Source organism: Lipophrys pholis, assembly GCF_963383615.2.
Source record: "Lipophrys pholis genome assembly, chromosome: 5".
In the NCBI taxonomy this organism is placed as follows: domain Eukaryota; kingdom Metazoa; phylum Chordata; class Actinopteri; order Blenniiformes; family Blenniidae; genus Lipophrys; species Lipophrys pholis.
Genome location: NC_137628.1, coordinates 26,045,737 through 26,171,662, shown reverse-complemented (window position 1 = coordinate 26,171,662; position 125,926 = coordinate 26,045,737). Strand labels below are relative to the sequence as shown.

Sequence of the window (125,926 nt, the reverse complement as noted above, 5' to 3'; positions counted from 1 at the left end):
TTTACCAAATAAAGCATTAAATAGAATGAGACATGGGATGAAGAGAAAACCTAAAAACATCAGTCCTCCTGCAGTCACCGGCAGAGATGGAACATATTAAAAAGGGACTGTAAGGGCTGCCTGGAGCAGTATCCTCACAAAGAGACTCACCCCCGAACCGCAGAAGCGACCGAGTCGGAGTGAATTGGAGTCGTATCCGTTGTACAGCTCGATGTAGTCGTAACCGCAGTCGGCCTCCTCCTCCACCTCAAAGGTGATGAAGCTGAGTTCGATGCCGTAGCCCTGCTCCGCGGTCAGCAGCCACTCGCAGTCTGTGTGACCTGGGTAGTTGTTGTCTCCAAACTGGGAGTGGGAGAAAAGGTTCTTCTGACGGGCTTCTGCCTTCAGGCGACCTCCACACTCTGGAAGATCCCAAAGGGAAACATTTCAATTTAAACAACAAAAATAGAAAAAAAACTACACTCTGGGTGTCCCTAATGCAAAGTCACCTTTCATGAATGACTTTCATAGTTTATGTCGGGATATTCCACTAGAGGGCGCTATTACTCCTTATAAACTACAGTCAGATGAGCAGGAGTCTAAGAACTCACAATGATAAAAGTTCTTAACCATAAATAAAAATGTACTTCTACACACACCTGTGGAGTGTGAAGCTTGGAAACCCTTCCTTTGCACTGAGGCGTCAGAGATGAAGCGGAGGTACATCTTGTTGCCCGTAGACACCAGCGGCTCCGGGATCTTACTGCCACACAGTCGACTCAGGATGGCCGCGGTGTCACCGTCCCCATCAAAGGCCTCCAGGTGGTCGTACGCACATTCCTGATGCTGCTCGATCTCGAACTCGTTGAATGTCTAAGATGGTGGGAGAAGGAGGAGGGAGACCTGAGTGGCTGGTCAAAACAAACCTCACTGGAAGAACCAGACATAATCACCAGGATCCCACCATCTGAGTCTGGGGTGGTGGAGGTCATGAAAGAGGAGATTTCTTTTTCCCCTTAACAAGCTGCAGAGAGTAACTTTTGGTAAAGTGTGGTGGGGGGGGATCCTCTACACTAAAGAAAGGTACACTGCTGACTGCTTAAGGCTAAATACACTGCATGTTTAGTGCAGTAAAGAAGAATCAAAATCTGTGCAAGAAGTACAAACATGGTCTTCTTCAGGGGGATTATAAACCTTGAACTTATTGCATCTTCACTGAACTCTTTGTCTTCAGAGTGCATCTCAGACTTTAGATTGAGTGACGTTTGGTTGATAGGTTGATATTCCTTTCAGATTATTAATTGATAAGCACAAAGGTTTGTATCTGCAGGCAGATTCACCATTGCTGTATATTAACCGTCATGCCTGCGTTTAGATTTTATTATTTCACCGATGCAGAAAGCACCACCACTTGCCTTACACACAGACACATGTCTGCTCCTATATTTGAACTCTAATTGACATAATTCATCTTCAAAGCTCCTGCCCCACCCACAGCAGCCCTCATCAAATTAAATACAACTTTATTAGTCTGTACTCATTTTTATTGAGGGTGTGCAGACACACGCTCCAAGCGTGCCTGAGATCATGTGGTCCCGCATTCAAAAGAAGAAGAAAAAAAAGGGAGCGCAACACCTGTAATTTTGTTAACATGATGACGTAATGTGGTTTTTGGTTACATAAACTGTGAGAAGAGATTATCAAAAACATAAATGGCGGCTGATGACAGTTTTCATAACGTGCAACAGGCCCAGCATGTGGCTGGAGAGAGGGAGAGAGAGAGCGAGAGAGAGCGGGCGAGAGAGAGCGGGCGAGAGAGAGGGCGAGGGAGAACACGAGTGGACTTTAGGTGTGGATTATGTGTGAATTTGAGCGTGTGCCAGTGGCTGTCACCTCCTGTAACCAACTCAGTACCCACCACAGTGAGCTCTATATTAACAACCAACATATTCCCGAAGCTAAAACAAACAGTTGAATTCTCACTCAGTTGATTTAAAAGAATAAAACAACAACATCACAATCCGGTGATTTTGACATTTATTCGCCTAGCTTGGATCCGACACGTCACCTGATTCTGGATTTAGTCTGCAGAAGCAAGCCTCACTTGCTTTTAAACAAACTATCGTTTAGTTCAATTGGAGTCTGATGGAGGCGAAACACAAAACAAGCAGCTGTAAACAGACCAGCCACAGGACGAGACGGGCTTCCCATATCTCTGCAGCGGATTTTTACTGCAGCTGGTTTGAAGTCTTTTTTACATTTTATGAGCTGTTGCAGAGTTATCATTAGCTGGTAAAAACACCACCGCAAATGTTATGCTGCACACGACAACATACTGTAGTGGAAGCTGTGTTGCAAAATACCAGTCAAAACAGCTGTGAAATATGATTTTTTTGTTTACACTTTTTTTGGACCAATATTAAAATTGCGGCTATGAGTGAACTAGATATATCTTTTTTCTAATTTGGACTCAAGCTGGAAAACTGCCCACATTAGTGGTCTTAGATCACTTAAATATTTCAATTACACTTCCCGGTTCACCAACACACAGCAATAAAGTTGACAGACAAGGCCTTGAGGGGCACGCTCGAGTTTAGCATCTCATCTAAATACACTTCTATGGGTCAAAGCTGAGCTAAAACTGAATCACATTCTCTACCATCATGGCATTGTGAGTTTAACCTCCCTCAGAGTCTTCATCATACATTATTTTTATGACATTGAAAAGACTTCCGACATTTCTGTAGGCTCTGGGTCATTCCTGCCAGTCATTACCTTATTTAACATTGTGTGCTCCATGTCTTATTGGTGTGTTGGTTCACATTAAAGGAGTCATATTATCCAGCTTTTCAAGGCTTTCACATGAGTCTCGTTGGTCCAGAAATGTTGTATTCAAAGTTTATTGCCCCAAATCCCTCTTTTGCCCCATTTTCCTCCATTTGAATATTGGATCATAGGAGCTGCATTCAGAATCTGCTGTGTCTGTGTGAGCTGGACTGGCTCCGCCCACACATGCCCATCTTGGGAAGAGGAGTTAGTACTTCCTCTTGTGGTGCCATGTGCCAGAGCAGAACTGCCTAATTGTGGGAGGAGTCAAAAGGAGGGCCGACTTGATTGGGATTGGCTAAACCCCCGATGACACTATATAGGGTCTGATCTCTGATTGGCCCGTTGGAGCAACACACTTTAAAAACTGAAACAAGCCAGGGAGAGAGAGGACAGACTTTCTTCGCGTCATTCCAGGTACAGGGACGAGTATTACTGTTGGAAAACCACTAGAAAGTGAATTATGCATAAAATGTCACCTTTAAGGGTTATAAAGGTATGGGGGGTTTTTTTTAACAAATTTTTGAGGGCATTCTGATGTGATTGTGTAAATATGATTTAACATCTCATGATTCATACGAACATCTCTCTCCTTCAACAGATAACTAATTTATTTATCCTGCAGAAACACAGCTCATCCCCAAAACGTTGGTAAATCTCAATTCCAACTATCTGAAATGGTTTGAAATGTAAATGTAAATACAGGGATGCTTCAGTGACTTGGGAAAGTGTGTGCGCGTGTGTGCTAACACACAGAAACACATAAGGACACAGATGGCTACTGCCCAAGGCCTCTTGCTTACGCATGAGCAAAAGCTTGCAGTAAGCCCGAATATATAAACGTGCACCGTCTCCCCCATTCACATTTAGGTTTCATAAGTAGAACATGAATAGAGAGAAAAGAACAGCCTGAGGTCATATACAGTACGACCTCACAGGAAGAACAATGCATTCTTATGAGGGAGTGAGGCATCCCAGTCGGGTCCAAGAAAACAGTCCAAATCCATTAATAACGTGACGTTGAACCAGCTCCGGTCGACGCACACTTACGATTTTGACTCTGTGTCCGGGCATGGCCGCAATGTTCCAGGTGCACTCCTTTCTGCTGGGATACTTGTCAGGCCAGTTTGGGCTGTTCAGGGTCCCGCTGGGGCTGAGGATCTTATGTTCACACTCAGCTGGACACACACACACACACACACACACACACACACACACACACACACACACACACACACACACACACACACACACACACACACACACACACACACACAGAGGAAGTTAAAATCATGGCTGCACAGGAAAAGGTCAGGGGAAATGGAAAGGGAACAGGAAGGAGAGAAACAAGAAAGCCGGAGCAGAAAGAAAGGATTTCAAAGAAACACATCCTGGTGACAAGTTCAGTGTGGATTCACATGAGGGCACGCATGCAAGCTTCGCAATAATGCGGCTGCAGAATGAGTATTGCACCAACAGGGAGATTTGGAGAGCAAAAATAGTCAAATTAGTGTTTTGTTGCACTCGCAGGAGCTTACATGAAGATTAGCCTCTTGGTACTGGGATCAGAGTAACTTAATATAAAGGCTCTACAATTAGCTGCAAAATAACAAGGTTTGATGTCCTGTCCTTTCAATTCTTCTCAAAATTACAACACATATAATTATCATCGTTTCATTTTTTTTAAGGAGCATTTTTGAATAATTCTGGATATTTCAATTAATCAAGTAAAGTTTCTGCCAGTCAAAATTGCTTTCCTTCTGGCGGAAGAAATGAAAAGCTCACTGGATCACGCACAACGTTCACGCACAACGTTCACGCTGCGAGTGAGATGGCGAGCGCGGCGTTGCGAAGGCGCTGGGAGGCAGGCACAAGACAAACCACATGCGTTTTGAGACCGACGGCTTTTATTTGGGACCAATGAAAGCCATGCACAAAATGAAACGGATGAAATTACAGGTTTTATACTGTGATTCAAGAAAAGGTAGAGCATTTAGTACAACGTCATGTTACGCTCACACTCCCGATGCAGAAACTATTCGTACCTCTGCTGTGAGGACGAGCTAATGACATGATACACTTTCAGTCTTACTCTCAAACATCAGCCAAGGTCTATTGTCAGGTTATTCTCCAAAACATGCAACATTAACAGGAACAAACATAAACAAAACTTGAACTTTTGGTTTTCTTTTATAAACAAAAAAAATAAGTTTTTATGTCTTTCCCTACACTTCTAGCAGGCTACTACTATTACTACAGTTATAATATCATGTAAACGGCACACGTCGTGACATCCACACATGCCAAAGCCTTCATAGACACATGCTGTAGGGATGCGCTGAAACACAAGCGGTGTGATGGGAATATTTGGTCCCGTGACTCTGCAAGGTTACTGGGTCGGGCCGGTGAAACACACATGCAAAACACACAGAAACGCACAGAAACGCACACCCAGATGTTTGAAACAAGAGACTTTTTATGAGCAGTGAAGGGAGCTTTTAGTGCGAACGACCAAATAATAAATAATATTTTCTGTTGAAGTGGTGCCTTCATCTCCGACAGTGAAAACAGATTTACTGTCGTCCAGCTTTTAAACTCCTCTGGAGCAGGTCAAGGCTCAAGTCATTTCACTCCAGTTCAAGGTGAGTCTGAAGTCTTTCAGCGTCAGACGCTAACGCAGCTACAACGTCTGGTTCGTACAGCCGATCCATGATTTTTAGGACCGTTGAAGTTGTGCTGCGGTTCTCTTGAATGTTGTTTATTTACAAGTGTGCTGAGTGGTTTGAACGAAGTCCAAATCAAGTCTCAAATCCTCGAGCAGGTTGAGTAAGTCAGGTCCTACCGGGCCAAGTCAAGTCAGCACAGCCACGCTGACGAGACACCGGTCACTCAACACATTTACAAATCAAGCCATAAGTCACTTCAGGTCTCCTGGGTTATGTCCAGAAACAAGTCTTAACATCTGAGAGTCGTAACAGGCCGGTCTGGGTCACGTGACACAACAAACAACCTGTGTTGTTTTAAAGAGCCCCTAGTTTTCTTGCATTTAATTCAGTTTTGGTTTTTTTAACAGATTATTTTGTGGCTTTAATTCGAAAAACCAACCAATTTGTCTCTGGTGCAATAAAATTGCTTTAAAAGTAGACTGGGCGTGTTCTAGAATTGATTGACATTTACAGGCATTCATTTTGCGCGTGTGTTGCACATAAGGAAGCTCGTGCTGTTGTTGGTGTGGAGGAAACGCACACAAAGCAGAAAATACATTTCTATTTCTATTTCATTTCTACTGGACGCAGGGTAATAAGAAAACACCCATGAGTGCAGGTTGAGTCGTGAATTTGACAGTGCGTCACAGGAAAGGGAATCTGATGTGAAAATACCAAAATAATGTTTTTCTTCTCAGAAATAAAAATACAACAAATCCAGAAAGAAACGTGCTTGGAATTTCATTCGGCCTCAAAAAAAGCAGCCTGCCTTTTGTCAATAGTAAGCTGAAAATAGAGTTTTAATAAAAAAAAATAAAAAAGCGTGTGGATGACAGATGGATGTTTTGTAACCTTTAAAAAAAAAACATTCTCGAAGAATCTTGGAATTTGGAGTTTACTAAAAAGATTACAATTTCAGTGTTCAAATTATATTTCCATCGATCCATAGATTAGACTCACACTGAAAGAAAAATGTGCAATATAAATTACAAATCTCATGTTTACAGTGAAAAATAAAAGACAATGACAGCAATATGATAATAAACAGTCCAAAGAAATTGTGAAAATAAAACAAGTTTTGTGTTTTTTTTCTTGTTGTTGGAGGATTTTACCAACTTTAAAAAATCAGTTTTCAGAATATTCCGTCCTCACGGGACTACAGCTTTGTTCACAGGCACAAACAGTAACCTATTTTTTCTTCCATTAAAAAAAAAAAATTCCTTTAAATGTAAAGTGAGATTCTGTTGTCGTGTGTCAGTGGGTGGACAGAGTGTGGGCTGTGCGATGAACGGTGGCTGCCTTTATGAATGTGACCGTGCTTGTGCCGGTGCGGGTTGACGTGATGGCCGTGCCCTCCGGTGTTGGTGTGCCAGTGTGCGTGCGGATGTATGTGAAACCCACCTTCCTTACAGTCATGTTTGTTCTCATGCAGTACAAAGCCATGGCGACACTGACAAACGTAAGAGCCCACTGTGTTGATGCACTCGTGCTGGCAGCCGCCGTTGTCCTTGCTGCACTCGTCTTTGTCTGTGAGAAATACACATGCAACACATCACCCATGTGGAAACCCCAGAGACGGGGTGGAGGGGTGGATGGGAGAGGAAGAAGAGAAGGGTGTTAAGAGAGGGAGGGAGGGAGAGGTGGGAAAAGAGGACATGTGAAGGAGGAAAAAAAACAAGATGAACCGAAGAGGTTAGTGACGGGAAAATGTCATAAAAATATCAAGCAGTGCTCGTCTGCAATAAACCGACATGCTGCTCACCCAGAAGAAACTTTTCAGTACGAGGCTGAGAGGTAAAGAGCAACAGGAAAAGATTTGAATCCCGTCTAAAAGAAGCTGTATATTTTCCTGCTGGTCTGCTACCAGATACCCAGCAGTGAAGCACAGCCGCCGCTGGTCTGTTATTACTCTATGCTGGTTCAGCAGGTGAACCACCAGCATAGATCAACAGAGACCCGCAAGGAAATTGTGCTTTCTGCGTAGCGGGGAAGAGGATAATACATGAAAATACTCACAACAGTGTGTATTAATAGAACCCAAAATTTAAGCATCCACTTGAAAAAAACGTCAAGTCTGTAAAGTTTATTAGTCTGAGTCAGTTTGGAGTTTCTGGTCTATAAAACTGTCTTCATGCAGCTGGTTACAGTCAAAGCTGCGATCTGGATCTGAAACCTCAAACAGCTGTTTTCACATGAGTCGTGTTGTTTTGTTTCAGATCAGTTAATCACCAAATATCAGTGTGATGTGCTCGACAATGTACCAAGACAAGCTGATGAAAGCTTCATTTAATAATGTTTCAAGTTGGTTTAAAGGATCCTGAGTTCCTCTAGTTCCTCTAACTTAAGAAATTTTGGGGTTTATGTCAAACACTTCTAGATAGAATTGTTATTGAAAAAGGGGGTTTGTAAAATGATAAGACTGATCACCATCAACACAGCCTGATAAAAAGAAATCCAGCAAATTTGAGGAATAGCTAGATGAGAATTTGTGATTACTATTATTATACCGTGATATAGGAAGAACAAGTATGACTGCATAACATAATGCGATAATGATCCAATCACATGACTCATAAATAACATTTCAGTAAGTTACGCTGACGTCTCCGTGTCTTGGGATTTGTAGTCCCAATTAAAGCTCACTATTCTGGTTAACTTTCAACTTTTAAGTCGGTTTTCCGTTGCTTTGGTGCCACTGACTTCTGGCCAGTTCTGATGGAGGGCTGAAATTATGAAGTGATGCATTGATGTGCAGAGCATGATCACACTTTGCATAGAAACACAATTTATTGCAGTTCAGCAAATCTTTTTGTAATCTGCATAATGCAAATGCTAATACATGGTAAATTTGTGATACGTCGTGCCTCGAAACAATCCTCCTGCATATATTGGAAAAATTGGCAGAGTTGCAGGTTGAGCAACTTAAATGTATTTATAGGCTAAAAAAAGTTTAAAATTAATTTCTTGTTATATATGTATTAACGACCCAAATGGTAACAACAACCTGAATTGTTATAAAACACAAAATGTAAAACTTGGTCAATAATGTAAAAGATATAACAATTAATACGTGTAATGCTGATACAATATTTTGTACTGATGATTGGAGAAATAGATTAGAGATTATAGAGAACAGAAGACAATTAATAACTTGGGCAACAGCAATCATACAGTAATACCATAAACTGTATATAGATATACGTATAAATAAATAGTGCAAACTTTTAGAACTCATTCTTTCAGTGTATAAATCATAAATCATCTCTTTATGATGTAATGAAAATACTCTTGTTGCTGTTTTTTTCTTTCTTTTATTGCTGTTTCTTTAAGTGTTTTATATTGCTGCTTTAGCTTATCTTGTTGTTTTTAGCACTTTGAGATTTAAGGATATAAAGTACAATATAAATAAAATGCATTTATTGTTGTTGTTGTTGTTGTTGTCGCAATATTAGCGGGGGAAATATTTTGTCCGGCCCATAATGTAATATTAAATTTTTTTTTAAGTTTTGGGCTCAGCATCTTGTTACTTTATTGACCAGTTATTACATTTCAGGTTTTAATACATTATATTTTATAACAACTCGGGTCGCTGTTACATTTTGGGCAGTTGTCACGTATCGGGTTCTAACAAGCCTCTTTTGAGATTTGCGTGGGGATGGCTGGCTGATGACAAAGCCCTTTATTGAGGCTGAACGCCAGGCTGACAGAGCGGATCACCAGGGCGGAGGAGTTGGAAGGAGTGAGGAAGACGACCTCTGTGTGGGGCGGCCACGTCGACAACAGTAATGGAGTCAGACAGGGAGGCAGCAGAGGTGGGGATGACCGCACAGGAAGACAGAGGACGAACAAGGAGAATGTGTGTTAGAGCGAGCACAGTGCGGCGCTGTGTTTGTGACTGAGTGAGTAACAGATTCCTGTTGAAGAGATGAGAGATTAGATACAGACGCCGAGTCTCACCTCAACTCAAGAGCTTGTGAATTAAACTAGATCTGCTTTTAATGAAACCACTAAATCCTCCTCCGTCTCTCTTATTCTGTGTGTGTGTGTGTGTGTGTGTGTGTGTGTGTGTGTGTGTGTGTGTGTGTGTGTGTGTGTGTGTGTGTGTGTGTGTGTGTGTGTGTGTGTGTGTGTGTGTGTGTGTGTGTGTGTGTGTGTGTGTGTGTGTGTGTGTCTGATGTGGTATTACAGTGCTATTGTAGGCTCAGTCTCGCCCTATCACAGGCTAAGAAGCTTTACGGTTGATGCTACCCCGTGTTCATTGTAGCCGTCTTCAGGTCAAGCACAAAATGTCCACACACACACGCACACACACACACACTCACAAGTACACACTCACACACAGATTAGTAGTATGTGGAAGGCTGAAGGAACCTCCACAAAGCTGCTGGCGTTTAGCCAACCAAAAGCTATCCCTGGAAGCTCCCGACAATAGTTTGAGCCACACAGGAACTTTAAAAACACATTATCTGTAAATGATTTTGTCCAAGCGGACACCACTGAGCGGTTTAGCCGCATGCTCCAGGTGTGCTGCAGCTCACTCAGTCCTGACAAGCTTATCCAGGTGACAGCTTTACTTCCTCCGAAGAGGAAGCAAGCGGCAGCAATGATAAATTTAGATTCATCCTTCTTTACCCATTGTGATTTTCTCTTTTTACGAACTTAACTCAGAGGAAGACAGAGGAAGATCCAGACGGTCCCCCTCAGGACAATTCTTCCAAATTACACGAGATGTTGACACGAGCAAGCTGGAGGATTTTTCTGTTATGTTTGTAGTGGCAAATCGACGCTTTTGTCCCAGTTTGAGACTAATACACTTTGTTAACGAGGATGGGAAAAGTTTTTAGCTGTTTTTGACGAGTGGTGGAGGCTCCGTATCGGGGTCTAGAGCAGACCTGAGGAACTGTCTGCTGGTGTTTGATCTCAGATACATACATTTAACATTGGTGATGTCAATTATCTATCAATAAATCTATGAGTAAGATTTGACTCGATTATGTTTTGGAGAACTCGCTGGCAGCTGTATGCCTTCACCAAGCAGGGACGTTTCTATTTACTGTTTATACTGACTGACTTCTAGTGAGACAGGTCAGGATGATAAATGGGTTAGTAATTACTGTGGGCTGTTCTAAAATACTAAATCCATTAAAATCAGATAAATACGAAGTCACAGTGACCTTCAATCAGATAAGATGCTTGTTTGAGACTTTGTTGACTCAAAACTACTACTTTGAATAAGCAAGCTTAAATGAAGAGAGAATGATTAAAAAATATATTATTATTAATAATATTTTTTAAATCATTCTCTCTTATTATTATTATTATTATTATTATTATTATTATTATTATTATTATTATTATCATTCATAATCATAATCATAATAATAATAATAATAGAAGCACCGACACATAAAACACGTGTCATATGGGTGTCAGAGTAACAGCTAAAATCCATATAATTATATGCACATTTGCTTTTTGTATGACTACAACTTCTTTTCAGAAATCTTTTTAAAAAAGGGCAGCTGGAGCTTCGACCCTTCCAAAATATCAAAACACATTCGGATTTGGTGTAAATGAAACCCTTTTCACTTATAAAAATAACACCTTTGTTTCCAAGATTTTCCAATGAAAAGAATCATCAATTAATGTAATACAGTAAATTAGTTCTCTAAATAAAGACAGTGAAAATACAACCATAAAATATTTAAGTATTTCAAGGTTTCATCTTTAAAAGTAATCAGTTTGCTACAAGCAGAAAAAAAAGTGTCAAACTAAAAACACTTTTTTTTTTTTAAGATTTCCGATCCCAGTTTTCATGGAATCATTCATTTTATAACATTTTTAGGTTGATAAAATGGCAACGATTTGATTCCACTGAAACATGAATCATCACCAAGCGTCGGGCGATGCTCGGGCAGAATTAGTATTTAGTAAAAAAGGGGGTAACAACACCTCCCCTGTTGAGGAGAATGGATCCCACAATAATTTTATTTAAAAAAAAAAAAGGATCCATCCATTCAAGTCAGTACGGCGAGTTCAGAGCCAATCAGAAACTCTGATCGTGAGGTCATGTTACCTCTGACCTTTGGCGAGGTTGCCAGCCTGTTGTTGGCACGGCCACGAGTCGGAGGGCGGCCGCGCTTTATGTCCTGGCATGACTCAAACACAAACATATGCTGCTGACACAGTGCCAGTCTGTCTGAGGGAGAGAGGGCAAAGTGGACGAGGTGGTGAAAGGCCGCAGGAGGCCAGAACACTGAGGGAGGGAGGGAGGGAGGGAGGGACACAAACATGACAATAACACAGACAGGCATAGACACTGAACCGTGAAAGCGAAAATGATTGGACACACAGTGGCGGTGGAAAGCAGCTTTTGAATTAATGAGTAAACTATAGACGTCCCCTCTTCTGCAGGAATTATTTCTAACCCAACAGGAGAGGTAAAATCTCTCTACCTGTCTTTGCAAGTGAAGTTACTTCAACAGCAGAACGGCCATAAACGTCTTTTCTGATCTAAGGGTAAAGCAGAGCTGCCAAATGTCACACATGTATGGTGAAACTCTCCCGAGTAACTCTAAACTCACAAAATTCAACTGTAGTAATAACGATGATGTTAATAGTAAGGATCCTAATTTATTAATCCCTTGGGGAAATTCCTTTATTCCACATTGACCATACTGATGCTTGGCTCGAGCCGGCCATCTTGCACACTCCCTTACTCAAAGTCGGCTTCTTTAACCACAAGAGCACCACTGTCCAGAGCAGAAGCCCTTCTAAAGGCTTCTACAATCAAAAATGTGATTGGTCTTTATTTATTACTGCAACTGTTGCACCTGTTACACTAACGGTTTTGTTCTAAAATTGAATAAAATAAATACTTGTTATCAAATCCCTTATTGTGTGGCTCAGTTGGCCGATGTTCAACTCGAGCTGCAGTTTTAGTGGATTCAAGACCCACAACCCATTCCTCCGCTATTGAAACCAGAACTATTAAAACCCTCCTCAATGTTCTGCTCAGGTGCGCCTTACCTGAGAAGAAGTGAGCCTTGAAGCCTTTTTTGGAGACGGTGTTGTCGGACTTGAACTCGATCCTCATGTTGTTGTACTGGGACGTGATGACGTCGGGGACTTCGGTGCCGCAGTATTTACCGTGCAGCTTGGAGTCAGAGGAGAGCCCACTTCTCACCTCCACGTAGTCGTACTTACACACCTGAACACACGCGGAGGGTCACTTAAAACACACGCTTCAACAACATGGCTGCTCCGATGATCGGGGACGCGCAAACACGCGCTCACCTCGTTGCCCTCCAGCTCGAAGGACTCAAACTGCATGGAGATGCGGTACTGAGTGGGAGCGACCACCTGCCACACACAGTTCTTGTTGGGGGGGTATTCTTTAGGCCAGCCTGGGGTGCTGATGGTCCCGTTCAACTTGGACAGGAGACCGCCGCACGCCGCTGCAGACACACATCCAAACAGTTTATACACAAATGCACCCTGAGGTTACACAGCTTATGTGATTTGAGTTAGGTTTTTTTTTTTTGCGACAGGTGGGACATTTATTAGTGGATTAAAACCTTCAGAGTGAGTTCTCCTGCGACTTGACAGACTCTTCTGTTATTAATGTGTTAAATTTGAGAAGTGTGAGCAACCGTCTCAGGTTAGTCGTAATGACATGATCATTAAATTCAATATTTGCATTATTATAAGTGATCGGCTCTCAAACAATAAATCTTGTCAACTATCAGCCTTTGGTTGAGTAATAAGCTTCAGTATCCCTTTGCTGATGTAACATCTGTAGCATCACAACCTAATTCACAATAAATTGATATTTCATTTTACAGCATTTTTGTAATTATGCTCTGATGTAAAACACTAACACACATATGTACATAAAAAGACAAAAATAAATAAATGTAAGGAATGTGTTGAGACTTGAGAACAGTCGGTTGCCCAACCAGCAGGAGAGTTAGAAATAAGTTTACCCATTATGTCCCTGTTAACACAATGTTATTTCATTAAAACTGCTTCTAGGCAGCCAGAGGAAAGAGAGAAAAAAAAACACAGCAAAACTGTATATTGTCGTATTTAAAAGGCTAAAAATATTTCAGTATGATGACAAGATCTCATATTAAGACTTTGAGGAGAAAGTCAGGCATGGTCTTGCTTGTAAACTAGATGATTTTTGATCTGAGGCAGTTACCTGGTGGAATAAAAAAATAGAAAAATAGCTTAGTTAACCCATCCAACTATGTGAGCCAAGCTAAAATCTTGCCTTTACACATTATACTCAGTCCTGCACACAGCTGAGACACTTGCACTCAATGCAAATGATCACATTCAGAGGCCAACTGGAAAAAGATCTCACTGAAACACCAGATATAAAAACCAAAAATCAAAATCCCGAAAGGAACTCTCTTCTAAATATTCATTGCAGTGTAATATTTCAAAATGGTCACCTGCCTCACTAAAATTCACAATTGTTCAGGAAAATGTAAACCGAGAGCTGAAAAGAAAAACAAACTGCCATCAAATTCACTGTATAAATAACAATCTGATGGAGGGTCATGAGTTATTTCCATGGAGTAAACTCTTGAAAGACATCATTCCCTGCATAGTGGTCATCCAGAGGTCTGCATTTTTACTGTTCTCAAGGACCTTCAGTTTCCAATAATTGTTTTTGCAGACTAATTGTACAGTGATACTTTCCTCTTGATTTTTCCCACGCATTAAATCTCTAATGATTTCAATGTGAAATAGCAGGAACCCACAATGAAGGTATTTTTGCTGGAGAGCCCGCCCCCCGGCTGCGTAAGAAGTGGTTTGTTCATTTGTTTCAGTATGTGGGTCATTTCGGGTGGTTAATCTATTTTGTGGGATTAAAAGGACCTTCACGGCATGTGTGGCATTGGAACGATGAGGCGTGTGGCTTTGTGTCAGTAAGATGTTTTTTCCTGTTGTTGGAGGCTGTTCGGATGTTGTTTTTCTTGATGAGTTACACTCACATCCTACAGAAACACAATGCTGCAGAGGAATCCAAATGCAACATGAATTTGCGCACACACACATTCTCACTGTTACCTTCACAGCTCTTCTTGTCGGGGGCCAGTTCATAACCCGGGTCACAGGCACACTTGAAGCTGCCGAGTGTGTTTACACACCTCTGTTCACATCCACCATTGTCCGGCTTGGAACACTCATCTTCCTCTGGAAAACACGCATGTCAGTGCATAACAAATGCTTCGCTGCAGGAGTCAAGCACTCGATCCTGTGACAAACACTCAAATACGCACACTCGCACACCTTTGAAAAAGTTCGCGGCGAAGCCGGCTTTGTTCACCGTCCCGTCCGAGACAAACTTCATCCACAACGTGTGCGACGTTGAGCGGACGTCCTCCGGTTTTTCGTGGCCACAGAACCGACCGATGAGGGGGCTTGTTTCCAGCGGTCCATCCCGGACTTCCAGGTAGTCGTATGCGCAGGTGTCATGCCTCTCAATCTAAAACAAAATGAAATACATGCAGTGTGATACATACAGCTGCAATGAATATCACCCACATCACCAACAGAAGGTACAGCAGCTCGCCTTATGTAAGGAGGTACAGTACTTTAAGAGGTATCTCCCAATAAAACAGAGAATTTGACTCCCTAATATTAACCTGATCCTGAAATACAATAGACTGCCGCAAAATAAAACAAACTGAATTAAACCAAGAGTAGCAGAGCTAATGGAAAAAAGAAAAAAAAAACATCACAGGACAAATGTTCTCGTTTTAAAGCCTTATTCTTATTTGTGTGGTTGTGTCGATGATTTCTTTGGCCATCCTGACAATTTAATAGCTGAGAAATTGGACGAATGGAAGTGCTGAGAAGGCAAAGTAGAAATACTGCCAGACACCAACATCGAAAGTCATGGTTGACATTAATGTCCATTCAAACTTCCAATTTATTAGGTGACGACCATGAAGGCATGTAATAATGGTTATATGGTGATAGGTTTGTTGGTCTCCTGGTTTTCAGGTATGATATGCAGTGGAAAACATGTTTTTGAAAAAAGGACAGTACACCAAATACGTCTCATTTTGAATATATTTTTGATAACTTCAACTCAACATCTGTCATTTACTCATTCACAAAATGACCTAATAACATTAGCAATGAAAGTATTGGTTTCATAAAAATTAATTCACTGTCCATTAACTGCTCGTTCTACTTTTCTGACATTTAGCAATGACCCCAGCCAGGAAAGCCATTGTCAAATGGAAAATATAAGAGTAGATGTAAAAATCTTTTACACCTTGAGTTGACCTGCAGCTGCAAAAACATTGTTTGAGATACTATTAGTATTGCGCATGCTTTTGTTAGAAACCTTTATTAAGTGAGATCACGAGAACATGGAGCACAATCTGAACACGGTTAAGCTCAAAGCAGGATTAAAAAAACAGAGCATCCCAGTTTTGACCTTTGGCTTCGACACTGTCTGAGACAAAGCACGAACTGTTGCAAAGCGCCGGATCAAACACATGCATGAATGCCACGCATCATAAAAAAGAACAAAGATTTTCGGAGAAGTTTATCTTCACGCCGCTTAAAGAGCGACCTTTGACCTTTGATGCGTGAAGTCAGCTCTCAAGCCATTCAGCAAAGTGACATTATTACGGCGGCCAAAGGACGAGACTATTCCCAACTGCCTGCTCAGTGTGCATATGTGTGTATGTGTGTGTATACAATCATGCACAACACACACACACACACGGCCTTTATGAACTTCCTCGCTGCCATACAAGCGTGAAATCTGACCCAGACATTCCTGAGAGGCACACGCGCAGGAGGGGGGGGTACACAGAAGGAGTGAGTCACCTCGAAGGCCTGGAAGCTGAGCCCGACATTGTATCCCTCAGACACGGTGATCCTCCACACACACTCTTTAGAGGGTCTGTAGTCATCTGGATAATTTGGAGACTGAATCTGGCCCGAGTCCTTGGTGATTTCTCCTCCACAGATTGCTGCACAGGGATGGTAAAGCAGGATGCATCAGCTGCACTGACCACAGACAGCTGAAGCCCATCAAACGTCCCTGGATCCACCCATATGAATGCCATTACTCCTTGAATAGGTTGATTTTTAGATGGTTTTACCTTCGTAAACGGCAGCGAACCCTTTGCCGACCCAGTTGCTGCTGCTGCGGAACTCAATCCACATTCTGCTGTCCGTTGAAATCAAGACATCCGGAATTTTGTCTCCACAAAACCTGCCTGGAAATGAAACACACAAAACAAAACTTGTCACGGGTATTTGTTTACACTCTTTGCTGTGATTTCACTGAAATCCTCGCGGCTGGCAAGAAATTTGTGATCCCTGTAAAGTTCTGCTGCAAAACAAGGTCATCTGGCAACACTTTGCACAGGCCACTGAGACAAATGAAAGCACCCACTGTAAGTAGAATACCTTATAGAGCAAGATCTAATGCTGCTGCAAGCATCAAGGCAGGAGGAGCACCTTTTACTGCTGCTGCAATAGCAGACAAGAGTTGTAAAATTCAACCTTGAAGGAGTTCAAACAGCTGTGCAGCATCTTGGCAACTCATTAGGCCTTCATCTGCATCTCCTCACTTGGATTTCATCTTATCATTGATTTTTGGGGCATTGCGTATTTTGTGTAGTTTATTCCACCAATTATTAATCCAAAGAAACATAAATAATACTTAAAATCTTAACAGAGCCTTAAAGTCAGTGCACAAAAATCTACTGTTTCTCTTCTGATTTCGGAGGATTTTCCCATTTCTTCAAGTCAAACAAACTTGTGCATCAGTAAAGTAAAGAGTAATCAAAAAGCTGGAACTGAAAACGGGCCCTATTTGGTTAATTTATTGGTTTTAAGTAAAGGCGTTCAGTCCAGCTGCATGAACTTACCAAGCAGTGGAGCTTTCCTCCAGTATCCATCCCGAACCTCAATGTAGTCATACCAACACAAACTGCTTTTATAGAGATCCATAGTGGTGAAGTTAAGAACAATCTGGCGGAGCAAGAAAAGCAGAAGCAAAACATATGCAATGTGCTTCGAAGAGATCTGTGCAATGCAGAGACCCACAGAATCTGGAGGCAAAGCAAAGGAGGAGGGTTTAACTTTTGACTTAATCAATACAAAGCCACTCTGTCAACTGTGTCTTATTTTTATTGGCTGTGCATGCATATTCACTGCACTGCAGGAGCTACTGGAAGCAAGAGTGTGTGTGGCGCACCTTTTCTCCCGGTGTAACAGATATCCTCCAGACGCAGTGTGTGTATGAAGGGTATCCGTTCGGGTAACCAGGAGATGAGAAGTTGCCCATTGACTCTTGGAGCGTCTCTCCGCATGCTGCAGCAACCCGCACGCAAACACACACAGATGGAGTTACATTTCTGTGGTTAGTCCTGCTGTTGTGTCTAATCCTTTCAGCTGTGCACCGATGACTTGTGATTGGTACATGACTGAAGAACACATGGCTCCCATGTCTATTATTACTCTCAATCTGCACTAAATTCACATTCAAACGGCTAATTTACAAATATCACATGATTACATGTCAAAACAACAGCCTCACACACCATTCCTCTGCCAGGGTTTGTCTATATTATCTCCGGTGATCATGTGGAAACATTTAAACATTCACTTCTAATCAAAAACAAAACACAATAAATAAAACAATTTAATGGGCTTCAAATAGAGTTCTCCCAGTGTTGCACATAGATATTTACAAAGCACACATTTGTCTTCTTGTATGGATCTACTGCATATCTACCAACTGCAGTTGTGACGTCGCAACACTATTTACCAAAAATTTGTAATTTACTGTAACTGACCTAAAGAGGCTGCAGTCACAAAGACACTACAGCTCAACGAGAATTCCTGAAAAAAAAAAAAAAAACGTGATACTGCTCTATTTAGCCCTCGTTCTGGGTTTAATGCCACCGCTTCATCTCAAAAGGAGGTTAGCCAAATGTACCCCTCCTATCCCATCAAGCATGCTGTTCCCGCCCCCCTGCAATGCCCGCGAGCTCTGTTCATCTGTCAGTAAATATGGTATCACTCAAATATGACCTTATAACGGTGAAGTTGTGTCCAGCTGGGACGCTAGCACAGTAATTCACTCTCTACGCCATCAAAGACATTCGGGATATAAAAATATAAATGGATATACATAGATTTGAGTCGAGAAGAAAATGTTAATATTTATTCAGAATTTATGAAATAATGTGAGTATAAGGACTCGGAGACTAAAACCTTCCTTTGAGTAAAGAGCAAGCAGGATTTAAATTTTGCAACCCGAAAGCTTTGCAACATCGAGAGCACATCCAGATCGTGTCAGAGCAGAGGAACGTCGGTGCAACGGGATGTGTGTGTGTGTGTGTGTGTGTGTGTGTGTGTGTGTGTGTGTGTGTGTGTGTGTGTGTGTGTGTGTGTGTGTGTGTGTGTGTGTGTGTGTGTGTGTGATAACCGATTGTGTGTGAGGCCCAAAAACAAAGAGAGAAGCATCACATGGAAAAACAAATGACTCAATATCGTCTTGGTTCCTCGGAGAGACCAGGGGATGGACCAAAGATATGAGCAGATAAGCAGATAAACGGTGCGCATCTTTTTTTTCTTTCTTTTTTTCCTGCTAATCTATGATGGCAGCAATCACACATACACAATGTACACAAACACACACGGCAGGCTTATAGTAAATATATCAGTACCTGGACATCTATACAGCTTCCTTGCCTGTGCAATGTCTCCTTTACTGAGCCTGGTTCGCTGGCCGATAGCAGGCCGGACCCCATTTTCATCTCTGGATGGGAGGATAGTGTCGAGGAACATCCCACTTCAGAGAGGAAAGACAGCGATGTAAATATATCCGGAGTCGTACACTGATTCACGTGAAATTCCATTTCTCGTTTAACGAAACAGTGACGTCTTGATCGTCCTACCGAGAAAAACTGTGCAAGTGTGGCACAGATTAGATGCATACCAAAGAGAGGCATGCACTGGATTTCATTGGAAATCTATTGGACTAATCTTTACAGTGACGTTAGTTTCACTTTACAAGAGCAACACTGAACCAAGAGGTTTACCCTGGAAAAGACTAAATAGATTCTACTTGAGTAATTAGGGGATGACTTATACAAACATTCAGCCCAGGGGGAAAAAACAAACAACAACAATAAACCAAGACATAAAAACACTTAAAAAATGCTTAAGAAAATTACAGGGAAAGCTTTAAAGATGGGGGGAAAAAACACATGAGTCTTGGCAAATCACAGTCTAGTAAATTGAAAACATGTCAACAGACAAGATGTCACCACTGGTTACCGTGAGAAGGTGTTTCTGGCGTAGTGCATGATACTATCAAAATCATATGGCTCCCCGAGAGAGTTCACCTCCCCTGGCTCCATCTTGAGGAAGTTATACTCTTGGCCTGAGAACCACACATGCAGATATCAGTGTATTAGAGGATTTAGTTTCATCACACATCATCAGTCAGAGGCTTGACTATTCAGAGTGCTTCCAAGTGGATTCATTGCAAACAGTCGTCAACAGACAAGGAATTTTGAGTTGATATTAAATGCCCTTCATTGTCGTTGCATGTGAAACACACACAAAATGTAAACAAGCAGCACAGCAGACAAACAAACCAATTGGGTGGAACATATTGGGCAGCAAGTGAACATTTACTACTCCAAACTGACATTTTAGAAGCAGAAAAATGTACAATTGTAAGGATTTTGAGAGAGTTTCTGCATAGATGCAAAAAGTGAAAGAAGGTTGCCTGGTGTGATGGATCCTTTACGTTATGGGTGACAGGGTGCATGTGTGTAACACCTATGGAAAGAGGGCAAGCTACTGGAGCAAAGCTTTTGACAGGATGGATAAATGACATTCACATGAAGCGCCTACATAAGCATTACTGCGGAGCATTTCTTCTCTCTTCATAGCAGCAGTTTTCCACGTCGCTGCGATGAAATGCCCTTCTCCACAGCCAAAATTGTCCAGGAACAAGATTTAAACTTTGATTTGTCTTTAAAATTTACTGGATGTCTGCCTAACTCAGCATTTGTGGGATGTGCTGCACAAACAAGCTGGTTCTATGAAGACCACACCTCACAACAAAGGACTTGAAAGATCTTTAGCGAATATGTTGGTGAAAACCTGGAGAAGTCCACTGGAGTCCATGACTTGGCCGTACATTGCTGTTTGACTGTAAAGCAGAACCTATGGGTGGTATTAAAGTTATGGCTGAATAGGGTTTTTATGATATTTATATACTTTATCTATATGTATGAGGAACAAACTCTTCAAAGAAAAAAGAAAAAGAATCAGTGAAACATACATACCACACTCTGGCATTTCACAGATACAGATGTGGACGTGTGCATGCATTGCATTCAGTGCCTGTGAGTGTTATTTATATTTTGCTGGTGGTTGTGAGAAAGGGAGCTGAATTCGGGGGGGGGTTGTGAATTTAGTTTTTTCAAAAGCTGCTGACCAAACAATGTTTTTGAATCTGAAGGTGCAGCATTTTGGGGAATCATAGCGTCTTTCAGAGGACAGCAGTGTAAATAGGTGGTGAAAAAGGCGGCAGCTGTGTAATGAAGCTACAGGCACTGCAGCACTGAGGCATACTGGTATTAATGTTTTTTGTTTTGTTTTATTATTTGGGGGGGGGGGGGCGCTGACCACACACTCCGTCATTGTATAGTTCCACTTACAAAACTGTATTGGAAAGTTAAAGTTAACATTGAGCAGAGTTGTTGAAAGCACTGACGTGTTTCTCAATAAAACCATGTGTCAGGTCTGATGTGCGTCCATGCGATTCGATTTAACACCTGTCAGATTGCATTGTTGTGCGGGGAAGTGTGTTGTAAAAGAAGTGACAGGTGGCTGTGACAGCGGTCCAGGTGACTTCACAGTCATTAAAAGGCTCATTCACACTCAAAGCCAGACGTGACTCTGGAAAGGTGTGCACGCCGTCGGCAAAAGCTGCTGTGGTCTCTGCCTGGAAATAACTTCATTGATCTTACCAGACGCCCAGGTGCCTCCTGGGTAACGAACCTCACCTGGTTGGATGTTATCCCGGATGATCGTCACATGATCGTCACGATCGGGCCGCGTGTGCTCGTGCCAAAAGCCAATGACATGGCCCAGTTCGTGCACCACAATCCCAAACTTGTCACAGTTTTTTCCTATGGAGATGGCCTGCGGCCCGTTGCCACGACGACCCACATAGGAACAGCAGCTAACAGAGACCAGGAGGAATTTGACAGGTAGACAGTCAGACAGGGTGACATTGGGGGGGGGGGGGGGGGGGGGGGGGAAGCATTAGCAGTGTAGTGTTGCATTTACAAGGAACACACTCTCACACATATACACACTCTCTTTTCAGGATTTCCTGCCTCGTACTACATGCACCAGAGGAAAAGCACCAGGATTTATTTACATGCAACACTCCGATAACGCTGCAGTTTCATAACCCAATGTGAATAAGCTGTGAGAACTTACAATTTGCAGAGTACACACACACTCACACTCTCGCTCTCTGGTTAGCAGAGACATCTGTGCCAGGCTAACAAATCTGATTAAAGTTATCCAGCGAGCTGATTGCACGGTAGGGATCAGGAGTCACTGGAGTAGATGGGAGTCTTTTCTTGCAGAATTTGCAGTGCCAGCGTCAGTGGCACCACAAATGCACATGCTCACACTAAGGTGCCACAAGCGTACTGCAGTTTTAAATGTGGATGTGAATCTCGTCTGTCTCCGTCCCATGTCTCGGTTTTTTTTTGGTTTGTTTGTTTACACATACACTCACACAGCACATCCAGGCTGCAGGGTATTTATACATCAGATTAAAGTGTCTAATCTCCCATGCAGTGGGCCAATCGTAGAGCAGGAGACAACAGGCATCATCAGTTAACAAGCGGATCTTTGTGCACACTTAAAACTTAAAAAAAAAGTGGTCGTATTTGCATTTTAATATCAAATACATTTCCGATATTAATATTAATATTTTTAAATGTATGCTAGCCTGTCTTTTTTGAAACATATTTCTGCCTTTTGATTTAAAATTGCTAATTTGTTCAACTGAGTTATGGCCACATAAAAGGCTCAGTGAGCTTGAACTTCAACCATCATCATATTATTAGACCTTCCTTGAATTAGAACAGACATGAGGAGCTTCTCTAATGAATCTCGTGTTTCAGCTCAATAATGCAGATCTTTCCATTCACACACTGTCACTAATCTGTCACTGTCACTGGTTTTAGTTGTGCCCCAACAGCACGTTTCAAAACACCAAAATGTCAGAATTTATTCAAGTCATAAACATTATATGCTATTCTCATTACTGTTTTATTCCTGTTTAAAAGAATTAGGTCTTTACGCAATATGCTGTCCAAGGATCGTGCATACAAACTGAGCTCGAGAATTGTGACCGATTAATCCCACATTTTTTGATGAATAGGCCTGAGTGGTTGTAAATGGTTCTCTTCACTTTTGAGTGACAAAGTGCCAAATTACAGTCCAGCACTACAACGTTATCCCCGAAATTGCCCCTTGGTGCGAGTGTGAGTATGCGATTGTTCATCTCACTGCTTTTCCCCTGTAACGGACTAGCGACCTGTCCAGGGTGCATACTGTCTTCACTCACTGGATCTGGCCCTCCTTAACCATGAGGTAAATAAAGTGGAAGCATCAACAAGCGCAAGTCAAAATCTAACTCAATCTAAATAGTCTGCAAGTTTTAATATTTTTACTTATTTCAGACAATGAAATCCAGACTTTTATGTTAAAATACAACACCTTATCCATGTTATACTTTCTATAACTTTCATACAGATTGTAATATGAAGAGACTAGACTATCTGCAAGTAAAAAATAAAAATTAAACAAGAAGAAACCTATTTCTTCAAAACTGAAACTGTTAATTCAAAGATCGAACCGGGTTTCCTGCTCTTTTAACCGTAGCGCATGCCACTGTCCAAGAGCAACAAACCTCAATGTCTTGAGCCTTGGCCCCTCTAAAATCTTACAACTCACCCCAACCGGTCAGTGGAGTGTCACCACTGTACAAACACACTCTGACCCCACCGCGCTGCCACTCGGCAGAACAATGCACTTCTGCAGAGTATGAACAAAAAAACTGCACGAACATACAAACACTTAAACGGAGCGGCGTGATTGGTGGGTTGGGGAAACAGGAGCAGGACAGGAAGGAAAGTGAAGCCATTGTTGAGTGACCGTATCGTCTCTCGCTGTGACAAGGTCAGGAGTGAACTCTAGGCACAAACATCGTCTCACACGCAGGGGCGCTCACACACATACACATACACACACAGATCATCCGAACTCACCCGCAGGGTCTGTAAGTGAACACTATGTAGCTTTCTTCGTCCGTCTTCTCGATGAAAGTTACACACGTCTGTTTCTCCCAGTGGCGCATGGCCTGCTTGAACATGGCTCTCTGACTGCCTGAATCACACAAGTTTGACATCCTCCTGTTAAACGGCCACACACCAGCGAGCACTTCATGGCTGAGCAGCACAGCACGTTTGCTTACCAGTGAAGTTTCCTCCTATGACGTAGGGGATGACTCCTCCAGGCCATATCCTCTCAGCTCGGGATGTGGCTGCTCGACGACTGCGACTCTTCACAACTTTCCCACTTTTCCCACTTTTCCCAGTGGTGCTCTGGTGATTAGTGGCTACCTGGCTGTCATTCTTGAGGGGCTTATCTAACAGAGTGGTGAGACAAAGACACAATTGAATCTGAAACATAATAAAGGCCTGTTTTTGTAAATATCAGTTCATAAAGGTGCTTCCACAATATTGGATGCAGACACTTGTTATAATGTGGATGGAATATGGAATATAGAGCGCATTCTCAGAGATTAATAACACTCAGATGTAAATAGCCTTGTGTATACAATATATTCTTATACTGTTCAGTTGAATGGAAGCTGTGGGGCCATATTACAAACTTGTAAGAATCATCAACAAACTTGTGTGTAGAAAACAGGTCCATATTGAACCTGGTTAGATTACGTATGCTGGTGTCGTCTTTATCTCTGCTTGTTTGGAGGGGGTCACCACAGCAAGGCATTGTAGCTTGTACCAAATACTCCGGTAGTTTTTACGCCAGATGTGTAACCGGGATTCGAACCCGCCTCCCCCACATTCAAGGTCGACGCTAAATCGATATGCCTCCTGTCTGGCCTCTACATTCTTGCTGTTGCAATTCATAGACGAGGGAGACTACCTGGTGATCCTTGCATCTACTACACCCTTGACATAAATTTGATAAGAGAATTTTTTGTTTTCTCTCACACGCTGGCTGTCTTCAATCAAGACAACACATACAACACCCGAGAACACAATTTACCGATACAAACATTCAGAAATAACTCTCAAGATTTCAGCAGCTTGAATCATTGAAATCGTTCCATCACAAATAAAGAAAATCAAAGGCAGAAACAAACACACCTCACACTAAAAGCAAGACTTTTCAATTGAAATCAATATGCAATCTCTCAGTTCTGCTGTCGATGCAAGGAAAAAAATGTTACGCTTTGATTCAGCATGTGCAAATCTAATTCCGGCAGCCCTTGAGCACACATACTTCTCCCGCCCTATCATCTCTAGTGGCTTCTCAACAGGGCCTGAATCAGTGAGAAGGTCCAGGATATGACGCTGACATGTTTGGGAAAAACAGACTACATTAATAATTAAGTAAACTTAGTTACAGAAAGTCGATTAGATTTGTCATTGCAAGTCACTGTTATGATGTTAAAACTGTTCTTTCCAAGCATGGATTTCTTACCAACAGCAGATCTGTGTATGCTTTCAAGGAGTTGGTATAACGATGCTCTCTTCTTCACAGCTTCATGTTCATCTTGGCCACCTGACACACGAAACAGAGAAAAAAAACATGGCCCATGTGTCTATTTATCTTTTCTTTAATGGCTAAACAATTGATTATAAGCAGAGATGTTGGGGAAAAACTCACCGGACGTGTGCCCTACTCGAGAGTTGGAGAGCATGTGAGGGTGTTGCGTCAAGTCTATCGTCCTGTCGATCTGGAACATGCGCATGTCCTCTATATCTAAAGCAATGTCTCCCCAAAATGCAGCTGAAAGTTGGGGGGAAAAAAAGACATACTTTTGTAACTGAGATCAAACTTTTACTTTCATCAGTGTAACGTGAGATAAACTTTCAGGATTGTCATTGTGTGTGTGTGTGTGTGTGTGTGTGTGTGTGTGTGTGTGTGTGTGTGTGTGTGTGTGTGTGTGTGTGTGTGTGTGTGTGTGTGTATGTGTGTGTTGTTTGGGGTTGTTTTTCAAGATAACCAGCCCACGTGTAACTTCCAAAAACATGTCTGCCAGGTGCTTTCATGTGTTTTATACAAAGAGTATGAAGTAATGAACCATGAAGACTCTCCTGCTAAGAAAAGTATAACATGGTTTAAAAATAACTGGGTTTTTTTGGTTGTCCTCACGTCTACAGCATAGGATGAGTCACAGATTACAGTCAATTATAGACCATTAGAAATCCCCACAGGGGCTTGAAAATTGTTCCATCGTAACTCCTATAATTTAACTTGGAGACAGGGAAAACACTGGAATGTATTAGCAAAAACAAATAGGTCCATTTAATTGCAGTGTGTTTCAGATTCAATTATCAAGTCTTTGGGAGTTATTTGTCCTTAACTTTGTTTTAAATAATTCAAACTTGCTTTGACCTCTTGTGCAAAAGGTAGATAAATTGTGTCTCTTTAACAGCTGGTACAGTACAAGTGTCATATACAAGCCCACAGCTCAGAAACATGTAGTTATAAAGTGTCACGCTAAAATGTAAGCATCCATTTATCAGGTCCCAGTTACAGCAACACTGTCACATGGCAGCAACATGTTGTCAGTTTCACTCCAATCTTGCATCTTAAACTCCGATCCCATACACCGAAATCTGTGTTTCATATCAGTCAGAGCCCAAAACAGCTTTGCGTGATTGTCACTGCTGCTGTCTTACACATTTATCGCACACACACATACACGGCCCTGCAATGGTCCCACAGTGGTCCGATATCAGGTCATGTGTGAACCTTTGTGAGACGTGAAAATCCCACTGCTGCCCTCTTCCCACTTCCTTCCAGTCATGGAAAACTACTCAAGTCGCTTTTGCTTCTACGCTGTGGAACTGGAGGTTTGTGATCAGTGCCTTATACCCCAGTCAAGTCTGCAGCGTATGGATTACCTTGCTGTAATTACCAGAGCAAGCAGGAGGCCCCCGCCTCAGAGTCTGGGTCTGCTGGGGGATATTTCTCTGTTAGAAGAGGAGTTTTTGCTTCTCATTGGCAGGTGGAATTGGTTGGCTTTCACTCTTGTTCTATTTGTCTGTGAAATGGCATTCTGATGGCTACGCTGTGACTGGTACTATATCAATACATTTAAATTTAAATATTCAAAATGGCCATGTCAGTGTAATTGTTACTCCAAATGACACTTAAACTGGGATCCTTTCCTCCAGGATGACCTACCTGAGCTTATATATATATATACATTTATATATTTATTTATTTATTTATTGAGGAAAGGTGCAGTATAAAATGTAAAGAGTACAGAAAATGTTGAGGTAAAGTCCATTTTTTAAGGAGCTGTGGATCTCCTGTCGGGGTGTGTTTGCGTTTCCACAAGGGAACAACTGAAGCAGACTCTCAAGAAAAACATAGTTGTGGCTTCAGGAAATTGCGTGGAAAGTCTGTCCCGCCGCACAACAAAGCATCTCTGGAGAGACCTGAAAATGATCGCGCACAAGCACTCCCCATGCAGCGCAGCTGAGCTGGAACAATTGTACTGAAAAGACCTCCAATGAAAAGCTACGGCAAGCATGTGGGACCATTTCCAGGAAAGCCAGAAGCCGCCGATGTACGTAATTATGCTCAAGGGGTCAAGTAGACAAATGTCTGGATGCGTATGTGAATCAGACATGTTTGTATACTGTATGTGCTCAGCATTTCAAGGTACATACAGAAATGCTTTAATACAATAAGAGAAACATCATGTACTGCTTCGGCATTCTCATTCACACACTCACATACAAAGTGTTTGAAAACCATTGGGTGTGAGTGTGTCTTACCCAAGGACACTTCAACACATGATCAAGTCGAGATGGGAAATAGAACCACTAACCTCTGAATTGGATCTCGTTCCACTCAAGCAACAACACCACAGGTGCCCCTTTGTATATCTGATGTTAGCTGTCTTCCTGATACGTAGTGATGTACTATATCATTATGTATTGTAATCACGCTACTTTTTGGTAAAGTGACAGAGATCACCACTAATATCAGCTATATTCTCTTCATTTCCACCCCAAAAATTACTCTAGTGCCCATTACAACCCATAATCATTTTATGATTCCCACACATCACTGCTTTCTGATGCGTGTGAATTCTATGTGTTATACACTAGCATCAGCAAAGCAAACATCGGATCCTCAGGTGGCTCCGAGTCTCCACATGCACAGCAAAGCATATCTCCAGCATTTAACAATGAACAACCAAAGGACAGATAGCCATCTCTAAATGATTAGCTGAGTGGAGTTATTGCCCTCCGCGGGGTTTCAAGACACTAATACACTAACAATGGCATGGGAGAAGCTTGTCACTTTGCTAATCGGGGTTGCAACTAAAGGAAACGGGGGTCAGGGTGCCATTGTGCTCAACTCTGCAGTATTGTTAAAGAGAGAAGAAACCACAATGACCACAAGTTTACAGATCACATTAGATACAGAGTGGGCGAGTGTGCGGCTCAATGGTGCTTTATGAAATAAGTCTTTAGAGGGGTGTGTGCAAAGCGTCTGGTTTACAGAATGGAAATGGAACTGTAGTTATCAATCACTGTAATGCATTATCGTCTGTGAATGAAGTTATGGCAAAAAAAAAAACCTAATTAGGGGAACAAAATGTTTACCTTTGATTCAAATGTGACATCTTACATATGAAGATTGAATTAAAAAAAGAAAACATGCATACACAACATCCAGCATCTGTGCCTCCACCAGCTGGGATGATTGTAGTCGATGTTAGTAGTCGATGTTAGAAATGTAATAGAAAAAATAAGGAGTGACAATTTCTAATTCACAAAAACTAAAAGCCGAAGGTCTATCCACAAAAATCAGCTGGACTTTGAGTGAGAGTGAACATGTGTGGCTGAATGAATCCTCATCACCAGTAAACTTTATAGCAGCTGGTTGGCAAATTTTATGGCCAGATGTGGCTGCGTGTTCTCACTCAACGTCCCAATTAGACATCAAGTCGAGTTTTGTAGAGGTTTTTACATGTGAATCTCGCTCTGACAGAAGAACAGAAGTGGTGGAGGAAAGAAGGCAAATAAAAGCAGAAGCAGTCGAGTTTACTTATTATAACGGTGAGTCGCTGCCAATATTATCTTGGGCTGTTATTTGACACTTGGCTGTTTTTAGACAAATTAAACTGATCTATAAAAATGTCAGATAGAAATCAGATGCTAAATCTAAATCCAGATAGTGAAGTGATACATCCCAGCATCTTATTATAAGAACATAAAATGTGCAAATGAATCGGTTTCTGTATCCGTCTCAGTTAAATTCTCAGCCAACACCGCTCTACTAGAGACCTGTGTTGTTGAAGTTCATACAAAATCATGATGTTTTGGTGGTTTGATGAAAATGTGTGATATTTGTTAAGATGCAAAGTTCTAACATTCGCTGATGACACCTTGATAAACATCAATCAAGCATGTCAGCAACAGGAAAATTGTAAAAAAATAACTTGAATTGTGGCTCGACAAGGAAACACATTTCACCTATGTTCACTTTATGTGCATATTCAGTGAAGTAGTAGAGCTGAATTTGACATTGAGAACAGCAGATTTTACTTCACTCTGAGGAGGTTAAGCCATAAAAATAAAAGTTACACAAGGACTTATTTCCGACACCAAATTGCACTGTGGGCGATACAGTTTCTACAGACACTCTCCTCTTCTGCGTCCTCTGCCAAAGTGATATCACAGTGAGACACAAGTATAAGCAAAAGCATCCAACTTGCCCTAAAGAAACTGCCGCTTCGCCAGCAAAAGGTCACTGTGAGGATTCTCACGCTGTATCACTTTGCAGCTGCATTAGAAACGATATTCCCTTTGCTTTTGTTTCTATTTTTGGGACAGTGCATTTGTAACAGTGTCTTGAGGTTAAACCTCTAGTAGTGATGGATATTTCAGAACAACAGGGGAAACTACAAGGACTAAAAGTTTTTTCAGGGGAAAGGAGCTGACACAAGCAAGAGCCGCAGAGCGAGAGGAGGAAGGAGTAATAGTAAGTTTGGCCCATTGATTGTAAGGGACTTGTTAATCCATAGTGATACCATAAATAGCCCAAAGTCAAGTCGGTGGGGAGAGGAGGGGAGGGGGGAGAGGACAGCCAGGCTGGGAGATGCAGGAGAAAGGGTATCGATCCAAAAACCTCAGGACATCCCGGGAGACCTGCATCATGCTGACCAGGGCCTTACTGTTCGCCCTTCAGCAGGGGCACTGCAGCAAGCAGGCACACAACAGTACTGCAGCAAACACAAAGAGCGAGGCGGACTGCACCCCCGTGCATCCAGCAGAGCCCACCACGCCGGCGATCAGCACACCGGCTTTGTTATTGATCAGACACAACAAACGGCAGCTTTCTGCAAGCTTACTGCCGGGCGACACATGTTCGCCGGACGCACACGTTCACGTGTGAGGCTGCTGAAACAAAGATTTGCTCCCGGACAATCCAGCGCAGCCGTTTGCAGGTTGAGCCAATAAAGTGAGCATCAGCCTGACCAGACACTTTCCTGAACTTCCAAGAATGAATAATTGAGGAAGACAACAATATTCAGGAGATAATTAAATTGCATTGAGTCAACTGTATAGCACATTTTACAGATTAAAATACAACATTATGTGCTTTACAACAAAATGTTTAAACTGAAATGTGACACTCTTTGGGGGGTTTCATTTAAAAAAAAAAAAATTTCGGGGGGGGGGGGGGGGGGGGTTCCCCACGATTTGTTTTACAAAATTATTATAATTGCCCCCACCAAAAAAAATTCAATATTAATTGCCCATAGTCAGCTGGGATCAGTGGCAGCGCCTCTGAGTTGGATATAACAATACAGAAGATGGATGGGAGTTCATGTCAAACTGAGGCAACCTTCATCATTTCAAGTATCTTTTCTTTGAAAACAATACTTGAATGATAATTCTCATTGTGAACAAATACATCTAATTTTGTGCTTTAATTTCTATTTCTACTGTGAGACATGACTTACTGTTTTCATACTCATTTTAGTAAATTAACCTTCAGAAGTTCCTTTAGGTACTGTAGTATTCAAGGTCCTGACATCAATAGATAACAAGGAAAGTACCTCAAGTGATTACAAACCATAAAGGCTAAGATTGTGTTAAATTGCAGCACATTGAGGGACTTGTTCTTTTTATAATCAGTCATTCAGAATTTGCAGAAGGCGATGCAGTGACAGTTAACCAAAGGATTGTAAAGGGCTGAAGTGCCAATCAATAAACCAATATATTTTTGACTGTCATTATGAAGCGAAACAAAAGATTAATTTAAAATAATTTTATAAAAGTTTCAGTGGAATAGGTTTCTGATTGTAATACAAAAAATAACTGCAATACAATTGTGCAGTTTCATCATATTGGTTCGTTATCAATCTAATTATACTCCTTGTTTGTCTTAAAAACATTCAGAAATCTGGCGCTGTATGTGTCCTTGTACGTATATAATCATTAAATATCTATACTTTTACAAATAGTAAACATCTGACATTCAGTTTTGTGGCATTAACTCTCCTTTTGGCAATCGGTTGAAGAGCACAGGAGGATTATGCACTGCTGAGATATGCACTCATGCTGCACTCTCCAGGGTGTATCCAACACAAATACATACATACACACGCACAAACACACACACACAAACACACCTCACTAAGACCCTCATTAAGCAAATATAAGGTCACACTATAGGTGGGCTAGGATTGTGTGTGTGTGTGTGTGTGTGTGTGTGTGTGTGTGTGTGTGTGTGTGTGTGTGTGTGTGTGTGTGTGTGTGTGTAGGTATGTGAGCCCTGGTCCACGGGTGTGACATTCTCATATCGCCTATAACTGTTCCAGTGAACAGTAATATTAAAAAAGAGATTATCTCGGTCCTGTTTGAGGATTTTCCCCAAAAGTAATCATTGTGCGAGAGGCTTGATCCAGGTTAACCCTTCGCAGGCTACAGCAGGTGCAGCGTTTTGAGCTCATGCCGTATGCTGACACGGTGTTGAAAACCAGCCATGAGGAGAAGAGCTGACAAAATGCAAGCCCTCAAAACTATTCAATACAGCACTCTTTCTAGCTGAGTGTGCCAATAAGTACTCCACCCAAAGTTTTCCATGATGGAAGACTCAACCCAAAAAGATGCAAATGTAAAAAAAAAAAAAAGTGAGAGTAGTTGGTTTTCTGCCTGCATGTTTGAAGGTGTGCTGTGATCAAATTCATAAAACGTGGCTATGTACACAGCCACCGTATGAATCCTGATGCACCACTTTGTCACTACACCACCTTGTATTACCTCCACTTTTACTTTAAAATACACGATTATCGTTGCCCTGGTATAAATGCACATATAGATAACTGTCAACAATAACTTAGTAAGATGGCAACCCAAGATGGCACAACAATGAACACCGTCACAAATATTTACATAACCCGTCTACTGTACTTCTTTGGCAGATGAAATGCACAGTATTCCTTCTGTTTGATTTCTGGGTCAGGATCCAGTGCGACTCTCTTGTGCTGAACACCCGTTTGTGTTGCAGTGCGACTGCTCTCGTCTGTATACACGCAGGCCTGGATTCACTTTCTATCACATTATCTGATTGTGACAGCAGGTTCTTCGAGATACACATGGCAACAACGGTGTGTTTGTGGTTCACTCAATAAGATCACAGTTACGATTGAAAAAATATGTGTTTAAAGCGGGGAGAAAAAACGACACATGGTTATTCTCAATAGATAGCCAAATGACATAATTTCAATTCACTCATATGATAAACAGCCATGCGCCACTTCCAGCCGCCCTGAAGAGTATATTACTCCCTGAACCAAACACTTGGATACCAGATGAGGAGCGCGCGCGCGCACGCACACACACACACACACACACACACACACACACACACACACACACACACACACACACACACACACACACACACACACACACACACACACACACACACACACACACACACACACACAAAACTCTGGATGCTTCATCCAAATTGAGAAATGCTCACATCTCCACCCTCTTGCAAGCATGTTTGAAGGAAAAAGACAGGAGGACATGATCTCAACTTTATGAAGACGATGGAGTTTTCGCAAGCTTACATGTGAGTGAAGAAAACTGAATATGGACACTGGAAATGGACAATGGAGTTATTGAGAAGTCATGGACAAACTAATGGATAGTTTAGTAATATCTCAAGTCAACACAAAACACAACCTGTCTAATCATATGCATTTGTAAAGGTATTAAACACAGTCCCAGACACATGACAAGACCTAGTTACACACTCCCATACCACTGTTTACGTGACATGAATTTTAAACATCTTCTGTCCTTGTATGTGATTTATGACAAATGCTGCATGCACAAAATCGAAAAAACAAACAAACTATATATACAGTATATCTGACATTAACTCTGAGGAATAAAGCGAAACAAATAAAAAAAACTCATGAAGAACACTGAAATTCCCCTAATGTAACAGCAAATAATTATTTTTTAAATGTCGTGAACTATCTTTGTCCATTTCTGGTATCTAAATGGAAATAATAATTATAATAGTTGGAGAAAAATGAAAAGGAACATCTGTCACTTCAAAACAACTGCACACTTTTACAGCACAAAAGAAAGTGTTTGGCGTGAAGCAGAATACGGAGGTGGTGTAACCTCTTCGTCTTTTTATTACGACGCTGAGGATTTCGCTACAGCAGGTCATGCATTTGGCCAGACATTGTGACCAGACATTCTTGTAGTTTGATTTATATTCAGGTCTGCAGACCCACAAGTATCAAATAAGAGTTATATTGTAGAGAAAAGTCCCAAAAAAATTCAAAAAGTTGAAAAAGAAAAGAGTCTGCGTCAACCTTTCAATGTCAAATCAGACCAAACATCCATCCATACCACTCTCCAACACAATAGTGAGGCACTGGAGACAACCCCAGCTGAATATGAACAAAGTTAATAGACTGTAAGCAAAAACCAGCGTACCAGATAAATGCCATGCGCTCTCAGGAAGAACATGCAAGCCTCACATATAAGACCTTGGCTGGTTTTCAGCTGGAATTGTTCTTGTGGTGACACAAGATTGCTAACCACTACACCACAATGCATGGCTTGCCTTAGACAAAATGATTTGCACAAAACTCCTGTTAAAGAGCTATTTTGACGTATGCTGTGCAATGCAAAAACTGATCACTGTGGTCGATTTTTTTTTTACCAAGAGCCTATAAAATGGATTAATGAATAAAAACAGCAGCAGTGTTTTCTCTGTTATATACATCAATCACAATAAACTGCAAGGATACAGCAGCTCTAGTCTGTCACTTCATGTCTTATGGCCACTTACAACCAGAGTCAGTCACTTGTTCATCTATGTGACAAAATGCATTTTTATCTGACATATTCCTACAAAGAGTTCAAGATACATTCAGCTTCTTTGCAGCTTCAAGCTTACCAAACATCTCAAGATGATTAAAATAGACTATATGAGAGCAGATGTCCGTCTCCCGATATCACCGCGGCCACATGTGCATCCTGCAGTGATCAAGTTGGACAATTTCAGCAATTCATCCAGCAACTGGAGAAATCGGTTGAAAGAAAGGTACCAAAGGACTAATTGATGACCAAAGAGTGCTGGCTGCCGTGCAGAATCCTCCACTTTCACCTGACGTCACCCCCTCTGACATCTGTAGGAGTGCTTAAATCCGAAGAAAGCACGTAAAGCTCTTTGGATCGTCACAGTGTTTAACGGGGGTTATCCGGCCATGCAAAGAATCAGAAATCAAATCATTTTGAGTGCATTCTGACATTATAATATTAAGAGGCAAAATACACACTTTAAATATGGATCCCTTCTATACACAGCATGAAGGAAACTTTCCCATGGCCAAAAACTACCAAGCAGTCGATCCAAGGAAACAGTCAAACGGAGCCTTTATCTGGACAGGTGTGATGTGTGTGTAGGTTGTGAACACACTGTGAAACTCAAAACAGGTAAAAACGGCCATAGAGGGAAGGTAGCCTTCCCCTCAGCCATGTGGGCGAACAACTTTGCTGCTATAAATACCATCAGGAAAGGCTAGGTGACATAAAAGCACCCAGACATTTAATAATTGAACAATTCGTGGCAGGTGGGCGGAGTGACGGCGGCGCTGACTCATGGCTTCTGCAGCTCCGGAACAATGATGCTCCAGAACAAACAGTCGGCTCTCAGCACGGCCGCAGAGTTTGTGCTGAGGCGGGAATCCTGAGGAAGACTTCGGAAGCTCAGTGGCAGGAGCACTCTGCTCGGGAAAATCCTGTTTAATATAATATGAGTGAGACCGGTTGCTCCCTCACACACACACACACACACACACACACACACACACACACACACACACACACACACACACACACACACACACACACACACACACACACACACACACGTTGCTCTAGTTTCCTTCCAACTGAAGAATGGGGGAAGGGGGGAACAGTAGCTGCGGCTCACTGTCACGACATGGCGGGATTCACACTCCAGGCACTCGCACATGCAACGTTACTGGCATCGGCATGCACATCCAGCGGTTTATGTTGCTCCCGATGCGCCGACAGAACACCAAAGTGGTTGAAAAACTTTTACAACGCAGGTGTAAGAACATCCAACCGTCAGACACAGAACACAGAGGCAACTGCATTTCACTGCAATTCACAATTATGTTAATTACATATATGTAACTCTGTCTTCTCTGAGGGGAAAATGCAAGAGATGTGCTCAGTAAACACTGGCTGCAAACATCACTGAAGTCCAGATACAAATCAAGAAGAAATCTGTGTTTTGTGTCAAATCAGTATCTTAGTCTTGTTGCACAAAAATCAATAAAAAGCCAAAGTATAACCATCAGACTTCTCCGAATGCAGAGGTGGTCATGACGTTTTGCACCTGAGGGCCAATGGCTGCATCTTGAGTGGAAATAAAATGCCCTTTTTTGACACGTTCATGCAGCAATTCTATACTGTTGTCACAATATAAAGAGCATAACGACGCATATCTCATCCATATGGACCATTCTTACTATGTGGAATGCATGGAGGCTGACCGGGCATACTGTTTTTATTAGATGCATTATAATGAACGGACACCTACAGTGAAAATATGCAGTGGATGGAAAGTAAACGCCCATGGTTGCAGAAATGCGAGGAAGTAAATCAACTTCACTTAAAGAGCATGTTTTTGTCACTTCAGCAATTTCAAAGTATTTAACACAATCAGTCACATTCACTGGTTCAACACTCCAGTAGTGGCATCTGATTTGAGAGGCACTTGCACTCCATTGAGAGGGACTTGATGTTCAGTGTCTTTCCCAAGGAAACAAATCACTTGAACTAAGTTATATAAATGGTATAACAACTAGTTTAGAAAAAAAACAAAACAGGCTATAATAGTAATTAAAGGTTTAATAAAAATGTTATGTTTTAGGTATAGATCCTAAATATTTATTTGTGTAACTGTTCATGTGCTCCCCCAATGGACTGACGGCCTTTCACCTGTGCACCAGTATTAATAATAATCCTAGCAATCATATCATACCTTCATTTCAAATCCCACTCCCCTAAACGATTCAGCAGCCTAAGCCGACACTTACATCACACACCAATGACCCTGCAGGGGGCCAGTGTGGAGATCAACCGCATGGAACTACTTCTGTACGTATTAATGGAACTTAAACACTGAAGAGCTCAACCTTGCATCACTATCGTGTTGCTGCTGGACACATCCAATCCAGTGTGTTTGTTGATATAAAATGCTTATTACTCGGGAGTAGAATAGCCCATGCTGTGTTTAATAAAGTGCTTCTCACTGCACAATTTCAAAGGCACTTTCATTTGTCACTTTCATAAACTCTGTAAACTCAGCGCTGCAACACCTGAGCTCAGAATAAAAGCCCAATCAAAACCAATACGTTGTCTGTGCGCCGCCACTGACGGTTTGAAGAAGGGAAAGACAGTCGGTCTGTCGAATCACTCCTGAAGAAACGGCCCGCAGTGTTCAGTTTGTTTAGCTTTCACTTCGTGTGTGAGGATTTTATGAGAACAGTGATTTGGAAGGAAGCATGAATGACTCTTGAGTGAGCGTAAGAGCATGTGCGTGTGTGAAGGTGTGTACGTGCGTGCACGCGTGTGTGTCATCTCCAGCTGAGTAGCAGGATGCAGACAACCAGGAAGAGATAAGCGAAGTGAATGGAGGGAGCTTAGGAGCGCACGCACGCGCATGTGTGTGTGTGTGTGTGTGTTTGTGTGTGTCTGTGTGTGTGTGCGTGTGTATTCGTGTGGGGAAATCACTTCACAAAGGCCTGGAAGTGTGCGTTCCCCCGTCTACCAGCGCGGGACTCGGAGGAGATAAGCAGACAGCCTAATATTCCCCCTGTGTTTTCCCAGCAAAAACAGGAGGCGGAATACCAACCACTCAGACTGATGCCACAGGGTCAGGCCTGGAATGAGTCCTGCTTCCAGCTCTTACATGCTGCACGCAGAATCACAAACACCAACTCTTCACACCGACACACCAATCAACAGATAAGTCAAAAAACGTGAACAAAAAAGTCAACTGAGACGGTCAGAAAACACAGATGTGAATCCGAGTGGGATTAAATTTAACTGTGTGGATGAGGAGATGAAAAACGTGCATCTGCCTGTGGAGGTTATGCTTGGTGCCTTTGTGGGTTCCATTGTTTTGGTACAGTGTAAACATATTGGATAAGGTTTGGTTGAGTGTGGCCTGGAGGTTGGAGAAGTGGACTTGGGACTGGGAGTTTGCAGGTTCAAATCCCACAGCTGACATGTCACCACTGTGGCTCCCTGAGCAAGACCTTTGACCCCCTTCAGCTCCCCGAAGCATTTTAATGGGGCCGCACCTCCGCATCCAAGGAATACGATTGTTTAACATGGGAAAAAGAGGAATGTGCCCAGGGGGATTAATAAAGTCTGATTAGTTAGTTTAGATGATCACACCCAGACAGATTTAATGTCTGGCCATCATTTATTTCATATAGTGGTTACCACTATCACCTCACTGTGAAATTACCCCCATTTGATTCTGGGCCTGAGGGGGTCTTTTCTGTGTGGAGTTTGCATGTTCTCCCAGTGCATGTGTCGGGTTTGTCTGGGTATCTGGATGTACTGTACATGAGTTGAACTTAAGTCTCTAAACTGTCACTAGCTGTAATTAAGAGAGTGTGTCTTCACCGGTGGATAAAGCGATATGAAGGAAGGATGGGTGGTAGCATTGACGCAATGGATGTAATCTCCCACAAAGAGGTATTGTTTAAATTACATTGTCAATCAATGAGGCAGGAATTTGCAAAAAATGAAAAGTATCTTTTATCGTTGAAACTTGACTGTGATTGGCTCCAGCCGGAATGAGGTAATCCTGGTATCAAAGATGGACCGACAGATGGATGGAATGCGTAACAATGCTGTACATATATATAAGAACTTGTGCATCAATAATAAAAAAAATAATGGGAACAAAGGTAAAATTACCTGTTTGTTTACATTTTAATAATACAATTCTCATTGCGATAATTAATCAGTATTATCAACAGCCATATTGGCATATATCACAAGCTCATCATCATCATCATCATCATCATCATCATCATCATCATCATCATCATCATCAGTAAGATTTCAGAATTTCCTGAATATATACAAACTTAACCATAACCCTTCATGTTGTCAAACACTTCATCAGCCAATAGAAGTGGGACTTCATGAGCTCCTGAAAGATACCAATCAAACCTTCTAGACATGAATGAGCTATGCTCAACACTGTACCCGAGTTCACTGAGCAGAGACGGGCAACTCTGATCACTGAGAAAGCTGCAAAAATGTCAGCCTCAATATCAGAGGGCCACATTGTGAACAAGTATATCTACTACAAGGAATTGTATGCGAATTATTGCAGTTATTTTATTAGAAATTATTAGTTCTGTCTTTGAGTCTATTTTCTATAAACTTGAAATAAAGCTCAATAATACAGTAATTTTTTAAAATGGCATTATTACCTCATTCAAATGTGCTAATATGTGTACCAGTGACCACGCCAAAGACACATCCTTATTTTTTACTAAATAAAATTTCCATTAGTCCTATATATGCAAAGTCATCACAACTGCTTAAAAAAAAAGTATTTTCCAATAGGAATACTCGAATGGACAGAAACCGAAGCTCAAAGTAAACTGGCACTTATCTGAAACGACTTCATGAATAGACACAATATCCATGTGAAGAGGGCCTCAGCAGGTTGCCGGGTGGGTAGATAAAATGTCCGTAGACGCGGGTCCCCGGGCATTTTGGAAATACATGGGCTTCAGTCAAGCAGTATAACAGGCATGAATAAACCAGAATAGACATTTGATTTGCATGTAATCAACCAAAACATGCATGACATGTAAATAGTCCAGAGAGACGGGGATGGATAGCTGATGCATGTTGTCAACTTCAACTTCAACCACACTGCGCTGTCCAGGAACCAAAACAAGTAAAAGGGCCCTCAAAAAGATGATTTCATGTATAAATAAATAATAAAAAAAAGACTAATTTTAGAGAGCTGTGTGTGTTTGTGTAAGTTGAGGTGAGAAATCTGAGCGTGCGAGCATAAAACATGCTTTATGTACACTGATATTTTCAGCAAATAAAACCATGCTGGTATTTTCTCACGCGGTTATTTTAACCTACAAGAGTCGTTCAGTTACTCTAACATATGTAGACTGACTGTCTCCCTTCTACCTGCCCGGGCTCCCATCCAAACACACACGGCAAGTTCTCAGCCTAGCGGAAAGCCACAGAGTCATGGGATCACAGTATCAACACACAAAAAATAAATAAATAAATAAATAAATCACACACATAGAGATCAGTGTAACATGCACATTAGCAAACACACGCGAGTGTCCAGAGTTGTCAAGTTTGTGTATTTGGTATGTGAGGAATGCGTTTAGGTCAACCTGTTGGGTGGAGCTCTTATCAGTTGGGTGTATCATCACTGGCAACATTAAGATTATAAAGTAGCACGAAAACATCCATGAGCGTGCGTGTGTACAAGCACATACAGACACCGAGTGGGTGTAACCCAAGAGAATTTAGACTTTAAAGGGTCTGACACGTATCTCCTGCTTGTGCACGCTGAGCTCACAAACCCAGCCCGTAGATGAGCTGATGGGACACGTGTAACTTCTGAAATTACAGAGATACGCTCATGTCATACATCCACCCTCAGTGCATTCCAATATATGCTTTTACAGAAACAACAATAATAAGAGCCTTCGAGACCAATAAAACATGGACAGTATAGTCAACCACCGGGTGCACCTCTCCGAAGAAGGCTTAGAATCAACGAGACGTAAGGGCACGGATGCAAAACAGGCTGTTTTTCGAACAAAGGCCACAGTTACATGTTCTCGTAGATTTGAAGCTCGCACGGAAGCGTGGGGGGAAAAAAATGTGAAATATGGGAGCTTTAAAAGATGATTACTAGTCTTAGAACTTCCCAACAGCTGGATGAGGAATCCTCTCTCGGTCATTCAGGAATGATGCGGGAGCTTTCAACATTGAGCAAAAATCTTCACTTGACTCTGAGATGCTAGATTTGCAGATCAGTAGAAAAAGCAGGTATTTGTAATGGGGGGGGGGGGGGGGGGGGGGGTGTTATTCCTTGTAGTAAACACTGATGAATTACAACAGTGGTGAGTATTGTTTACTTAATGTTACATTTTCTAAAACTGGATCTTACAATGTATTTTCTGACTGTTGATATTATTAATTATATTTAGATAGACAGACAGACAGACAGACAGACAGACAGACAGACAGACAGATAGATAGATAGATAGATAGATAGATAGATAGATAGACAGATAGACAGATAGACAGATAGATAGATAGATAGATAGATAGATAGATAGATAGATAGATAGATAGATAGATAGATAGATAGATAGATAGATAGATAAAGCACACATGAGGAAATAAACGTGTGAAAGCAACACTGCACCATGAGTTTGATTATCAGGGTATTTTCACAGGAATGCCTGGTATTAGGATACAGTGTTGTTCCACAGCAGCTCCAGCCTCATTAAATGTCCCACTTTATTTTCATCCTCTGAGAATAATGCATCAGAGCTTCATAGGGAGGAACCAGGCTGTTTCTCATCTCCATTGATGGTTAATTTAACATCTGCACATACCAGCTCAAGCAGCCTACCCTTATATTTCACCACTATAATTAGCAGCACTTTGCCCACAGGTGACGCACACACAGACTGTATGTGTGCAAAAAAAAAAGTGCACCTCGACTGGTGCGCGAGCTTAGCTGGACCGTCACCGGGCTGCACGTGGCATCCATCTGTGGAATCACCACAAACACGACTTATCGGTTATGAAGGGTGGGGAAAGAGGGGCATCTGGACCAGTGCGCGCGCGCGCACACACACACACACACACACACACACACACACACACACACACACACACACACAACACACGAGCTGTCATTGCGCACACAAACACGTGCCATCATAGAGCCAGCTGTGACACAGGATCCGGACGCGTTCATAAACATTCCCCTGCCATCTGAAACTCAAATAAAGTAAACCAAAAAAAAAAACCACTGAACTCACCAGCTTTGCACGGATCCTTGTAGTCAATGGTCTCGACTTTCTCCTCTTCATAGTAGTCATAGTCTGGCTCCTCATAGTCTAAACAGTTACAAATTGTCACTTTGCCCCAAAAAGTCAAGCCGGCGAGCACCAGCGTGATCCAGCGCATCTTTGCGGCCAGTGCCAGCGGCACTCGGTCCATCTGAACACTGAACTACGCGGGTGAAAAAAAAAATGCCCTTCAGCTCGTCTCCTTTCTTTTTAGGAGAGATGGCAAATCCACCCTTCGTAGAAAGCCGGGGAGTTTATCGGGGCATCGTGAAGATTTGCGTCCTCTCTGACAGCCCGTATTGTGGCCGCGTTACAAGTTACTCTGTCCGGCTTTCCTTCATAGTCAAATCACACTGGAGGTGTCTCCCCGTCCTGGTGTCAGTCGATGAGTGAAGTGTTGACTGAGGGGTCGTCCTCCGCCGCGGATGAAGCTGCAGTGGGACCAAGAAGAGAGAGAAAATATGAACAAGACGGCGGGGATCTCTGAGCGTAAAGACGCACGGCTCAGTGTCAGTTGAAGACTCGAGAAACATCCGCCTCGCACATTTCCACCGACGTCTCTCTCTCTCTCTCTCTCTCTCTCTCTCTCTCTCTCTCTCTCTCTCTCTCTCTCTCTCTCTCTCTCTCTCTCTCTGTTGTGCCCAGCAGTGATACTGTCTCCCTCAACCCATTCAGCGCGCCGCCCTCACATAACTACAAACACACACATACACACACACACAGCCACATACCTGCCCCCCCCCCCCCCCCCCCCCCCCCCCGTCGCGTACGAACCAAAAACTTTCTTTGTCCTCTTTTGTTTTTATTCATTAAGTATTTGAAATCGTGTTCATGTGCAAAAACCCTCCTGCAGGCTAAACCGCTATTCATACGCAAAAAAAAAAAAGTCTTGTCTGAGAGCCAAATTGAATTTAAAGGCTTTTCTTTCTGATCCCAGCGCGCAGACACAGTGGGGGTGAAACGGCAGGTTATGGGGTCTTAACTCGCACAGAACCGTAAAATAATGTGATCTTATAGTGAAAACCGGTAGCGATAAAAGTAACACGACAGCCACAAATTCGCCTTTGGGGTTTTTGTGGCTGTTATCTGGTTATTTAGAGGCAGGCGTCAAGTAGGTGACAACACAACCAACCTGTGAAATGCACAGGTTCTAACTGTATGACAAGCCACCCTTTTATTATGGGTCATTTCTTTTCATTATTATTAACTGGGACACATTTTGTGCGTTTAGTGCAGTCAGTTCAAGGGTGCACATGCACGAATCAGAACCAGATATTATACTAACTTAATTATCAAGCCACAATTACATTCATTCGATTGCTTATTTTAAAAAGAGGCGATATGAACTGAATTATTTGTTCAGAGATGCTGCATAAATCTGTCCCGCACTGGTGATATCTTTTCTAATCGGTAAATAACCTTGCCAGCAGTAGGTCGGTTCACGTGGGTTCATGATCCTCCGCTGCATCCCGACACCCACAAGTCCCGGCAGAGCAGCTCCGACTCCGCGTGCGTGTGATGAATGAAACCCGGCACCACAAAGACACGTAAGAGAGGTGAAAGAGGTCCGCGGTCAGCTGCAACCTGCAGTATTTTCTTCTCCCAATAATTCTGATTGCAAAGTTGTCAAGAGTCATCCGCAATCTCCCAAATGCAGCCGAGACACACGCACACGGCAGACACGAGCAGTAAAAATAAAACGGCAGCAGTTGTTGACAGACACCCGGTGCAGCCTGTGAACACCTTGCCAAAGGTAAATCCTCCTGAGACCAGCTTACCTGCCGAGTTTACCTGCGCGCAGCACGGCGCGTCGGATTCCCTGCAGCCTCGCGCTCCAAAGCCGGGTCCGTCCCAAGGGAGGGAGTCTGAGGGGAGAGGGGGGGGGGGGGGGGGGCAGGGGGGTGGGGGGAGACGCTCCGGTATCAGTAGGTCGCGACAGTTCTGAACGTGCCCGTCTCCCTCATTTATCACCGGGAGATTACCGGAGCGCTGTCTCCGCCGCCTCGCGACTTAATCCGACCCACAGGGAGAGGTAGTGACGCGCTGACGTCACGCTATCAATCCAGCCGCAAGCTGTCCACTATACACGCCCCGGACCATGGACACAAATCCTACACACACACACACACACACACACACACACACACACACACACACACACACACACACACACACACACACACACACATTATTCATGTCTTTCCCCTGGAGACATATACACATTTGAATAAAGGCGAAACTTTGATAGATGATAACACAAATCAATGAATCAATCAATCGCGCGCCTGTCTAACCTTTCTTAGCATCAAATCAGCAGCATCTTTAAAAAACAAAACACATTAGTCAAGTTTATCAGAAGGAGTTTTACCCAGATGTAACTAGGAAATGATGTACAATCTGCACAAATTAACCCTCAGATCATGGCACTTGTCACGTGAACTCACTTTAATCTGTAATTACTTCAGCAGGACGGTAAACATTTTTCTATCTTCAGGTAATGTTGAAAATAGCAATAATTTATAGGAATTTTTTTTAATGTCTAATTATAATTTCTTTGTGAGACGCGCTTTACACAAATACTGTAATTTAATGATACCGATGCAAAGTTGTATTTGGCAGATCTTGATGTGGTCCACCCTCATTTTGCCCCTCACCATCCCCAGATAAACATGTTGAGACTGTTTCCTGGACAGATATAATGAATTCTATTCTGTTCCGCAAATGACTCAAGATCAAACTTCTAAGGAAATTTAAGAATAATTCCAAAGTCACAAGACTCAGAAAGATTATTGTCCTGTCGTAGAGAGTCACGTATGAGGAATTTTATCCCGATAAGATCACCTTGAGATGTTCCCTCATCCAATGACCGACTATGAATAATCTTCAGACAGAGTTACATTATTCGGGTCACTCTGCTCCTTCAGCTGAAGAATTCCTTCCACAAATCTGTTTGGTTGCTCTCAATGATTTTTGACAGTGATTACATGGGATGCAGCGTATATGCAGCCAAGAATGTTTGTGTGTGTGTGTTTGTGCGTGTGTGTGTTTATGGGGGGGGGGGGGGGGGGGGTTCACCATTTCACCATTTCACCCACTGACTCAGCTTCTTCTCTTGTTCACCTGATGTGTGCATCTTTTATGATTTGTGATCGGGCGAGAAGTACGAGAATTCTCCCTCTGTACACTAATAAACTTTTGTAAAATTAATTAAAGCCCACTTTAAATGTGTGTGCCTGTGTGTGCTCTGGATTTCCCTCCTGAGCAGTTGCTAATTAACACTGGGGAAGGCACTGAGTGGCGTTTGGGCCTCTCCAACCACTCAGCATACCTCGGTGTGGTTACCGTCCTGCCAATCTATTCAGCAAAATGCTTCCTTCTTAAATGGGATCCAGCTATTGAAATTAGTGCTGTGTGCAGGTATTTGTGTCCCTATTTAAAGCATTTATTGATCGGTGCACCTTTGAAACTCTGAAAGTACCTCGCCAGCATTCTGACCCAGCACACTGACCACCGCCACCTTCACAGCAAACCACACACACACACACACACACACACACACACACACACACACACACACACACACACACACACACACACACACACACACACACACACACACACACACACACACACACACACACACACACACACACACACACACACACACACACACACACACACACACACAGTCTCCCAAATGCTGTGGTCTGCAGGTAGCATAGGACTATTATTACCTTTGTTTTGGACAAACACACTTTCCCATCAATTGTACATTCAGTAGTCTTGAACTCCACCAGCTCGGTGTTATCAAAACGCGGTAACAAAAGTCTGTATCTTTTCCACTGATGGCTGTTGCAGCTGAACTCAGTTGGAATTCCAGCAGAGGCCAAAAGGCCGTCGAAGGAAACAAATCATGTCAGCAAAGTTTAACATCTTTGTACAAAAAGATGTACAGAAAACCTTAAAGGCTGACTTTTCCACTCAGGATACAGTAGTGACCTTTGAGCTAAGACCATAATAAATGTTTGACACATATTTACCAAATAGCGAGGAACATAATCACTGTTGTTGCTCCTTTTATGTTGGGTAAATACACTAATGTTTAGTGCTTGGGCAGTTTGCAGTGACGTGATGATGTACATATCTATTTTATATTTGACGGTGCATTGAACCACACACAATATCCTTGATAGAGTTAAAACTCATATCATTTGAGCGCTAGTTACAACATACATCATTAATCAGAGAGTGTTAAAGCTGTCACATGGGATTAATAAAACTATCAAGCTATCTGCCATCATAAGAAAAAAGAATTAGGCCAGACAAATCTATTCTGAGGTTGGGATTTACATGATGTGGTAAAAGTTGACATTCCAGGTGAGCATTAAGTGTTAAGCTCTCACCACATTAATTGAATAAAAACGCAGCAACTGTGATTTGTAATCACTTTGAATATTTAATAAGCAAAACTGAGCTAGTATCATAGTTATTAAGGTGGGGGTAAACAATTACATTTCCGGAGGGACCACATGTAAAACAAAACTTTAAGTGACCCTCCTTTATTAATAAAAGCCACATGTTACATGGTTCTAGTCATTCTTTATGTGAATGAAGTTTTGTACAAATTCTTGCCATCCTGTCTCGATAGTAGTGATAGAAATGAGAAACATTCAAGTTCAAGTTCACAAACACAACTGAATGTAGTATTGATGCCCACAAATGTGAACCAATGGAAAATAAAAAAAACAAAGAAAGCGTCTGTGTGCATCAAACACACTAATAGACCGGATTCATAATTCACTCATGATACTTAACGGGCTGGTCAGACAGTGAAGGGCTGTACGCAGCCTCCAGGCCATACAATGCCCAGTTCTGTGTTTATTTTTCTGATCTGCAGTGATATCCAATCAATCAATAAGGCTTGACAATATTTGATCTCGGTTCTGTTGGTTTAAAACTTAGAAAAGTGGTACTTGGACTAAAAGAGCAATGATCTCTGCTGTAGGTTAATTTAAATCTTGTTGTTGCATTCGTTGCTCAGCATTATCTTTGAAGCATTGCATTGTTGTTAAGGAGTTTTACAGTTTATCATCAACAGTGGTCATTGTAAGACTGAAAAAACAAACAAACATTTGAATCTAAACACTGGCTCCAACGCTTCTCCACAAAATTCACTGATGTTTTAATGTAAGACGTAAGCTAGAACAGAAGTACCGTGCAATGGATGACATCTCAGAGTCTCTTTGCAACTTTTAATAGAAGACAGTAAAGGAAATTAGTGTGAGGCAGTAGATAAAAGAAATGGACAAGGGAATCAGAGCCGGCCAAAAGGGAAACTGAAGACAAAGCTGAGGTGGTGAGGAAAAGAGGAAATATTATGTTTTCTCTCAGGCCTGCTGACTGTGATAGTGTCTTAAGTGTTTTATGAAATTTCCCCCGAGGGAGCAAAGAGGTGGCCAGAGGCATCCATCACTTTTTAACCAAAATGCCGCAGGAAGACAGTCTGCTGACGCCACATCTGAGGATGACAATGATTGGATACTGTTCAGAAACTTCTAAAATCTCAAGACTGTTTGAATTGCTCAGTTCTGCCTACGTTTGAAGGAACTATTCAGCAGTTATGTGCAGTAACTGAATAACATCACTAAACGATGACATCTTGAAAGTTTTGAGTCCAAATGTTCCAACAGGGACGGCTCCTCTGGTGACTTGTGAGAGTTTGCACGTTGCTCACGTCAAACACATGCAATACACACATGCATGTTTTGCGAAGTCCGTCCTTATGTAAACAGAGAGAGCGGAGGGAAGACGAGGTACAGAGAGGAAATCCTCTGTTTAAATGCTAAACTGTGCATGCCATTCTCCCTCTCCTGCCCTTATTTCCTCTTTTCTACACCTCTCATGGCTGCAATTCTGCACCTTCATCTCTCCCAGCCGCCGCTTGTGTGCTTGTGTGTGTGTGTGTGTGTGTGTGTGCGTGTGTGTGTGTGTGTGTGTGTGTGTGTGTGTGTGCACCTGCCAGTTTGGTGGCTCACATTATTGATCAATGCAGTGTGTTTGGAAAGATGAAGTTGGATTTTTTAATTCTTTTTGTCTTTCTGTCGTCAGAATTTGCCTCCAGGAGAGAAGAAGAATGAAAGCAGGATGCTTGTTGAAGCTGCTGCAGGGAGGCAGAGATGGAAAAACATAACAGACACACTTCGGTGTGAAAGAATTGTTGATCACATAAAATTAGGCATGAATAATGTTTCCAATTTTAGCCATTGTTATCGGCTGTATAACCTTCTGGACATGTGCATTGGATCCCAGCTGACCATAAGCAGAGGACAACTTGACCGGATCATCATTGCTATGAATCGCCTTTAATGTGTGGCTTGTATTTATCACTCACACGGTTAAAAATACTTTAAGTAAATCACGTGAAATGTTCATAAAAGTTGTCAATACAGAGTGTATTAGTCTAATTAACACAATAGTGAAACAGGCTACCGCATTACCTGCTTTAAAGAATAATAAATAACCAAGTTATTATGAAAAATGTTTTATTTTACAGATTTCTCGACGACATATTTCAATATCTATTGAGAAAATAAATTCACACACATTTCTGTAATGTGACCAGATTAAACTGAAAAGAAAGTTTCAAAGTTGTGCAAAAAAGGTTGAAAGATTTAAAGAGCTATACAACGTCTACAATTAGTTGAGCCTGTTGCCTCCAAGGCAACGACACAATGCCAGAACTGCTGTGTCAGGAATCCAAGCAGCCAAATCAGGTTCAAACTGAAGCCAATCTTTATTGGGTGAAGTCCATAAAAGCACCAGAGTGCCAAAATCAATCCAAAGCAATAGCAGGAATCCAGTAATGTGGCCCGGAGAGTTCACAAAACTGAAAGGTTTGCTGGAGGGAAGACAGAAAGGACCAACACCAGGAGGTAAGGCGTGACGGGACACAGGTGGAAACAATCAGGGGTAATAGAGGAGTGGTGCATCATGGGCTGAGCGATAAGAAACTTGGGATGAGGGGAGAGAAGGCACACAAAACACAGCAGGAAACATTTATTGTGCCGTAAACTGAACATGAAACCTGAACATTAAGTGCAGCTGCTTATAGATTCACTCCGAGAGCAGGTCTGGTGGGAGAACCACACTCTTACTCAATTAAGCTCCCCAAAGCCATACGACATGTGTTTAGTGGCATAACACAACGAGAGCACGAGCCCAGCATACGTTCGACCAGACAATAACTTACAAGACAAATAAATTACAAATGAATCACCTCTCTAGTTTCCAAATGCATTGCTACTATAGGCTTCACAAGAGCTCCAGGAGTGTCTACGCCACTACCATGAGGGAACGAAATGATCACCTTCTTGGTGTGAAGCAACAGTTCACTAAAGGGTAGTACATCGGACCATTTCTTTGTCTAATAACTCCAATTGTGGCGGGCGATTTGCAGCAGTTTGGCCATAAAATACAGGAAAAAGATCTTTTAATACTTATTTACCATAAAGAATAATTCATCAACTCGGAACAAATAATGTGGGAAAACTCACCATTTCCAAAAGCTGAAAAACTGAAATGACTTGTTGACGTGAACATTTTGCTGAGTGACATTTTGGTGAATTGAACAGCGACAAAGATTCGCATAAAGTAAAAGAGCAAAGAAGTACTGCAGTTATACTTCTGTGTGTGTGTGTGTGTGTGTGTGTGTGTGTGTGTGTGTGTGTGTGTGTGTGTGTGTGTGTGTGTGTGTGTGTGTGTGTGTGTGTGTGTGTGTGTGCATTCCTGCCTCTGCTCACTGCAGATATGCTTCTTTTCGGAACGGCTCTACAAATGGGAGGCAAAAGTTCTCATTTGTGGTTTTCTGTGTGTGTAAGCGAGAGAGAGCATTCAATTTCTGCACAAAGACATTTCAACTGCAGCAACTTTGGTCCTTTGTAAAAATCCTGATGTCTTTTTCCAGCTATTAAACCAATTGCACATAACGCAAAGCACCTCCTCAGAGTCACAGACTGACTCACATATTGACGTTTGGCAGATTGTTCAACAGGGAAGCCAATTTGTGTCTGTCGCCCAGCAGCCACTGTAAGAAAAGAAGTGCCATCCGCATCACTTTGAACCTTTCCAGTGCTTTCACACAAGTCGATTCAAAGACGTGGACTGTTAGTTGTGTTCATAAGACTTGTGCTTGTGCGCAGGGTTGATTGTGTCAAGTTGTAACACTCGAGATGACAAAGTTGTTCGTCTCTACAGGAACGTTTATTTTATTTTTCCACTCAAGTTCCTCGTTATAAATGGTAGCAGGGCAATTTTCCATCTTCCTCACTATAGTAGTTTTGAATTAACTTGATGTTGTTTGAGAATAACTGGCTGTTTTAGCAGTGATAAGTTGAGTGAGCTTCAGTTTTGGCATCTCCAGTTTTGACGAGTGAAAACAAATGGTTCAACTTATTTCATTACAAATCTTACAATTATTGATTTGAAGGATTTCAAAGTATATTTGACACAAAAACAAAAGATATATATTTCATTACGAAGCAGCCTTTATTGCATATCAAAGTAGATACAGTAGATATATATACAAATGTACAGGTCTACAATAACCACAGTAAATGTAACAGTAATACACAGTATGCTCAGATGTTGGGGCTGGGCACCACGAAGCCACGCAGGAAATCGGGGAGTGTTTTTTCCTGCGTGGCTGTATAGTCGCCCACCAAGTTGCGTCTGGAGCTCTGCGTAGACCTTCTTCCAAGACAAACAAAGCCATATGATACTATACTAAATATATATGGACATATACTAGATATGTGAAAAATATCAATTAGAAATAACATAAAAGTACATTGTGCAGGATTTATTTTCTCAATACGATTTTGAAATGTCATCCGTGGACGAGTTATCCGGCATTGCAGTTTTGTTTAAGAGTTGTCCTACAATCATGTCTATCATCAACAGCAAGGACAAAACAATGCATCAGTGGGATTAACTCGGTTCTGGAGCCAATGATGATATAGCCATTGTATATATCTAGGTTAACTAACACGGTTGTAAAAATGGGTGTTTGAAGTTATGTTACTTGAGATTTGCCCAGCGATGGACTTTACTAGTCAAGTTCACACGAGTGGCCCTACAAAACAGCAAGGAAGATGGATGAATGAACTTAATTCTAAAGTAAAATGTTATTGAGTGGTTCAGATTTCACCAAGCTCAGTGAATGATGCCCCTTAAAAGAGAACTGGACAATGTTCAAGAATCTGATATATTTGAGAGACTAACTCGTTTTGTTGACCACAAGGTTTTGTTGTTCTGGAGGTTCGGGCTCAATGTTAATGGTCCCTGCCACAGACAAAGACAACACAAACAGCACAGCCTTTATTATAAGCAGCAACACATAAAAAAATATAATGAATCACAACAAAAGAAAAAACAAACAGTAAAAGCCTGAAAGGGCAGCTCTCGGGAACCCCCCTGCTTCGGGCTCCAGATATGCAAACCCTCCAGTTGCTAATGTTCTCATTGTGTTCGCACCGCAGGGATCTAACTCACGTCCCTGATTGAAGTGTAGTACCTTCCAAGATATAACTCATGTGGAAGGTGAAGAATGCAGCACTGAGCAACTCTGATTATTCCAACATGTCCCTTCTATTTCAGGTGCAGTCGTTTAGAGCATTATCGGCTGTGAAGTGATTTGTTTTTCTTTTATTTTTGCCTTTGTTTAGTCGTTTATGGTGTCTGGACACGTGAGTAACAAAAAATCATGTGGCAGCAATTCAAGTCATGATCCATCTGGAAGAAGACACCACGGTGCCAGTAGGGGGCAGTAATGCATCTATCTATCTATCTATCTATCTATCTATCTATCTATCTATCTATCTATCTATCTATCTATCTATCTATCTATCTATCTAAACTCTGGATAGTCCCTGGAACACAGATCACACCTTTTAGCATATTTTTCTAATGAACAAATATAGATCAAACTGTAAAATGTCTTTGTAATGATTAATCTTTTGTTTTGAAATGTGAGTGCTTTCAGTGTTCATTGGCACCTCTCTTGTCACTGATCCTCAGCTCACGACCTGACTTCATTTTCAGGCGGCAGATCCAACGCATACCCCTGACATGATGTCTTGTTTTGTCTTTCAAATCACTGTTAATGTTCTTAAAACATGACGGGATTCCACTTGTCCTACAGGAAAATCACACTGATTGATACACTGATTGACACACTTCAAGTTTTTGTACATGTTGAAAATGTCTGAGAGCCAGCGTGAACAACCATAAAGAGTCTTTTCCTAATATGCCTACTAATCCATGATAGTGTGTTGAATTCTTACATGTAAATGCAGCTGCAGTGTCAGACATTTCTCTGTGAGTGTCAAACCATCAGCACTCTGGTGTCATCTGCAGGACTGGAGAAGTAATGGCAAAGATGGTCTACTGTCACTTTTGGACGCCTGTGTCACAAATTCAGTGAGAAAGTACCCGGAGCAGACCAAGTAAAAACTCAGTCAGTTGGATGTGAAACGAAGATACTTCTCATCTGTACTTCAGTTCACAGCAGCCATCAAAATATTTGGAAAAGTATACCTTCATGAAGTAATATTTACATAATATCATCACTGAAATACTGCCACAATAGTATAGTAATAAAATAAAAGAATTGTTTACTTTGCATGTTCATCAACTGAATAGCTATTGAAAAATCATTCTGAGTGAGAGCTGTGTGAAGACAGAGAACGTACATATTTAAAATCAAGATGGACAGGAGATAATCTGTTGTTGATGTTTATTTAAAAATCAGATAATAATGAAATGTCTTGATGACCAATAAACCTATTTTAGATATAATGCCATTTAGTTAAATGATTACAAGTTTTTTATTTTGTCTCCGGTTTTGTCATAGCTAAACAAATAAAAAAAACTTTAGATTTCTCCTATCATCCATGACTAGGGTTGACTGTCATTTCACAGATTAATACTCCCAGCCTTTCTCTCTCTCTGCAGCTTGCCTCTGTGTCCTGCTCTGTCCTGAAGGCAGGGCAGCTTGATCAATGGTATTGATCAGAAGATGCTAATAGCAGATGCTAATAGGGCCGGTATGACTAATAGGCCACAGTTCCCATTGATCTGCAGAGTTAGCATCTAATGCTAAAAACAGCTGATTCAACTGCATAGTTGGACTAAAAGTGCCACCCTAGCTCAGTGTGTGTGTGTGTGTGTGTGTGTGTGTGTGTGTGTGTGTGTGTGTGTGTGTGTGTGTGTGTGTGTGTGTGTGTGTGTGTGTGTGTGTGTTAAAAAGTTATTTAACTGGATTCCTGCTCAAGGCCGAGGGATACAGATATACAAACACACATCATAAGCAAAAAATAAATAAAAATCCTGTTCATACCATGATGCAGAGTGGATGTAAATGTCAGGCACGTTTGGGTGATGGGTGCGATCTACCGGTTGGGGTGAGGGTTCGGTTTAGCTCTGCCGAATGGTGATATGGTGGTTGGCACTCAGAGAGAGAATCTCAAGGGTCTGAGGTCCTGTTTACACGACAACATTTCACGTGACAACACCTAATCCGCTAAAAAAAAAAAAAAAAAAAGGAGTGCGTTTACACTGCAGCAGCGGACACAGAGACAACAATGTAGTTAGTATGCCAGGCAACTGGAGGGCGCTGTTGCTTGATTTTGTAATGAAACTACACAGACGTGTGTGTAGAGAACAATATGTGAAGAAAATGGAGAGAACCTGACATCCGCATGGACTGATGACGCATCGGATGCTATCAGGGGTGAGTCTCAACTATTAAACTACTGATCTGGACGATAAAACTAGAATATAGACCGCGAGTCGTACCACTACGCGGCCGCCATGTTTGTTTACAACTGAATGAGCAGGAGGGAGGGGGGGAGATGTGCATGCGCAGTAACAGGCTCTGTAGCCTCCATCAGTCTCGGCAGGAGGGATTTGCACTGTGAAAGAATCTTTCCACCTTGGGAGCCAGATTAAAAACTTTGTGGATACAGTGCATCCGCAATCTGGTGCCGTGTAAACGGACCCCCCAAAAGTGAAGAAAGTTTTGCGGATACACTCAAATTCGTTGTCGTGTACACGGGGCCACAGGCGAGTCGATAACATACCTTGTGTTTTCGTGATCTCATATGTGTGTGAGATTTCTCCACGTGCATGCCAGGCCTACTGCTGACCTCAGTTGATTGTCAGATAATTCTTGATAATCGGTGTATGTGAAGGTGTGCCCTCCTGTCGCCATCCTCAGTTACCTGGGTCCAGCTTCAGTGGTATAAATGATGGATGAATAGATGGATAATTGAGCTCAGCACAGTTTAATCCTGCTAGATTCATCATGGAGCCAGACTGAGGAGTAACTGATTACCACTTGTAGATAAGACAGACCCTCATACAGCAGGTGTGACTCACAACCGGTAAGTAAATACAGATGAAACAAAAGATCGAGAGTTTTGGGTTTTTATGTATCAGTGAAATTATATTAAGAGCAATTTTGGGGGATGGTGCAGATTTCATAGCTTGACCCGTACCAGACTTTATAAAAGCATAGTGTTCAGTAACAGAAACATATTCTATCCATTACACCAGTTGAAACTTAGGACTTCTAAGGAAAAGCATTGTTTCTCTGCTTCAGCTCACCGGAAGTACAAAGTGCAGATACACAGGATGACCTCGTGGACTTGAACCGCGTCACAAAGACTTCCATCTAAACGGAGCTCATGAAGCGAGGGCCGCTCTTTTTCTGTCATCTTTTGAACGTTTGTGTTTGTTTTCAACAAATGAGACACAAGTGAACAGAAACTGTAACGCTCTATATTGGAACCTGATGGTATCACAGTGAACGTGGCAACGGTCTCCTCGTACAAATAACCTTTACTCTGATAAATTCACTTTTGCTCCGTTTGTTTGTTGCAACTGTGTTCTCATGTACCGTGTTCGCCAGTGGTTAGCGTTAGGGGTTAGTGGTCCAAATAAAATTTGACAAAAATTTTTGAAAGAAAGTTAAAGCAGATTAATTTCCATGTGGCTAATAAGTCATTTATTTTGAAGTATTTCATATAGATTTTTTTGTTTTTAACATTACAAATTGACATGATATGAATCAGAGAACGTTTACATTGACAGTGTTCCTACATTTATAAACCACTTTGAGTTTTGGTACCGTTCAAGCTGAACAAGGAAGTTATTTCTTTAATAATTTAATTGATAAAAATGTCCATTGAGATTAATTACAACATCCCACTAATTCATAAATTGTCTCGAAATTATATTTTTCTCGTTGAGAAAATAGAGCATTTAAAGTTTGTGTTGATGAAACATATAAAGCATTACCAATTGAAAAGGTGAATTCATCATATTTCTCTTCAAAATACACCAAGATTTGACCAATACTTTTACTAAAATATGTACAAAAGGGAAAGTACTCATGACTTCTGACCTTTGGCTGTGGCCAGTCCCAGATCCACGTTTTAAATGTAACATGAAGTTGAAATAGAACTGAAACAATCTGCCACAAGTCCCAACATGCAGACAGCCCTGATAAGAAGGTAAATATTTATTTCAGACTCCCGGTGTGTCGCTCAAGGCTAATCTGAATGTTCCTTACAGTCGGACGTCATTTCATGTTGCCGTCAGGAGGACTGAGATAGTTCAGCATTAATGAGGCGCTCCTCCTCTGATAAAAAAGAACAGCTTCAGGCATCAGCTAACACATGACATCAAAAGGACAAAAAAAAAGGACAAAAAAAACAAGGCCGCATTCCCTGCCCAAGACAGCTTTTTCTCGAAATGAATGTTCAAAGTGAATATAATAAAACGGACTACAATATAAAAGCATGAGTAATAGTAATTGGTAAGGCAATAAATAGCGACAGTCCAGAATTAAACAGCGTCCTTCTGAGTTGCTGTTAGACCTCTGATTTGCTTTCCAAACTTTTACCGTGAGACACAGGAAGTTCAACCTTGAACTAAAACTGTGGCCTCTGGAGAAAAGACATGTGGCGTGCCAGCATGAGTCTGAGAGTTGGCAGCCCTGATGGAAAAGAAATAGCTAACGCACCCATTTAAACGTTGTCACATGAAACTGAGCTATTCATTTTACCATTCAGGTTTTTACTAATTGCTGCCAAAACGTGTTGCTTCCTAATGCATCATTTACAACCTTTTGTCAGAAACAACAGTTTTTAATGAAGCTTCACTAAATGTCTGTTGTTGGTTGTACTGTCCAATACCTCTGGGGTAAATTGTAGTTTGGTAAGTTTCTTTCCTTCCAGTCTTTCTAGTTTGTAATTTTTAGGCATTAAATGTGAAAAACAAACCAAAAATTTATTAATCTTCATAGATCCTCATTCATACCCATAATACACAAGTTACATCAGTGATTGTTGATCTGGTTATTGTTTCTAGTTCTAGATTCATGGTCTATGTTTTGGTTCTGATCAGGTGTGTGGATTTGCTTGACAGTCGCTCCACAGTCACTTTGCTCGCCTGACTCCACCGTCATGTCCTCCTCTGTACTCGGCCATCCATCAGGTGTAACTCCTCACTCTCGACTTTTGGCCATTGGATTTATCTGGATTAGTGACTTTTGCCTGTTTCTGTACTTCAAATGAAGCCTTTCTATTACACAGAGTTGTGTGTGAGCGTCCTTCGCTTGAGATATGTCACGTTACCACCCGTGTACATTCAGTGTGAATAACCCTCATCTGAAGGAGCAGAAACAAAACAAAGAGACTTTAGTTTGACAACATAAAGAGGGGAGTTTTATTTATCAGTTTATTCTTTACATGTTATGTTTATAGCTATACATTCAATAGATTATTCCCATGGTTTCACACTGGGTGAACAGCATTCATACCTTGGCGTCCACTCGGATAGTTAGTGTTATAGTAACTCCTCTTCGAAAAACAACTCCTGCTGGAGTTCCTTTCATGTATCACAGCATCCTCTGTGCAGTGCGCATACTAGGAAATGGCTTCGAGTGGACTGAGGTGGATCGATATAGAGTAGAATTATGGCCATCTTTTGTTTTTTTTTGTTTTTTTTTTAGTTACAAAAACCACAAATTTTCTTGCTATACCTAATTCATAAATACAGTATATATTATAACCATTCATTTGTGCTAAAATCAAAGCTGTGCTGCAGTTTAAAAAAGAAAATGAACATCAATAACACACAGGGTAATGCCTGCTTGCCTGTATTGATTGTTTACAATGTGATGTTTACAGTAGATTCTACAGTGTTTTTAATGTCCCTGATTATCTCAGAATCATAGCTTTGTATTTTTTTTTTCCATTATTATTATAGTCAAAGAAATAGTGTGTTTGCAGATACTGGGAATCTAAAAGGATCTGTGTGCTTGCGTGCTTTGGCTGGAGTGTGTTTGTGAATTCCTACTGAACTCTGGAGAAACAGAGACATTGAAAACAGATAAAAAAAAAAATAATAATAATTTTTACAGACGGTGCCATGTGGCCATGACGTAAACAGGTCTTATACATAATTACTCAGTCATTCATTGGTTATATAGATGAGTGCCATGGTTACCAATCACGTGTACAATAAAGAACACAATATCACGTAAGTCAACAACAATCTCACTTCCAGCAAACTACCTGCAAATGCCTCTGTTGTGAGTTGTGGCGTGTGCAGGATATTCAAACGATCTACAGGAGTATGAGGCAAACCGTTTAAACATTTAAAGAAACAATATAGTCAGCTGAAATGATATCGGCGAGAGAACACAAATGAAGGAGACAGTATATTGTGTTTTGTTTTTTTTACGGTGGATGGGCACACTGAGTGTTGAATATATTACATCGATGTGTGGACGGCCTGATCGTCAGCGAGACAAAAGCTTTAGAAGTTCAGTGTCTCTGACATCATCTTCCACCAGTCCATCAGCTCCTCCCGCTCCTCCTCCTTCCTCTCCATCAGAGACTCCAGCTCAAAGTCCACCTGATGAGCACAAGGCAGAGAACAGCATGAAGCTTGTTTTATAGTTTCCACTTAACAATGACAGCTTCATCTCCGATCTGCTTTGTCCAATATATCTTAACTTTAATATATATATATATATATATATATATATACTCTAACTGTATCTCCTTAGAACACGCCATAATGATTCCGATCTATTTTGAGTCCTCTTCGGTATGCCATCTTAAATCAAAATAAACAGAATTCAACAATATCACAACTGAAATAATTCACATGAACATGTTTTACAAAATGCTCAGGTTTGAAAGACAATGTAAAATATAACATCAGAAAGATGGATGAAGCATTCGCTTTGCTGTTTTGCTTCCTGATAGATTCAATCTGAGTTCAGTTCAGACTTATGTACCGATTCCATCCATCAGATCCTACTCAACGTAGCATACAAGGAGGATGGAAGAAACACACGGTGGACATGACTTCAACTGGCTCCTTGATGTGTTTGTCTCACCCTGGTTGCAGGGCTGAAGGGAACAGCCACCTTCTTGATGACAGTCAGGTATCCTGGGGCGGAGGCTGCCACTTTGTAGTTTCCTGGTGCAAGTAGGCGCCAATAGTCTCCGTCTTTGGCTGCAAAATTCATTTTGTGTTATTGACGAGACAATGAATACCACAGTCAACTGAATATTAACTCAGAAAATACTCAGTTACAGTCTGAAGAGCAGGTGCAATTTCGAGACATCACGAGACATGACATGTGGTGCAGTACCCAGGTTTGACACATGGTGGCGCCATTGTAGGCTTACTTTTTTGGAGGGGTTGGTGTTTTTTTTTTTGCACAATTAAAATACACAAAATTGCAGAAAATAAAACAAAAGCTGAAATAAAAGCTGAACTGAAGCGCTGTCAAATTCTCACCAATCTATCAACAACCCTAAAGAACACAAAACATACATAGAGGTACATACAATCCTAAAAGTAACAGCAAAGGACTAGTAACATATTTTGAAAGGAGCCACAAAAATAACTAATAAGTTCAGATTATTAGTGACTGTAAAAATTTATCATGATAAATGAAACAGATTTCAACATATAAAAGGAACATCCTTCACCAAACAGCAATTAAAAGTGTTTCTATTCTTCAGACACGCAGGGAGAGTGTTAGTTTTATCAAAACAGTGTGATTTTTACTCTGAATCGTAATACCTGTAGTCATGTCATGGTCAATACCCTCCACAGAGATGGTAGCGTTGGAAATAGGGCTTCCCTGGAGGTCACGGACAAAGCCTTTCACACCACGGTGAACCTGCACAGGACAAACACATTCACAGCATTTATGATAAACATATCCAATGTGAAATACAGACTGAAGAGACAATCTCCAAATGTTGTGCGGAACATCTTCAATCTTTATTTTAATCAAGAAAAAGCTGTTGTATGAAAAAGCCAAGGCTGTCCTTATCAGTCCTCTATTTCTAAAAGCTGCCAGCAGGTGTGATGAAGCAAGCGTTGGAAAACACGCCAATATCAAATTGTGAGTGAATGAGACTGTGATACATCAGACCCCCTGGTCCCCCTTTAGGTAGTTTATCTTGTTTTAGAACCACGTCAACGACCATGAAATGTGAAGTTTAACCACGAATCCAAAACGTATTTTGGTTGATCAGTAAAATGTAACCCAATCAGAGTGTAAATGGAAATCTCTTATTTTATTTATGATAAATCATAGATCATATACAGTGTCTCATGCTTAAAGTACAATATTGCAAAAGATTTCAGAAAAACTGGCTTGTTTGAATTTGCTTGCAGCAAAAAGAGAAACTAAAAAAATTTAAATAAATGACTTGAACCTTTTAAAAATAAATTTGCAACCAGTTGGACTGATTGGCTCAATGTAAATACCATGAATTTCCCCCTGGGATTAAAAAAGTACAAAAGTACCGTACAAATCAGTAAAACTGATTCTGATTCTGATTCTGATTTTGAGTGAGTTTCAAATGAGTCTTTTAGAAAGGCAGAGTGTCTCAACAGTGAAAATGCACAGTTGTTTGACATTCTACAAGAACATGTGTTGAAAACTATCTTAAAATCAAATTCCAAATTAAAGAGCTGTTTTTACATGTGGTATGGCTAAGAAAAAAAACGTATTATCATTATAAAGTCATCACAGGGAAGAGAGCATCTGCTCCCATTCACACAAGGTAATTGACAAATAAGTGCGAGCATGTTTCAGGAAGACAAATCTAATGCGCATATTACATTGGTCCCACTCTGTAGTAGAAGAGTCTGGGTGCAGAACTGGACTGCCTGCAGTCCACATATTTCATCATGTGGTGCCAAATAGAAGGAAACCTCATCCACGCAGTCTTTTTTAATACTTTCATCATGGCGTCGCCCACCTGCTCGATGTAGCTGACCAGCGAGTTGCGGTTCTGCTCCCAGTAGTTCTTCAGCGTGTCCTCGTTGGGGAACTTGTCACAGCTGAGCTCCAGAGTGATCTCGAAGCAGTTGCTGCTGAGGTAGTTGAAGTCCTGCATTCCTGCAATTGATCAGTTAAACCACAAGCATTAAAAAAAAAAAAAAAGGTGAAGTGGAAGACTATAAGACAAAGAAATGAGCCTGATAAGAATGACTCACTTGATTTTCACGTTCATATAGTTGCTGTTAGAGGAAAACAAATTGACTGTACCAAAGTAGAAATGATTAAATTTTTTAAATAACATTAATATTAATGCTTGTAGTACACAGTTCGTTCACCAGAGAGTAAGTGAACTGAAACAACACAATGAGAATAAAATATCAAATCAAAATATGGATAATTAAGTATAAATGCTTTCCTTTTAATGTTTTGACTTTTTTTTCCCCCCCTGATCATTTCAACTCTCATCTTGAAGAGCAAAAGACTGATTCCTCTGGTTCTTCTTCTTCTTTTTGCTTCTTGTTCCTTTAATAGTTCAGTACTTTGTTGCTCCAAAAGTCAAACAAATAAAAGTTGAATAAAGGTTCAAGCATTTAAAAAAAAAAAGTGATCATTACAACATCTGGTTTATAAAATAGGAGGAACATCTGATCTTATGAAATATTTTAATATTTTAACATGCCATATTTCAGATTTTCTATATTATTATTATTATCATTATTATTATGAGCTGAAAATCATTAACGATAAAGCAAGAAAGGCTTGAAATATTGCAGTGTAAATGTAACTTCTGTTTTAGTTAAATTATGGGACAAATGATGAACCTTTACACTGTATTCTAATTCAGCTGTTTAAAAAAAAAAAAATCACAGTCAACATTAAAGACAAGCAATTTATTTACAGCATTTTGTCAATGAAGAGTAGAAACAACGTTTTTCCGCTCCATTTTAGCTAAGGAATCATAGGAAATCTGGTGGTTTCTTACCTCCTGGTACACTGTACCAGGCCCCGCCGTTAGTGATGCCGTCCTTGAAGCTGGAGTCGTCGTCATTCTTGCGACACGGGGGCCGGTGGGGGTCAGACATCACGGGGTTGTACATGGAGTAAGCCTTGGCTAGAGACTTGAACATCACATCATCTGGACTGGCGCTGTACTCGTGGGTGGATCCTTGGAGGTGGAAGGAGACAGAAGAAAGCAAACAAATGGACAAAGTTTGAAAAAAGGGTTAGAAGAACAACCGATGATACAAAAACCTGTTCTGGCCTTTCACTGGCTCCAAAAAAGCTGAGCAATATAATAAAAAAAAAAAGAAAAAGCTATTTATCACATGCAATTGACAGGCAGCTAAACATAAAACTAAGGTGATTGTGTGAGGACGTGTTTGGTACCTGTGCGGGTTTCATCATATGGGTAGTTGGCTACGACGTCTCCTCCATGCAGGTTAGCAGACAGGACAAAGGGGATATCCATGATCCAGTGGATCACAGCTTTGGTCTCTGGAGCCAACTGCCAAGGCAAAACGAAATACTCAATGTCTGATTCCTCTAGTCGAGAACTCCAACAGGCTTTTTTTTGTATATAATAATAATAATGAATTGTCTGTTGTATGTAGACCATCATCATCACTGGTCTGATCTAACTTTGGGACCGCATCCACTGCAATATAATCAAAACAATGTGTGCAAAGCAGTAAGAAAGTCAACATTTAGTTAAATATCCTTTAGGTCAACTAGGACAAGTTGACATTTTTATGCAGTAATAAGTCCAATTTGTAGCAACAGCACCTCACTGGATGTCCATGTCAGCAACACAGAAAAAGGTTATTTTCAAACTAATATTGACAGATTCTGCATAATAGCAAACCGGTGTTTTTTATTCTATTGTAAATATCGAATCTTTTGGCAGAACTCACAGTTGTGAGTTATGATCTTCATTCTTACCGAAACAGACTTATCGTCACAGAAAATATTTGAAACGCGACTTACATTCCTTGTAATATACACTTTGTAGAGTCATGTCATGAGCAGGACTGAACCTTCTTGTGTGTCAAGTTTGACGCTCCTGCCTTACACACGATATCACTCTGCATTAAATATCATTAAAATATAAATATTCATTAATGTGGTTCTCTTGGTAGAGAGGTCGTCTTCCAATCGGATTGTTGCAGGTTCGATTCCCATCTCTACCTGTCCACATGTTTAAGTGTCCTTGAGCAAGAATTGCTCCTAATGGATGGATTAAGCAACTCCATTGGTATGTGAATGTCTGCGTGAATGGGTGATTGTGACTAACGATGTGAAGCACTTTGGCTGCTCAAGCGGTGGAAAACCGCTATAAAAGTGAAATCCATTAATCCACACTTTAAAAAAAAAAAAAAGAGCCCCAAACTAATAGTGAATATTGTGGTGGAACAAAAATATACTAAACCAACAGTTTTAACTGGTGTCATATTGTTCGAGTGGCTGAAGCAGGGTGAATACATCTGGGATTTTTTGAGAGGAAAAAAAGAAAATCCACAGGTTTTTTTTGTGTGTTTGCATACTTTGGTGTTTTCATCCACGGCCTTCTTCATGTTCTGCAGCAGGTGGTTGTTAGCGCCGCCCTCCCGCTCATTGACGTAGATGATGCGGTCCAGATCGGGGAAGTTGCGGTTCAGATCCACCCCCTGAGCGTTGCTGCGGCCGACAAACCAGTCCTTGATCTCTCCCGGCTGTAGCGCAAACACAAATAGATGTTTAGGCAAATGCAGGCGTGAAGAGGTGTGAGCCGATGTCTGGGAGCTGCTCCTCACTACTCTTGCTGTGCTTGTGTTTTACTTTACAGCCAAGAGGTGGAGTTACTAAGTCCATGTTTGTACTCCTGTGAGCTTAACCTGTCTGGGATTGGGTTTGTAGGCTGTGCGGTGGGATTTTGTTCTGCTGTGTCATCACCTGCGACGCGGCCTTCTCGAAGCCGTCTGGGTTCATAGAGGGCATGAGGTGGATGCGAGTGCTGTGGATGAGGTCGATGATGGTCTCGTTGCCTTGCTGGTACTGGTTGCACAGGTACTGAGCCAGGTAGATGAGCAGTTCTCTGCCCACCGCCTCGTTTCCGTGCATGTTGGCGATGTATTTAAACTCGGGCTCACCTGTGGGGGAAACAAGAGGCACTTATTGTGTTACTGTGCCACAAACGTGAAAAAAAACGGTCTGAGAAAAAGCAGAATTCAAATAAAGTGGACAGTGACTGGACGCTGACCTGGTTCAATCAAGTTATTAGTCTGTAGGCATTGAAACAAGCTTTTTTTTTAATGTCCATGGAATAAAAAAATGATGCCATTTCCCTCCAGCGTTATGGAGGTTACCCAGGACACACACACAAACACACACACACATCCAGAAGACCACACAGCAGCAGTGACAAACACACTGACTCACTGACTGAAAGGTTAAACAGAATCGATGGGAGCAGCCCCGAACTCTATTTGCACAATAAAGACGGGGAAAAGGAGTGACGCTGTCACAAGTCGTTCGACCTGAGAGTCGGTGCAAGCGACAACTCTGAGATCAGTTTCACGGGAAGTTTAACTCCAGGAGACAAGGAAATGAAACATTCTGAGAAATTCTGACTTCTACATGCAGTCGGGGGTTAAATCCCTAAGAAAATTACGAAGAAGACTCATGTGGTGAACCCTCAGCATCGAGATTCAAACATGTGAACTTCTCCCTATAAGTGTCTTTCCTTAACCTCTAGGTATCTTTCATAGTGTCAAAAATCTTTTATGAGTTCAAAAGTGTTTGAAATGTGTATATATAAGAGGTTTTGCGCAATATTGTTACATATGTTGCAAAAATAAAGATACAAATATGTAATGCTTAGTTTTTTATGCATGCAAAAAAAATTTTTTTTCACATGGTTAGATTTAATCATTTATATTACAAAAGCTTTGTATGTGATAAGTAAAGATTTTGATCAATATTGGTAATGTATTCTGATAGAAACCTGAACATTATATACAGAGAAACAATCAGACACTCAGAAACAAGTTTGTACCTGGAGGTAAACAACCGATTCATGTAAACATTAAACAAACTAAATCTGAACAAACGTCTACAAAGAGATTTAAGAAATGTGTTCTTTCTTCTCTTTATTACCCCTAATGTGAAAAGTAAATCCTGCATTCATGTTACTTTACAGTTCATAAACATTTCAGAACAACTAAAAATAGAATTCCATTTATTTGTGATTACCATCACTATGGTTGTGTTGCATCGTTATTTTTAACATCCAAGTTTTCAAGTTGCCATTTATTAAAGGGGAGGCCAGGAAAATATATCTACTACATAACAAGGCCAGACAAAATCTCAAACACAGCAGAGCAGCATGTTTTCACAGTTAAATCCCAGAGCGAAATCTGCATTTTTATTAACAAATACTTTGAATTGGGGATTTATTTATTGGGGACAATTCTGGGAAATGAACTCATAAAGCTTTAACCACAATGCAACTTTCCAACTCAAACACAAATGGTAAATAGAATTTACTTATATACTGTTTTTAACACTCATTTAACATTCATCCATTCATGCACACACATTAACACACGGCTGCCATGCGAGGTACTACGTTCATCCACTGGGAGCAGTTTTGGGTTCAGTGTCTGGCTCAAGGACACTTTGACATGTGGACAGATGTTGGATTCGTCCTGCGACCTCCTGATTGAGAGATGACAGATTGAGCCACGGCCGCCTGAGTAAATGTTTCACATGACGTCCTCATGTTTTGGCCATTATATCAGTTTTCCAACTTTTAGAATCCACACAAAAAAAACAACATAATGGATATTGTGCCACTGGATGCTCTTATGGAATATCAGATAAGTCTTTATACATGCAGCTGTCTCAAACTGGAAAAAGGCCTCGTCATAATCATCCAATTATTCCAGCAAGCTTTGATAACCATATATCAAGACAATTAAATGTAACTTTAATATCTTATAAGTGCAGGTTTTGTGTTAACTGTTTTGTAAGGTAATTCTCATCCCTAAATCCTCTAGAAACACATTCTGTGCACTGGGTCCATGAGGGAATGTTCGCTGTGCAGTTGTGAGAGGAAAACAGGTGAATCATTTCAATCCCTCAGTCAACGTGTGTTTTAATGACCTCAGCTCCCACCATCTGTTTTACACACTCATTAAGCTTCCCCTCACTTCTTCTTACCCATTCAATTATCTCCGACACGCACACGCACACGCACACGCACACGCACACACACACACACACACACACACACACACACACAGTTTTCTTTGGAAAAGTGACGAAGACGATAACTGGAGATGACCTACAGTGAGCTGTACACATTTCTTTGATTAACTACAAACTAAAGATTGATGGCTTTCTGTGGCTGCGCGAGAACAAAAGGCACTTCTCCCAAGCGTTGATGGAAAAAGAATAACAGGCTTTTGTTGGGGTCAGTTACGAGTTATGAAATGAAGCTCAGCTTGGGCAGATGGTGCGGAGAGTGAGCGTTTGAAGCCAACTTGCTGTAGGGGTCCTGTTTTTTACTGCAAGCATTTCATGTGTCTTTATTGTTCCTACCACTGCTGGATTTTTTCGCCCATATTGAATCTTTATAATTCACTTTAGTCGTGTTTGTTTAACAAGTAAAGTGCTACTAGGAATACAGCTTTAAGATGCGAGTGTCAACATGGTCACATTTTCATGTCTTTCTTTTGAGCTGATTTGTTGTGAGTTTCACGTGTTTATGACGTGATTCCAGTGGCTTCATGAATGAGAAGCACACACATATATACACATAGAGACACACACACACACTGCCCAGCACACATCTGGTACTCAGGTTATTTTTAAATGCTCAAATCTGGCTTCTCTCTGAGTTGCTACTAATGATTTCAAGACCGCAATTAACTCTTTCCGTCCTGACACTGGAGAATGGCTTTCACAGACTTCACACGCCTGACATAGCTGTCAAACACACACACACACACACACACACACACACACACACACACACACACACACACACACACACACACACACACACACACACACACACACACACACACACACACACACACACACACACACACACACACACAAACTCTTTTAAGTGGGAATCTGCCAAAATGAGTTACTATGATTCAAGCTATAACACAGATGCTCTGTATCTGGAGACGTTTCTTTTTCTCTCTGAGGAAAACATGTGTCTGTGCTGGTAATACCCATGTTGCTGTGTAACAGAGTACAAAGCTGTACATGTTTTGTGTGTGTAGGACACACAAAGAAAGAAATATAGTTCGATTCATGCCGCCAGTAATGAATTTAAGATGTGTTTGGGGGGGTTTTTGAGGCGAATGTCTGCATGCATGGCAATAGGGAGAAGAGCTGATAACGAGCTGTTAAGAATTCTGTCAATGCGATGTGAAGCATTTGTATTCATGAAGTTGATTTTCATTTTTGCGCCCTCCTTTCATAATGTATTCCGTCTTCTCCCTTGAGTTGCCAGTCTGGCATGAAGGACTTTTTGGGACTGAACCACCCACGAGTTGTTTTTGAAATGTAGGACATAAAATCTTACAACAGGAGTTTTATGTGCAGATGAAATTTTCCCTTGTAAGAGTATTACAAGTGACTTTTGTTTTCTTTTTTTTTCTCACAGACATATTCACTCTTGTTTAAGACGCCCTGAAGCACATCAGCTTATATAAAAGTTTGCTGTCAGTTCCTATTTGTGCCATATGTACGTGGCTGCGGGTCTCCTCCACCTCCATGTCAGCTCGGGACCGTTGTTCACTCTTAAGATTTCTGCACCCAACGGACAATGTTCAATTTCAGAAAAGACAATGGTTTGACATGTCTTACCGATGTGATGCATTGTTGAGCGGTCCTCTAACATGTCATAGATATTAGATGAATTGGTGTCTCTAATTAGTGAATAAGTCTCAGAACACAGTTGTGTGTGTTTAGCCTGTGGTGGATTCGTGTCCTGTTTCTGCCTTTCACCCAATATCAGCTGCGATCTGCTCCAGCCTCGACTGTTTGTGTTGAATAAAGCACTACAGAAGACGGAAGGCTGCATGGATTGACTCACAGTGAGACGATACTGGTACGATTCCCGACTTGTGGCCATTTGGTGTTTGTTTGCATTCTCTCCTTGTGCGTGCATGACTTTCCTCCCCCAATTAAAAGACACACAGTATGTTAGGTCATTTAATGGCCCGTCTGTGATTGTTTCCTTGTTAGCCCAGCAGTCCAGACCACAGTGGGTGGGTATACAGTAAAAGATAAACGGTTTCCAGAAATACTCTCTGGTATAGAAAAATGTAATACTTTTGGCTCTACCTAAGCTACAAATGTTGTATTGATTAAATTCTACTTACGTCTTACATAACTCTCTGCAGTTATATTCAGTTTCACATTACAGTTTAACATCAATCTTCTCTGTGAAAGCACAGGTCTTGTGCAGATCCTTCACCTCTCTCTAACCCCTGATATGAGGTTTTTTTTTCCTTCATTATCCTTCACCTCCAGCCTCTCTGGTCCTGACAAGTGAATGTCCTCCGTGTGTTAGGTGTGTCGTCATGAAGCTCTGCTGAAAACCTGAAAATCAGCTTCTCATGACGGTCAGGTGTGATGAAGCGATGTATACAGCACAGTGGACCTATCGGAGAATGATCATACCTGCCTATCGAGGAAGATAAGCTATTGCTGAAATTGTCTGTTTGCAGTTTAACTGATTGTGAACAGACTTCATCCAGGTACTTTTTCACAGTATAAAAACACCATTTCAACCTGTTTGGTACCTGTAATTTCCCCCATAGGTGTGAATATGAGTGTGTGTGTCTTGCCCCGTTGGACTGATGGCCTATACAGGATGTACATCTAACTTGTAGTCATCTGGGATCTGCTCCAGTTCACAATCCTAAATTGGGTGAAGCGGCGTAAAAGATGGATGTGATGATGTTCGGTCTGGCCGAACTAACTTTGCAATGACTTCGCCTTCATTTATGTCAGTAAAACTTATGACCACTGAGTGGTCTGTCGGGTTTCAATGTGTTCCTGCTTAAACTCAAATGATTGTAATTATCAGGCCTTCTGCAGAACTTCATAATGACATAATCATTATCATGAAGTAGAAAGACATTGAAAAAACACAGATCCATACTCACCTCAGTTGTACCAGGGATTTTTCACAATAAATTAATCTCTTCATATTTGCAAAGAAAAGAAAATAGAAAGCCAAACTATTCAGAATAAATATGTGTTTCAGTTTGTAAAACATCAACAACTTCATTAGATTTTGTTGTTTGATTTTCACAAAGGTCAATATAACTGATCTGAAGCTGACAATACCTTCGGACCTTTACGACATCTGCCAGATTTAATCCCCGTGTCTGACAGTTGATCAATATGGTCTCCCTGGCGACCGTGTATTAATGGCTGCAGCTGCGACGTCATTTGGGAAGCGCCGCATTGAAGTGCCCTCTGTTGTCGTAGCAACCCTGACGGGGCAGGTGCTTAGGGAGACAAATCGACTGGGAGACGGAGTAAACACACCCTCACTCCCTGTCTGTCGGCCTGTCTTCTGCTCACGTCCACTCATAGGAAGGCAGTTTGTTAGCTGATAATGATGGCCACATCTGTCATCTCATGTTACAGAACAGAAAGAGCGGCCGCACTCCGATTCCTGGATCATATAACCTGAAGTCTGACACAAGTCAAATACACACAAGGCTTGTTTTTGGTTATCAAACAATGAAATTGTGAGGCTTGAAAATGATCATGAATATTGGAGTTATATAATAACTTGTTACATAAGATTTATTTTTGTGGGTAAAAAAAAGCTTAGGAAATGCAGAGTAATCCTTTGTGTTTTGCAAAGTATACAACATCCTTTGTATAACGTACTACACAGTGAGTGTCACGGTATTGCAACGGTATTGCATTAATAACTAATTACACTTAAGAAACCATCCCCACAATTAGAATTACTGATGTTTCAATGAACGAGTTACTTGTGTCACATATGAAAACATTTGTAGAGCTGCTGTCTCTCCCCCTTTGTTCTGCTCAAGAGCACATTGTTAGCGTTAGACAAAGCAATTGCTTTTGCTTTTGCTGTTGCTGTTTCAATAAAGTCTTTTTTACCTGAGGAGCACCACCCCGTTAATCCTGATTAAACTCAGGCCCCATCACACTGAAAGTAACATTATCAATAGCAGCATCACATGAACACTCCATTACGTTTACAAGAGCTGTCTGCACGTGGACAGCACTAACATCCAGGTAATAGAACATCGTTCTCCAAGTGAATCAGTCATGCGACGTGGGGGTGTCACACTCATTTTTAGTTCAGAGGCCACAAACAGCAACACTGAAATCAGAGTGTAACAACCTACACCGGCCAACAACTTCCCTTAGTTTTAATATAAATGTACAATGTTCACACTGATTGCACCTGTTTAAAGGCCTGCTGGACCCACACAGCACTGACAGTTCTGATGACGTGTCAAAGCCCAACGATAATCATACAGTATTTGTACATACTATTGTCAGTCAAGCAGGAATTACTTCCATGAGTCACTACTTAATTTTAATTTTGAGTAACTAGAAAATAATTGTGCTACTAGTATCTATAATCGAGTGTTAATTTTAAATTATGAATTGACTGTGAGGCAGTTATTCAGCAGGTTCAGAATATGAATCAGATTAACCAAAGGTAATATATGCGGAAGAGAGGAAGGAAAAGGAAAACGTTTCAAAAAGAGAAAGAACAGAGACCGGCGGCAGCAGAGGAAAAACAACATGGGGAAAAGGCAGTCGCAGCAAAGTACCGACCGAGGAGGAGAAGTGAAGAACGTGCATGTCTGATGTATAATAAATGACCTCTGGCTGATGCCGTGCCCTTTTTCTCATCTTCTTTCCATTTCTACATCTTCCCTTTCTCCTCCGCCTTCTGTTGTCGTTTCCTTTCCCTTCCCTTCATCGCATTTTGCATTCCTGTAGCATTTCCCGTTTTCCCCAAGTCTTCATTCCTTTCTGTTGTTATCTGCCTTTCCCATCAGCTCCTCCTGTCACTCAGCTGGTTTTGCTATCTGTACAGGAAGACGCTACTCAGAGCCCCGGAATATACTGCCTTTACACTCTCTTCTCCTCCTCTGTAATGTTCCTTTTTAAAGACACATCACATTCACTTCGCCATATGTCATCTGATATGACATATCCAGCCGTGTGTCTGGCTGCTCCACATCTAAGCTGGGCATGTGTATGCGTGCTCAGTCAGGATTACATACTTCCTCTGGCGGGGCGACTTAAGAGAGCCTCCGCCACATGAGATGGTCCACAGCACATTGGATGAAGCGGCGCCTCAAACTGACGTGATTTCTCTTTACCTTCATACAAAGCGAAACTCATTAAAAGAGTGGGTTTCTCCTTATAATAGACATGTTGTAAATAATTCCAGACATGAGAGTCTAAAGAGTTCAGTTGAAACCTCTTCCTTCAACTCAAACGTGAGCCAGCTGTGAGAGGTTAACACCTCATAACACATTAAAACAGGAGTGGAAATACTCACAGGTTTCACTTATATAAAAGTACATAGCCATCGTCAACAAGATATCAATGAATTGTGAAGAAAAAAGCTTGATTTTATAAGTTTAGACAGCTACCTCTACTTTTTGATGATTGTCATAGTGTAAAGAAAATCAGGATTTCCTTAAGAAATATTTTTGTGTACAAGTATAGCGTAATATTCACCAAATCTACACAACGTTGCATGTAAAGCTGACATTTTAGACAATATCCAACGTGTGTTCCTGTACATGTTTTACCCTCTCCGACAAAGTTGAGTGAGAAATCTGAGGAACCCTTGGCAACGATATGAAAGAATTTTTAAAAAGAATTTGACGATCTTGATGATTAGCTGAAGGTGTTTATTTGAAGCCTTGTTTGTGTCTTCTTGGCAAAGTAAGTCATTATCCTCTTCAGAGGTGGCAAAAGTACAAACACTCAAATCCTGATTCACCTCCAGTAAAAAAAAAGAGAAGGAAAGAAAGAAGAGGCTATGAAATCTACCAGAATACAGAATTTAAAAATAGCCCTTTGAAGGTAAGAGCGATTGTTTTTGTTTTGGATAGGGCAGGAGATGCATGTGGATTTTAAAATATTTTTTTTGAATAGTTTAAAGAATAGTCCAATAGTTTGTATAGAAAGTTTGTTCTCTACAAGGTTTCACATCGACTTCACTTGAATTCTAACTTTCCCAGGAGGCAGGAGCGGACGGGGGCAGAAATATAGGCTTTGACTCTGGCCTTCATAATTTACACAGGTCACAATGCTATTCATTTTGTATGATACGAGACAGACTAGTTGTAAATGTGGCTGTTTATTTATGAGGAAGGCTGGCAAACCATCTGAACTCTAATGTCTTTTATATTGTTTGTTATTGATGTGTTTTTTTACAAGTATAAAAAAAATCTGACATTCACTGAAATTAAATATTAGCTACGGATATTTAAAAATAATACATAAATCTAAATCTCAATTCTGAGATTATAATTTGAACATACTAGTGTCTATAAACTTCCTTCAAGGTGTTGTAAGAGTGCTAATGTTGCTGCTGCACAGTTAAATAAATGATTAAGTAATGAAACATTACAAAGGAAGATCTGAAGTTAACATTTTGATTAGTTTGCTTTCTATTATGATTTATATACATTTTTGGTTTGAAATTTAAGCTTGTTGCTCTTTTGTTATCCATACTCATATCTGAGCTTACATGTATATATTAAGTAGGTTTAAATTTAAGGTTTATATGGTTTGAAATGAAAAACAGTAACTTTTCAAAGTGTTTTATGTTTTGAATTTTTGTTAGTTTTAGATGATTTTATAACACTCTTTGATGAAGAATGGCTGGAGGGGCTCCTTATGAAGTTCTTCCTCGCCCTGATGATATTAATGAAGCTCATGTGAAATATCTGCCAGTACTGACCGACACCTTTCATTTCTTTTGGCGATGGATCTGCTGTCAATCTTTCAGGTGATTCACCTTGAGACTGAACCCCGTCTGAAGCGTCAACAGTATCTCCGTGAAACCATTGTTCCAGCTTTAATAATTAGCAAACCTGCACCTATTTTTCATTTATTTTTTTGTTCTATTTTTCTGCTGTGTGCATCTGAACAGTGTAATCCCTGTACAGGATAACTAAAGTTGTCCTCCATCACCTGGTAACCCCACATGGCATCGTGGTGAATAAGACTGACTGACTTACTGGTGCAATTCTATAATTCCTCAATAAAACTGTCATAAGACGTGAAAACTGTGGAGCCTCCAGTTGAGTCACTCAGTAGCTTATTACCTACTTAGCACATAGCCAGCCACGCTCTGAGTCGCCACCTCAGGGATTGACTAACCTTCCTCCTTATTTCCAAACGTGTCACTTATTTAGCAACTTGTGAGCAGTCTTTCTAATACATTCCCACTCTACTCAACCATTTCTTTTCTTCCAACATTCATTCTTGCAGGATATCATGGTAACTGTTACCAGCAGAAGTAGGAAGACCCTCACTATGGTTGCAGTGAGTTTGGGTGCTTATTAAAAAGTTTAGCATCTTTGTATGTTATATTACCTCTGGTTAGGTTTTCACTACATGCACAGGACATACCAATCGGAAATCATACATTGAGATATGTCCCGATGTTCACTATAGTTGCAGGTCATTCAAAGTGGTTATTTGCTTTCCAACCAATTATGTCAATTTACTTCTATGTTTGATGTGTGAAAAGAAACTAGCAAAACAACAACTAAAAAGTTATGTAGAAATCACTCATCCATGAAAAAAGCACCAAAAAAACACCTTCATTTGCTAAGACTTCTAATAACTGCTCAAACTGTAAACATGGCTAAAACAGCAAGAACAAAAATCATTAATACAGTCATAATGGATGAAACTGCTTAGAAGTGGATAAAACTTCAACAGCTACAAATGCTGATGAAATGTCACATATAATGGTGTCAAAGACAATGGAGAGGTTTGTCGTTTTGATCAGTGTGACCTTATAACACTGCTTTGGTCACCAACAATTGTTGAGGAATCACCAAAGCAGCACTTTGCTGCTACTCGGTTAATCATAACAACACTCACTTTGCTGGCCAATTACAGCTTTTAGCTCAAGACCTTCCGCTTGAAAAAAGTCAAGGACCGACGTTGTGGTGAAGTCTGAGAGTGAGCCACGAGACAAAACAACAACAGTGAGTCACTATAGCACCAAGTTAGGAAGCTTGTGTCTGTCTTGCAACATTAAATTGTATGTAATCAGAAATCCTGTTTGGATCCCTTTTAAATTGTGCCACATTTGTGAGAAATATATGAGTGACAAGAGTTTTTTTTTTCGATTTCCCAAATTGTTGCAAAACACCAATGTGCAAAATTCAAAAGAGAAGCTTCAGAGTCTCTGCTATGTTTCACGCTACACCCACCCACACACACACACACACCGTATATGTATGTATAAATATGCACATGTAACCGGTGTTAACTCTGCTGGCTTCCTGTGCCGCAGTGTATGGCAGATGGCTGTTTACTGACAGATGCACCAGCTCAGGACCGTCGTCCTCCGGTCAGAAAGCCAACCAACCAACCACGAGCTGACAGTCAGCTCAGTGCACTAAGCCGATCTGTTGCCCCGGCAACCGCTATTTTGGCTCCACCTCAGCACATTGTAGGGTCAGATAAAATATTGGTAGACACCTTAAAGGAAGCTTTAAAAAAAAAAAAGAAGAAGAAAATCACTGGATTTATTATTGTAGTCACACAGACACATCTGTTCAATCTCTTTGTTCCTCCACTTTCTCTCCTCCTCGCTCGCTCTCTCTCTCTCTCTCTCTCTCCCTCTCCTTCTATTTCTTTCTCTGGTTCCTCCTGCTTCTTCTGGGATGTTTTTGCTCAGCAGAGAAGCAGCAGAGAGGATCGAGAGGAGCAGAGGGGAGGAGGGGGAGGTGCAGCCCCTGTTGGTGAAGTAGTGGCTTGGAAACTCATCTGGTAGTAATAAGGGTTCCACATCGCTACTGTGACTCATGCCTGCGCACACCAACTAGACTATTACGGGCTTATTTAGCATGTATGGTCATTAGACTCGGTGACCATCAGAGCCGAGCTGCACTCCAAACCCATGGTGCACCGTTACGACCACACAGATACACCAAGAGAAGAAAATACACCTTGAACCAAAAAAACAGCTGCAGGACACACACGGTTAAGATCCCACAAAATATACTCTATAGGTTACTGCACGCAGTAATTACAGAGCTGCCTCTGTCGTTTGAAGACTCTCTGTCAGGATTACTGAGAAGGAATTAATCACTTCCTCCAGTTTGTCCCTGTTAAAGGTCAGCTTTTTAGAGCAGGACATTTTAACTGTTGATAAACATTCAATAACGCTTAAATGTATTCTGACACTTTTTAAGCGTCTCTTACCTCTACAATAGGTCAACCATGATTCTGTCTTTGTTTCCCACTGCCAGGCAGCGAGCTTTGGATTACCATATCATTAACTACAACGAAATACAACATACCAATCAGCAATCAGCAATCGGCCAAGATATAGAGTTATTACCTTGCCTGTTGCTGCTGTTTTAACTCTTGTTAATTTTCATAAAAAGAGACAAATTCTTACATTCGGAAATAAGCAATGAGCAAAAACCCCATTGAGAACCATAAGTAATGAGTCCAAGCTTTAACATTTGAAACTGGTTAAAAAAGAAGTCTAGGAACAGCTCAGAAAATGTCACTTAAGGCCCCATTTACATGGCAACGTTTCACGTGATAACATGTTGCTTACACTGCAGCAGCAGAGACACTGACAATGATGTAGTTAGTATGCCCGGCCACGGGAGGGCGCTGTTGCTTGATTTTGTAATGAAACAACACAGACGTGTGCAGAGAACAATACACTATAAAGACTTTACATGTATGGACTGATGATGCATCGGATGCTATCAGGGGTGAGTTTCAAATATAAAACTACTGATATGGACGATAAAACTAGAATACCGACCGCGAGTAATACCACTACAGGTCCGCCATGTTTGTTTACAGGAGCATGAGCAGAAGGAACTATTATGAATGGGAAGGGAGATGGGGAAATGCGCATGCGCAGTAAGAGCGCTCCATAGTCTCCCGGCAGTCTGCAGGAGGGAATGGTGACAGTAAAAGAATCTTTCCACTTTGGGAGCCGGAATAAAAACTTAGCGGACACAATGGATCTGCACCGTGGTGTCGTGTAAACGGACCCCCCCAAAAGTGAAGAAGGTTTTGCGGATACACTGGTATTCGTTGTCGTGTAAACGGGGCATTAAACAGCTTGTAGGATCATCAGAGGTCCTGATAACTGCTTCAATGGATTTAAAGGCATTTCAGGCAGTTTTTTAGCTTCTACATTTTAAAAAAAATCTTCTTTTTGAATGCACTTCAACAAAATAATCCACCCACTCATTGTCTACACTCCTTTATCCAACTCAGGGTTGCTGTTTGGATGCCAGCTGGTTGTGGCTGAAGGCTGGTACAGTGTGGACAGATCACCAGCTCATCACAGGGCAAAGAAAGAGAGACAGACACTTTTAGAATGATCAATTAAACTGAAACTCTAGTTTTTGGACCATTAAGATAATTGTCATGAACACAGGGAGAACATGGAAACTCCACACAGAACACTCCAGACTCGAGACACTCATTTTGAAGGTAGGAGTGCTGAAAACCACGCCACCATGTAGCGACCATGACAAGGATTAAAGACATAAACGGGAATAAACAGTTGCTTTGAATGGTTGTGGTAAAAGAAGAAATTATACTTTCTAAAGGCATCATTTGTCTGTCAGCAGATTTTTCTTCTTGATCTTCACTGCTCTTTTTATTTTTTTGGCTCTCTATGCTGAAATATTATCTCAGGCCTTCTGAAGAACATGTTAACTGTACAACCCTTTGCCAATGATTCATTTATTATTCAGTGGAAGTGTTCCTCCTCCAAATATCGCGTGTGAATGATATCCTGGAATAAAGGCCACACAATTAGTTTTAGGTAGAAATTCAGCACGCAGCTCATGTGGACGCAGACATGGACCTTCACATTTGTGAGGTTTATCTCTGAATCACGATCGACTCGACACTAAGCACGAAGAGATCCTTATCAACCAGCAAAATGGCGGCTTTGTGTGGCTGATCCCACAATCTATCATCTAGATTCCTCTGAGGTGATGCAGCAGACCCCCATCCTCCACCCCCCACCCGCATTTTACGCACAGCACGACACACCTGCGAGCCTCCTCCGGGCTCCTTTTCTTAAATAATTATTTCTAAAGGGACATTAGCCACGCAGGTCATCATCTCACACAATATAGCTGAGGTCATCAGCAAGCTGCTATGCGCAATAGCGCGTGATGTGTTTGTGTTATCACAGCGGGAGGTGGTGGAGGCGCTGACCGCAGTGAGAGACGCGACTTCGCGTATGCGTAAAAACTGACCAGGCTCGTGCGTCCCAGGGTTGTCGGACATCTCCAGCACCAGCAGCTCGCGACCCTCGAAGCTCTCCCCGATGGTGTAGATGCGGGCGATGGTCGGACACTGCAGCCACACCGAGACCAGCGCTTTCCGCAGCTCCTCGTAGCGGTGGTACTCGAAAGAGATCCCCCCGTCGGTACCGGCCGCGCTGGCCAGAGCGGCCACGGCGGCCCCGAGCAGAAGTGCCGAAACGAACGTTTTCATCTTGACGCGTCCTGGTTTCGCTGTAAGCCCTGTCTGCCTGCGGCTTGGTCTCTCAAGCCTTATCACTGTGCTGCAGCTTTGCTTCAGGATATAAATCGCTCTCGCTCTCTCTCTCTCTCTCTCTCTCCCTCCCTTTCTCAGTGTGGGATGCGCTGTACCTGAGCGCAGACTCCCCTCAGCCTCCCTGTAAAGTCAGGCACAATGTGACCATGTCCGGCCCCAACTTTCAAAATAACTTTATGTTTCGACTAATAGACCAATCGAATACAATCTGTTGTATAATTTATTTTATTGCATCATCAAAAGCGCAATTTAGTGTATGAAATATGTAGCTGAAAACACATTTATTACAATTCATTTGTGAAACTGCAGATGTGAATAAACACAGAACCAATAATATACATACCAAGATGGTTTGATATTAAATCAAATGGGCATAATCAGGAGTGACTTATTATTAACTATTGAAGTTAGTTTAAAATTGAATATTTGCTTTAACGGTATACTCACTCATTTATCTGAAAACACTACACACTTGACCACTGCTTTTTTTTCTTTCTTTTTTTGACTGCATCTATTGTACAGTTTATTGTGATTGTAAACAAATAGGGAGAAACAAACGGTGTGCTTTATGTTGTAGCTCTTAAAGATGGCAGATGGATAGAGTGCAGAAAGAAAGGCGATTTAAAATTGCACATAAGATTAGGCCACAAGGCAACAGATAAAAAGGGAGCTGTAAGTCAAAGCCTGTTCGTGTCATTCTTGGGCAACGTGAGAACAACAAACCAAAAATGTAATCCTTTTCTCTGTTTTTTTTGTGATCACATTGTCTGATATACTGTGTGTGGCAGAGTAATCCAAGACTTTATAGATAAACACTAGATAAAACTAATTAAGTGAGCTTAACTGAAAATGATTAAAGGGAAATCAATTAATTTCACTGATTTTATTATACAATAGGCTTTTAAGGTGAAACTGTTTTGGTAATATACATGTAGTGTATTTTTTGTTCAGATTTTCATTTATTTACAAGTCATCTTAATAATAAATCAGTTTTATGTTTGAAAATGTACAAACCATATGTGATTCACCACAAAAAAATGTTTCAAAATTTCTAAAATTCTAGAAAACTGTTGTGTAACCCAACAAAACAGAACAAGACATTTTGAATACTTTGACCCTCAAACTGAGGAAGTTCATTAGATAAATCGAAGATGTAAGAAATCTTATTTATCAAAACGTTTTCGTGTATTCCAAGCAGTTTCATGGTTAATGAAACTGAAGAAAAAAAAACCAGAGGGAAAAAAAGCTTCTCTTCCTGTTGGATATGCGCTGTTGCTGGTGAACTTTACGCAGCTGCCTGGGTGTGACCACAGTGCAGCGCAGTGGAAGCGGAGGCAGCCAGCAAACGCTCAGCAGTGTTTCTTTCTTCTTGCCTGAGAGGATTTTCGTGTTTTTTGGGGATTTTTCTTTTACGTGGAGCAACACATTCGATCTGAGTCATCGGACTCTGCAGGACAATTACTATTTGAATCAGAAGTGTTGGAGCAGCACAAATAAAACTGCCATGTTTGCAAATACCCAAGGACAAAGTGGAAGACAAATGTAACCTGCCCGCTTACTGTGTATGTACTGAGAAATTTCAGGCTGAAACATGAAAAATGCTATTTATCACAGATAAACATCAGTCTTCTCCACAACCTTAGTGTCTGGAGCCAATCCCAGCTATCGACTTATGAAGGCCTGATATGCTGCAGACTGGTCCTCAAACTCAGTCAATTTTATTTTCACCTCACAAAATAATGCAATTTCAGGTCAAATAAAGCTCCACAACCTTCTGATAAAACGTTTTCACATTTTATTCCGATAAAGACAGAAAGACAGAAAAACAAACATCACTTAGGTTTCTTTGTTTTTTTCTTAAAAAATAAAAATCGCATGAATTTTTAATCTTTGCTTCAGGAAATGACCTGCAAGCCAATCCCTTTCCAGTAAAAAAAAAAAAAAGAAAGAAAGAAAAGAAAAGAAAATCACACAGGTTTGCATCAAATATGCCCACCTTGCTTCAGAGGTTGACTCTGAGTTTAAATAGTTCAAAACGAACTGAAGCCTGAACCACACGGAGCAAAAGGCTGCGACTATAAGACTCAAATCAAGTCGAAGAGGAAGTGCTGTAGTGCCGACACTTTCAGAGGTAAACAGAACAAAGAAGAAACACGGTGCAACTTTTTCATTTGATAACGAGTCAAAATGAGGCTGTTGATTGTTTTGTTTTTTATTAAGCCAGCAGCTTGTGACAAAGCACATGAACTTCTTGTAAAAGGCACAGAAAGTGAACTGAACTCAACACATGGTGCGATTCAGGAAAAGTGCTGCATATTCATTTTCATAACCCTTTAGTGTGGTTCGAAAGGTGTACAGTGAATACAGGCAGTACTTTGATGAGATTTTTTTTCCCCCTCCATCATCCGGACGGAGCAGTTCAGGTGAGCGGAGGCTCCAGTGCTTTACTCCACCTTCTTGTCTTCCAGTTTCTGCATGTGTCTGTTGTACTGGCTGTCCGTCTTCAGCAGTTTGTCCCACCAGGTGAACGTGGAGGAGTAGTTCCCCACAAAGTTCATGTGGTGGAAGTCGTGGAAGCGAGTGCCGGCGTAGAACGGGATCAGGTGGAGCGGGTTCAGGGGGATGTCGTAACCACTGGCAGGGAGCAAGTTCAGACATTTACAATCAGGTCACGACAACATTTCATATAAACACCGCATATGACTGAATCCATCCTCACAAAATTCACATTCAAACATGCCTCTGTATCAGGACTATAAAAAGATTTTTTTATTCAAGTTGATGTGTGTGGTTCAGTATCATGAGATAAGAAGCTTAGTACTCTTGAGTTTGTGTAAGTTTTTGATGAAATACAGTTGCTTTATTTTTTTTAAGTGAAATGATAAACAAAAATATCACAACCACTTCATATATATGAATGATAAAATGATATTTGAAAAAATATATGCAAGGATGTAAAATCAAACTTTACAAATCAAGACTTTCTCAGGCCGTACGATGGAAAAAGCAGTTAAGCACATCTTAACTTTCTTTATGAATATAAGTGTAACGGTTTCTGTCTGTAAAGTTCACGTTAAGCACCTTTATCCTTATTTATTTATCCTTATAATGGTGCATGTTCAAATTGAATCATCTGATATTCAAATAAGTATTGCATTTATTTTTATTTACCTTTTTTTTAGCATGTTTTATCTCTATAATGGGTTGTTTCTTGCTTCCTGTTAAACACTATCAGCAGCATGTTTGTTTAAACATTGCTACATAAACTCAACTGGATCAGTAATATTTCTCAACAAAAGAAACAAATATGAATGTGTTACATGATAATAAAAAAAAAGCATGTAATCTACAAAACATATATGTGTAGAAATTGAGTGCCAGCTTGTATAAACTTCTGTGACATCAAGTGTTCTGTTTCCCTCTAGTGGTGGATAGCATGTATTACATCAAGTTGAGGCACAGTGACACTGTTATACCAATGTTGGATAAAGTACTTCAGCTACAGCTGTTTTTTCTGCGCTATAACTAAATACAAGTATAAAACAAACTTTTTTGAATCTCTTCAATGCCCCAACATTACACAGACTCCCACAAAGTCATTTTTAAAACAACAGTTTTCGGTAACAGGAAAAGAGATCACGTGTGTCTTACCTGTGGACATCGATGGTCTCCAGCAGACGGAAGGAGACCCAGGCCCAGAGGAGGAACACGTGGTTACAGAAAATCATGATGCCAATGAAGAAACCCGCACCCAGGATGAGGGTCTCGGCGGGATGAGCGTACTCTGCCTGCATGCCGAAAGGAGCCTGCGGAAACAGCAGAGAGGCAAAACATCAGGTTGGTGTACTGATTCTTTCCCCTCCCCCACAAGAATAAGAGCTGCAGCATGTTTAATAAGTAACACTTCAGTAAATAACCGTCCGACACATCTTATCGCATCTTCAGCTCACTCACAGTGAAGTCATGGTGGACTTTGTGGATGTATTTGTAGACGCGTCTATGATGCAGCAGGCGGTGGAGGAAGTAGTGCCATGTGTCTTCAACAACAGCACAACCAAAGCACTGAGCCAGCAGGTACGGCCTGGTGGAGAGGACCAGGAGAGGAGGTCATTAATCCCGACAGGTCCAGACACAAACAGCAGGAGTCGCAAAAACTGATTTTTCTGCTCACTTTACACGTTTTACATAATATCACCTAATAATTGCTTTTTTTTGCTGCAGATGGAAATGGCTGGGCACTTATGATGGTGTATTTTGGATATATTTAGGACTTTTTTTTGCAATTGACTTTCATGTTATTCAAGCAACTGGAAGGCTTGGTAAGGTTATGCTTTCTAACAAAGAAATTCACCGTCTATGAAAAAAAACCCATTGTGTATTCCTTTCTCTCTCTCATCAGACATGTGTGATTATCACATTTAAGAAACATCTTTGGTGAAATAACTGACTTCAGTTATTCCCACTGACCAGCGAGGCATTGAGTCCCAGTCATAGGGGATGTTGAAGAATTCGGTGAAATAGTACGTCCCGCAGATCAAAGGGAACTGGATGCAAAAATGGTTGAAAAGCAGCATCTTGAAACATTTCCACTGCTTCTCCCAGGTCTCCGGTTTATCCTGCACACACACACAAACACACACGAGTTCAATGTACCAGCATCATCGAGAATGGGGAACTATAACCTCCCCGGTTAGTCCCTTTACAGGCTTCGAGTACATCGCAGCGCTAACAGAGAGCGAGCCAATCACCTACGCATCTGATTTAGAGAAACCAAATTAATCTAAATTTACATGTTGTTGGGTTTGGAGAGGAAGCTGGAATACCTGTGCATGTACTTGTAAATACATTAAGAAAGAGGCCATTCAGGATGCAACAGCAACACTTGTGTTTACCACTGCACTGCTACACATCCCCAGACTGAGACAAGGACATGCAAACCCGCGGCTGATACCCACAAACACACACAAACCTGTTGGATCTTGTATTTCTGCATGAAGGGCATAAACTGGAAGAGGAAACCAGGCAGGCAGAAGAAGAAGTAGATGAACTCATGGACAATGAGCGACCCCCAGGTGGCAATCTGAAACTTGGTGTAGTTGTCCAGCATGTAGCCCCAGGCGTGTTTCAGCGAGGGCTGGAAGGGGTTCTCTGGCAGAACGGCATCGACGTACTCCGCCGCCAGGTAGGCGGAGCTCAGGATGTTTGCCGAACTGTTCACTGCCATGATGGACGATGTGAGGAGACTGCAGATCTGGAGAGAAGACTGCAAGACAGGAATGCAGTGTTATTATACATGATATACATATTGCTCTGGTACCTTAAAGCCCAGAAACTCACAGGCAGGAAATAGTATAAAGTATAAGCATGTGCTGTTTTCCTAACCTTTAATGAACAGTGAACATATTTTCAAAATAGAGCAACAAACTTAATTGAATCAATAAATGTTGTCAGAATATCAAGAACAATTATTTATTTAATTTGTTTATTTATTTATTTAGAACGATTTAGGATTCACAGCAATACAAACACATTCATTACATAACTTGCAAAGATGACTTTTTGCTGGCACTCCACACAGTAACATTTTTGAAATATCAGTAATCTGTAACTTTTTAAAATTCTCCATGAATGCAGAATAAAATATAACCACATAGTATCTTACTAGAACAAAATATATCTATAATCTATGAAGAATATGGTGATTTTTGTCATTATTTATATTTCTTTCTGTTACAGATATTTTTCTTGTCATTATGTAATCTAATCTAATCCAATTTACACCATGTAATCTACATCAGTGTTTAAAAACACAACTTTCCTCTGAATGTGCCCACAATTCTAGTATTTAAATAATATTAAATCTTATTTAATTTACATTGTTGTAGCCAATGCATTTATTGTTTCAACAAGAAATTCCTGCTTCATATTGCTTTGTATCTTAATGTATATAACTTCATTTTTATGTGGAATTCTCCGTTAAAAATGATATTTAGATGGTATGCTTGCTAGTCATGCAGTAAAGCCCCAATCACTAAAAAGAAACTGGTTTTTAAGAATAGTACATTGCATTTCACCTGAATATCCCATCAATAATTGTGATTATAAGCAACGTAAACGTAGTATTGACTACAAATCTTCAGTAGGATATCATATAACCTTTACAGTTAGCTAACTATTTGCAATCTATCTCAATACCTGTATGCAAAACGACATCAATAGGCATTCATTTGTATGTTTAGATTAACGAATAGCAATAATAATGTTAACAATAGTTGCTATCTCGTTCCTCTCTTTGAGAATAAGGGTGAAACAATTACTTTTGCTCTGCAGAAAGTACGTAATGCATAACAGCGCCCAGGCCTTCATATCTATAAAATGCTTTTCCCGGCTTCTACATAGAGATCCAGCCTTTATATGCGCATCATATGCATTAATAACAATCAAGCGTTATATTTTAAAGGGGAAACTTTACGTAAATATCCCGTGAGAAGCGCGAAACTCACCTTTCCGCGGTCCGTCCAGTCTACCTGAGAGAGAAGGAGTCCGGCCCGGTCAAGTACAGGAGAATCCGACAACCCGATTGGCTGACGAGAGAGGAGACCTACGTCAGGGGGCCGAGCGTCCACCCTGATTGGTGGATGGAATGGAGCGATCATAGTGAGACTGGAGGTTCCCACAGCAACAGCCAATCAGAGGCGGGCGGTGCTTTCATAACCTCGGTGGAGAGAAACAGGCTGTATGAGGGAAGCGGAGGGGCGGTCCCTCCAGGGAACTTTATACTGCATCAGTTCACATCGAATCACTTTATAACTTTTGATTATTACTCTGGGAATGTTTTAAAAATTGTTGACGTTGTTGTGGAAACTTACATTTCGTTTTTTTTAGGAATCAATTTCTCAGCCAAATACAGTTTATAAGAAAAAAATAACTTTTTATCACACAGTCAACTGTTTATTGCCTGACATCTGAATTCAGTAGATTACACTGAGTTTGATAGCAACATTAAAATCTCAATAACTGGGTCTGAGAGATTTAAAACAGCAGCAGCAATATTTCAACTGTACAGAAGGCTTTGTGTTGTAAGTGTAAATTCTTGAAGTGACAAAGTTAGAAATAAATGTAATAAATCAAAAGAAAATCAAAATTTTCTATGAAATAGCTTATAGGGTGTTCTAAAGGACTCAAAGTAGGGGTGTGAAGTACAAATATTCCAATGCTGTATGAAGGATGTCTTGGGAAATAAACCTGGTTTCAGTCTTACCAAAAAAAAAAAAAATGAATCCAGTGAGTGTCCATGGGCAAAATAACACATCTTAATTTGGCCACTCTTTGTTTTATGTAACCAAAAAAAAGGTTAAAAAATTATGACACAAAGCACACCCCGGCCCAACTCTGTCGCATGGTCCCACCGCAGACAGTCCAGTTTAAAAGTTGGTGGTTACGTTTGTTTAGTGCCATCCACAACTTTTGTCAGAGGGACTGTACAAAAACCTGTCCCGCCCCGGCACAAACAGTGTTAACATAGATGGTCACTCTTTTTCTATTACAATACAGTACCGCCACAGCATGGGCAGAGACATCAGAGCTTCTATCTCTCGTCATGCACAACTAATCACCTGTTTGTCAAGTTTGATGTCGATCAAGCAATGTTAAGGCCTTTTACATGTCACTTCCTCTTGTTACACTACATTTACTGTTTCGTGGTGAAATGGCCATTTTTGGCCACGCCCTCAGATATTATGGTGCCATTTTGATCCGAAGCGACAAGTGACAAGACGAGCCGACACTGACAACTGAGGGAGAGGGGTTTAAATACACAGGGAAAGAGAGGACACCGGTGGAACTCATAACGACAGATAGGCGCACACAGAGATTCAGGTTTCATTCTTGTGCCTGCCTATGGCGAAACACAAAGATTACTCTTCCTGCGTTTTAATTTCATTATTCTTCTTCTGCCATTTTTTAGAGCGTAACTAGCCCTGCACTGTTGGGAGCATGTTTACACAAAGCACATCGAAATGTGCGGAAAATTCAGGAATAGTGTGCTATGACTTTTATTAACGACTCGGCTTACGGTTTCCGAAAAAGTTGTGAAAAAATTTCCTATTCAAAGCAGATAGGAACCATGAGGAGAAAGAAAAAAATCCAAATTTTTCAATGCCAGGTGACGTCGCCATACTTTCAGCTAGGGATGAACCGATTCACGTTTTTTCACTTCTGATCCGATCCCGATACCTGAATTTGGATATCTGCCGATACCAATACTATTCCGATACCAGAGCTCTGTTTGTTTAATATTATCATTAGCATTATTGTTGATTTTATATGAGGCTGTAATAAACTCTCTACAGAATTACTCTAAAGTATGAAATGTATGCATGTATTCTCTCAAAAGGCAACTTGAGGTAAGTATAAGGTCAGAAAAGGAAGCAGTACAAACAATTTCTGTTCAATTTAGACAATGTGGGGTCTGCGTGACATCATCATCTCATAATAAACGTGTTATATCTTTAAACCTCAGAATCACTTTATCTCAGAAACATCTGCAGGTTGGATCCGAAATTTCCGGTCTGTGAAGTACGTTGATATCAGGTCCAGATCCCGATACTGGATCGGATCGGCCCCATCCCTAGCTTGGACCCTAATCACAACAATAATAATAATCTTTACAATTTCAACAAGGTCCTCCTGCACTTTCAGTGCTCCGACCCTAAGGCCCCGTTTACACGACAACGTTTCACGTGACAACCTGTAATCCGTGAGAAAAAAAAAGTGACACTGACAACAATGGAGTTAGTATCCCGGGCCACGGGAGGGCGCTGTTGCTTTAGTAATGAAACCACACAGACGTGCGCAGGGAACCCGACATTCATATGGACTGATGATGAATAATCGGATGCCATCAGGGGTGAGTCTCAACTGTAAAACTATTGATAGGGACTACAAAACTAGAATATCGACCGCGAATCATACCACTACGGGTCCGCCATGTTTGTTTGCAGACGTATAAACGGCTGTAAATGGCGGACCCGTGCCCCCCCCCCAACAAAAAAGTGAATAAAGTTTTGAGGATACACTCCTATTCCTTGTCGTGTAAACGAAACGGAGCCTAATTAGCTGCGACATGTGTGTGAATGGATCAATGTGCTAAATGGTGTGACTTCCTTTAAGACTGCAGTAGGATGAATATTTACTATATCCTACTTAGTCCACTAACCATCACATTGAGTGAAAATACCCAACTACTACAGTCTCAACTGTTGAAATAACAAACTCAGAACATGGAAGTTTTAAAATGATTTTACTGATTTTGGCAAAGTTTTAAAAACCGATTATATAATTTCACAGCTTTAAATACAAGAAGCATATTTATTAATGATAATATAAAACAAGTAATGAAACGTTGTCAAAGTCATTAGCCTACATGACATTCCTCAATACACTGACAAGAAACAGCGATACCAGTTACTATTATAGCGATTTTCAATACAGAGGCGAGAGAAAGAGAGACTGAGGAAAAAGAAACTCGAGAGCAGGTTTTGGTCACTTTCCAGAAAGACAGAACAGATTAGTAGTCATAAAGAGAGACACAAAAAAGAGACGTATTAAAATTGGCACATTCATAGTACGTCAGGGTGTGCAGTAGTTAATAAGGGTTGCTACACCAAACGAGAAGAGGATAGGGGTCAACGGGCGGCGGGCTAGAGACAAGGACCATGCAGTGAGTTCCGGCTGCTGTCGTCACTCGTGGTTCCGACCAGTTAACATGGCTGCCAGGTGACAGCAAAGCACGGATTCATCCGACTGTTTTGCACGTTGAAACAGCTTCTCCTTCTGTCCGTCACTGCTTTTGGCAACACGATGGAGGCGTCTCCTTCACCAGAGCGGTTAATACTCCCGCGAAAGTCTGTTTCTCATTTGAAGAAATGTATACGGCCATTTTTTCACGACCGCTTACCACATTGCTACTCAGGCTAAGGCGACCAGCACACGGATCTGAAATCAAATGCATTTCCCCATTGTGTACAAGTGGCCGAGTCTAGCTGTGCTCGGGCCAGTAACAGTACTCGAGGCGTAACAGAAAGAAAGAGGGAAGAAAGAAAAGAGGCGAACGTAGTGTGACACTGACATTCAGTCACGCTGCAACACTGTAAAATGTCAGAGGTCAGACAGAGTGCGTTCATACGGCGTGGATCCAGGCGTCACCAAAGAGACCCACATGTGCAAGCGATGAGCACCTTTATACACACACACACACACACACACACACACACACACACACACACACACACACACACACACACACACACACACACACACACACACACACACACACACACACACACACACACCTCAGGAGCATAAGAACAAAACTTAAGTCCCAAGTGGTCCTTCCCTGCCTTCTTCTCCCATAGGTGGTCTTTCTCAAAGCAGGTTCATGTTAACATCACTAATGTTAGAGTCACTCTGCCGTGATAGTGGCTTCACATCAGCAGCGTTTCAATGGCACTGCAGTGCTACAGTGGCGCCCCCAACTGGTTCGTCCGGTCGCTGCTGCAGTCCGGCCCCACGAGTGGATGAAAACACAGGACTGAGCCGCTCGTTTGTTACAGCTCTCCCCGCTCAGGTAAGTGCAAAAAAAAAATCTCCTTCATCCTCAGCAAAAAACATTCTCGTCATTTTCTTCATCTGCATCAGTGCCTGTGCTATTGCTGCCCAACAATGAAGCACTGGCATCATAGACGGATAGATCCAAGATCAGTATTCAGCAGGAGAATACGCTCTGCTTCCAATCAGCAATGGGTGTCAGGAGCAGTCATAAGGGCTTATCGATCACAGTCACACCTGGAATAAAAAAAATAAATTAATAAATATATATTATTGGATGTACTTTGTGTGGTCTTCTGGTGAAGTAGCTTTTATCAATGCAGTTTTATTCACAAGGCTATGGACATATTTCAGCAGAAGGGTGGATATCAAGTGATTGAGAATCAAAACCAAACTAGTTAAACTTAGTTATTATTCTCATATTGACTATATTCATAGTTGTACTTCCAGTTTCCAGAAGGCCACAGCTGACAAAAGATGTACGATAAGCAGGTCAAACTATTTTATTAATATGCCTCCTCTGAATTGTTTAACGATTTGCACAGGCAGGCTTTTAAATAACGCAACAGTATTTGCCCGGGAGGGGTAGATGAGGTGGAATAATAATACTCAGACTACTTTGTTGTTGTTAAGTACAATAAATACCAAGTAATCAATTTTACTACTTTCAAAATAAACGAAGTAAACCCACAACATGAAGAAAAAAAAAATCTACTTTTTGATTTGCATGATTATTGCAAATAAGTGAATACTACAAATAGGAAAAAAAATGCAGGTTTATCTTTATATACATGTTTAGATATTTTATCCCAGGAGATTGAATCAACTGTTGACAATGCAATAAATGTGGTTAAAGTAAATCCTTTGAGTGGCCTGCATTGAAGGTAGTTTGTATTTTAACCTGAGTGGCGAACTCTTCCTTGGAATTGAGCACAAGAGTACAGATTTTCAGTTTTCTTACTACTGCTAAAGCCTGGTAGGTTTTTTCAATTCAAAAAATTAACTATCCTGATAATTAATCCTTAAAGGAGTGAACATTCCTTTATTATTAAATCTTCAGCATACAGTAGGTATACTGGATATTCTAGTTTACCAGGAAGATTTCCGGTAAGCTAAAAAAAAAACCCACAAAAAAACACAAAACTTTACACTAGTAGTAATACATAGGGCTTCCTGTGTGAAACTCCAGATTGGTAACCTCAAGTCTGCAAAGCTCAGTGTGTTGCGTACTGACCGGCATAACTGCGGCCTGTGCTCATGCAGGTCGGCAGCAGTGTCCACTTGTCAGAGTTCGGATTGTAAAACTCCACTGAGGCCAGATTGCAGCTACCATCATCTCCTCCCACCACGTACAGCAAATTGTTTACGGCACAAACGCCTGAGGAAACAAACACAGGACTGTTAGTCGAAATTATCCTCAGCTCCAGAAATATTTTTACGTGCCAACAATTCTCAGCACTGAAGTTCTGTACATTGTAATGGAAACCATCAGGATGTGCTTTCAATTCAGTCTTCAGGCTTTTATTTGACGTTATTCACATCGGAATCAGGTCAATGGGATGAGCGTTTCAACACATCTTATATGTGCAATCCACCTATTTAGGTGAGTGTGCTGAAGACAGAACTAAAGAAAAAAAGAAAAAGAGATCCTGCTTTATTTCTACTTCTCTGCATTAATCTAAATTAAATCATAGTTAAACTACACAATAGGAGCAGTAATCTGTCACAGCGCAGTGCCTGATGAACCTGCTCGGCTGTGGTAAAGGCCTGGAAAGGCATCGCCAGAGACCGCAGCCAGCGTCGGGTGGGATTCAGGTCAAAGACTGCAAAGGATTTGCAACCAAATACTAAAAGTTTAAATCATATCGGTTCAAAAAGCTGGAAAAACATATAATTTTAATATATTTCGCTTCCACTGTAATGGCGAACAGGACCGAAATGCTGACAATTGGGTCAATGTCCAAATATGTCTGGACCTGGAGGCATAATGCAGGAACATCGCACACCAATGAATTTCCTGAGCGACATGCTGCGTCGCTTACCAGCGTTGCGTCGACACATGTTCATGTCTGCTACTTGTCGCCAGCTGTTTGAAGCTGGGTCATAAACTTCACAGCTTTTCCTCACCAACGGACCGTCATGCCCCCCAACAGCATAAAGTAAACCTTTTAACACGCCCACACCTGAATGAGACATGAAACACATGGTAATAGTTCTGTCAATGCAACAGTTCCATGAATAAATACAAGATAATTTATATAGAATATGCTGAATCTAAAGAATAATTAGATAAAACAACAATAAAGAAACCTGCTCCACTGCGTCTCGTTCCCATTTCTGCAATATAGCTCCACGTGTTGCTTTTAGGGTTGTAAGCTTCCACTGTACTCAAACATTGCCTGGTGGCTCCATCATAACCTCCAACAGCGTACAGGATCCCTGGAAATCAGTGGTGAAGAAACGAACGTTTGAAGCTTGACAATCTAAATTCCCCTGTCCACTTCTGTTTGTACGTCTGGTAGACTCCGACTTGAAAAAGCAAACTGTGGATTGTGTTCACCATTTACAACTCCCACTCCCACGCTGCTACGTCGGGTGCTCATGGGTAACACGTGGAACCACTCGTCTGTCTTTGCATTGTAAGCCTCAACTGTGGACAAGCCTGCAAACACCAAGAGAATATGAAGACAAACACTTTACAATTATATAATAGAGAATTCGAAGTAGTTATATGCAACCTAAACCTCTTTTAACAATGATGCTTGGGTGTGTTTTGATTTTATTGCTGCAGAATTGTGAGAAGAAATAGTTACAATTCGTCAGTACTTCTATCTATGACAAGATAACTTCAAGTTTCAAGATCTGGAAGTCCTTCAATATTACTGTGTGTGTTCTTAATGTGGACGTTTTTCCGAGAAATCTTAAACGATCTTGAAATTTAGGTTGTGAGGAAATACTGAAGCCTAATCTTGTCAGTGGGGGCAGGATAGAATAATCAGGGTAAACGAAAGCCTTTTCCAACGTCACATTTATTGAAAACACAGCTGTACCTGTGCTTCCATCAAAGCCTCCGACAGCATACAGGAGCCCGTTCAGCACAGCCGCTCCGAGCGTCGATCTGCGATCCTGCATACTGCTCACGCTCGTCCAGCGATCCATCATCGGGTCGTAGCAATCAACCGTCCGCACACGCAGAGAGCCATTGAAGCCACCCACTGCATACACACAGCTGCCCACGTACACCACACCTGAAAAGCAACACAGACATTAAAACAAAACAAACAAGTTTAGAACAGAACTACACTCACAGCCACTTTCCTATAAACTGTATTAATCCAGCTTGGCTGAAGAAAAGCCTGCGGTTGCTGAAACACTGAGTAAGGAGTAAACTCTGAATGAAAGCTGATTTTCTTGATTTCCATGAGGATTACATTTATAACATTCATAACATGAGGCATAGTTTCAGGATTTGAAGACACGATCACTAATTTCCACCATTCAATGCATCAATGCAGTATTAAGTTAAACTATCTTCAGATAAAACCCATTCAGCCACAAAGCAAGACTCTGGGATCAAGTGGTCGTCAGCCAGTGGAGGTCACTTGTTTTGTTAGTTATTTCTACACTCACAACACATAAACTTTAACTTTTTTTATGATGGCTATATGACCACATGTGAATATGTGTAAATGTTATGTGTTAGTGTCCTGGTCTAATTTTGTTTATAATTAATGCTGCATAAATTCCTCAAAACACACTCATTGTGTGCTGAGCATACCTGGTAATAAAAATCTTTGTGATTCTGAGTGTTTAGAACCCTAAAAAAAAGGAGTTAATAATGCGACTTTGGCACAAATTATTAGTCCTTGTCGGACCATTTGGATAAGCAGTTCAGTCGACATGCCACCTCATGACATATTAAAGCTAAAAAATGTACAATAATGATGAAGATCAAATGAATGTAATAAGATGAGACCAAAATAAAATGTCTTTTGTTGTACATATCTGTTATTTTTCCATCAGGTCCATTTATGAACCTGTTATGTTCTCCACAGTACACGGGCTATTACATTTGATGCAGTTTATGTTATTGGGACTCGTCCTACCGGCTCTACACCTCCTGGTTGGGAGTTCAGCCACCTGGTACCATCGCTGCTCCTCGAAGTCATAACATTCCACACTGCGGATGGCTTTGGGGGCCTGCCCTCCGACCACCACCATCACCTGAACACAGGCAGCGGTGTTACTGTGGATCACTCATTGTCTGCAGTAGGATTGAGAGCTCGACTCCGGTGGCCAGGAGGCGATCAGTATTGATTGTTTTCTACCTTAGGACAGCAGGCCGGAGTCCTCATGCGTGTGCGAGCAGTTTTCATCAGCGCTCTCTGGTCAGCTGGCAGCAGGTGGTACTTCATGGCCTCAATCAGGTAGTCTTTACATGCACTGCTGTTTTTTATCAGCGACTCCTCCTCCACTCGCTGACAAAGCCAAACATCGAGGGAGAGGAACCAATCAAGATAGAGGTGCTACTATACATCCTGGTACCCCTGGGGGCACTTAACACAACAAATTGTCTTCAGCAGGTTTCTTTCTAGACCGATTAAAGGCCTGAAACAATATCAGCAGTCGACTGTTTATAACTGTTCACAGTAGTTGCAGTTGTGTGTGCTCCTCCTTTCAGAGATGTGAAGAGATTTTCACTCTTTCCCACATGTACCGAATTTCTTCAGATCACATTTCATATGTTGGTCACATGCTTTTAAAACCATGGCACCACCTGCTCATGCCACATCTAGCTCTCTAAAGAGAAGTGTTTATGCGTTGCACCGGCTCCTGGTGGATTAAAGGTTTAACTGAACAGCCTGTGATTAATTTAAAAAATAAATAAATAAATAAAAAAGCGCCCTGGATCAACACACCTGCACCAGGTATTCTCTGGAGAGGAGTGGCAGGCGGACATGTTCCATCAGATGCGCCAAGTGTTCCTGGCGGACATCTTTGTCGTGATTCACCCACGCGATCACTGCTTCAAAAACCTGCACACAACAAACACACAAGTCTTATTGTTCACCTGTGGTGCCACACTCATGTGTGCTGGGTGGGATCAGTAGCTATACCTTCTCCTCTGTGGGAATGGTGAGCTTATCGCTGGCTATTAGGCTGGACACTTGCTCCATGCCCAAGTTGAGAAACTCTTCACTCCCCACCACCTCGGGGAAATGTTGCTCTGTAAGCAAAAACAGCGAGTGCGACTAACACTATCAAGGCCTGCAGACAAAAGCGAAGCCGCTTCTTTCTCCACACTCCAATTAATTACACTTGTTCTCATTCTGTCTTCTGCATTGCCCCACGTCCTCCATAACACACACAAAGATATTCTCATAGAGGAATTAAACACAGGAGCACAAACCTGCATAGCTGTTTGCCTGTGTGAGGAGCTGAGAGCAGGCGTGCAGGTCAGCGAAGGCTCGTATTCCCAGACAGTTCGAGGGGTGAAGCTGAGAGCTCAGGAACTCACAGCAGGCCTTCTTCACTTCATTCAGCTGAAGCAGTCCTGCTGCAGGTAACAGCGCCTGACAAACATGGGGTTATGCCATTTAGGTGCAATAGCACAGATAAATTAATTTATAAGATGAAATGAATGGATGGAAATGTTATTGATGTGGGTGGACTTGTTGTTCTGGATTGCTGAAAGTCATACGACAGTTGGACAACTGATGTTTCCGTGTGAGTTTAAAGATTAGGTAACTTCTGAAAATGCATGTCCACCAACTTACAGTCTTTGAAGAGTCTAAGTAATTAAGAAAATGGTTACCTCCAATAAACTCAGGAGCAATCAATGTGGAGGAATCAGATTAGAATCTGTATTTAGATAATCCAGTTTTACTCTCATAGGAATATTAAAATAAAACTGAGTTAAGAACAGCCATTGATATGAATTAGGTAAATTGGGAGAATATCTGACTAACAATGCAGCTGCAGGTCACAAAATAGGTTACAACAAAAACAATGTGACACTTCCATATAGTTTAGGTTAATTAGACTTAAACCAAAATAATTGAACTCTATAATTTTAGCTCATAAGTTGTGGAATCACTACAGCATATCCATTTTTTAAATGTCATAAGAAGTGACGTTTTTCCTATTTATTTATTTATTTTTACTGTACAAACAATTTAAATCGAAATAAGTGAAAAATCAAATAGCTTATCAAACACATTCAACATTTTCATGATGCAAATGTATAAAGTTCCCAGAAATCTGAAAGTAAAAAGGTCATATCTACTTTGCAGTTCGCATCCCGTCAATTACCAAGGATCCCCATGAGACTGTGAATGCTATGATTCTGCTAATCGTAAAATAGGTTATAGTTATCCAACCATGTGTGTGTGTTTACCTGCACATTATCCTCTGTGACCTGTATCTCTGCTGTGTAGATGTAGTCCACCAGCAGACCCAGAGTCCAGCCGTCCATCTCCTTTATCCTCACTCGCTTCGCCCTGCTCTCCGCCATCTCCCCTGTGAGAGCGCAAACAAGGCCATTATTTATCACAAACTGTAATGTGATAATCACCACAAAAGAAGAAGAAGAAAAAACAAAATAAATCAAAACACACAGACACCTGTCAGCTTTGCCAACAGAGCATGCAATTAGAGTCATTACCTGTGAACATGGCGTGGAAATAAGGGCTTCCAGCGGCCAGAACCACTCTGTGACCAGCGATCTCCACATCCTCAGCCACAATGGTCACGTCACACAACAGGCTCTGGCTGGACACGTGAAAGGATGACAGAAAGCAGCTTACAATGAAGTAGGGCTGGGCAAAGAAATCGATTAAATCAATGAATCGAATTTTTTTCTCCCCACAGTTTTTGGGGCATTTTTCACATTCCGTTCTACCGTTCCTTGCGGGTTTTCCGTAGCTGATGTTGCACTTTTGCTTAAACCTGGGTTAAAGCTTGGATTTGACTGAGCCTCATTTACTTTTTATTTTGGGATTGTTTATATGCATTTTAACTCAGAGGACAATCAAAGCAATAAAATTGCACTTTTGACAATATATCTGATGTCTGCATTGAGAAATAAAATAGAAAATCGAATCGAAATTTTCTAAAAAAAAAAAAAAGTTAGATTTTCTTTTTCGGGCGAGTCGCCCAGCCTGACAAGGAGGATTCGAGAGTCGGGAGACGCCACGGACCGAAGAGGGAATGTGCCACACCTGCGCAGCTCGTTCATGACTTTGAAGGCCTTCCTCATGTGCCGAGGGTTCAGAGTGACGGGGCCTTGCCTCTCCACTCCGTCTTCTTTGTCCAGAGTGTGTGGACAAAGTCTAGTGCACCTGAGAAGCGCAGCACAACAGACATGAAACAATCATTCAAAGGTTAGCGGGGGAATTGCTCCTCTGGAATGCGAGTGTGGTTAGAATGGATTCTCCCCCAATCTTAAAGTCGGAGGTTTCAGAGAGCTGGCAGAAGCAGGTCGGACATCATTGCAGCAGTTTTGATGAAAGTTAAGAAATGTTTTCACTCCGTACACAAATAATTTACTCTTGCAGAGGAACAAATTTCCAAACTCCATCATCAATAGATACAAACTTTCTGTTTGCAACTACAAAGCTTTATAGGCACGGTTAGATGGTTTATATATATAAACAGCTGTACAATGAATATAGCGAGATAACAAATTGAACCTACTAAGTTCCATCTTACTTGATATACGCAGTGTCGACTTTGCTTGCAGCAATAAAACAACACTGCTGGAGGCAGCACACTTTTTTTTTGTCATGTGACTCCAGCGAACTAGGAAATGAGATCTTTCCTCATCTATCAGGAGCAGATTCAGATTATATATATATATATATATATATTTTTTTTTTATCTAATTAGACCCTGATCCCTGTTTAATAAATATGAGCTGATGTATATTAAAATATAACATTGGTTTGGATTTGTAGAATTCAACAGGTTTCGTATTCAGAAGAAACTTTAAAAAAAAAAGTCAAATCTTCATTACCAACAAAGTTCACTTTGGATGTTTCTGGTTTATTCTTGGTCCAGTCCGATATGTACTATTACACTAATTTAGTCTATCAATGTGAATCTCTCCTTAAGAGCTTCATTATCAGTTATTATTATCGTGTTTAATTGAGTTCATATTCTTTATTTAACTAACTGTAATAACAATAAAAGCTGTGGCCTCTGGACCATAACAGCTTAATGCAGTCACGTGTTCATAACACCTGACAAAATGTGATCTTTAATCTCATCTGAGGTTTATTAGAAAGCTTCAATTAGTTAATTGATGATATTTTCATACAATGCATATTTTTTTATTCATCAATCTATCAGGAATACATGCAAACCTCACACAGAAAGACCACAACCAGACCACAGCCGGAGGCTTGAGTCACTGTGAGGTGAGAGTGTGATCACAACACCACTGTCCTGATATAATACAGTGGAAGTTCTTTCAGGATTTGTATCGGGTACCTAACATTGTGACTCGAGTTTTAATATCTTTTGTGTAATTATGAGTGCAATTGAAAACAAATGAACTTCAGTTATTTTCACACACTCAACATAAAAACTAACAAAAACTTTAGGCTGTTTTTTTTTTTTTTGGGCTTTAACTGTGATTTATGTGTGAATTATGGCATCAAATTGAAAAATACACAGAACATCTCAGGTAAAATCTGATCTTTTCTGTGGGTTTTTTAATGTGATTTGTTGAATATTGTAAAACTTTGAGATAAACTCATAAGATAATATTAAGAATTAAACAAAAATGCCTTGAAAATTTTCAAATCCAACTTTATTTATATATATATATAAAAAGTTGGATTGGATTGGAAATCCTGATCTAAGATTATATGTGAAATGTAACTGTGAAGTTAAAGTCCAACATTTGGATTTTTAATATGGTGTGAATATAGGCTCATTGAATGATTTGTGTCACCTCTCCTTCATCGTGTAAATCTGCCCAAAATGCAAATCTGATTTGTTCATCTCGTGGCACAATCACGTGGTAATTGTTTGCTGTCAAAAACACACCCACACACACACACACACATTCACACAAACATACACTCACAACACAAACACACGTACACGTTACACACTCCGCCGGGTGGCCACTGACACATCCTCCCCGCCAACAAAACAAAAACACCTTCGTGATTCAAACAAACACAACATGATCGGTAGGATCGGAGGAACCGGGAGGAACCGGGGGAGCTGTCGGTGCCCGGTCCCCCCGGTCAGTGAGCGGCTCAGCCGGCTGGCCGCTGTCTCTGTCAATGCGGCACCATCCGTCACACGGCCACGGGGAGACGTCAACACACACACACACACACACACACACACACACACACACACACACACACACACACACACACACACACACACACACACACACACACACACACACACACACACACACACACACACGGTATGGCGGTGCACTCACAGCGGATGACTGTCCATGATTCCGGGCTTGTTCAGAGGCTGCAAACTTGGCCCAGCGGCATGCACCATTCCATATCCGCACGGTCCTCTGACGGCTCCGAACTCAGGCGTGAACCACGGCCATCATCTGTCCACAGGCGGGGGGTGGCTGGGGGGGAGACACGGGCTGACTGGAGCCCCGTCTCATGTAAAAAATAAATTAATAAATGAAACACACAGCCCCGACTGCGGTGGCACTCTCCACAGACACGTTGCGCCGGAGCCCGGCTGCTGCTGCTGCTGCTGCTGCTGCTGGACCCGGCGGACGGACTGCTGCTCCCGGCGGCTCGGAAAAACGCGCAGCGCGAGGAGAGCACCGCCGCGCCGGACGGGGCTTATTTTTTATGTTTTAGGGGGGGAGGGGGGTTTATTGACTCCCCCCGTCCCTCCTCTTCCCTCCTGGGTGAATATGGGTGCGAGAGGCGGACGTGCGAGGCTACCTGTTATTTTCCAATCGCTGATTAAAACGCACAAACAAGGACATGACGGTAAAGACGGTTCCTCGGAGCGGCCAAGGCGTCCGGTAAGAAAGCGCTGTCTCCCTCTAGCTGTGGAAGACTGAGCCGGGGAACGACAACGGGACCCACCGAGAGAGACAGAGAGAGAGAGACCACCGGTGCACGTGCTCTGTTTCTATTACTATGCACATGAGCTATAAAATGAATAAAAAAAACAAAACCGCTTTCAAATATTTCAGATTATGCATAAAAAATATATGGAAATTCAAGCTTTTGACATGCTGCTGCATTGCCATGCTGAATTTCTCTTGACCTCCAAAAACAAAGAAGTCTGAGTGATCACAAAACATAACTTATAACTTATTTTAGTTATGAATATTTTTTTTATTAAAGAAAGATGTTGCACAGTAGTAACAGGGCATTTTACCTTCAACAAGACATTTCCCCTCATGTCAGAATAAAAAGAATAACTAGACCATGTTTCTTTTCACTGTTTTTATACTTTTTGTTTATTTGTTGTTTTTATAGACACTTTAAAAGCCTTCATTGTGAGTCTTTTTCAAAGAAATTGCGTCCACATATGCATCTTTGGTGTATCTAGAGTTTAAAGAACACAAACAGGACAGTAAACAATCAACCGAACAAGTATGTCTTCGGTCTGTTCGAGGATTTATAAATTTGTTTTCCAGTCTTATGTGCTTTCTCGTGTCTCATTATTTTCACCTAATTAAATTATAAAGTCAAAAATTTTAGTGCAACTTTAAACAGCTTTATCCAACCAGCTCACACAATGTTGACTCACTGCTCCAAACATAGAGCTGCATGTCAGAGGTCAGTGTCATGTTACATATTCAACATGGAACCAGCAGCAGGGTGAAGATTCAGGCTTTTCCGTTTTTATATATTGGTGTTGTAATGAAAGTACCAATACGTCCTAATTATTGTTTTAAGTACACATGTGTGAGTTAACATTTAAGTTGTGTCAATTTACATTACAGACATTTGTCTTTCAGGTGACGCTTTTCATCTTTTTCCAGACAGAAATGAGCCTCCACACAGTGCAGTGGGAACTTGGAAGATTTGATACAAGCCAAAATAAGCTTATTTACTTAAAGCTATTTTATCCCAATGTGAAAATCTATTTTTAAAAAAATGTTACTGAAAGAGTAAGTTGACAGTTGTCCTCATGTCAGGAGCACAGACCCCTGCTTTGTGGGGAGCTTTGTCCCATCTGGGGATTGTCAAGTTGTTCTCTCAGCGAGCAGGCGAGAGCTGTGAAGCTGAACAGAACAAGTCTGTTACAGTGCGAAGACCATGAATACATTAGAGACAACAGGCTGTCAGCGGGATCGGGCTTCACTCATCAAGACGGCAGTCCTCTGAAGTGACATGGACGTAAAGCAGCTGGCAGCTAGTTAATGGATCATAATGCTGAGAGGACACTGTAGTGCAAATACAGCCGACAACCTAAAGTGGTTGTCGGCTGAAAGACATGCAGTCGAGGTGACTGACATAATGGGAAGATTGAAGGCTGACTCAGTATTGCATGTCCACGACATATTAAAATAAATAAATAAAAACTGTATTTGCCTGCATGGTATCCCTTTACACCTGCAGATGAAGAACATCATTTTGGTTCTGAATTTGATGAACCAGTTCAGTTCACATAAATGTAGCTGCAACTAGTTTTGCCTGATAGTATCAGAGGTTAGATTAGAGGCTACTAAACCAATGTTCGAGGAATTTGTGAAATAGCCTGTTAAATTACTCCTTCCAATTTACAAAGTGTTGCAATACGTGCAAACAACACGTAACCAAGAAGACGACCTGAGGAGAGTCAAGATACAAAGTTTTATTTTTTTCATTTAAACAAAACTAACAAAAAAACATCCAGTGGAAATATGTACATAAATCAAAATACTGAAAAAAAACAACACTTAAATTACATTTTCTCCATATCTTGGTAGTGGCTGCAACCTGCTGCTCAGTTTTGCAAGCACATGTAAAGAGTGTTTACCATGACTGGAATTGAACCCAACACTCGATGACTGGAAGTGTTTGTTTCCTGTTTTGCAACAAACCCTAAGATCAGGCTTCACATGATTCTTATGAGCTTAATGTGCTCATCCATCGTTCCAATACAGACTCCTCACGGTTGTGAAGTTCTGTACGTTGGAGTCTGTTAACATGACCGTAACCACTGAGTCATCAGTTGGGCTTTAGAGGTGCAGGGGGGAGACTAGCAGACGCCTGCTCTAGAAAGGCCAGCGGTCCAGGAGGGGGAAGGTCGCTGGGCTTGCGATGTTGAACACTCACGTCCTCCAGCACTTGCTGCCAATGGTGCAGCTTGGTCAAGTGCTTCTGAACCAGCAATTCCTTCCTCTGGAGCTCGTTACGTAACTCTGACACATCCTAAAGTGAGAAAAAAAACAACAACATACTTGAGAAGGAAGAGGCCACAACAACAAATGGAGTTGAATAAATATTATGTGTTGAAGAGTTCATGTTGCTCATGCAGATGATTCTGAGAACACAAATATAATATATATTTTCTTTTTTTTATCCACACAGAGATGAGTGAAGGGACAGTACCTCTTTCACAACCTGCTCTGGTTTCTGCACAGACAGCTGGAGCCTTTTTTGTAAGAAGAAGCACTCCGTCTGTCGAGCCACGTCCAGAAACTTCTGAATGCACTGATCCACACCTAGAAAAAAAAAAAAAACACACATGAAAACACAGACCATGAAGGAATACACAAATTACAATGAGTCCTATGATGAAACAATAAATACATTCAAGCTTTACGGACCTGTTCGGATCTCCTCCTGATCTGTTCCATTCACATAGTCTTGGCTTACCAAAGAGGCAAAACACGCCTAAAGGAAAAACAGGGAGAACAACATGAGGAAATCAGCTTTTTAGATTAGATCAGATATTCCTTTATTTGTCCCACAAGGGGGAAATTCCATAGAGAATAGTGCCACACAGATTTGCTGTACAGGTGGTGTATAGGCCCTTATTCCTGAATAAATAAAGAACATACAGCTTCTGAGGAAAAGCTTTGGAGTGCCTTTATACTCTGCTTTCCTGTGAATTTTACCAGTTTTCTCGCCTGAGTCAAAGAGAAGCAAAACACACTCATTGGGAAAAGCCAAAGGCTGCCAGCGAACATGTCCTTGACCGCACAAGCCACAAAATGAGACTGAGATGAAATGCTTTTCATCAGTCCAGAAAAACTCTCCAATTCAAGTATTATATTTACTCGTCCTGCTCCAGTTTGTGACAGTTTAGTCACGAGTGTGTTGAATATTTATTTATCTAAAAATCTGTGTTGCCTATAAGAAAGAAATACACCAGTTTGGTCATTGTGACTAAAAAGTTTGTTGATCTTTTGAATAAGCGTTTCATTTTTTTGGAGTTTCAATTTTGAGTTTATGTCTCAACTGTTATTTCATTGCAAGTTTTTACCGTTCTCGTGTGAGGACTATACTTGATATAAGTGTACTTTTGGCACGGACTTTAGGAAAGTCAATCATAAAAATAAAAATACTATGGACGAGAATTACATTGTAAAAGTAGGTAAGAAATAAGAGTCCTACTTGAGTGATGGGATCCTGAATAACCAACAACTACTAACGAGCCATTATTCCATTGACAAATGCCACGCTCTGTAAATAATTCAAAGTTTATTGTTATGGATCTAGATTAAGACTCATTTTGACAGATCAAACCTCCAAAATCTCAGTTGTCGTTGGCATGAATGCAAACCACTGTTATTGTTTATCCTATTTACTTTGGGCTGCAAATGTTCGTGGTGTAGACACCGCTGAGAATCTACAGTCAAACAATCCGAGATGTGGATATTTCACTGAACTGAGAAGATTTAGCTCTGAAGAGTGATCAACTCTAAATGCACTACTCATCGCTGAACTAAATAGAAAAGAGACTCTCAGTGTCTTAGTTTGCATTCACTGTGTTTATGTTCATGCAATAGTGGCAATTATATTGATGCTACCTGAAATAAGCGACAGCCGGAGCGGATTTTGAAACCTAATGCTGAATAATCTGTAGCAAAACAAGCAAATCGAGCTAGCGTGAGAAGCTAACAACAGTTAGCACGGCGAGGTTCGCTCTGACCTCGAAGGAAGCCTCCAGTTCATCCACCAGCGTGTTGTTTCCCGGAGCCCTGGGAGCGCTGCCGGGGAAACCGGGCTGACCAGGTCCACCTGGTCCCACAACGGGATGAGGAGCCGGCGGCTGCTGGCCTGGGAACATCCCGCTCAAGGATGACGCCATCATGGTCTGCTAAGGAAGGATTCAGTCTACGCATGCGCAGAAGCAGCCGGACGTCTCAGTGGATCACCCGGATGTGGAGTACCGAAGCTCTTTTTGGAAGCAGAGATCTGTGACATGCCTCATTTTGGGGCATTTCGACCCAGCGGCACCATTCATGGAAAAGACATTTTCTTTTATTATGATGTGGAAATATTTTTTACCAGATTGATAGAGTCGGTGGATGAAGACAAAGTACACAATGGTCATGTCTTCACACTCACAATTTCAAGGTGCATCAGGTCACGTGGGGTCAAAACTAGGTCACTTGTGATTGACCATGACCCTTTCAAGATTAAGCAGAGAAGATATATTGATATTGTAAAAAAATGTTTTACTGTTAGTTGCACTGTACGACACACATCAAATTACTTTTTGCAGTGTGTGGTGCAGCAAATAAAATCTTCCAAGCCCAGACTCAAACCAAAGACTTCTTTCTGTCAGGTGAGAGTGACTCACACCACAACACTGCTTTGCAGCTCCGTGTCATCACTTCTGGGTTTATGTAAACTCCAAAAGGTGCTGCTACGGCTAAATCCCAACAAGCACACAGCAAAAGCTTGTGCAAACGTTCAAAATATGTAGACATTGCTCCAGTTTTATGGCTGCAAACCTTTGACAATGTTGTTTACAAAGATGACGTAATGACAAACATATAACAATCACACCAGATCATACTTTCACAAGACTTTATTTGCCAACTGAAGTTTAAAATATGATGTAGAAATGACTGGAGTTTCCACATAGAAACATTGGTTCACAAATTTTAAAGAAATTTGCAAAACAACGATACCTAAAAATATCTTGCAGAGCCTAAGTTTTCAATTTATTAAATCTATGACTGATTCATTGCAGACCCGCTGTCCGTGTTTCAGTAGAAAGATGACTGTTGAAGTTTCGTACAATCTTGAAAGTGTGTGATCAGCCACTATGAGCCAAATTGGCCGCAAACTCCACCAGCGTCCGTGTTGGTCTACCAGACATGCCTTTCCTCAGGTAGGGAACTTCATCTTTGTTACTCATCACGCCGGCGATGTCCAGGTGAGCCCAGTGGGAAGAAGTAACAAACTCCCTGAGGAAAGCAGCTGCTGTGCACGCACCACCAGAACTACAAAAACATCAACAGACACAACGGTCAAAAGCAAAACAGCAACACAGAACCTCTTAAAGTCCCCACTGGATCTCATGTAAGAGCTGCGGGGATCACTGTGCACGGGGAAATACGTACCGACTATATTTGCCGATGTTGTTGAGGTCGGCCAGCTGGCTGTCAGTCACTTGATTGGTGTAGTGCTCGAACAGAGGCATCCGCCACACTCTGTCACCTGTCACAACACTAGCCTACACACACACACACTCCTGTCAACAGATGAGCCGAAACAATGAGACACTGTAATTACGGCGTATGCGCAGTACCTTGTGCAGCTGCTCCCACAGCCAGTCAGAGTTTGTAAACACTCCTGCTGCTGCAGAGCCGAGAGCCACATCAATCGCACCTGGAGAGAGATGAAGCCATATCTTTTAGTGTTTGGTCATCATAACTTTTATTTGTTCATGTTGAGTTGTCTCGTAATTTCAACCTAGATATTGTATATATTGCCTGCTGTGCTTTGATTGCATATATACAATCATCTAATGATCCAGCCTGTGTCCATACAGGACTAGTAACTCATAATCGTCTGTCAAAGTCCAAATGACTGACTTTAAGATCCTATGATGAGACATAAAATATTCAGTGCTGTCAAAAATAACACATTTATTTAATCAATTGATTTGAAACATTTAACCGTGATAAAAAAAATGTTATGTAATTAATGCAGTTTTGTTTTTTTCCGTTCTTTTTTTGCCGGGCGATAATTACAGAGAATTGTGCAAATAATTAAAAAGAACTTAAAATTGATTGACAGCACTAAAAACATGAACAACACTTTTGCAAAGCAAATTTCAAATATTGCATTACAAGGTTTTGTCGAAAGCAAGCCGTTTCCAAATGTACTTGTACATCTTTGCAGTAAATTAAGCTTCTTGTCTTTTCTCATTTTGCTGGTGCAGCTCAATGGAGATCAGCTGTGCTGTATGCAAGATCAACACAAATCCCACCTGTTAGTGTAGCGACATTGACGATGGCTCTGGGGTTGAAGGTGTGTCCGTAACAGAGTGCATCAGCGAGGATCAGTCGGCCCTCTGCATCTGTGTTATCAACCTGAAGATAACAACAGTCAAACATCTGTACACACACATTACATTCACACACAGGTAGGTTCAGTGGTCCACCCACCTGAATTGTTTTACCATTCTTGGCCGTTACAACATCTCCTGGTTTTGTAGCTTTTCCACTGGGCATGTTCTCACACAGCGGGGCCAGACCTGATTAAATAATAGAAGAACCCCCCCCCACACACACACACATTTTTTTTTTTAAAAACACCCTCTTGTGTCTCACATGTGACAGGATACACGTTTGTGTTGTAGCTCACCAATAATGTTAATTGGAAGTTTGAGAGCGGCAGCAGTAACGATGGATGCACACACAGTCGCCGCACCGCCCATATCAGCTCTCATTGCATCCATAGAAGGTGAAGGCTTCAGTGAAATCCCACCACTACATACACAGGGGGGGGGGGTCCACAGTTACAGCACTTTATAGTGTAAAAAAGGTGAGACATACTGCATCAGATTTATAACTGATGACTGGAGTTCGTATTACCTGTCAAATGTGATGCCCTTGCCCACGAGGAGCAGTGGCGGCTGCTTACTGTCAGATGAACCCTTGTAATGCAGCTCCAGGAAGACAGGGGGCTCCTCTGAGCCTTTGGACACACTGAGGAAAGCTCCCATCTGCTGCTCCTCAATCCAAGCCTGCGATCTGACAAAAAAATTAAAAATAAATACACAAACCCTCATTTATTGCAGAAGCTCTCAAAGTTTTTGAATTGTGACTTCTGACATAACTTTCTTTGGTAGTTTGCGACTCACCATCCCCAGTACATATAACCGTGTTCTATTACCTCCCCTATCACAGTTGGATGGGTACGGCACTATTTGAACTACTTTTGTTTTTGCCTGCTGCGTTTGTAAGGACATAATCTCTTTCAGACACAATTAAACTCATGAAACTTAGTTGATGGGAGTAAATTCTGACCAGAATGTGAAACTATTCACTTTAAAGTCATAAGATAATATTACTTATGTAAAAATTTAACTTTCTCCACAATCATATGTTCAAAAACGTTTGTACAGTTATTTTTAATTAAATAATGACACTTTTTTATGTCTTTTTTTTTAACTTAACTTTCTTTCTGGGCTTTTACTTTTTCTGCGAATGAACTCAAATGATATAGCATGTCCTGTTTTCAGTTTAGAAAAATTGTTTTGTGTCCAATCAGAGTCACATAAAAAACATTCTTCCATCTTCTTTCCTGCTTCGTCCATGTGGGGTTGTGTGGTGGCAGTGTGAAAAGCTAGAAGCTCAGACATCCTGTCCGAGCCGGTCCCGGGTTAATCCCAGATGGACGTGACGAGGAGACCTCGAATGGAAGACGACAAAGACCGAAAAAAACCTGACAAAATCTCAAATCTGAGTGACTGTAAAAAGAAAGTAACTATAAACTGGGATGGTGGAAGCTTGTCAGTTGCCTGTAAAAATGCTTCAACAGTGGATTGAGTCCGTGTTTGAGTGATACACAAACCTCTTATTTATTGTGACTCGTTCAGCATGTGCCGCCAGTTTCTCCTCAATGGTGCGAGCAAAAGCAGTCGGAGTGACGTGATTGGCTGGAGCCTCCATGAGGAGCCGAGCCAAATTCTGGCCTTCTGCATATGTAACGCCTTTCTCCCACCCACGTGAGTCGGCACTAATAACACATGTGGACATGACAGCTGTACGTTGGGAATCAGAATTGACCAACAAGTGAAAAACGTGATATTCAGTGAAGCTTGATTTGTTGGGTCTACCTTCCATGAAGCTGTGTGGTTACTTTAGTCTTCTTCTTGGATTTGAGTTGGTCGTACTGAAACAAACCCAGGATGGCGCCTTCCGCAGCCGACTGGGCGTCTCCGCAGCCGTCGACCTCCACATGGTTCACCTCCAGGTCCTGAAGTAAACGGCAGCCAGCTGAACAAACACAAATATACATCAGCAAGGCGCCATCTCAACACGTACATGTACGCATAGTGAAGGCATGTGTCTAACCTGACACGGCCTGTCTGATGTTCTCCTTGCTGATGTCCCAGTTCTCTGCTCCACAAACGCCTGCATCGTTCTTTCCCAAACCTACAACTGCCACACAAGGGAAGTCCTGGACACGACACGCAGAAGAGGTGACTTATAAAATTGTTGAACAACAAGGTTTAAAGAGCTTACATGACATGCCGTTACCTTGTGGATTCCATAGAATATTCTGCTTCTGCCTTTCTTTAGTGCAGGTCCAGAGCTGCAGGAAACAAAAGAGTTTTCTCAGCTCAACAGAGCAGAAACTCTCAAAAACAGTTTTCCAGATACACCATCTAATGTGAAATTTTAAACAGAAGCAGATACTTCAATCACATCATGAAATTAAAGAAAAAATATTTAAGGGAGTCGGATTTAGTCTACTGGCTGCATTTCCTTTTATGTTTTTAGTAGGTATTGACCTCTGAAATTGTTGAATTTTGTTTTTCTCATGAGCAATTTAACATGTTTTTTCTTTTTTTGTGGGGATCATTTTGTATTTAATTCAACTTTTCAAACTGAACACAAATCTTTTTTTTCTTTTTTTTTTTTTAAATTTAGACAGTCAAAGATAGCTCTTTTAATAATAACTGCCGTTTGTCAAGGACTTTTAAGAATGTACTTGCATGTGTCTTGATAATACATACATGTTAGAAGCAATTCTTACCTTTTAGTAATCATCCTTGCGTCAGAGTAAACAGCATTTAATGTTTTGATGGTATGATGTCGATATGTTTTAAATCTGTTACGGTACATGGTGAATATTACACTGAGGCTTGATTTGAAGAAACATTGCAAATCATATCAAAATCGCAATATCAGTCAGAAAAATCACAATTAGATGTTTTTCTAATATCGTCCAGCCCTACTGCAGACTGGGAACACTCCTCATGACCCACACATCATTTTTGAATACCAAGTGTTCACTTGTTGCCTAATTCATTTAGAGTGGCCACTTATGGCTTGTAACAGATATGTAACAACAATTCAAAATATAACAACAAAACCAAATTGTGATAAAATATAATTGAATAAAACCCAAAATGGAATAGCTGGTCAATAATGTAACAAGATGCTGAGCTCAAAACTCAAAAACTTTCAATATTACATTATGGGGCATGCAAAAATGTTTTCCCCCTAATAGTGTATTAATTTTTTTTACAACATAAAGCGAGTCACTGATTTATGGTTTGGACTTGAACTTGATCTCCTTTAATTTGAATAACAGTGAAACAATTTAAAAAAAAGTTTGGACTATTTGTTTTTTACATATATCTATATACAGTTTATGGTATTTATGCATTATTGCTGATGCCCAAGTCATTTATAGTCTTCTGTTCACTATAATCTGTAATCTCTTTCTCCAATCATCAGTACTAAATAATGTATAAGCATTAAACATATTAAGATCACATTAAATTCTTGTTAAATGTTTTTCCAATATTTTATGACAATGTGGGTCGCTGTTACATATCGGGCTCTAACAAAACCGCTCGTCAATGGTTATATAATTAGGACATCAGTTAAAAGGCAGCAGAAACTCACATTTTCAGCAGTTCTGACAGTTTTCCAGACAGAGACTGATCGAAACCTGCAGCAGCCTCGGTCAAATGGAGACTTCCCTCCTTCTCAAACACTCCCAGTACTAAACCCTGCATAAACACAGAGTGGTTCGTTATGATGATGATTATTATTAAGAGGAAAAACGTTGCAGAAACATTCCCAAACACTCACTTTTCTCTGGTCCAGGTGAGGCTGTGAGGCAGAAAACGACCTGCACGGGTTTGTGCGCACCGCAGTCCGCACGGCTCTCCTCACAAGAAGCATTGTCACCGGCTGCACATACAAAACCTCCCCCAAGAAACACAACCACGGAGACAGAAATGCAAAGGTCGTTTACCTCACATGTGTACATGCGATCCTAAACGACCCGACAAGAGTCGCTTTTTTACTGCGTCATCGGACAAACAGCCAAGACGCGTCGTTGTCGCCATCTAGCGGCGATCCGAGGAAAAGCAATGTCTGTACACATTTCTCATCAGAATCACAACCAAATGTTTCCTGACAACATATTAACTGAGACCAAATATGTTTGTGCCAGCTTTTGGCAGATATGATGGCCCACTAACATTTTATCAGTCCACGTAATTTACAAAATATACATTTTATCTAGTCGCAGTTGGTCAAGTAAATATCTGTGACTTTCATATAGAAAACAACACAACGCAAAAAAATAAGCTACATTTTTCAAAGCCCTAAATATATATATATGTATCTTTTTGCAAATATTTGATAGAATACTTAAGGAACAACCATTGAGATACTTTTTTCAGTAAGATGCTTAAAATTTAATATATGTGCAAATTGTTATATATCATCTAGATTCTACTGTCATTCAATACCAGCTTCATACCAAAGTTTCTTAATTTAGTATACGCTAGAGTTTTCATGCTCTCCCATGTGTGAGGAAAGTCCAGGTACTCGGGTTTCCTCCCTCAAAAACATGCTCGTGAGGTTAACTGTAGACCTCCAGAATGCCTCACGATGTGAATGTGAATGTGTGTTTGTGTGTGTGTTGTGTTGTGGTTTGATGCTGTCATTTTTCATGATTATGAATATATATGTTGTAGTATGTAAAGACGTCAAAGCTGCCAGGTTGTGGCATTCCATGCGTTTAATAAAACACAAGGAGATATAAATTCCTGCAGTGAGTGAATGCTCACTTGAGGTCTTTTATATACACAGCAAGTAGTTTGCGACACATGTGAACCCAAGTAGTTAAGAATTGCAGGGGGTACCTTAGAAAAAGAAGAAACCATGTATAGCCAGTGACAGAATTCAGTGTATTACAGATCTGAAAACACATCCAGTGATGTTCAAACTTTTTGCAAGGAGATTTTCTTTCAACGTGCATAAAATAATTGTCCTGCAAACACAGAGGTGTGACTATAAGCACAGTCAACTTACAACCCCCATTCATTCAAAATCATACACGTCTTTCCTGCATCACCTTGGCATCCCTTAATCTCAACATGTATTTATTTTAAACAATCCAAAGGTAATCATGCAAAATAGATACGTAAAAGAAGCGGTATAATTTAAAATGAAACTTGACTTACCTTTACTGCATTGGAATTTGTGACACAAAGTGATATGTCATTACATTCATGTGTAAAATGTAATAAGATGTATAGAAACATTAAACATCATATTGATTTGCAATGGCAGATTATCCACAGAAGAGTATTTAAGGGTCAATCGTTGATAGTTCTGAATGCATATTAAGTTCAGACCCCCTCAGTGTTCTGGAGTAGTGAACATCAAGACAGCAGAGTTTTGTGACTCGGTCTCGGCCTCCTCAGACGAGCAGAGATGATGACAGCATCGAGACTCGGATTTAGTTCTGATGAGTTGGATTCTTCCACAGTGTCCCTCTTTCAGGATCTCATCTGTGTCCTGTGCTGTGACTCCTTGCTAAAGTGCTTTGTGACAAAACAGCATTATTGTGGATAAATCCACATTCACAAACAAACATTTACTGTTAATCTGAAGATTATAAGAATGCACAAATGTTTTTTTTTTTTTTTTTTAGTTTGCATACCCAGTCCTAACACATCCTATCAGCTTGGTCATTTTGAAATTTCAAATGTCACATTTTTGCAGATTACTCAGCGATACTCCATTATTCTGTTGTGCAGTATATGTTCACCTATGAAAAATGTGTTTATATCTGTTTATATATCATCTCTTGCTTGTCTGCTCATCCTGAATAATGAACCTCTATTGCCAATTTCATATTTGGTTCAATTTTGGCCAGAAGAACAAAATTTAAGATGAATTTTTAAAGTAAATAAAATCACCAGCTGCTTAAAAAGTGACAATAGAACAGTTTGTTTTTTTCCAAGCAAAACTTCCATTTTCCTTAGAAATTGCACCTCAATTTCCTTATGAATTTTAATCATTTTGTCATTGTACAAACTTATTTTTTCAGCTATGTAGTTTCTAAAATGTAAGTTCACAGACTTTGCAATAAACCTCAATGTGATTTATTGAAATACCACAAATAAAAAAGTGTCATCCATCATGTGCCACCAGTGACACAAACACCAACACCAATGCTCAGCTGCCTGTCAGTACAGCAAGTCCAGAGCGGAGATGGTCGGTTCTTCGGGTTTTTTGATTTCTGGTTTGGGAAGCTTGATCCGACTCATGGCGACAACTCCACAGACGGCAAAGTGAGTCGCAATGCTGCCAACGCCAAGCCAGAAAGACCAGTCCAGGTCATCCTCCAGGACAACGAGGACAAAGAGGTTCTCCCTGTAGTTTGCTACCCGATCGGTCAGACTGTGGTGCCTTACTGCTGCCAGGAAACACAGGACACCCAGGGCACCAAAAAGAGCTGAAAACACAGGAGGAGGAGGAGGAGGAGGAGGAGGAGGAGGAGGAGGAGGAGGAGGAGGAGGAGGAGGAGGAGTCAGTCATGGAGTAATCCATTCAAAATTTAAATAAAAGAAGAAGTAACCACTAAAAAACCAATAAAGAAAGAGTGAGAACACAAAAAGAAAAGGAGGAAAATTTGCAATGTGGAAGCATCAGACAGAAATGGAGGCTCAAAGAGATAAAACCGTTTTCACGCACCAGCGATGAAGTTCCACAGATAAAGGCCCTTGTGCCCTTTGATGCTCTGGTAGGGAACTTTGCGAGCATTATAAATGCAGAAGGACAGACTGACCACCGCAAAACCCACAGCTGCCAGCAGGAAAAGGATCACCATCATGTGAAGGCCGCCGTTCAACGTCCGCACGAGCTTTGGAAAAACTGAAGAGCCAAAGAAAAGACATCGTCAGCACCGTGAGCTGGAATATACAAGGCTAATGGAAAAGGAGTTAAAAAAAAAAATAGATCTGAAGTCACCACATCATATCCTCTGTGTAGTTTGTTATTATTGAAAATGTGTGTATTACATGCACGCATAGTAGCTTCGAGTTCACAGGTGCTTTTGTATGTTGAATCGAGTTCATATAAAGTCTGAACTTTATAAACAACTTCCAGGATTGATTTCCAAAACAAATTGAATAATACTTATTAAAAAGTAATAACCTTTCTGTTTTTGTATAAGAACAAAATTGAGACGCTCATTAATTCAACAAGTTCCTCACTTTACCTCTTTATAGTACATGGCCAGATACATTTAACCCCAATATTCCAGCAAAAAAGGGGGGGTTTGTAAACTGTACAAAAGTCACACATTCTATTTCTTTAAGGTAACAACCCTGTTGCAAAAGTTGTAAATGGACTAAAGATTGAAAAAAAGACCTTTTCAGATGTTTACGCAATGACTGATCTGAAAAACAAGATTTGCCACAAGTCATAACATTCTGTCTGATTCAAAGAACAGATGCTTTAAAATCTGACACTATACTCATATATATCACTTATTTGTGCTGTTCGCTTGTATTTTTTTGTTGTATATATTGAAATGAACAGTAAGTCAGAATATTTAGATAACTTCCACATTTGTTCTTGCTTCTCCCGAACCAAAAAAGAGTTAAACAAGCACACATTTTATACTTTAATAACTAAATTCTAGGTCAGATTATATATTGTATGGTAAAACGGTGGTGGTATATCAGGATTATTAGAAAAAAATAAAAATGAAAATTGAGAAATGTACCAAGTTTAGAGAATATGGCACGTTAGAAATAGATTATGAATGTCCCAAGGGTTACATTCAAAATATTTAGATTTTCTTATGATTTCTTTATCTGTTTATGTTGTATTGTTCGCATGTAAACAACAGGTGGCGTTTCCACCTGACTGATCTTACTGTAGATTTTGGAGCGTCTGTCTCCCAGTCCGCACTTCTTGGTCTTCCCCCCCTGGAACAATCCGTAGTAAATGTCTCCGATGAACTGGTCCAGCTCCGGGTGGGACGCGTTCACCAGCTCCGCCGCGGTTTTGCACAGGATCCGTCCACTGACCCAGCGCTCCGTGGACAGGGCGACCATCAGGAGCGCCACGGAGCCGACGCACAGCACCGAGGCCGCCGAGAACGTGATCCGTTTCCACAGGGAAGGCATCTTACGAGCCCATGGTGGCCCGACGGAGGCAACTCGACGCCCGGCAGAGGCCGCGGGGTGCGCCCGATGATCACCATGTGCTCAATTTGAAGTTTGAATAAGGAGAAGTTTTCATCATTGGACGGAATGTTTGTTTTTCCTCAGTGTGCGGCTGCATCCGTTGAGGTGGGAGTCACACCGGAGGAGAAACTGAATCTATGGCGGTCAGAGAGATACCTTACCGGGAGAAACCCTATCCGGGCCGCGCGTCCCTCTCTCTCTCTCTCTCTCTCTTTCTCTCTCTCTCTCTCTCTCTTGCTCTCCTCTTTGTTCACTGAGTGAATTAACCTTTGTAACTTGGCCTTTCAGTGCATATATTTATCTTCAAATTAGTGACCTTACTGCCAACTAGAGGTGTAAAATCATGTAAGCATGCATAATTGTGTCAGATTGACTGATGCGGTTCATTATAGTGCAGATCCTAAAGGTCAAATGTGACAATATTCAAAATAAATAGGTTCATCCAAAGGACTGGATCCTAGACTGTGAGTGTGGGACCTCCAAGAGAGGCCACCAAAGACCCCAAATTAGGTGACATATAGGCATTACCTGCTCTGAGTGTAAAAATTGTGATGCAAGATAGCAATGCCTTTGATTGTTATTTTCATATGTTCTTGTGCTGTTTGGGCTGTTTTTTGAAAATGTACTCAATAATATTTTTTTAAATGTTTGTTATGTTATAACTACTTTGTGTCTCTAAATTAAAGAAGCCAAACGGAGTCAAATCTTGAGGTCCTCAGTCAAGCACATATATTATGTCATATACTGGATGTTTCATGTTCTTGTTTGTTAATATGAACATGTTTCCAGTTACCAACATATTGGAATAATGATCTCTCTCAATGCATGGTCCATTTGCAATAACGTTTATCCAATTTGAAGCAAACCAAACGGGACATGATGTTGGGAACCCTTTGTGCATATTACAAGGTGAGTCATAACAATATTCTCCTTATACTCTTGTTGTTGTTGTTGTTGTTGCTTTTCTTGTTGTTGTCGTATAACATTATATCCATCCAATCAAAAAGGCAAAAGACACCCTTGACAGGTCACCCCAACACCGGGGGCTCGTCCATAATTGTGGGAGGAATGCCTGAAGAATAAACCTTGCAGGGAGTGTAACAACATACTAACTCCACACAGGCCCTGGCAATAAAGCAAAAAGTCTGTTTGGTTGATGGGAAAAGTGCATTACACAACACTGCTGCTCCAAAAGTATTTACACAATGCATTCACAGAATTCAGGGATTGGATAAGAAAAACTGAATCAACTAGTCAAGGAAAGGTCATGGGCCATGAGGAGAGTAGTGTAATGTAATCATAGGAAAACCCCAGACTTCAAAGAACCCGAGCCAAATGATTGTATACAAATAATGCTCATCATCATATCGAATCATATCCTTCAGTCAATGTCTTCCAGTTGGTATGTACACAATATCTTCAGAAAAATAATTGACACTTTTAAACATGCTTTCCAGAACCCATACACTCAGCTCATATGGAGTTTGGATAAATATTAAAAACTCAGGTGGAAACATCACGCAATTCGGGAGAGTAGTTTTTGCCAAAGGTTGGTCAAATACATATATACATACATACAAACCAATGAATAAATATATGCAGACAAACACAGGAGAAGGTTATATGTTGGTGGAGAAGTTGGCGTAGGAGTTGGCCAAGAAGGTCCTTCTCGGTCAACTTCATTGGTCGCCCAACGTTCGTTGGCAAAGGTAATGAAAGTTTGACCAAGGCCTCACAGGCAGTAGTCATTAGCACTCTTCCCTTACAGCGAGGGCCAGTCTTTTTGTTGTGAAATAATTTCATGTTTCTCCACTCCAGCCTCTTTGTACAGTCAAAAACATGCATGTCAAGTTACATGGTAACTCTAAATTGTCATTGGGTGTTTAATTTTAAACATTGTTTTGTCGGATGTGTGTAAAGCGTTATATAATGATGATATATAATGGTTTCCAACTCCAAACATGTTTATATTACCGCTAATCTGTATTCCACGTACCCAGTAATTCAAACAGTTAAACGCGTTCCCAGAGCTTTGGCGACACCTGCTGGACAGTTGGTGAAACAGCGGTGCGTGGTGACGTCAGAGGGTGTGACGCAGTTTCCCAGGCAGCGGCGGCTGGCTGAAACCGTTTGGCGAAGATGGCGGACTCGCTGTCGACAGGTCTGGGTGAGGAGAAGGAGAAGGAGAAGGAGAAGGAGGGCAAGGAGAGGGACAGAAGAGCCGCCAAACCGGACAAGAGCCAAGAGAAAGACGGCGTCACGGAGACGCTGGGCTTCAACGACAAAAACGGGGAGAGGAAAGGGAGGAAACGCAACCTGTCAGGTGAGAGCTAGCCTGGTCCGGGGCAGCCGCGGACCCCCGGTTTGACAGCGTTACGAGCGGCTCGGGTGACGGTTGTCTTCACGGCTGAGATAAGGTTTTATTTGGACACTGTAACGTCGCTGTAGTTGTGCAGTCTGCTCACACCTCCGGTGCCCCGCTGCGACCTCAGCTGCCGTGTGGTCAGCGCCCAGCTAAACTAAAGTAACGTCAGGTGGATAATTTATGTTGCATGCATCCAGATCATAGCTAGCAGCGGGTTTCCCCCACAACTGTGTGCAAGTAAACAATGACGCGTTTTAAATCGCGATTTAGTGCAAAACACGCAAGTTTGCTTCTTTTCCAAACTGCTTTTTCTTGGCACAAGCGCCAGCAGGAGTACTGCTCCGAGGGTACATACTGTCTCAGGCTGATCAAACCCAGTCACAACATAACCTCTCCTTGCTGCACACGTTATAACTGCTGGGACGGCTGGGAAATTACACATAGTCCCTGGTAAATCAGCCCCTTGCCGATATTCCTATGCATGTGTATCACGTGCTAAGTTGTCATCGTCAGTCTTATTTCTCTATTTATAAACTGACTATGAATGCACCAGGGGCAGACATATCCCTGCTTATATCTGAGCCATGTGTCAGCTGAGCACTACACCTTCCACAATGCTGCTTGATGAACAACTTTCGTTTAACCCTTTCACAAGCAGGGGGCACTGACAGACATGCACTTCAGAGGTTTCAGCACGAATAATGGAAAGTTTAGACCCACACAAGTTGTCTCAAGACTTGTCGTTTCCATAATGCACACTGTAAAATACTACGTGGACTGTCACTTGCAGAGTTTGAACATTGGCACCGATGGATTTAGCAGAGCGTTATTATGAACCGAGCATAGAAAAGGGACACCAGCACAATAATAGCAGATAGATTGAACATGACGTCAAGCATTCAATCTGCTTTGAGCATGTGAAAGCACTCCAGACAAAACTGCAGCATCCTGACCTCCAACACGTTAACACCTTGATTGAAGCGGACGTCCAGCTGTGAGTCAGACCTCGTGGCTCACCTCACTAATGCTCTTGTGCCTTAAATGGGAGAAAATCCCTGCAGTCGGATTCCCAAAGTGTTTCTGAAACCTTCCCAGAACAATGAGGCCTGTTGAAGCAGCATATAGATTGCATTTCTGTTATATCGTTCAGTCTGTGTCATACATTTTGTGGATCGTGTGAACTTTTACAGTGGAAATGCTTCAGTAAGCAGCTGCTGTTAATCTCCAACTTAAGTAATAACAGTGATATCATTGGAAAGGGAAGTTTCTATTACTCTTTTACAACCAGATTTACTTGATTTATCTGGAATTTTTTGGCTCTCAAAATTTGATTGAGTGACTGATTCTGCTTTCTTTCCCATATCATTTCAACTTTCAAACTCACAATTATTCAATATTATTGTGTGTATTTGAAGAGCTTATGTTACATGTCTGTGTCGCTCCCAAATCTTACCTGTGTTTGGACAGTCATAGTAAAAAAAGATCCTGTGGGCCACAGTAATGATAAGTATGTAGGCTTTAAGCTTCGAGATACCATAAATGGTCCAGAACGTGTGGTGATGAGCAGTGCACGTCAAATCCCTTCGGCAGTGACAGGATAGATGGGTTAATCTGGCACTTGAGAAAAGAAAGTCTTCAGAACAATTATTGTTTGAGGTGTTGTTTTGTGGCTTTTCACTGATTTCATTTTTTTTTTGTGTGTATGTAGACCTGTCTCTGGTCAGATTTATAACCACTGAGCTCACCAGAGGCTACTTCCTCGAACACAATGAAGCCAAATACACAGAGCGCAGGGAGAGGGTCTACACCTGCCTCCGCATCCCGAAGGAGCTGGAAAAGGTAAATGCAAAAGATGCTTTATGTAAAAAAAAAAGAAAAAAGAAAAAAGGCTATCTATCATCACATACTTCAATAAATTGTGTTTCTCTCGTTTTAGTTGATGACCTTCGGCTTCTTCCTCTGCCTGGATACCTTTCTCTATGTGTTCACCTTGTTGCCCCTCAGAGTGATTCTGGCGCTGCTACGACTCTTCACTGTGCCATGTTGTGGCCTCAGGTAACCAATACACTGTGGCGTCTGGATGCACGCTTGTCCACATTATCAGAATTCAGTGATCACAAGTACAGGCAAAATATTTTGAGTGGTCACAAAATGTAAATTTTTCTAGATATTTTCATTGTATTATCCTGAAACGGGTTTGACAAATTTTCCCTTTTTGAATTGAGATTAGTTTATATGGCAAAGGTTGAGCTACGGCTGTGATTCTCAAACTGTGGTATGTATGCAAGCTCCCTCGAGTGATGTGTGAGGCAAGTCATAAATCTATTTTTTTCCAATCAAATTTATTTGAAAATATAGGAAATTATCTACAAAACTTAGAACAAAATACTATAAAACAGATGAGATTCCTCTTTAAAATAAGTATTTGATTAATAAGTTAATAGCTGACCGGATAAGCCTCGGTTGTTGTACGTTCAGGCCAGCCGTAAAGGAGATACTTGGAGAGATCGATATTTTCTCAGGTGATACACTCTGTGAAACATTTGAGTACCACTGATCTATGGAGTTACTGCATGTGGGTTGATATAAAGATGCTGGTATTTAAATATCTGTTACCAGATTAGTAAATGGGGAAAATGCACGTTACACCTACTTGTTTGTATCTTTATCATGTGTTTTGTCAACTCAAGAAACAAGATCACTTGGTGGTATGGTTTTACCCCATGGGACTGCAGGTGGAAATTAGCTCTGAGCTAAATCTGGCATATTTACAGCACTGGGTGTCTGTTCGTCAAAACGCACTGTCCCATTCGAATAAATGAAATGAAATGACAGTATCAAAGAAAAACACGTTATTCTCGGGATGTAATTTTTTTCTAACAAAGGATTTGCCCTTTCACTCGATTCTGACGTCATTGTAAAGTAAATATTGTTGGTGGTTCCTCAGTCTTTTGGATAGATGTTTGGAATCAAACCTCAGTTGAACTCAGTGCAGTACCGTTATGATGCACTGAGGGGCAGCACTCTTTCAGTTTGTGCAGATTAAACAGACTGTTAGACCAGTGGGTTGTTGTTTTTTTTGACCAACCTCACTCTGATGATTTTGTGTGTATGTGTGTGTGTGTGTGTGTTTCAGTGGGTCCCGCTTGCTGCAACCTGCCCAGGTGTGTGACGTGCTAAAAGGCTTCATCATGGTGCTGTGTTACTCGATGATGAGCTACGTGGATTACTCCATGATGTACCACCTCATCAGGGGACAGTCGGTCATCAAACTGTACATCATCTACAACATGTTAGAGGTACACTCGGGAGAGTACCTCCTCTTTGGAGACCTATTACAGTGTGAAACCGGCCACCTGCTCACTTGTCCCCTGTCTTGCCTCCCTCGCTGTGTTGTCAGGTGGCAGACCGCTTGTTCTCATCTTTTGGCCAAGACATCTTGGACGCGCTTTACTGGACGGCGACAGAGCCCAAAGAGAAGAAGAGGGCTCACATAGGCGTGATTCCTCACTTCCTCATGGCTGTGCTCTACGTCTGTATCCTCACACAGATTAATTATATTTAGACAAATTTTTCGCACATCGTCATCATCACTGTCCGTTTCCTATTTGTCACCAACGAATGAACAAACCTGTAAGTTCCTATTTGCATTATTTATATAGCACACTACAAAAAAGAGAAAAAAAACATTGAATGTGACCTTGAATATATTGTGTGGCGGGTTGATTATGTCCCAGTGTCGTCTTAAAACTGACAGATAATCCGCTCACGTAAATTGTGGGTCTTACAGCTGATAATATCTAATCGAATGACAATGGTAGGGTGCTATCAGTTATTGCAAATCTTAATCAATTTGAATTCTCCACTGATTATAACAATATTGCTGATATTTTTCTGACCTTTTAAGATTGTGAACTAAATATTTTTGGATATTTAAGCTCATCATGATATTTCTTGGGAAAGATGACCTTCATTTTATTTTTTTTTTGCCTGTTTTTGGCATGAAATGCAACAATCTTCACTTTCTCAATATGGCCCAAAACATTTCTGATTATAATTTAGGACCGTTGTCATTTCATTGTACTTCTGTACTTTCCTTAAGTTGTGTTCATCTAGTTCTTCATGCCATTCTTATCATGGTTCAAGCCACAACTCTCAATGTAGCCTTCAACTCCCACAACAAGTCTCTACTCACCATAATGATGTCAAACAATGTGAGTAAAACACCTGAATGTTTAATTGCTATTAAAAAAAGTGCTGTTTCGGGAGTTTAGTCAGGATTATTTTGTGTCTTTTTCCAGTTTGTTGAGATCAAAGGAAGTGTGTTCAAGAAGTTTGAAAAGAACAACCTTTTCCAGATGTCCAACAGCGGTAAGTGGCGAGTGATATGTCAAAGATTTTGGACATTTCTGGCCTCGGCCTTTTCACCCTGATGAGTTAATACAAGGTACATTTTCTGGAATGGAGCTCAGCTGCAGTGAGCACAAAGTAGGTTAATCCAGGATTGATTTGTTTGTTTCCCACAGACATAAAAGAGAGGTTCACCAACTACATCCTCTTGCTCATCGTCTGCCTCAGAAACATGGAGCAGTTTTCATGGAACCCAGGTAACGGATGCAGTGCCGCGCCACTAATGTGACACAGAGCTAGCCGATGTAGCTGTCGTGCTCATTCACACACACACACACACACACACACACACACACACACACACACACACACACACACACACACACACACACACACACACACACACACACACACACACACACACACACACACACACACACACACACACACACACACACACAGACACAGCTGACTGAAGGCATGTTGTTCCCATAACTTTCACGATCATTAAACCATTCAGTGAGCCAAGTTCTTCTTTAGATAGATTATAAAAGAAAGAATAATGATCAGTTTACACAGTCGTGTCTGTTGCATTATGGTAATCAGGAGTGGATCACAGCCGTCCTAGCAAATAGCCTGTCATTGCATTGAAGGCCACCAAAATGACCTCCATGTCGCGATAATCAGAAACATGTTGCTGGTTGACTCAAGCAACCATATCACTTTCTTCCTGCTTGTTATAGGCCAAATGCTGATGGTTTTTACACTCCTGAAGCTTTAGATATGCATTATATCAAGAGGTTTCTGCACCTCAGGGCTACTGTAATGTCCCTCTCTGTTTGTGTCAACAGTGTCATTCTCAGTCGCCCAAGAAAAAATGTGCTCTTTATCTTTTTGAAGACTTGTCACACTAACATGTGAACGTCATGCTCATCCATTACATGCGTTCAGTTGCCATCGAGAATCTGGCAGCTGACATCGTTCTCATAGTAAATGCAGAAGTGACTTTAGTTCCAGGCTCACCTTGACTCACCTCTTACTGCATTTGTGACTGACACTTCTGCCATTTGTACCCCCAACAATAAATCCTCTTTAGACGTTACCTAAATAGTTTATATTTATACAAAATCACTATCAAATCGCTTGCTCAGTGTGTTCATTCATGTTTTTATGAGAGCAGCTTCAGATGTTGATAATTCACCTTTGTATTGTCATTTGTTTTTATTATGACACCAAGATATTAATGTTGTTGTGCCTGCAAGGAAATGTACTTTATTGCAGCTCAGTCACTCTTTGATGATGTGTATTGATGCCACGGTCAGGATAAAATCATAGTATATTGTACAGCCCTAGTTTATGAGCATGTCACGGTTCAGTTCTCCTCCATAGCCACATTAGCTCATCTCGTTTCAGTGTTAAGAAGCCATCGTCAACAACTCTCTTGTTTCATGTATACTTTATATTGCATTAAATAATTGATTGTTTTTTGACATGGTTGTTTTCAGACCACTTGTGGGTGCTGTTTCCGGACGTAGTCATGGTGATTGCCTCTGAAGTTGCAGTGGATGTTGTCAAACATGCCTTCATCACTAAATTCAATGACATCAGTGCTGATGTGAGTAATTTTTAATCTTCTTCTCTGGTTCTTTGTTGATGTTTCTTACCTGGTTGATGCCTAATAGAACAGTCACTTAGAAACAACACTAATACATTTGACTAAATCAGCAGATCGTGAGTGGGGAGCAGCTTTATGCAGGCAGCGACCTTCAGAAGGGAGCAAATAACATGAGAAATCAGAAGGAAATCATGATAAAAAAAGAAATAGGTGGAGGGTAAAACTATTAAATGTATTTGTGGTTGTTGGAACCCTGTGTATTCAAAGTGTTGTGGAAATTAATTAGAATAGCACAATAAGTTTTAGTGCAAAACCAGAAATGTAAGAGTCACAAATATCTGCACACAAAGTTTTCATGGCTTGAGTAATAATTCCCGAAAATACTGTATACCTATTAGAGATGACAAGACGAGAGTCCCATCAGATTCTGTCATCTTTTCTTTATTCAGATTTCACTTTGCAATGTTGCCTGATCATGTGGATGGAGCTTCACTATCCCCCTACTGTCGGTCCAGGGCCCTTTTTCAAATCATGAAAATGAAATGCATCGTAAAATTCCTTTGTAAAATCATTGACAGACAAACAAAGAACCTCCAAATCTTCCAATATCAAACTGCGTACATTATTTACTCAGGACTACTTCAACAAAAGCTGCATGCTCTCGTTGTTTGGCTCAAAGGAAGTGTGTGATTTCTCTCCTTTTCTGTTGTTCTTGGAGGCTCGTTCTTTTTTAAACTGTTTTCACTGCATGCGTCTTGAAATAAAATACTACAGAGTTTTTCCACTGAAAAAGGGGAATGAAGTAAAAGTGCTTGATAGTTACTTTTTACACCCAAAGAAAATGAAGTGACTGATGAGTTTTATAGACATCATGCCAAATGCAGCCATGAAAGACTTCCAGGTTTCCCCGTCTGCATGACGCTATCACAAACCCACACAGCACTTCCAGTCTTCTGACGTTTCAAAAAAGACACCGTCACTAAACTCTGTCGTTTTCTCTTTTTTTCATCCTTACCATAGTAGTTCTACGCCTCCTCTTGCCGGGTGGCCTTGCCCTTCAGCTTCCTTGTTCCTTCCTTCCTAGTTATGTAACCCCACAGAACAGTATTAACCCTTTTATCTCTGAACGGTCACGCCTAATCACACGAACCTCGCTCTCCTTTTTAGAGTTCACTCAGCTCTCAATCCGTGCAAGTCCACATTTGAAAACTCGCGTCCACTTTATGAATGAGGCTTATCTACTGCCGCTAATCCCTGCTGTGCCTCCAGTTATCTTAATGCCTCGTAGTAAATAAATAGCATACACACCAATTATGAGGTTTTAACCAGACATTTAACTTGTATCTCCTGTCACCACAACAGATAACTAAATACAGACTGAACAAATGTTTGTTTGACATTTAGAAAGTTCCTTCTTTGACTCGAACCGTGTCGTTTCCCAGGTATACGGAGAATACAGAGCCAGCCTCGCCTTTGACCTTGTCAGCAGTCGTCAGAAAAATGTGAGTAAAAACAGATCAAATATCGACCTACAGATATGCATGCTCATATACACTGTTTACATGTGTGCCTGCCTTTGTAATAGGAGAGGCGCGAATACTACTATCCTCGGGCCCCGCTTAGTTTTAATCTTATTTTTCTTTTGCCTACGCCGGATTTTCAGCTCTTAACTAGTCCGAAGCCATTGAGAGCGCGTACGCAAAGCACATCAAAATGTTCAGATAATTCAGGAATATTGCGATGTGACTTTATTAACGATTCAGCAGTTTCCCCAAAAAAATGCAAAAAATGACTAATACTGGTTCTTTATTGATACTCTTTAACTTTTACTGGTACTGTATTGATACTCTTTCACTCTCTATTATGGAGGGATACTGATTGTCAGCGAGCGGCAGGCACACACAAAATTTCATCAGAAATTTTCTGGTATTATCATATAATTTATGGGAAATACGAGAAAATTAAAAGCACACTTGTCATTTTCTAAAGTGTGTTAAAGTCACAGCCGCTGTGGTTTCGGTTTGATTCCTTCTTTTACCACCATGACCGCATAATTTGTAGATATAAAACATATTAGCACCAAGACAAATCGTGTGGCTATATTATTACACAGCATGACACATCGTGTCACTTTACCTTTCTTTAAATATCATTTTCCATTGTGTCATAACATTTGATAATAGAAATGATGGTTTAAATATGTGCAATGAGTGATCTATTGCAGTGATGAATAAAATGGTACAGGCCTTTATTGATTTGATGTTACAATTTGAATTGTTCTGAACTTACTGACATCTCAGAGATTCAGAGCGGTTGCTGCTGCTTGTGACTCATAACTATGTTCAACGTTTTTCCAGGCTTACACAGACTACAGTGACTCAGTTTCCAGAAGAATGGGATTCATCCCCCTTCCTTTAGCACTGCTGGTCAGTCATTCTTTCCCAGGATAACATGTTTTCTCGTGGACTAATGCTATTGTGTGTCCATTCTAAAGATATTGATATGTTTCTCTTTCTTTCTGCAGCTGATCAGAGTCGTGACCAGCTCAGTGAAGATCCAGGGTTCCCTCTCCTTTATGTGTGTGCTGCTGTTCTACCTGGGGTAATTACTGAGCAGATGGCCGCGTAATTCGTAATGTCTGTTGTTGGACCTTTTCTCTTATATCTGTCATATCCACACTGTCTCACCGTCGTGTGCAGGATGATCACCCTGAAGGTGCTCAACAGTATTGTTCTGCTGGGAACATCCTGCATGTTCGTCAAAACGGCCAACATGGAAGAAAAGCTCTTCCACCCTCCGCCTTCTGTCGTCTCCAGCCGTGCGAACTCCAGAGCTCACCGTACCAAACATGCTCATACTGCACCACAGCAAGGTAGCCCGGCCACACCTTCTCTCTCTCATCTTACCTGTCCACTGTAGTTACCTCTTCTAAATGTATAAAACACATTATATATTTGTTTATGACTCGTGGTTGGGCTCCATTTGGGTTTTCTTCGGGTTCTTTGGTTTCCATCCACAGTACAAAGGGATGCCTTTGAGTTTAATTGGTGACAGAAAACAAATGTTTTAGAAAATCTCTCTCCGGTGAATAACTCAACTCTCTCTCGGCATCAGAACCCACAGCTGACAGAGGAGGAGTACCGCTGGCATCAGACGTTGCTCAGCCCACCAGCATGGCAGACAGCGCTGCCAACGTGCTCCCCAAGAGTGACTCGGACACGTTCATCACGACGCCGGACGATGAGGACGATGACAAAATCATCAACACCGACACGGGACTGGAAGGAGAAGGAGTGTCGCACAGAACACCCAAGAAAGACTTGCTTGAAATCGACCGCTTCACCATCTGTGGCAACCGGATAGACTGAAGTCAGCGGGAAGGAGCAGTCAGTGCAGTGTTGAGGCAACTCAGCCTGGTTCAGGGATCACACACGGGTCACGGAGCACGCTCAGACCGAACATCATCCTGTGCCCGGACCCCTCGAGTTGTAGTATTTATTTATTTATTACAGACAATACCAGCCAAGGCTCAACGCTGTTAAACATCAGAAGCCACATCCGAGGTTTCCAGCTGGTCCCGTGTGCGCCTGACGCACCGAGTCGCCTCTGACGTGAGGTGCTGTCGTCATGGCGACGGGGTAAAACAAATAGAGGATAGATACTTCAAGAGAGACGCATGACATGTGAGATCCTGTGTGATCGGAGAGGCATTACAGCTGGACTGTGCGGGTGTGATTGAAAGCACAATAGTGTGTACAGTGAGAAGAGGTTTTTAAGAAACTACAGTCTGGTCAATTTCTACAGGTTTTTTTGTTTCGTTTTGTTTTTACTGCAAGAAGTCTGACGGACTAATATTTGAAATGAAGTTTTTACAACAAATATCAGAAATGTTTTCTAAGTCAACGTGCTGTTCAACTGCTGATCACATGAACACATTTAAATTGAAATTCACTTTTAGGGAGAACCTGAACTGAGTTACTCTCACGGATTAGCAGAAGTTTCATTGGTAATGTTTTTCTGACATGCGTGTTGGGCTGCGTTACAGGCCGGTGACGTTTTCTTTCAGACACTGGGGAGAGTTTGATTGTTTCAGCCCAGTATGACTCTAAATGTTTTTGTTACTTTAAAGCACTGAGAGGACAGTGCCTGTTGCTCAAGGCAAGCTTTACTTTTTATTTTTATTTGACGTCCCTGGACGAACAGTTTTGAGACTTAAGTTTCTTTTTTTTTTTTTTTTTTTTAATTTGGAGTTTTTGTTTCATTATTCAAGCATGTAGCCCACAGATAAATGGAACACCTTGCATTAAGCATTTTTTAATGTTCGAAACTGTGATCTGGTACTTAGATTTTGGTTTTGTGCATCAGTGTAAACATATACGGCAGTTTTTCACTTTACTGACGGAGAAAATGATCAAAAATGACAAGAACTAGGTCATGTATGCGCTCCACGTCAGGGGTTATCTGAGTGCTTAAATACAGCTGAAAGGATGAGCCGCCATGTAACTGTTCTTGGAACAACATGAAACCAGTGAGGCCAACAGATTGAAGTTTGCAAATTAATGTTTGTTTGTTTGGTGACGGCTGCTGGATGTGATTTTTGGAAAGCAATCCTTAGACGTGACCATAATTCCTGTTATTATTATACCTTACAGAAATCAGAAACAACTGACTTACAGTTTTGTTTTTTTGTTTTTCACAAAATTACAAGGTGTTTATTTTTAAAAATATGCCTAGTTTGTTTTAAATGTTGAGGTTGATGCTTGTGAGGCACGACCAACAGCCAAGTCGGACATCCTCGTGACAGGAGCCAAGTCAGAGAAGTGAAATAAATAACGGCGTACTTGTGAAGGGATGATGAGTGTAAATGCATCGTGTGTGTGTGTGTGTGTGTGTGTGTGTGTGTGTGTGTGTGTGTGTGTGTGTGTGTGTGTGTGTGTGTGTGTGTGTGTGTGTGTGTGTGTGTGTGTGTGTGTATACTGTGAGTAATTTTGCAGCGTGTGCCTGGATGTCATTATATAAAAACAAGCTCTCTGTTTAATTTGGACATTTAATTTTTTTATTATACCACCCGTCATCTGTGTAATGCCTCTCTTTACATTGTGAGGAGAATAAAAACAAGACTTTGTTTTGTAACTTGTTTCTGATGTGATTTGTGTGAGCGTGAAAAGCGCCGGACCAGCGGTGGATGTTTCAGTGAATGGAGTCACTGCGGCCTCTGTTAACGGGAGAAACACTGCAGCCCACTGTTCCCGTGAGCAGACGTTAGGAGGGAGGATCTGTCAGCGCACTCATTCACACATAGGGGGGATTTTTCTCTCTGACAGTCCAGCTCTGATAAATTTATTTCGTTTTGAATACAACAACTCCATGGTTGTGTTGTCATAGTTCACATACGAGACCCTGATATGACGGACTTCAAAGCATTTTTGAAAGACTTGCACAACTTATCCAGCCGACTCGGTTACTTTTTAACTGAGAGTTGGTTTCCCCCCTTTTTTGAACTCGACCTTTCTGTGTTTGCCAACGTTTCACGAGTCCAGGGTATTTATCTGACTAACCTCAGAGCCTTGAATCA

At 41.1% G+C, this 125,926-nt stretch overlaps 8 protein-coding genes across 9 annotated transcripts in view; 1 reads left to right on the top strand and 7 right to left on the bottom strand.

Moving 5' to 3' along the window:
• tll1 (tolloid-like 1) overlaps positions 1-43,587 on the bottom strand; it is a 45,728-nt gene extending 2,141 nt beyond the window's left edge. Inside the window, exons 1-21 of one of the 2 annotated variants that reach the window (XM_080464751.1) lie at positions 43,344-43,587; positions 41,536-41,996; positions 25,527-25,649; positions 25,341-25,421; positions 24,082-24,255; positions 23,876-23,993; positions 21,587-21,765; positions 19,842-19,947; positions 19,229-19,353; positions 17,752-17,867; positions 17,423-17,525; positions 16,649-16,765; positions 16,371-16,516; positions 14,814-15,009; positions 14,592-14,717; positions 12,807-12,967; positions 12,540-12,720; positions 6,912-7,037; positions 3,856-3,983; positions 639-852; positions 151-401 (exon numbers count right to left, since the gene is read on the bottom strand). In XM_080464751.1, the coding sequence (XP_080320877.1) occupies positions 151-401; positions 639-852; positions 3,856-3,983; positions 6,912-7,037; positions 12,540-12,720; positions 12,807-12,967; positions 14,592-14,717; positions 14,814-15,009; positions 16,371-16,516; positions 16,649-16,765; positions 17,423-17,525; positions 17,752-17,867; positions 19,229-19,353; positions 19,842-19,947; positions 21,587-21,765; positions 23,876-23,993; positions 24,082-24,255; positions 25,341-25,421; positions 25,527-25,649; positions 41,536-41,716 (2,952 nt within the window). In that variant the 5' untranslated portion in view covers positions 41,717-41,996; positions 43,344-43,587. Of the gene's footprint in view, positions 1-150; positions 402-638; positions 853-3,855; positions 3,984-6,911; positions 7,038-12,539; positions 12,721-12,806; positions 12,968-14,591; positions 14,718-14,813; positions 15,010-16,370; positions 16,517-16,648; positions 16,766-17,422; positions 17,526-17,751; positions 17,868-19,228; positions 19,354-19,841; positions 19,948-21,586; positions 21,766-23,875; positions 23,994-24,081; positions 24,256-25,340; positions 25,422-25,526; positions 25,650-41,535; positions 41,997-42,984; positions 43,315-43,343 lie in introns of those variants that run through there. The other variant, XM_080464752.1, reaches the window with a different exon arrangement.
• A 12,739-nt stretch (positions 43,588-56,326) lies between these two features.
• cpe (carboxypeptidase E) lies at positions 56,327-76,905 on the bottom strand. Its single transcript, XM_080463739.1, has 9 exons — positions 76,465-76,905; positions 62,876-63,072; positions 62,488-62,655; positions 61,334-61,451; positions 60,930-61,112; positions 59,925-60,064; positions 58,732-58,831; positions 58,037-58,155; positions 56,327-57,546 (listed from the first exon to the last, which is right to left on the bottom strand). The coding sequence occupies exons 1-9, from the start codon at positions 76,703-76,705 to the stop codon at positions 57,448-57,450; spliced, it is 1,365 nt and encodes a 454-aa protein (XP_080319865.1). The 5' UTR covers positions 76,706-76,905; the 3' UTR covers positions 56,327-57,447.
• A 1,637-nt stretch (positions 76,906-78,542) lies between these two features.
• Positions 78,543-83,327, bottom strand: msmo1 (methylsterol monooxygenase 1). Its single transcript, XM_080463116.1, has 6 exons — positions 83,272-83,327; positions 81,738-82,031; positions 81,236-81,384; positions 80,723-80,849; positions 80,420-80,574; positions 78,543-79,402 (listed from the first exon to the last, which is right to left on the bottom strand). The coding sequence occupies exons 2-6, from the start codon at positions 81,990-81,992 to the stop codon at positions 79,213-79,215; spliced, it is 876 nt and encodes a 291-aa protein (XP_080319242.1). The 5' UTR covers positions 81,993-82,031; positions 83,272-83,327; the 3' UTR covers positions 78,543-79,212.
• Positions 83,328-86,052: 2,725 nt separating this feature from the next.
• On the bottom strand, positions 86,053-96,910 carry klhl2 (kelch-like family member 2; the record flags this gene model as incomplete). The annotated part of the gene is made up of 15 exons (XM_080464627.1): positions 86,053-87,613; positions 88,611-88,754; positions 89,419-89,559; positions 89,687-89,815; positions 89,937-90,038; positions 90,427-90,624; positions 91,483-91,600; positions 91,705-91,854; positions 92,296-92,412; positions 92,494-92,603; positions 92,787-92,949; positions 93,774-93,895; positions 94,041-94,147; positions 94,597-94,716; positions 96,843-96,910. The coding sequence occupies 15 exons, from the start codon at positions 96,908-96,910 to the stop codon at positions 87,585-87,587; spliced, it is 1,818 nt and encodes a 605-aa protein (XP_080320753.1). The 3' UTR covers positions 86,053-87,584.
• Positions 96,911-99,170: 2,260 nt separating this feature from the next.
• med28 (mediator complex subunit 28) lies at positions 99,171-101,663 on the bottom strand. The gene is made up of 4 exons (XM_080463128.1): positions 101,477-101,663; positions 100,149-100,215; positions 99,931-100,043; positions 99,171-99,750 (listed from the first exon to the last, which is right to left on the bottom strand). Exons 1-4 carry the CDS (start codon positions 101,636-101,638, stop codon positions 99,547-99,549), a joined length of 546 nt encoding a protein of 181 aa, XP_080319254.1. The 5' UTR covers positions 101,639-101,663; the 3' UTR covers positions 99,171-99,546.
• Positions 101,664-102,339: 676 nt separating this feature from the next.
• On the bottom strand, positions 102,340-107,854 carry lap3 (leucine aminopeptidase 3). The gene is made up of 13 exons (XM_080464819.1): positions 107,616-107,854; positions 107,427-107,533; positions 106,050-106,104; positions 105,864-105,969; positions 105,626-105,785; positions 105,361-105,525; positions 104,379-104,537; positions 104,149-104,273; positions 103,950-104,038; positions 103,772-103,874; positions 103,088-103,167; positions 102,900-103,012; positions 102,340-102,779 (listed from the first exon to the last, which is right to left on the bottom strand). The coding sequence occupies exons 1-13, from the start codon at positions 107,706-107,708 to the stop codon at positions 102,593-102,595; spliced, it is 1,542 nt and encodes a 513-aa protein (XP_080320945.1). The 5' UTR covers positions 107,709-107,854; the 3' UTR covers positions 102,340-102,592.
• A 1,617-nt stretch (positions 107,855-109,471) lies between these two features.
• clrn2 (clarin 2) lies at positions 109,472-112,241 on the bottom strand. Its single transcript, XM_080463216.1, has 3 exons — positions 111,709-112,241; positions 110,520-110,699; positions 109,472-110,280 (listed from the first exon to the last, which is right to left on the bottom strand). Exons 1-3 carry the CDS (start codon positions 111,959-111,961, stop codon positions 110,012-110,014), a joined length of 702 nt encoding a protein of 233 aa, XP_080319342.1. The 5' UTR covers positions 111,962-112,241; the 3' UTR covers positions 109,472-110,011.
• Positions 112,242-114,125: 1,884 nt separating this feature from the next.
• On the top strand, positions 114,126-125,488 carry tapt1b (transmembrane anterior posterior transformation 1b). Its single transcript, XM_080463296.1, has 14 exons — positions 114,126-114,344; positions 116,095-116,225; positions 116,323-116,441; positions 117,523-117,685; positions 117,787-117,922; positions 118,503-118,600; positions 118,688-118,757; positions 118,913-118,993; positions 120,242-120,351; positions 121,794-121,853; positions 122,709-122,777; positions 122,876-122,952; positions 123,051-123,223; positions 123,466-125,488. Exons 1-14 carry the CDS (start codon positions 114,161-114,163, stop codon positions 123,717-123,719), a joined length of 1,725 nt encoding a protein of 574 aa, XP_080319422.1. The 5' UTR covers positions 114,126-114,160; the 3' UTR covers positions 123,720-125,488.
• The last annotated feature ends 438 nt before the right edge of the window (positions 125,489-125,926 follow it).

Bases quoted from the DNA above. Each gene is read 5' to 3' on its own strand.
- cpe (XM_080463739.1), bottom strand. From the start codon at position 76,705: ATGAAAACGTTCGTTTCGGCACTTCTGCTCGGGGCCGCCGTGGCCGCT. The intron at 61,452-62,487 runs GTATGCAAACAC...TTGCCTTGGCAG, and splicing joins CCGTGGATGAAAACACCAAA to TTGGCTCCAGAGACCAAAGC. The intron at 58,832-59,924 runs GTGGGCGACGCC...TGTCCTGTGCAG, and splicing joins TGGTCAGCTACATCGAGCAG to GTTCACCGTGGTGTGAAAGG.
- clrn2 (XM_080463216.1), bottom strand. From the start codon at position 111,961: ATGCCTTCCCTGTGGAAACGGATCACGTTCTCGGCGGCCTCGGTGCTG. The intron at 110,700-111,708 runs GTAAGATCAGTC...TTGGCTCTTCAG, and splicing joins CAGACGCTCCAAAATCTACA to TTTTTCCAAAGCTCGTGCGG. The intron at 110,281-110,519 runs GTGCGTGAAAAC...CTGTGTTTTCAG, and splicing joins TCTGTGGAACTTCATCGCTG to CTCTTTTTGGTGCCCTGGGT.
- tapt1b (XM_080463296.1), top strand. From the start codon at position 114,161: ATGGCGGACTCGCTGTCGACAGGTCTGGGTGAGGAGAAGGAGAAGGAG. The intron at 116,226-116,322 runs GTAAATGCAAAA...CTCTCGTTTTAG, and splicing joins TCCCGAAGGAGCTGGAAAAG to TTGATGACCTTCGGCTTCTT. The intron at 122,778-122,875 runs GTCAGTCATTCT...TTCTTTCTGCAG, and splicing joins CCCTTCCTTTAGCACTGCTG to CTGATCAGAGTCGTGACCAG.
- lap3 (XM_080464819.1), bottom strand. From the start codon at position 107,708: ATGCTTCTTGTGAGGAGAGCCGTGCGGACTGCGGTGCGCACAAACCCG. The intron at 105,970-106,049 runs GTAACGGCATGT...TGTCGTGTCCAG, and splicing joins TATTCTATGGAATCCACAAG to GACTTCCCTTGTGTGGCAGT. The intron at 103,013-103,087 runs GTACTGCGCATA...GTGTGTGTGTAG, and splicing joins TGTGGGAGCAGCTGCACAAG to GCTAGTGTTGTGACAGGTGA.
- med28 (XM_080463128.1), bottom strand. From the start codon at position 101,638: ATGATGGCGTCATCCTTGAGCGGGATGTTCCCAGGCCAGCAGCCGCCG. The intron at 100,216-101,476 runs GTCAGAGCGAAC...TTTTTCCTTTAG, and splicing joins AACTGGAGGCTTCCTTCGAG to GCGTGTTTTGCCTCTTTGGT. The intron at 99,751-99,930 runs GTACTGTCCCTT...TTCTCACTTTAG, and splicing joins CAGAGCAGGTTGTGAAAGAG to GATGTGTCAGAGTTACGTAA.
- msmo1 (XM_080463116.1), bottom strand. From the start codon at position 81,992: ATGGCAGTGAACAGTTCGGCAAACATCCTGAGCTCCGCCTACCTGGCG. The intron at 80,850-81,235 runs GTCAGTGGGAAT...CCTCTCCACCAG, and splicing joins TGGGACTCAATGCCTCGCTG to GCCGTACCTGCTGGCTCAGT. The intron at 80,575-80,722 runs GTGAGTGAGCTG...CTGTTTCCGCAG, and splicing joins AAGTCCACCATGACTTCACT to GCTCCTTTCGGCATGCAGGC.